At 37.7% G+C, this 121,896-nt stretch overlaps 2 protein-coding genes and 1 long non-coding RNA gene across 4 annotated transcripts; all 3 read left to right on the forward strand.

The window, feature by feature from the left end:
- Positions 1-1,006: 1,006 nt before the first annotated feature.
- Positions 1,007-11,319, forward strand: LOC309676698. Its single transcript, XR_014269617.1, has 3 exons — positions 1,007-1,056; positions 2,845-2,933; positions 11,261-11,319. It is a non-coding gene; the product is annotated as an uncharacterized lncRNA (long non-coding RNA).
- A 59-nt stretch (positions 11,320-11,378) lies between these two features.
- CHD9 (chromodomain helicase DNA binding protein 9) lies at positions 11,379-92,556 on the forward strand. 2 transcript variants are annotated; one of them, XM_082489309.1, is made up of 38 exons: positions 11,379-12,865; positions 36,253-36,590; positions 46,718-46,829; positions 50,298-50,444; positions 51,695-51,763; positions 51,852-51,907; positions 53,486-53,603; positions 54,048-54,134; positions 55,443-55,580; positions 57,812-57,933; positions 59,179-59,422; positions 60,515-60,691; positions 61,723-61,866; positions 62,335-62,590; positions 63,431-63,641; positions 65,761-65,956; positions 66,731-66,898; positions 67,482-67,661; positions 69,157-69,267; positions 69,946-70,142; positions 70,935-71,134; positions 71,616-71,775; positions 72,693-72,782; positions 73,801-73,904; positions 74,035-74,152; positions 74,830-74,887; positions 75,215-75,257; positions 75,419-75,638; positions 75,754-75,956; positions 76,219-77,127; positions 79,212-79,375; positions 81,383-81,655; positions 82,488-82,656; positions 83,713-83,852; positions 84,346-84,567; positions 85,358-85,486; positions 87,522-87,626; positions 89,086-92,556. In XM_082489309.1, the coding sequence occupies exons 1-38, from the start codon at positions 11,429-11,431 to the stop codon at positions 89,947-89,949; spliced, it is 8,679 nt and encodes a 2,892-aa protein (XP_082345435.1). In that variant the 5' UTR covers positions 11,379-11,428; the 3' UTR covers positions 89,950-92,556. The 2 variants fall into 2 exon arrangements, with proteins under 2 accessions (XP_082345435.1, XP_082345436.1); XM_082489310.1 differs by lacking the exon at positions 11,379-12,865 and adding an exon at positions 34,889-35,042.
- Positions 92,557-97,612: 5,056 nt separating this feature from the next.
- RBL2 (RB transcriptional corepressor like 2) lies at positions 97,613-121,288 on the forward strand. Its single transcript, XM_082489186.1, has 22 exons — positions 97,613-97,819; positions 99,482-99,612; positions 100,844-101,044; positions 103,333-103,397; positions 107,465-107,593; positions 108,515-108,675; positions 108,783-108,847; positions 109,584-109,770; positions 111,709-111,875; positions 112,551-112,660; positions 113,577-113,680; positions 114,021-114,158; positions 114,546-114,710; positions 115,259-115,370; positions 115,948-116,220; positions 116,722-116,996; positions 117,553-117,729; positions 117,830-117,901; positions 118,297-118,411; positions 119,513-119,715; positions 120,154-120,318; positions 121,112-121,288. Exons 1-22 carry the CDS (start codon positions 97,619-97,621, stop codon positions 121,280-121,282), a joined length of 3,387 nt encoding a protein of 1,128 aa, XP_082345312.1. The 5' UTR covers positions 97,613-97,618; the 3' UTR covers positions 121,283-121,288.
- The last annotated feature ends 608 nt before the right edge of the window (positions 121,289-121,896 follow it).

A 121,896-nucleotide genomic window follows, 5' to 3' on the forward strand; every position in this document is an offset into this window, starting at 1 on the left:
TTAAAACTAAATTGGGAGACTACACACTGAAGCAGCTGGTGCACACGTACGTGTTCTGTTCTGTAGGCTGGGCTTTGAGGGCAGTAACCTTTGGCAGAGAGGTGAAGAAGGTGGTTGAAAATAACTACTCCTTAAACTGCTGCTGTTAAATTTTTCTAAAGGGTATTTGCAAAGTCTGAAGCCGTAAAAGCACACAAGGGTTTTGTACAAAACTAAATACTTTTACTAAATTTATGTGATGTTTTAAAAAACAGAAATTGAGGGTAGAGTGGTTATTCTAAACTAATTGGAATGAGTAGTTTATTTCCTGTTACACTAATGTGTATAAAAGTCTGTGGTTTAGTGTCCCAAATGAGAAAGATTACAATTGTTCAAAAGTTTTTATTAGTGATAGTAATGCTTTAGGATTCCATCAAGAACATAAGGAAATCCGTGTATGTGTAGGGAAATGTGTATTTTTCTTTTGATGTTTTATGAAGAAACTATATTAGTTGAACTGTGGAAGATAATTTTTAAAAAACTTTGTAAGATAGCTTAATATGTATCAAGGCATGCTTATAACAAATTTAGTTCTGGTACATTATACATTAATAATGTATAGGCTTTGCACATATCGGTGAATTTTCCCAATCCAATATTTAAAAGCGAGCATTAAGACTCCCTTCCAAAGAAGGAGACTTACAGAACAGTCTTTTACCATATTTCATTTAAAAGATATATACATATATATTCTTATATGGAATTAAAATATAGCAATATAGCTTATTTGAGAATCTGCAGAAATAGATCCCACTTTACTTCTTAAGAAAGCTATAAGTTCCTTTTTTTTGTGTGTATTTCACTTTGGCACTTAGTATAATCATCAGCCATTCTTCTGCTGTCTGAAGTATTCCTTGTATTTTACATTTAGAATAATGTATCATAGGTCTGGTGAATGTATATTTAGTTATGTATGTTTTTTTCTTCTTTTCAATGCAGGATTGTTCAAACTTTTAAGTACTCCACAATTGTCTCCATATTGGAAGCTGTTCAAGCAAGTGGACACTATACTAAAGAGTAAGAAACAACTTTTTTTCTCTTTATTTTAAGGATTCAGGAAGAATCCAGTTGAGCAAGGATCCAAAACAGCAATGTTTTGGATAACCAAGAACTTAAGATAGTGTTTGTGTTATATGGTAGTAACAGGTGAATTAGATTTCTTTTTTTACTATTGAACTCTTACAGCTAGGAGAAGTTACCTGATTGTAAGTTTTCAATTTTCTTTTTTTTTTTAAAAACAAAAAATAAGTTTTTGAATGACTCTATTCAGTTAATTTATACATTGTAAAACCTTTATACTGTAACTTGTTTAATCATCAAAGAACTTTTAAATAAACAGAAGCTGAGCAAATAAAAAAATATATTGAAATACTGCATAAAACCGGACAGTTAAATAATTTCAAACTTGATTCTGCTTTCTGGGTATGAAGAGGACTTTTGCATGATGGGACCTCTATTTGCATGATGGGAGTTCCAGTATAGAAAGAAAGAACAGCTAGAGGAAGTTTCCTGGTTGTTCTGGTACAAAATTCCTATCACTTCACATAGGTAACAAACAAAGATGGAAGTATATTAGCAACCTACACCTAAGTATGTGTTTGGGCACATGCTTATTCTTTATGAATTTTAGACAAAAATATTTGCACATTATTTAAGTCTCCCTATTAATGCACAGCAGATACATTTTAGTATGGAATAGACTTGGAATAGGTCTTGAAGTTACTGAATAATAAAGGCAGGATAAATGTAATAATTTATGTACCAAATTAGTACCAAATAAATTTTTTTACTGGAACACTGCAGACTTTTGATAGCTCCTATAACTAATTTTATATCTTTGACATGTTACAACGTTGTCTCAAAGATGTGGGGAGAAGAAATAATCTTTGTGTTAAAATCTGCTTCATAATGCAGTGATATATGCTATCTTATCTTTTAATAAAGATTAAAGGTTGAACTGTATTAATATTCTTGGAAAGGTGTTTAAGAGTTTGTCACCAAGAAACTATATTTAGGGAGAGGGAAGTATATTTATTGGAATTGGAGGTTGCTCTGTGCCTGGGAGAGAATGACCATATTTTTAAAAGGGCAACATTGTTTATGGAAAAACACACTGGTATAGAATGTAAGTTGATACACTAATTGTTTTGCCTGTCTTTTAATGTTAGAGTGTGTTTTTGTTTGCTTTGAAGCTTTTACACACAGGCCCTAGAAGTCTTCACTTTCACCCCTCTCGCATTTTCCCATAAACTGTGTAATTTTCAAGCCGCTTTCAGATTAAGAGAACCTAAGTCAAGCTCCCCTGCCTACTGTCAAGGCAAAGAGTAGGATAAAACTCTCATGCAAGTATGCTCCCCTAGAAAGGCAGTGTCGATTCCTATTGGCAAGTACTTCTGTCAGTATGTAGTAACATACTGGTGCTAAAAGATAATATGTACAGGGCTTTTTGCATTGACAGTTTTAAAACCTAACCTCAAAACGTTGTGGTGTTGGTTGGTTTGTTGGTTTTCTTTGTCCTTATATTGTGTCTTACGTTACCTAAAACTTCTAGTATTTTGGCACAGACTGCCCTTCAACCTTAGAGGCTTTTAGGGTTGGAGTTTTTTTGGTGGTCCTACAAAACGGGCACTTTAATTGCCTATTTATCAGACACTTACGAAGTCATGGCTATTCGTGATTGTGCATTAATTTTGGTGTTCCCGATTTTATGGTGTCTATTAATTTGTTGAGTTTAAAGTATTGCATTTGAATATGTACTCCTGAAGTTGGTGATTGTGTGATTTGTTTACCACGTTTCATTTTCAGGTCTGTGATGATGAGGTATACATCTGGATTTAAAGCATGTCTCTGAGCTTCTTAATTCTTCATTGAAGAGATGTGTTCTATATTCACGGGTAAGGATATTTTTTATCTTGACTTGGGCCCTTTTCTTAAATATCTTGTGATACGCTTTTTAATTTAGAAGATTTCAACAACTTATTTTTGTGTCTTTTAGGTGAATCAGATACTTATTACAGTATAGGGTTCTTTAGGTGCCTGTGCTAGCTCTTAATTTTCACACAAGCTAATTATTAAACTTTGGAATCTGTGTATCTAAGTATCAGTGCTCTAACTAAATCACTCTAACTCTTAGCATGGTGGTATATAGGTAAATAATTTAAAAACTGGTCTGTGATTTGAGATTCCTTTTCCTATATATACAACAGTTCTACAGGCTGTAGTTGGGCATCTCACCATACATTTTTTGAATTTGGAGTTTTGGGAAGAAAGAATCCCTGTCCTGGGAAGCAACAAAAGAAAGGATGTTAATTTTGTGCAATTAAAAAAACAACACCTTTTTGCCAATAATATAAACCATATTTCATCTGAAGAAACTCTGTGGTATTACACACCCCCCACTCAAAACAGTAGAAACAAAACAACGACAAAAATCTCACTAGAAAGTATGAATTTTTCTAAATGCTGCTAGTATTTTTATTTTTTGTGGGTCTCTAAAACAACTGAGATCACTTCATACATTACTTCATACATTACAGAATTTGTCATAATGTGTTCTCTCCATATATTAAGCACTGCTTGCTGAAACATCATTTTGAGACTTGTTTGCCTTGAGTTAAAAGTTAATTTTAAAATGGATCTCTTAGAGAAGCCTAGTAAGTGGTCCAAACATGCTGTGGGACTTTCTGGTATGCTGTTTTATACGGAGAGTTCGGTGATACGCTTTCTCTTTGGTAGGGTTTGGCTCTGTTCATCTTAAGCAAAGCTGCTCTCAATAAAGAAGCTGTCCCAGTGAAGCAAAACATCTTTGAGAATGGTAGAAATTTGTCTTTAGTTGCATTGAAAGATGGGTTTTCTTTCCAAGTGAAATGTCATTTGTTATGTTGGTTGACTTTAACTTTTATGAATTACCATAACAATTGACAGTTACTGAATATATTTTTTCTATAAATCTTTAATATTTATTTCCCAGACGCTACCTGCTTCAGCAGAAAGGAGGAGAGGTGGTAGGAGGGAGTTTGTGCATGTCTGGGGTGTAGAGGGGGAAACAGTTACATGAGGTGCTTGATGCAAACAAAGCAGGCGTAGGTATGAGAACAGACTACTCTGAATTACTGTGACAAGCACACAAAAGCCAGTTTGCTCCCCTCTTATGGTGTTACTCAGAGCTGGAACTGTAGCCATTAGCCATGGACTGGAACCTGGTCCTCAGAACTTAATTTAGGACCATCAGTTTCAAATCTTTCTCTTCCTAATCTTCAAAGCAAAATACAAGGTACTTGAGTTATCTTTTGAGTATTTAGGGTGATGTCTGTGAACTCTAGCAGAATAGAATTCTAAACAAAACCAATATGTTGAGGGTATGATTTTACTAAAGGGATGGCTCGTTACTCAAAAATAATTATAACTGCATATCAATTAAAAGCAATTTTAAAATAAAATAATGCATATTTATCTGTATAACTGGATATGTGGGGGTTTATGTAATGAAACAGGCTACCCAGACAAGTTTTCTCCTAATTTTAGTGATAGCAATAAGAGAAAATCCATCATTTCACTCCTTATTTATCTACTGATGCCATGGCACTCTTGTACAGAGACTGACTTACTCCTTTCTGTTAGGGAATAAGAGTTCATCTCTACTAAATGTCTAAGCATTCTTTTTTTTAATCTTCTATATTTCTGGGATTTGGGGGAAATTGTGCTGTCGCTTTGTGCATTTTAAATTTAACATGTACATTGATCTTTAAATCTGTAATAGAATATAATTTATATTGGCGCATCAGTGGGAAGTAGCTTCTGTATTATTTAATTTACTGCAGCTTTTTTAACTTAGCCGAAGCTTTAGTTGTAATTAAATCTGACAAATAATGATAGGGTAATTGTCTTTTATTTTTAATATTGGGGAGAGAATGTCTCTATTATTTCCAAATATTATGCAGAAGTGGTCAGTTTTGAGTGGTTTTTAACATGCTCTGTCTACCTCTTTTGACACAGTGTTCCATCTGCTAATAGATAGGCAAATCATACAAAGCCACAAATCTGTCATGCTGTCGCATGCTGCATAAAACTTAGCAAATATAATGATTTTTTTCAGTCTGTCTGGCAGATCTCTTGTTTGGAAGCAAGTCTGTTATGCCTGGCTGCATTGCTTTCCCTCTCCCCCCCAAAAAAAAACCCCACCACTTTGCATGTGTATAATGTAAAACTCTTCCCTAGTTATGACTATCTGTGTTTATCCCTTCTGTGTCCTTTACCTGTAGTCTGGATTTCTGTTATGCCATGCTTTTATGACTTCACTTTTAATGCCTTCCATCTACTAGCTTGTCCCTGGCTTCTTTCTGAGATCGCTTCTGTTACTTGTCTGGATAGCCATTGTTTCAACTTCTTTTGTGAAAAATGGCCATCAAAGTCACTGACTTCCTCTTATCTGTGGTACTGTCCCACATCAGTCATGTGAAGCAGTAATACTTAGTCTATCAAAGTATAAGTGTGGATTTCATGGTAATGTGCTGAATCTTTACCTGATTTACTTGCTTATAATTACAGTAGCTTGTTTTCTGTTGTCACTTCATCAAAAGTAATCAACAATGCAATTAATGACATAAAACACACGAGTAGTTTTTATTATCTTGTATTTTACTGCTACTCCCACTTCAGTTTTTTGAAAGCAAAATTTGATATCTTTGTTCCATTCTGTTTTCTTACGTGTTCATTCTTTTTTGATGTATTCTGTAAAATGAAGCTTTATTTCGTTTCTTCTGGTCTTTAAATCTTGTACCTTTCCCTTCATTTCTGCTCTTAGTTGTGTCTGTAACTACAGCTTGTCATTTTACAATTCAGATCTACCGCACGCTAATATAGTATAAAATGTCTTCTTTTCTTTCTGATGAGAATAAAGGGGGGTTATTAAACTTTGATGAGCAACCAAAATGGAGAAGGTTTCTTCCCCCCCTCTCGCCACACACACGCTTTACAAGGAGTTGCATTAACCAAGTTAACTTGAAACCTCAGTTTCCTAACCTAGGTCTGGTATTGATTCATTCTTCTTGCATACACACTTAAGGAAAGGAAACAAACTGGGCTGAGTGCAGCCAGTTTCATTTCTAAGTGGCTTTGAATATAATAAGTGAAATTTGGAAAAGATCTTTAAGTTCAAAAAATTTAGAGTTACAGTAGTAGTACAGGAGAGCTGCTTTTGCAGATTGAGGAACAGTAATGCATTGATTTATATTCTGTAATTGAAAAGATAGTTTTAGACTGCACAGAATATAACATTGTTTTTTAAATGAAAAACATGGGTTATACAGAAATCAGTATTTTTTCATTCACTTGGACTCGTAACATCTACTTTAATACCATTTCTCCTGTTATAATACTTTGGTTTAAATCGTTAGTTTAAAATAGATCTCTTAACGTTAAGAATTAGTAGATTCAAGAAAGTATAGGTGTTCAGTTTAATGAATGGTGACCAGAGGAAAAAAACCAAGAGCTGGGAGATGTTTCTGGTCTGATTCAAGTATGTTTGCAGAATGCCTTAATACTAATTGGAGAAGATGCTGTGTTTTTGAGTGAGACATCAAATGATACAGCTGGCAAACTAAAAAAAATGTACTGTTTAAATTCTAGATGCTTTAGCATATCTGAAGATAGCAAATCTTGAAATGTGTTTCACCTTAGCCTGGGGGATACTGTTGATTGTTCCTGGTAATTTCTCTTAGAAAACTTCATGTTATTTAAAAAAAACAACAAACTAACAAACAAACAAAAATAACACAACACACACCCCTTATTTTTGTTTTTAATAGTGAGTCTAATGTATGATTTTGTTGCATAGATAATAGATAGTAGTTACCCTGTAGTCGTTGTAGTAGTTCCTGTTGATTCATTTGCTACATAACATCAACTTGATTGGTTCAAAGTTGAGAGTTTAAAATACAAAGGGAGAAACTAAGTCCTAGTAAGAAATACTGCTGAATGCCTCTGGGTTCCATTTAAAAAACCAAAACCCACTGCAGAAAATTCTAAATTTAACAAATGTCCTATAGTTGGTAAATATTGTTGAAGCAATTCTAGCTGATAGGGGGCAGTAACTTCTTCAATTCCAATGCAGCAACCATAGTCTTCCAATTGCTTTGTCAGGTTGTACGTCTATTGTGGTGCTCATTTTATTTATTTATTGTCTCATTTTATTTATTTATTGTCTCAAATTGGTCCAAGCAGTTCTTAAAGATTGTTGTTGTAGAAGGATCTTGCTAACTTTAAGCCTGGTAAAGATTACTATTAAATCAGTATACAATAATGGTGGAGAATTTAGACATACAAGGTATTAGAATTAATTAGGTTTTACAGGAAGTGTAACTTCATCAGAAATTCTCAATGTAAGATGGCACAGAGATACCAAATTACATTTACTAAGAGAAATCAAACTTTAGGTTGCTGTAAAATAGAATTACTTATCATAACAGTGATTTCTTGCAGTGAAATACTGAGTTTTTACAAAGCAAAGATTTGCCTCTTTAAGAAAGACGGAAGAGTTCTTTTTCCTCTCCTTTTGTTAACACATTCTGCTGCTTTTACTGTAGTTTGCTTTCTTGAGTAGAGATTCAAAACTAGTTATGATTAAAATACAGCTCCAATAGAAGCTTATCTTCCATGAGCAGTATTTTGGAACTGGTACTATAAAACACTGGCTGCCATTGCATTGTTAAACTTTTAGTTGTCAAGTCCAGTAGATGAAAGTCTTCAGAATGTTTATTTCCTCTAATGCTTTTCTGCCAGTTGAAGGTAAAAACATGTCCAAAGTTTGAATTGGTACTACAGATCTGTTTGGGGAAGGAGAAGGCTGGATAAAAGTGTGTTAAAACATAATTGTAGCTGCCATAATTTTCTATATAAGAGGGACTAAGAACATGGAGAAGAGCATGTGAAAAGTTTTCACGTCAGAACTTTTTTGTTTCGGTAAGTTAGATGTGAGGAGGTAGGGTTTTTTTAAGGAAAGGACAGAAAAATACTACTTGTGTGCCAATTAAGTTCAGAAATGCATCAGAATTTGCCTTGATGCGCCATCACAATTTGCCTTGATACGCCATCACAATTTGCAAGCTGAGCATCTAATGTTTTCATATTCAAGTACAGCAGAGAGAAACAAAAACGACTGTCGCTCAATAAATTTGGAAGATGACTTTGTGTGAAAGGCTAGTTTCTCCAAATCAATATCCTTGAATTTCCAAGTTATGCGTTTCTTTGGGCTAAAAAAACAGGATGGATTTTGTAGACACTGAAGAAAAAGCCTAGGGGTAAAATTACTTGTCTGGTCAAAAACCGAGGTGTCTTTGCTTGAGTTGTGTTCAGGCTATCTACAGTGGTATCCTTTCCAAAAGAGGCTTGGGTTGTTTCTTTTTCTTCCCCCCTCTTCATGATCTCTTCTTTACAGAGAAGCTTTCTTCATAATAAAATTACATTGGTCTAATTAGGCTGGAGAGGTTTCTTGTGTATCTTCCGATGTCTCAGTTTGGAGGTTCATCTGTGGTGTTCATCTTGCTTGCATCCTTGAAGTGAAACTGACATCTTTGGGGTACGTTTCCTTTTTATACTTACTAAGATTTATTTGTTTTGTAAAGCCTTTGCATTTTAAAAAGAGAGTTTTTATTAGTTGTCTTTTATTTCATCCCTTTCTTTCCTTATGCTGAAAGAAAGTAGGAAAAACTAAGATGAAAAGTGTTTCTTGGATTTTGAGCAAAGAAAAAAATTTCTGAGGGAAGCTCTGAGTTACAGTGTGGCAACTGCAGTGATGCATGCTGTTACGCATGCTTTTTCCCATTTTTTACTATAAAGGTACACAGTAGTCAGTAAAACATGAATAGATTGTCTGGTACATATGTTTTCAATACAGGGTTGTTTTAGTCCTGTTTGATAGTTCTAGGCTACTGTGTAGTTAAACTCAAGAACATGTATAATAGTTAATTACAACAGAATAGCTGGCCCATATGTCACTTGCCCTATGTAAAAAAATAAATACATAAAAATTTTAAAAAATTGTACATCCTATTGTCTCTATATTGCTAAAGATGGAAGAAATCTCATTCTGTTTTTTCAATTTTGCACAAATTGAATAGCCTTCCTATCATAGTGAAATATAGTTTATCTCTGGGCATAACCAAGGAGCTGTATGCAGTCTGCCGAGCTATTTATAGACAGTCTCAATATACAAACTTTTATTGATGCAGGCTTCAAATTTGAGGTTTTTTACAGTAGAGTACTTGATAGCCTGGAACGTGACATTTTACACATGGCTACCATAATTTCCATCTATCTTTCTCCAGATGGGGGTTTCTTTAATTAGATCATTTATTCTGTACTTATGATATTCTTTCTTTGTACTTAATCTGGCTTTGTTGTCTTCTCTTAGCTAAAATAGCTCTCCCCTGACTTATCTTTTGAGTTGAAATACCTTAAGATGAGAGGTGATTGTATTAGAAATGCTACAGAAACCTAAAACCATGCCACATCATCTATCTGGATCCTGATGCTGGTTTATCATTTGTTGGAAGGTGCTTGATACTGGGAAAGTCATTCTGTTGCTTTTAATCATAAGTAGACAGCTTAGTGTGAGAAGATAATGGGGTCTAATTTATGTTAGTGCTTCCTTTAACTTGGGACTTCAGGAGGTCCTAACTTTAAGCAGAGAGTTGTGTATGTATCATCTGGAATCCACAGGTACTTTGCTATGCAAAGCTGTCGCCTTCCTAAGCTTCTGTGCCTTTTTTACAGCATGCTTGTTCCCTATACTCATAGCAATTAACAATTCATACTTGATAGATGTTACCAACTGGTGTCTTTCAGTGTGAATCAGGATCCAGCTGTCCTTTTTCTGTGTAAACCAGAAGTTTTATAAACGCAAATCCTCAACAAGTTTTATTAATTTAGGTTAGGCTTTATTCTGACTATGGTCACAACACTTCTAGTAGACTAGGAGTATAAGCAGAACAAGTTTTCATCAGCTTGTCAAAGACGACTTTGTACTTAGTTGGTTCAATATGAACCTTGTCTACAAGAGAATATTACAGATTTCCAGGGTGTCCATTTCTGGAAAGATCCTATTCTTATTTTATTTTTAGGAGAATTCATTAATGAAGAATTGGAATTGAAGTGGAGGAGGAGAGCATGAAGGTGAGCTTTAGTAGTAGGGTCAGGCATTAAAAGCTGTGGCTGTTTCCTTTCCTTTTTTCTTTATAGTAAGTAGATATGTGTATTGACAGGGTAAAGGAATGATTATTTCATTAAGATACTCGTTTAAAGTGATTGCACCTCTATTCTAGGGGTTTACTAGTTATCTGGGGAGGTAAATTATCACAGCGACACATTTTCATTCATTTCCCATTCTGTTTGATTACACTACGAATATGCAAGCTTTTAGGCTAAAGTTAAACTAACCTTGCGTCTCAGCTCTCCTTGCCTGAAATCCCTGATTGAAAACTGTTTCATTGGTGATCACTCAGTGACACCGTGAATAAAACAACTTTTGTTTCAATACTAGGTAAGTGTGTAAACTCTGTTGTTGAACCAAAGGTGGTTCTTTTCCTGTGTTTATCTTTGACTGAATCACCATATTCATCCTCTTGTGTTTCCTTTAAGTAAGAGTTCTAGTATGTCTTTGAGATAAAACACAGTTTTTCAGAATCTTACTTAGTATAACTTAAATAGAAGAAATGGAGTATCTCAGCTTTTCTTACTCAAGTCAAGGTAGCTTTGTTTTTAAATGTAGTCTATAACATCTCAAGTTTCTTGCTTAAACATACAGAATTACTGTGTACATTTTATGTATTACATGATTTCTTTCTACAAACAAATTTTAATTAATTCTGGACTACTGAAAAACACAATTCTGTTACAATTTGATAGTTTTAATGAAAACGGCAAAGGAAAATCTAAAATTGTGCGTTGGTAATAGAGCAAACAATGAAAAAATTGAAACCATTACATTTAAAGCATCAAATATTACTTTCATTACATAAGGCACAAAACCAATAAACACTGTACAGGGCATCAAGTGTAAGGAAAAATAATTAATGTGTGGTTTAACTAAACTGTAAAGTTATGAACAAAATACTGAAAATCCATAGAAGTGTTGGGAAGGGGAAGGAGTGATGAGGAGAGTCATGAAAGTAATTTTTCTCCTTTTTTTTCTCTTTTTTTTTTTTTTTTTTTTTTTCTTTCCCAGAGGATGATTTAACACTTTAAGACGAATGTTCCATCAGAAGCACTAATGGATGTTGGCATGCCTTGGATAAGGTGGTGACCGCTGGATGTCATTTGTTTCTGTTCACTGCAGAGCGCCAAAACTGACTCCATTTGGAGTTGAGAGAAAAAGCAGTACAGACCTATCAAGATGACTGATCCTATGATGGATTTTTTTGATGATGCCAATCTTTTTAGTGAGACCTTAGAAGGTTTGTCAGATGATGCCTTTGTTCAACCTGGACCTGTTTCACTTGTTGATGAATTGAATTTGGGTGCAGAATTTGAACCTTTGCACATAGACTCATTGAACCATGTGCAAGATGCTCAAAATCCACAAAAGATGAGTGAGTTTGATCAGCTGAATCAGTATGATTCACTGAAACTTCACTCAGTAAATCAGTCTTTTAATAGCTCAGCTGACAATGTCTTATCACCACACTCTCAGTTCAATTGTTCACCAATTCATCCGCAAAACCAGTCTAATGGGATGTTTCCAGATGTGGCTGATGGTAGTCCTATGTGGGGTCATCAAACTACCACAACTGTTTCAAATCAAAATGGGTCCCCCTTTCACCAAGGACATTCTCAGTCTATGCAGCAAAACAAAAGCTTTGTAGCACACCATGACTTTGCCTTATTTCAGGCTAACGAACCGCAGCATCAGTGTGCCTCTCTACGGTCGCAACAAAGCAGAAACAACACGGGGCAAGATGCTCTGAGTCAGCCAAAAGACTTCATGGAAGTTAATGTATCTACTTCTCACAGAGTCGGTGTTAACCACCCACCTCCGGTTTCTAATCCATCAACTTCACAGCAGCCTCTGTCTGTTCAACAGTTTTCTCAAACTGCAAGTGCTTCAATCCATTTTTGTGGGAATCAGGAAGGAAATTTTGATGGACAGTCCCCAACTATTACTCCATGTTCTGTCAATAATAGCCAACAATTTTCATCTCCTTATTCTTACTCAAATAACCACATTTCTCCAACCAGCCTTCTTCAGTCTACAACAGCTCTTTCTACCAGCCAGCAGACACACTCTCTCTCTGACTTCACTGGAAGCGATGCCTTTACATCTCAAACAGGGACCAAGCAAGAAACAACTGAGCACATGTTGAATCCTAATACACCTTTGAATTCAAATAGTTTTCAAATGTTGCACTCTGCACATCCTCAGGGCAACTTTAGTAGTTCAAAACTCTCTCCTGTGAATATTAATTTTCCAGCTTCCGCTGGTTCTGCTTCTCAGATAAGCCATTTCACTGACCCTATTGAAAGCAACGGGTTTACATCTTTGGACGAGAACTTACTTCATCAAGTTGAGAGTCATAATGAACCATTTACAGGACTTGACCCGGATGACCTCCTTCAGGAAGACCTTCTGCCGCAGTTTGATGATTCTGCATTTGTTCAGGATAGCACAAGCCATGTTTTAGAGCATGATCTGGAACACCATATAACGCCACAGCAAGTAACACAGTCATCTGATCTTGTTCGGGCACAGTCTCAAAGTCAGGTCCATCCTTGGCATTCTTCCGTTTCTAATCAGCATCTGCAAGACAGGAGTCGTGTAACCTTGCAAGGACAGGTACGGAGGGATTTGGGGCGTGAGGGTTTAAGCTGTTTGATTTGGTTGATCTGGTGAAACGCTTAATAGGGCTTGTGCCAAAGCATGGTAACTGAAGTCTCTGAGCTGTTGTTACTTGACCCTGAAGAAGTGGAAGTAACTGCTAGTTTAGGAAAAAAACCCACCCTGTTGATGCAGACCTTGCTTTCTCCTGTTGTTTTCTTACCATTGTAGAAAACAAGGTTTATATGACCTGAAATATTTAGTCAGAGAAAATGTTGCTGGTCCTTCTACTGTTTATATTTCCCAAGTACAGCAGAGAAAAATGGTTGGTTTATGATTTTGGGGCAAATATTACTGTCTCTTAAAGTACTTATAGCAATATATTTTTTAAGAGCTTTCGTACTGCTCGTGTACCTGACTTCCTGCAAGAATTGCACTGGTTTAGTTGTTAGTCATTCCTTTGCTTCGTGTTTTTGTGGTCATGCTCATTGGCTAAAAATACAAACTTTTTTGTTTTGTTTTTGATAAGATTAATAATAATAGAAAACATAGAAAAGGCTATGCCTGTGTTTGATTTTGTTACTTTCAGCTAAACCAAACAAACTCTGCAGTTGTTTTAGTGTAACATGCACACCTACTGGAAGTATTAGAGCCCTCCGCGTGGAAGACAAGATACAATAAAAATTATATTGAACTTTTTTAATGGTATACAAGAGTGCTTTTCAGATTATCTGAGAGAAATTGAAATTGTGTGAGCATTGAAGGGTTCAGAAAGACAATCTTTCAGGTTGTTTCTTAGGAGTGTTTTCTTGTATGTAATGTAGTGAATTTTCAAATAGTTTTAATTGAGATACTGAGTCCATTTTTTTTGTTTTTAATGCCAGCCTTTATCTGTATCATCATCACCTTTTTTATAGGAAATGTGTAAGTGTCAATATATTGAAATGTAGATTGGTGCTTCTGGATTGCTTTGGTCTCTTAGGAGAGTAGCTAAGCTTTTCAAAAACAAAATAAGGCAAGTAAAGTTGTGTTTTTCACAACACTGTAATCAGCAAAATCATGTTTTTATTATAGCTACTAGAAACCTCAGCATATGTGAGATTCTTGCAGCTTTTTCAGCTCAAAAAATTCCTAAATGAAAAGAAAATACATCTCAAATATAGGAGAGATGTAATAACCAAAGGCACAAATAATTATTCTTTCTGCTTTTAAAATTTATCAATCTTTGAGTTCCTGCTATGGTTTTGGAGACTGGTTTAGTGGCTTTCCTTATGAGTACTTGAAAAGTGGTATCAGTGACTGCATTATCTCTAAGTTAATACCTTAAAATGATCACAGTTTGGCACTGCTTGGTAGCTTCCAGCCCAAATTTGATGTGACAGGAATGACTGAAACTTCTTCAATTAGATGGCTTGGCTGAAGGAGCTGTAGCTTCTATATGATAAATGCACATATTCAGCTGCCATCGCTGGCTATCTAGGGTTTCCAAACTCGTGAGGCTGTCTGAAATCCATGTACATGTGAACAGTGGAAGTAGAAATTTTTATTTTAAACTCCTGTTTTAAAGTCTAGGAGGAATTTAGCTTGTATTTAGGAAAGGAGAGGGTATATAAAGGCCTTCTAATTTTCAGTCTCTGTATTTCAAGATAGAGGCAACTCTAACATCAAATATATACATGCAGACACCTTTAAATAGGGTGTACTACTTCTATATTCTTGCTACTCATATTCTCTCTACCTTAGAATATAGAATGGTGCCTTACTGAGGGGAAAAAAATATTGGGAAGGAAAGTAATGTAATTACTGACTTTTACTTCTACTTAGTTTGCAGGACACAGGCCAGTGAAGGAGGCAATTTAACACTTCTCCCCCCCCCCCCCCCCCCCCCCCCTTTAATTTTATGTCATCAGTGTAGAGATAAGGATTTAACACATTTAATCTTTGGTCTTGGTTCAGTAGATTTCTTCTCCATTACAACTTCTGCTTATGCTTATGGAGCGTGTGATTTTCAATTCCTACTAGTGAAACTTCTTTAAAATTGTGGTGTGATGTTAATAGAACGCGTACGGCTGTGTATTTGAGATTAGCTTGATTAACTGAGTGATGCACTAGATGCATTCTGTTGGTTTCAGTAAACATTTCTTACTTTTTAGGTTGGGGAGGGGGAAGAAGAGGGCATAACCCAAGTAGCTACTTTTGTCATTTATCCCGGTACGCTAAAGGGACGTGCTATAGTAGCTACTGGGGAAACGTGATCCTGTTTATTACTGTGTGTACAGTACTGCAGAGGGAGCAGCACTGGGTTCCCTGCCAGGGAACAGAGTGGTATAACCCAGGGTTGGGAAGAGCAGTGTGGAGGCTGGTGGTCTCCCATGAGCAGCTGTGGGTGAAGGGTGAAGAGGAAGTGGATTCCAGGAAAAGTGGGGGTGGCAAGAAATCCAGGGGTTAGCATCGTGTTTAAGGAGCATGCGGGATACAAGCCAGCTGGTGAGAATTAACTCTAATAAAACTTTCTGGTGCTGTGACTTTTCTGTTGTATACATCAGAACCTTTCAAGATTTGTTTCGATCTCGCTGACATCAGTTTTAGGGCTTTGTTTTGTAACTAGGAATAGAGGGAAAGCTCTAAGGCCTGTAGAGTTAAGTTTTGGGGGTTTGGTTATGTTTTTTATGCTGGTGTGAAAACAAAGCAAATTTACAATATTTAAACTTTTTTTGTGTTTTCCCTTTGAAATGAAATGGACAGAAAACAGAGTTATAAAACTGCTTGGTTTGGTTTTTATGTTTTTGGGCTATGCAATAAATTGTATAAATTGGATTCTTACCTTAAGTTTATATAATTGGACAGGTGTTTAATGTTTCCTTCAGAAACTGGTTCTGAAGTGGTAGCTGTCAAACTACAGTGAGGAATGCATTGATGGGGGAGTGACAGAAGCAAACAATGCAGAAGTCTTTAAATCAGCAGTGTATGTAATATGACTACTAACAGAAAAGTATGGCAATTACTCAAGTTAAGTGTTTCAGATCTGTCTTTTATCTGATTACAATTCTAAGAGGGGGTTTTAGTTCTAATTCTCACTTTTATTCTTCGGTCACTTCGTAGAATTTAAAGTTCAAGATGAGTTTGTTCTGATTGAGCCTTTTACAACTGTGTGTAGTTTAACCAGAGAGGAAGAAGGTGGGGTAGAGGACAGGGAGGGAATATTGGTCTTACTGAAACTGGTTGGTTGTAGGCTAGGAGTTAGATGGGAAGGGGTTTTGATAACTTCCATATGTTAAGGTGAAATGTCTATTGTTTAACAAGGCAATGTCTCATACTGGATATTGTACATGTGGAGGAAACAATTACCAGTGGATTTAATTATTTCTATCAGTTTTACTTTGATAATGATTGAGGTTTTTTCAGAAAGGAAAACTTTATTTTATGAAATAGTTAATGAACTATTGGAGCTATTGGAATGCACCCAACACTAGACAACCAAAGATCTTTAACTACAGTAATGCTGAGGTTATTTAAAACTAAGAAAGAACATTAAATACTTCTTGTTTCATTATTTGAAAGCAAGCATGCTCATCACATTTTTACTTGTACCGCTATTCATTTGATAGAAATTAATTTAAAAATTAATAGAATGTATTCAATGTAGTAATACTGCAGAATTAAAAACAATCTAGCATGTCTTATGCTGCTATTATACTTTCTATGCCTGCTGTAATTAGATTATAATTTTAAATAAATTGTACCTCTTAATTTTACATCATACATTTTTCATCAGTTTAAGAACAGAAAGTGGAGAAAAGCACTGACGATTCATGTAGCCTCAGCTTTGACTAATATAACACTTCTGATCTTTTTAACTCCACCTAAAACTGTTTTGAGTTTGCTATAGCTAAATAATCTATTTGCTTTTCATAAAGTTGAAAAAAGATGAACATTCAGTTCTGCATCTTTAGAAGAAAAAGGAAGTTGGAAAGATAATCTGAAGTATAAACTGCCCTAAGAGAAGTTTACTACCGTCTCACTGTGTATATTATTTTGTAATAAGCATTTTAATGTATTCTGGCTACATACGTGGAAGCAGAATAACTGAGATTAAACTGGAAAATAATATTCTGTTAATAATCTTAAGTGCTATAGGACAAGGTGCTAGTCTTGGTTCTTAAATCAGGTGTATCTTTTTTTGCCTTTTGTGACTAAAAGTTTGGGCACCTACCTTGATAATTCAGTATATTCATGAATTCCAGTATCTTGCATCTGACTTTTTTTTTATAAGCTGACTTGAAACATGTGAGGGTTTTTATGCTTGCAAGCATGAGCTTTCCTACCACTTGTTTTATAGCAACAGAGGACACTTAGTTTTGGAGAGGATTTGTCTTGCCCTTGTTGAAAGTTTAGCAAAGAGAGCCTGGTCATTGTAGGTGATTGCTCGGTTGGTGTCATGCCCTGGGACATCTGTATATATCAGAATGGCATAACCTCATATATGAGCATATCCCCAGAGATGGAACTAAGTTTCACCTGATCAAAGTGCAGGCTTATGTGCTGCTGCGATGCGTGTCACAAGGCCTTTCACCTCTGACTCTGTTAGCAGATGCCTCCCTTTTGTATTGACTCTAAATTGATTGTAGACAAGTATCGTTTGGATTATTCCACTTGTAAACCTCTTACTCTGCCGTTGCTTGCTGTTCTACTTGAAATCTTGCACTGTGAAGTTTTATGGCAGAAATACAGCGATGTGTTTTCTTGGTTAGTTATGGTAGGTTCAAGAAGCCAATTACTTGATAGATGCAGTTATGGAAAATGTGTAAAAGTCAAGCATACAGTATTTGTCAGAGTGTATTTCTTATATTCCGTATAGTTTAATTTTAAGTGAGCCTGCAATGAGAAATATTTTAAGTAACGAACTGATCACACTATCTATAAATACTTTGTAGAAAAGTTTGGCTATTTTGCATAGTAAGTTTATAGGTTGTGGCTCCTAAGTGTTGTTACAGTACAAGATTGTAAAATTATGATAATACATATACTGCTTGGGAAGCAGCGGATGACAGTTTTCAGTGGGTCTGAGCATAATAAAATACATATCTCCAAATTTGCCCTACTTTGCATCGTCTGAAAACTGAAATCTAGACATCTGTTCCATTAAGTATTTGTGTTGGGGGGGGGGGGCATTAAAAAATCATATCTTGTAATCTTGAAATATGAAAAACCACACCCTCCAAAAAACCAGCCTCCAAACCAAAAGAGCCCTAAAACTTTGTTCTTTTACCTAAAATGCATAATAGTGCTGGTATAGCTCCCATTAAGCATTTATATTTATTTACTGCAACATTTCTAGGAGTTGTATGCTCTGGATTTAATTCTCTGCTTAAGGAACAATTTTCACCTTCCTTGTAGGGCCTTAGTAAATTCTTTACCACAGTGAGGCAGCAGATTTCAGTTGTCATTTCCCAGCACCTAATAGGTTTATCATGTACGTACAAGTAATGAAAGTAATCCCTCCTCTGACCTTCTTTGTACTGTATTTTCTGGCTTTTTTGCTTTCTATTTTTTACAGAAAGGCCTGCACAAATAGGGGGGAGGAAAAGTGGCAAGGCTGTGTCAAATGCACAGAGTTAATGAGAGGAGTAGGGCAACATCTCTGAGCTCCGGCAGTGCGGTTCCTGGAATGAACTAAGTCTTTTAAACTACAGCTGTATATAATATGTTTTGATTACTAATCTATGGCTTTTTGCCAATGATGTATCAATCATTGAAGACAGCAATATTTTGATAGCTTTATTTATAGTCGAATGTGTATGAAGCATTTCCTTTTGTATGTATTTTATCTGTTTTACATAAGCTTTTTATATATTTTATTTCTTTTAAAAATGACAAATTGCATAGTTTGGGGAAAGGAAGTACATGTTTGAGATCAGTTTGTAACACACTGATGAATATTTATTACAATTTTTATTTTCTCCATTTTTCATTTGCCTTGTTTTTCCTTTCAAAATACAGCTTTTTTTTTTTTCCTTTCAAAATACAGGGAAAGACAAAAATTGCTGAACTTTTAAGAACAGGGAAAATGTGCCGGAGTGTATGCTTTATTGTTTTAAAGGTTTTATGAGTTTGTTAGTAATTACTGTCTCTGTTGGGTAGAGTTAAATTATTTCATCAGTGGTCTTTTGAATCTTTTTTGCCATCACTAATGCTTTTCTTAAGTTTCCCTCAACCTTTGTCACTTGTCAAATTATTAGGCTGTCCAATTCTTTGTGTGTGTTTCCTCTTCAAAATGAAGTACTTGCTGTTGTGATGATTGTTATAATTTGAGAATATAATTTTTCCTAAGATAATTGCACACTCATTAAATGACTGCAATAATTGTCTTTAAAATGTGCCAAAAGAGAAGCATTTTTGTAAAAAGTAGTTAACAGATGGCAAGCATAGGAAGGAAGCTTCTGACTAGGTCAATTTACAGGAGTAATCCTACAGATAGCAAGGCGAGATAGTTGACAAAAATAAGTAAAATAGATCTTATTTTTTTAATGATATTGCAGAATAAGTGTGATGGAATAATCTAAATAATTATTTGCAAGCAGATATCTTGTTGACACTGAAGAACTATAAAGCAATTCAGTAATCTGAGAGTACTGATATAACTGTGCAAGCTTAGAGTCTGGAAGTAGTGGTTCCTAATTACAGAGAAAACAGAAAACAAAACCCATCATGAGTTGTCTTCTAAAGACAGCAACTCATACTATAGACTGGTAAAGCTGTAGTTCAGTATATGCCTAAGGTATAATTAGCTTAAGGGAAAAAAAGTTTATGGAAAAAAGCTCCTATGCTTCCACTCTGTGTTAATGCAACTATTTGTGCTATGAACTCACCTGGGAAACTCATTCAGATGCAGAGAAACTTTACTTTTTTTTGTCAGGGGTGTTTTTTCAGGAATACAAGTTCCTGATTCAGTTCTCCTCTTAGTTGTACAGAATTGTGTACTGAAGAGTGATGGGGAGAAAGGAAGGAGTGGGAAGCATCATTTTCTGCAGTAGAGGCAAAATAATTGTACGTGGAACCGTGGTGTCAAATGCAAAGAGAGTGCAAGTGGGCTCGGTGTGGGACTATCCACTGGCACATGTAACCACTAACCTGCTTTATCTAATGCTGTTACCTGAAGTCTGAACTTTTGAGTGGCTTCAAACATACCATTGCCTCTAAAACTTCCAGAACAATGCTTCATCTTGAGACGTTTGGTAGAAAAATCAATGCTTTATAAAGTGTTAGTGAAGTGTTATTACTGAGAGAGAAGCAAAAATTGTAAAGATGTTAACCAGTAGTATGGTTTTGAAGGCAAAGAATCTGAAGTACATTTGGAATTCCTGTGGCTTTTGTCCAGCTGTCTGTGTGCTTTGTCCACTCAGGTTTTCCAATTTCTTGTAGCTGTTATGTTAATTCTAAATATATAGAGGAATCAAAGTGATTCCTAGCACTTTGTCCACCTAACAGCATCTTGCATCTGGAGAGTCACTGTTTTCTTTGTTCGTTGTCAGGTTAAAAAATTTGCACAAGTTCCTGGTTAGGTGGATTTCCAAGACAGTGTCTATCTTCAGGTGTTGAGTGGATGGAATGTGGGAACTCTTAAGGCTAATAAATACAAGTGAGTGGATTTCTAGGATGATGCGACTGAGGATTCTTATGTTGATTTGAGTAGTGTGATAAATTAATCTAGGAATGTAGCTTTAGGCTAGAAGCAGTTGACAAGTCTTATACGGCTGTGTAATTTGTAGTAGAGATTGATTTTTCTTTTATAAATGTGGCAGGTTTTCTTTTGTGGGGGTTATTTGGCTTGTGTTTGCATTTACTTGGGGTTTTTGCTTCTGTGATGCTTTACTGTAAAAGCTAGCATTTTAATTTATATCTTAGGAAAATGTTCCTATCTTTTACATACTGCCTTTTCAGGAGTTTGTCTGTATTTGAATGTAATTTCAATGTTAGTAGCATATCGTCTATGTGCACATAATGTGTATTGAATTGCAAACAAGAATCAGTTTTCATAGATTGATAATAAGGCCTCTTTTAAGAGATATTCATGATTTCACAATTTAGTTTTAGTTTATATGTTGGAAAGAAAAGAGAAGTTGGTCTTAGTACTAAAGAAGACATCACACGTATTTTGGGGATTTTGTTTCTTATAGTTTGAAACATTGTTTCAGAAAGAGAGTTCTGACTGATAGGTTTTGAAAATAACCTTAAGAGGAATCTTAAAAACAATTGTTTCACTGTACCATCTTTTTAACTGAGTACCATGGATATAGAAGGAGAGTTCTTTAATACTATTTTAAGCAAACTTACTAGAAAAACCTAGCTATTGTGCTTTGTGTGACTTGCAACATGCTAAGGCTTACAGTACCTGCTTTTATGCTTCAGAAGGGTAAGAAACAGTGCTAGAAGATGCAGTACCTTTGGATTGCTTTTCTTCTTTGCTCTATGTTTGTAGCGGCTGCTCATGAGGCCCAGGTATGGCTCAGCTTGATGTGTCAATTTTGTTGTAGCAGGAACTTTGGTTCTTGCAAGTCTTAAGCTGCAACCAGCTATTACAGAGCACAAGTTGTCACAGGGAAGGCAGGTAAACTAATTTAAGCAACGTCTGAGTGACAAAACAAGATATGAGTTTTACTGTCTTAGAATTTAGTAAGAACAATTTTCTTTTAGAAAGAATAGGTGCGTTTATTTTGCTGTGTCTGTGTTGTAGCTCCTATTTATATCATCCTATGGGAGGATTCTTTGACCTGCAGTCATGCGGTGTTATGAAATCTGATCAACTCCAGATACTCCACAAGAGGCATGTTTTACGGTGCCAGCCCAGTGTGCTTTTTGGCTTAATATAGTTAATTGCAAATATATACAGGCTTTGACTGATTTCAGGAGACTCTCAGAAACGGTGACCCAACCTTGCTTGCTGGGGACAGAGGTTCAGAGCTGCTGACGCTCCTGGCTGTGCTTGAGGATGTCCTCAGCAGCACACTGCCGGCTCTAACCAGGCTGTCATTCTGCTGTATGTCGATAGCAGTTTCTGTTGACTTTATGTATTAAAATTGATAAGAATTTTTCTTGTCTTGAACTTTACACTGGGTTTAGTCCTGCCTCTTCTGCTAATAGCCAGACTTGGTTAAAATAAAAATTATTGCTATGCTTATGTTTCTAGAAACCTGTCTTGTAACTGTTTCTGTTTGATCCCTACCAAAAGCTCATGCTCCCTGCTGTCCCTGTTTTGTCTTTTTAATGGTTACCCCTGTGAAATTCTTGGATGCTATGTTCTTTCCCTAGAATTTTTTTAGGAGACTTCTGGGGAAAAACAGTTTGGGTTTTACTTATGTTTTTTTTTTCCTTTACTTGAAATTGAATCCTGCTGGTCCCCAGTAGTATCCTCTGACTTGTGACTTCTATTATCAATCCATTGCCTGTTTTTGATAAATTCCTTTTCTGTAGGCATCCAGTTTTCCTCCTCAATTTGGGGGGGTGAGGATTTTTTTCAGGAATATTTAATTAAGAAAACTAGATTGAACAGGAGTGGTTTCATTAGGCTTGCATATATGCTAAAGTACTCTTTTTATATTGGAGATTCTGGCACAGAAAGCTGTGTCACTGAAGCTCACGCAAAAATATTTAAGTTGGCTTGAATTGAAGTGGAAGAAGTATGCCCCCCTTTAATTTAAATGGAAATATGCTGTGCAGTCAGTACCAGTTTTAATGATATTAGTAACTCCCTGGCTGTTAATGTGAAAAAATAAATCACTTTTTCCAATTTCTGTTAGTAAACTTAAAGGTATGTTAAGAGCTGATTATTATTTTTTTTGTCTTGCTGAAATTGCAAACATTTCGGTTACTCTGTTAGGTATCAAGGAAAACTACAAAAAAGCCACGTTCAGATATTGAGTAAACTTAAACTTAACTGCTTCTAGTGAATAAAATTACTGTACATAGAGATCTTACATGCTAGCCTTTCTGAATATGAAATGTTTTGATTTAAAGATAGCTTATGATCAGTATTTCCCTATTAATACAGAATCAAATTGCATCTTTTTTTCCCCATCAGTCGTCTTTCACAATACTTCATGAATAAGCAGTGAAAATGCAGAGGTTTTTTAAAAACTGAAAAAAAAAATAAAAAGGAGGTTGCCGATATTGTCATAGAATCATTTCCTGCTACTGACCAATAGAATGATCAGTTGCAGCACGTTGTTCCGGGAGCCTTCATACTCTGAATAAGCTGCTTCATTTAGCTTCTAAGTTAATTTCATTTACCATCACATGCAACGTACTACAAAATTTGAGTAAAATTTAGCAAATTCTGCTGCTAAAAAATGTTGTGGAAGAGAATCTGTCTCTATGCTTTGTTTCATCTGTGGTTTCTCTTAGCTAGCCCAGCTTTGCTTTCTGTAGGTAATTGCAGAAGTGAGGCGTTGAGACAAAAGTTGGGCAGGTTCGTGCTAGTTCTGCATAGTTCTTGCCTACTTGCCCTTGGCTTTCATCGCTTCAGTGGGTTAAGTGACTCCTTTAAGTAGCAGAAGAGTACAAAAAATAGGCGGTGGACGTTTGTGCAGTTTAAAACCCGTCACAGCTGTAATGACTTCTGACTCTGCAACAAAAAACAAATGGAGGGGTTTCAGGGGGCAGAGTGTAAGGAAAGAGCGGCAGCAGTAGACTTCATGAGGATGAAAGGGGGTTTGTTTTCAATGATAAAAATGTTTTCTTACAAGGCCACTCCCATGAGAGGTGTAGAAGGAATACTTTAGCTACACTTCTAAGTTTTTATAAGAACCAGCTACCAGTAAGGTCCCGTTGCTTTTTCTTGCCAAGTAAGAGATGTATGCTGTGCTGCTTTCTTAGTGTGCTTGGGATAGGCGTGCCGAAGCTGATCTTGGGTGTTTGGATTAAAGTGAATGAAAAGCTCCTTGTGTTTTGTTCTTTTTCGGGATAGTTCAGGTGGGGTTTTTGTCTACTGGTCTTCCTCTCTGGTTGGTAATGAAAAACATGAGAAGATTACTCTCTTGATGGCACACAAAAGCGGTTGCCATTTAGACAGTGAGTGGGTTGGTAGCAACGTGGCAAAATGGAAAGAGGAAAGCTCTTTTTTCAGTTTAATTTGGAGGTTGTTTAATTTTGTTTTCTGTTCTGCACGCTTTTGCAGCCAGTTCTCTATTGTTTTACGTTAAAATCAGCATTGTTAAGTATTTTGTTGTCTTGTATAAATCATAATTTCTGTCTAAAGGTAAACGAAATTACTTGATTTAAGACTACTTGAAAAGAAAACTATCTAAAACCCAAATACTTTTAAAGTAATATGGAAATTCACTGAAGACTAAATCTGAATAATGCTAATGTTACTGAAATTGTTGGGTGTGTAGTGAAGAGGTTGGATAAAAGCTCTCTTAACACACTCCACTTCATGCCCTCTAGTCTGTATAGCATGTATAGGTTACTCAAATGTTCTTTCTTTTTTCCTTAAAAATAAAGTAAAAAATTCAGCTGCAATTTACGATTTAAAGCTTTATGCAGCTTCTAAAATAAAACCTTTACTTAGAATCTTCTGTCTGTATCTACCGTGTTGAAAAGGTGGTTCCATATTTCCCAGTGAGCTCAAACATGCATTTACAGTGGTAGGTGAAGAAGCTGCACACTCGCTTCCACCAGTTTTTAGGTTTTCCTCAGCATGAAAAACTTTCTAGTAATGTAGAAAAAAAAAAAAGGCACTTTTAAAATGTTAGTTGGTTTCGATTGAGTTTGCGCACCTCTTTCTTCCCACTTTCCAATTTTTAATGTGAAGTAATTTTATACATGCAAATGATAGATATGGTGTGTTTTCACCTGTATATCACTGTAATGGTTGGATGCAATTGTCTTTAGTCTTCACAGTGCGCATTGCAGTTTGTATTTATTTTGGTATCAGGCCATTGACATAGGTATAATTACTTTGCTATCTGGATGACTTGGACACTATGGGTCAGTCCTGGCATTCTGTGGTATATAAAGGTTGGGTACGTTGCTTTCAAAGTTAGATTATTGAACTGCGAGTCTGCATCTGCTTGATAGTTTCACTTGATAATATTTGTCTGGTAAGCTGAAGTTAGCAACAGAGTTCTAATGGATTAGTGTGAGTTTATTGGAGCTGTTATAAAAAAATATATATTTTAAGAAAACAACAGTAAGAGTTTGCCTTAATTTGTGGATGGAGTATATTTCATTTCAGGTATTTTTTCACCTTTTTTGGTACAGATATGAATTTATTAATCTTAGCACTCTGAAATACAGAATTCTGATATTCTGTATTTCTAAGCAAATATAAGCTTGCGTTTTATTTGGCCCCTTGTTTTGCTTTTTGATCACGCTTGCAATTTTGGAAAAGTGCTAATGCTTAACTTCCTTTTGTGACTCATAAGGCCTTAAAGTGAGCTGCTGTATTATTATAGATCTTGTTCCTTTCCAGACAGGCAGTTTCTGAAAGAATCTTTCCCAGCAGAGACTAATTTCCCTGTGTCAGTAAAAAAGATTACATTACAGAAGGTTTACTTCAACCACCATATTGCAAGACTTGTTTCTGCATTTAAACCTGAGCATGTGAATTGTCTTAGTGACTTCAGGCAACCAAATTTGTGAGTTTGTCTTTCAGGACAGGAGCTTTAGAATATCTAAAGAAAAAGAGTGCAGAAAGTAAGCAGTAGTTTCTTACATTGATGGTAAGAAATGCAAACTATTACAGCTGTCTTCTGTTTTTCTGTTTTGTTTTTATTATATAGAAAGAATTGAAACAGGCTTGAGTAATCAGAATGGAAATAGACTAAGTGGAATCTTTTCAGGATACACTGTCCTAATTTTTAAATTTCCTTTATTAAACTGTTTGGAAGAGTGATAAACCCTGACTTTCTGGGAACACACAATTTTCTCAAAACTTCAAAATGAATACATTTTAATTTATACATTGAAAAGTTCCTTTTCAGTCATAATTTAACACTAGAGAATGATATGCATAGGCAAATTAATACTTCAATAGAGGAACAACAGTTTAAATATTGTCATAAATGGACAAGTACACTCCACAGCATTTGCCTTTTTTGAAGTATTTACTCAGCCATTTCTTAATCTGTATAATGTAGTAATTTGCCATGGGAGTCCTCTCAGTAGGTGCGCATTTAGTGTATAGGTAGTTGCCTCAGGTGCATAGGTAGGAAGGAAAAAAATAGAAGTGAGAAGGCAATACTACTGAGCATTAATTTAAAACAAGAATAACAAAACAGGAGGTGTATAAGACTGATGTTTTGGCCACTTAGTGAAAATACCTTCTGAAGAAATACGAGTCCCTGTAGCATTTCCACAGTTCTCTGGTTTTGATGCGTTTGAATGCCTTCAGGGAACGGGGAGGAGGAGATCGGGAACAGGAAGGCCCGTCTAGCATGGCTTCAGCAGAACTTTTGTACAGGTTTTCTTTTTATCAGATGAGAATCTATATGGAAGTAGGGAGAAAAGAAAGAACGAGTAGATTAGGCGGTGTCAAAGGGTTGGATTTTGCAGCTTGTGGTTACTATAATTGTAGTGTCTTATGTAGATTCTCAGAGGTCCAAGAGGCATTGAGCTCACGTTTCATTTCACTCAAGAAGATATCTCTTCTCTACCTGTCTGTCTGCTCTGTCTAAGTGGTAGGGACATCTCTGAGATTTCTGTTCTTCTAATTTGACTAAATTTGATCAATGGGTTAGAAATTACTATGAGCTTGGAAGCATAAATGCACAAACTTGTCTGGCATGGCTGTATAGCCTTTTTTTTTAAAAGCAAGCTGCATAAAAATTGACCAGCTGTCACTTGTAGTTTAATGTGCATGTGTAACTGTAACCTGGGAGCTGCAAAACAACCTAGCTGAATATTTTAAAGCTAAATCTTTCTTGTGAGTCTTTAGTTGAAGAATGTGTGATTGTCAAGGACTGGCTTCGTAATGAGGAACAGAAGTGTTCCTTGCTCTGAGGGACAACTGTTCTGTCACGTTGGAGGGGCATTTAGTGTATCCTAGCTATTCTGTTTTAGATCAGGCAGCTTGGGAAAGAGGCCAGTCAGGTGAAGGTACTCATAACGTGTTTCCTTCGGACAGCCAGTAAGGTGTGATGAAGTTGTAGTAAACAAATTTAGCTCCATGGGCTGTTATCCTTAGGTAAGTTAACGCTGACTATAACTGCGTGAAGATGCCTTGTGTGTCCAGTGATGAAGCATCCAGTTGAGAGGGGAAAATGGGCTACTACTTGGCACTGCTATTTTGAATTTCGAAATGTGTGGCATTTGCTAGACTGGCATCAGTTTTAGTTGGTGTGGGGATGGTTTAGATTGAGGAGCAATAGGAAGAGGTCCGCTGGTGTCTGCAGAACTCTTTTTGCTACTTTACCATTCAAAGCTCTGTAGACAGCTGAAGAGCAGCGACGGGGGTCACAATACTGATATTGGCATTTGCCTCCCCTCTTTATTCATATTGCTGCCACATCTGCTTTTTAAAAATTCAGCAGATAATAGCAGGAGGAATAGAAGATCGTGCCCCACGGTAAGCTTATACTTGGTGCATTTTATTGCTATATGTTATATTTTCAAGATGCCTGATGTTTGCAAACTGGAAAGATGGAATACTGAATCATTTAGTTGTAGAATAATGAACTTTTTCTGTGTGTATGAATTTTTTTGGTGGCGCGTCTTCTTGCAGTTTTATTATAAATATTTGTCTAGTGTTTCTCTTCTTTCCAAAGCCTCAAAAAATAACTCCAGGAAAATGTCTGAAATGAGGATTTACCTTGGGGAGAGGGAGAACAAAACCCAAACTTTCTCCACCCAAAAGCTATTCAGGGATTTCCTGTTATTTGCTTCCATTTTGTGAGGTGGTTTTGTTTTCCCTTTATCAATCTTAAAGTTAGGAAATAAAGTATCTTCTTGTAATGTTTTTTGAAGGGAGAACATGGGTTTAATAAAAGTTTTCTTCCTTTTTGAAATCAGAGAGACATTCAAAAAAAAGACATGTTTCGGTAGTTTGGGTAAGGAAATGCTTGGATCTTGAATTAAAGTAAAAATTATTTTTAGCACCCCTCACTGCACTTTGTATTTATATTTAATATCTGTTCAGGGAGTCACCTTACTTTGGATTTAAAATATAATGCAAAAATAAATTTAATTTAATCTTGTGAGGGAATGCAAGGTTTCCTACAGAAAAGAACAAAGTTAACAGCTTACGCTGATTTTTCTCCCAGTATTGTTACTCAGCAGGTTGTTGAAGCACCACTTACTGGTGTGAGAGATTACTTTAACCGACATTTATTCAGTGATGAAAGGCTAGAAATTAGTGCAGTTCCAGTTAATGTTATATTTTTCTGGAGTGTAAAAGGTCATTAAAAAAACCATCAGGGTGAGCAGTTCTCTTTTGCTGCTTTGCAGCATTCCAATCCCCATGTTACAGAATCTATCTGGCTTTACCTGTGAAATAAAAATTTTCCTATTGTAAAAAGAGGGGTGTGTTCCAGAAGAAGCCGACTCTTACCTGTACTGTCTAAGAATGTCTTTGATGTGAGATTTCCATGGATCAATGTATTTGTAGGGCTTTATCTAGGAGTTTTGAGCTCTAATGACTAGTCTTTTTAAATCAGAAAGATCTTGCCCATAAGTGTTTGGTGAAATATCTTACAGATTTACTTCCAGATGCTTGCACAGGACTTGTTTCAAACGGGGAACTGAAATCTGACTTTCCTTTTATAGACTATTGAGTTAAGTCAGCTCTTTTTTTGAGGAGTCAAATAATTGTGAAAATTGTCAGGTAAGATTGGTCAAGAGTGCAAGAAAGAAACAGTAGCATAGCTGTTTTGCTAAAACATTTTGACCCTGAGAATAGGTATTAAAAGGCTTTAGAAATACTGTAGAGGTACAGGTATGGCATGACCCTGAAGTTGGTCTGAGCCTAGTAATTCAAATCGATTGTGCATCCACAATGCCAGTTGACTGAATGGGATTATTACATTTTTTTCATATATTGGAGCCTACAGTTTTCTCATGTTAAGTGTAGTGGTACTTGTAGCGGGAACCCCACCCCATGGGTGGAACAGAAGATATGCACTGCGTCAGGCTTAGATCAATACGAGTACTCAGTGTTACTGGTCCTGCATGTGAAAAACGGCACCTGAGAAATTTTGCGGTGGCGGTAGGTTTTATTGGTATTGCACGCCATTCGCTGTGTTCACCGTTACAGACTAGAACCAAAGAGGAGCGGGTACACAATGGGCACAGAACACCACGCCACTGAAAACCAACACGCATCCCATGCTGTAGCTTGGCAGAGCAAGCAGGGTGAAGTTCTCAATTTCTTTCATTTCCTGGCAATTTAATATGCTCCATTACATAGAACCTCCTTTAAGAGTTACAGTGAAAGTTGCCCGTGGTTTTTGTACCACTACTAAATATTCAGGAAAAACAGTCCAACTATATTTGGCAGTGAGCTCCAAAAGACTATTTCAAACAAAATCTTCCAAATGGAAGGTTGTGTGTGTGTGGACTCATTCTCTGCTGTCCACTGCTGCCTTCGCAGCATGCCCAGGTTAGCAGCATCTGGTTACATTGGACAGCAGCTTCATTTTCTCCCAATTAATGATACGGTAAATCAGAGGCTTACTAGTTAAGAAGCTGCTACTAATCACAACTATGATTTCTTAGCTATAGAAGTGGTGTAACATGATTAGCGATATGTAATTACTGGGTTCTGTAGCATTTAGGTGAGAAACACCCTACATAGAGAATGTGTGACATGCAAAGCAGGTGCTTGTTTTGTCTTGGAAACATGACTAGTTTAAGGTTGCTGACCTTCACATCAATGTTTTCATTTCAATGTAAATGTGAAATTTGCTTATTTGTCATAAGCTGGCTGCTAAATGCATTGTGAGGTACAAATCACAGTAACCAAATTTACATTCCGAAGTGACCATTACACAGGTAAAAACTATTGCCCAGCCACATTGCTGTAGTTGTTAGTGATTTATTTATCAACATTACAGATAACAAATATGGAATAAGGAAAAGGTACTGTTCCCCCCCCCATCTTTTTCCTTTTTTTAATCTTACCTGTAACGTGTCTCTTAATTTGGGTTAGGTTTCACGTGTGTGTCTTGAGATACTGTATCCCTTAAACACTAGGACATTCTTTACTGGTGATAACAAGCAAGAAAAAGAGGGAAGAGTATTATCAGCATATTGAAAGAACCACAATTTGGAATGCTTCATTGGTTCTCTTAATAGTTCCATATATGCACCAAAGAGAATGGAAAAATGATAGAACCCCATGGATCTTCATTTGCCAGTGCTCTTGGCTTTGTAGAGCAATCCCAATAGATGGGGTGGGGCAACTGTTGAACAACAAAACAAAAAGGAATTCAGAAGGAGCTCTGAAGGGGGGGGGGGGGAAGCACTTTTCTGGAGGAAAAAGCCCTGTTGAACGTTTAGGCGATCTTCCCATCAGTTGTGCAGAAGTAGCTCGATTAAGCACAGAAATCTTATTTCAGTATATCATTTAAAGAAAACCACTTCTTTTGCTGGGATTGCCATTCAGCAAAGGAGAGTCTTTTCTGCATGCATGTGGGATGACACATTCACGTTGTAAGGAATCTTCTACCGATTGATTCTGTCAAGGCTGGGAACTTGCTTTTTTTTTTTTTTTTTTTTTAATAGATACACTTTTTGATTATAAAACCACCATTACAAAAAATCACTGGAAGAGTTATTTATCCAAGCTATTCTAGAGGAAAAAAGTTCAGAGTACTAGAATGGAATTCAGAAGTCACTGAGTTCATGTGGGTTGTTTTTTTTTTCCAAAGTTGCATTGCTAACTACAATTTTCTAATTCAAATAGTGAATGGATATTCGTTTAAGATTTTTCACTGTAGCAGCTTAAAAGCAACTGCAGTTTTCAAATTTTGATGTGATTACAATGTGAAAAAGTGAGAAGCTAATTTGGACAAAAAAAGCCACCAAACTATTGATTATCGTTAGTTATGCAATTCATTTATTTGTGTTACGGTTGTGATACTGTTTTGGTGACTTGACATGCACAAAGGGATTCCTTGTTTAGTAATAAACATGGACAATGATGATGTGGTAATGCATGAAGATCAGGTTTCCAGGTGGCTAATTTTAGCTGCCTTCAGTGCAGTGATGTCAAGGTCATCTTGATTTTTCCTAAGGACCTGGTAGACTAGCAAGAACCTGTTATGCTCTTGAGGTGTACGGCACTTAGTGTGTGCATCTGCCTGCAGGAGCGTACTGCTACCAGGAGACTTAAAAGAATCGTTCAAGGCATTGCAAATGTAAACCTTAGCTTTCTATTGTTAAACTACTTAGGGTCATAATTTAGTTCTTAGAGGTAGCTAGTGTTTGGGTGAGTAGATCCACAAGTGGAAAATCATTATTTAAAGAAAGTGCTTCATATAATTAAATCAGGAATGCGTGACTCATTAAAATTCCAGTGAAAGGCATTACCAGTCCGTAGAGTATATCAATAATGGATGCAACTCAGAAGACATATTCAGTCTTAAAAATTCCACGCGCGCACGGAATTGAAAGTAATATTCCTCTACCATGAATGACCATACCTACTGTAAGAAAGCTGTTCTTACAGTAGAAGTAGTGTTTTACTTATGGAACACTGAAGGCAGGATTTAGGAGGATTTTCTAGGAGATAAGACCTTTTTTCTATGTTAAACTTACTTGCTTCTTGAGAATTCCTTTGTAGTGTTATGCAGAGAATGTGAAGAAACTACCAGTTGTTGTGGAACAAATTAAAAAGGGTTTAGGCCGTCAAGGAGAAAAACCCGATGTCAGTAAGCGTTGAGGATAGCGGTTTGTCCTTGCTGTGGGAAGTACTGTTATGCCAGGGACAGTGTTCAAATGCATGTCCTACGCAACCCACAACAAAATGTTGGAGAAATGCCTTCCTGTGAAAAGCCTACTCAGCAGAGCACTGCTAGCTGTCGGGAAGACTGCTGTCACGATTCTGTCCCTTGGTATTGTCTGGTAACTTGATTGCTTTTACATTAGTTTAATTAAGATACCATTCAGACGTGTGTAGTGTACTTTCTACTCCTGCAAGACAGGATGCCAAATCCTTTTGAATACTGCTGAGAAGATGCTCCCCTGGCTGCTGTGAATCGCGGCTTATGTGGGGACGTCTGCAGCTGTTGTCTTACCTGTTCTACCCTTAGCGTTTTAGGGCTAGCTCTTCCACCTGAACAGCAGTATGGCCCGTACCTGCTGCTGTTAACGGCTCTTGCAGGCAGCAGCAGTAGCATGGGATTGACGTGATTGCTGCCAGTTTCCCCAATACCCACGGGATTGCGGGGAGCTGACGGGAGGCTTGGGCATTGCCCTCGGCTGCTGCTTGGCAAAGCTGTTAGCGGCAGCAGCGGATACCCTGGCTGGTTTACGTTCAGTTATGTTTGGGTGATTGTCTTTGCAACCATGAAAAGTAAAACCAGGTTTTTCCGAATAAAATCTTCAGTTTTTAAGTATGTGGCTGCCTCGGGGGTCTTCTTTCCACCTTCTCCTGTACGTTTGTCATTTAAGAATTTCTTTATTAATGCTGATCGATGGAACAGGTTTGTAAGCTGTTGGTGAAAGGATATGCTCCTTTAGGATGTTTGATCTGTGTCCCCTCTCAGTAAGGGGGAGGGGTGGTTTTGGCTTGGCAAAACGCTTTGTCCTTTTTGTTGTAGGTGCTGCGTAGCTTTCGAAATGGTTTTCAGTGTACGTGATGATTTGTAACTGTTTAGCTATTTATAGCCACACCTTGTTTGGAAGCAGGAAATGATTATCAGAATAAAAGACCTTGGCTGAATTAGATGATTTTTGTTGCGTTAGTTGCGAAGTACGTGTAGATATTTTCGTCTGTAGTGCACGTGTGTTTCTGGTTCTTCTAATCTCAAGATGCTTGTGTTGCTTTCCAGTTCTGTTTTTTGTGACAATGGCGACTTCCTTGATGAAGGTTTCATTACAGCTTTATTTAGGTTGGAATGGCTGGCTGGTGCCTTCCTGCATCTTCATGAACGTCATTTCCATATGGTTAGAAATGTCATAGCAAAATTAAAAAAAATATGGTCTCGGTTTTCGAACTTACTGTTTGTGCAGTGCAGGAGACGTAAAGAGAGGCAACAGTATAGAGCAAGAAGCAGAGGGTCAGCCCGAGGAGTTAAAGCATACCGTAGCCTCATCCAGCTTATTCACAATTCTCCAGTAAGAAAGTCATAAAAGTTGTTGAGGAGTAACTCGGGAAGCAGGTTGAGCTCTGAGGAAATGTAGTGGAAGAAACTTTGTTTTAAAAGTAATACAATATCTAGGAAGATTACTGCAAAAGAATTACGAAAAAGCCATCACTTCTATATTGCCCACTTAATTATTAGGCTTTTGTTTGTTTGTTTCTGGTCCAGGAGTGTTCAAGAACATGCCAATTTCTTTTAAAAAAATCTTCTAACCATACTGGCTTTAGCAGCATTTGGCTTAGAGCTGAAATTATACCAAGAGCACATTAGGAATATTTTTTTTGTTTAGCTCATCTCAGAATGCAAAATAGTACAGTATTTAGCATTTTTACTAAGCTATGAAATAATAACCCTAGAAGATGAATCACTGCAATTTGTTATAGATACTGTAGCTACAATGTAGAAGCATCTTGGCTAGAGTTCTCAAAAGTAAAATTAAAATTTAATATTTGTCCTTGTGATTAAGCTGCATATTTACAGAAATATTTTTGAATTTAAGTGGTATTGTTAAGAAAAGAATCCATTTAACATATCGGTACTGCTAGGATTTTCAGTGGACAGTGAACTACATCTTGAAGTAAATCTCGTATAGAAACAAAATTCTGGTCTTAACAATCTCAAAATCCTTGCAATATTTTAAATTTTCTATGGAGAAAACCGTATGTATCACAAAAGTGTATATTAAGCAAAACAAATCAAATGCTGATCTTTCTTCATTCTTCTGTAATGGGCTTCTGAGAATTACAGGTAGTGGTAGACCTAAGCTGTCAAAGCGTCGTTTTTTTAATGACCTTTCGAAACACCTGATCATATCTTTTTTGTTTCATTTGGCATATTGACAATACGTATTTTAAAACTTGTCTGATCTTTTGAAATAGCACTTTAAACCAACCTTGGAAGGAAGAGGAGTTTACCATGTAGCCGTGCCCTGTGTATCCCAGGAGATGGTCACTGCAGAGCGTCCCGTATGTTGGGGCAGGGAGCGGGAGTAAAATTGAGTTCAGGAGTTCTTCCATTTTCTGTAGGAAGCAGGGAAGTCTAAGCAAATCATAGAGGCGCCTAGGTTGGAAGGGACCTTTAAGGTCATTGAGTCCAACCATCAACCTAACCCTGCCAAAGCCACCACTAAACCATGTCCCTCAGCACCACGTCTGCCCCTCTTTGGAACACCTCCACTGTTGCTAGTGCGTAGTAATGAATTAAATGTAAAAATAATAATAAAAATACCCAGTATATTGGAGAGCAAAATATGTGTGAGGCCACAGATTTTAGTTTCTGTCCCCCGGCCCCGTGTCAGGAGACCTGGTGCTGCGGGGTTGCTGTCAGTGGCCGTCCAGGTCAGAAACCCTCTCCTTGCCCGGGTGGGACCGGCCGGGGCAGCACTGCGGGGGGAGGGGGAGGATGAGGATGAGGATGAGTTAGTGCCCGCGCCCCATGCCGGGCCGAGCGGCCCGTTGGGGGTTAAACTGCAGCGCCTAATGGAATAATAACGGGCAGCACCATCTGCTGGCCTACTTCCGCGGAGGGAGTCCGTGTTTTTAACGACATCTCTAATATTCATGCTGATGCATTTTGATGCTTTGTGCGCTCCTCGCTGCCCGTGCGTTGTGGGAAGCCGGCGGCCCGCTCCCGCTCCGGGCCCCGGCCCCGGCGGGCGGCCCGGGGGGCGGCGGGGCGGCGCAGGCGGGTTCGCCGCGGGGGGAAGATGGTGATGGATCGCTATGTGCGTTCGCGGAGGGTCGCGCACGCCGCGGCCGCGGCTCGCTAAATAGGCCATTTAGCGCTCTGCTCGCAATGCTCCGCTGCTGAGCGCTGCCTGCGGAGCGGAGCGGGGAGCGCGGCGGGCGAGCCTTTGTCTGACGCCAGACATGTCTTCGGCGAAGAGGCCGAGAGGAAGGGTAAGCGGGCGCCGGAGTGAGTGGGAGGAGGAGGGGTTCTTTGGGCTAAAAGGCTAATGGGATTGAATAACCTTCCTTATTACTGGCTGCTGCGGCGGGAGCCGCGCCGCATCGCCATCTTGAGCTCGTCGCCGTCGCCTCGGGTGCGGGGGAGCCGTGCCGGCCCCGCGGCCTTCGGGTGGCATTCCGGAGCCGTCCCCGGGCCGGGCCGCCCGGCAGCGCTCGCCGAGGCGCGGAGGGAGGATGCGGCGGCCGCGGCGCGCCGGGTCCGGCCGGGGGATGTGGCGGGCGGTCGGCGGCCGCTTCGGGCCGCGCTGCGGGCGGCGGCGCGGGCGGAGGCACGGGCGCGGGTGAGAACGCCGCTCGGCTGCTGTCCGCCGGGTTTTTGTCTGTTTGCGTAGGGAATTCTTGCCATTCCTCACGGGGGGAGGGGGAGGGGGAGGCAGCGGAGCACAAACATGTCTCCCGGGCTGTTCGCGGGGAGGCCGATGATCGGGATGTGGCGTTCCTGCGCCCCTCCAACGGCCGCGGAAAGCCGGAAAATAAAACCGGGTTACGCTTCCGAACGAAGGCGCAGACCTCACGTCGGTCCAAATAAAAGACGTACCGCTTTCTGACCTTACTGTGAACGTAGAGCTCTGTGACTTTCGTTTTGGCTTTACCTTTTGTCTGCTTTTTAATCTGCATTTTGGTCGAGCGGCAGTTCTCGTTAGCGCTGAGTTGGTCTTGTAGGTCTTCCGTCCGCTCTAAGGTCTCTGCGGTCCCGGTAGCTTACCCCAGGCGAAACGCTGATGCTGTTACCTTCGGGAGTTCATTGGTCTTTTGGATTTTATGAGAAGAGCATTTATTGGAGATGGTGGAGACGGGTGTCAAATGTATGGGAATGCTGGAAAGGTTAAGGATCGGTGGCTCTAGCTACAGAGCTGGAAATGAGGCTGAGCATTTCAGAAAGATTTTCATTTTTTACTGATCCTCGGTACGTGGCTTGGTTGTTTAAAACCCCCAATTGATGTAGTTATTCTGAAACCCACGCCATTCTGTGGTATAAACAGAATTCCTTCTTTTCTGTGTATGCCTGAGTTCCTGCCAGTTCAATTTTTTAAAATGCATATCCAGATCAAAAACACTGGCACTTTTTCTTCAAGAAGTGTTTATATTCTTATAATAAGGTGAATTTTTTTTTTTTTTTTTACTTTGTCTCGTGCTACAGCCTCCTTCCTCCAAGAAGACTGATGGTTCAGGATCATATACTAAGTTGCAGAATACCCAGGTGAGGGCAATGTCTGAAAAGAAGCAGAAGAAAAAAGCAGACTCGGAAAGTAAACAAGAGAAGGCAAATCGCATAATATCTGAAGCGATTGCAAAAGCAAAAGAGAGAGGAGAGAGAAACATTCCACGAGTAATGAGTCCTGAAAACTTCCCCAGTGTTTCAACTGAAGGAAAAGAAGAAAAGAAGGGTAGAAAAGTAAAATCCAAACCAAAGGACAAGGAGAGCAAAAAACCGAAAACTGGTTCTTCATCCAAAATTAAAGAGAAAACAAAAATTGGGTAAGTAGATTAAAAAGTCCTCTTGCTTCTCTTCAGACTGTAAATCCCTGATTAAAATGAAAACTGCTTACTGATAATAAAACGTTCTCCACTGCCTACAGAAAATTCTTCCTGATTAAGTCCATGTGTGGACTCTCACATTCAGGAACAAGAGTGCTCTGTTTCCTCTTTAGATAAAATCATTGTAAAATCATTGCCCTTTTGAAAGGAATTATTTTAAATTCATATCCTAAACTATTCTATACTTACTCTGAAGCATAGACAAGACCAAAGGATCTTTCTTCTAGTGTCATAATCAGTTCTGACTCCAAATTAAGTTTATCTGATACTATTAATGCTGTCTTTATCAATTTTGGCATGTATCTTCAACACAGTGTGCATGATAAGCTGCATAGGAAGAAACTGGAAGCTTAATGAACTTGTTAGCAAGTGAACATTCTCGTAGATACTGCGTGTATCGAAAGTAAAGCACATATTGGAAAACTTGTATTCTAAGCACTTTGTAGTCTTCGGTCAGATCAATTTAATTTGCCCTCCTGAAAATGGTGCAGACTCAGCTGGGTGGATACCTTGGGGCAAGGAGCTTTCAAAAGGCGTTACGTATTAGAACCCTCCAAGATTCAGTAGGTAGCACGTCTTTGGACACCAGAGCAAACCTAGTTGTCCTGTATGCTTTTGAAAGGAAGTGTGTGATTTCCAATGTTAAGTACATCAGTCTGGAGTTGAAATGGAAACCTTAGTTACAGTCTGATATTTACTATTTATATCTGTGCTCTTTTTGCGGTAAGAGAAATATTAACTGGCATATTTCTCCAAATTGAAATGTCTCATATACATATGTATATTCTCATGTATATGGAACAGAAATGAATGTTCTTTTAATCAGCCCATTGCTCTGCATTTTCATTTTTTTGTCTAGAGATCAGTGCTTTTCTTGCATGTTCAAAGTAAACGGCTTCCTTGAGAAGTTGCCCTGTAGTATAAAGGTTGCTGCTCTAAATTCAACCTGATTCTTAACCTGGACTTCCATGGTCTTAAGTTCTTTCTCTTCTGGTTATGGGTTGGCGTATGAATGCTGCTCATAATGCTCCTTAGCGCACTGTATAGTGCTTCTTTTTCTTTTTTTCTCCATCTTGTTTAAAGTGGGATTTTGGATGTGTATTTCCAAAGTTGATTTCACTTCCATGTTTCTGAATCTACTTCTGCCTCTGTCTCATCAGCAAACTTGCACAGTGTTGTTTAGCCAGTGTCAGTTTCCTGAAGCTTTATGTGAATTGCCCGTAGTGTGCTTTTTATTCATTCTTGTGGATAGTTAACAAAACCTGCCAAAATATCATTTTTATGATACACTGCATAGTTACCGTATTTTTACTTTTTCTTTTTAATCAGAGAAATGAAATAAACTGTTACCTTTGATTTACACTTGCGCATTCAGTTTTCTGTCTTCGTGAAATGCTGTTGGACACATCAGTTACAATCAGTTTTCAAGATTTCAAGAGACAGCGTCAATTGCGAAATAGATGCTTGTCAAACTGTATTTTAATTTGGGCTTGATCCAGAGTACTCTGAAGCTGGTAGAGAGACTCCCATTTAAGTATGGTCATTTTGCATAGAGGCGTGAACGTGTGCCTCCCCATTATTTACCACTCTAATCAGCTAATGCCCCAGGAGCACTCTGTTAACTTAATCATGCTGCTAGGTATTGCTTTAACGATGTGGGGCACATACCTAAGGATCTAGCAGTCAGATCCCGTTACAGAGCAGTGAAGAGAGTCTCCTAGGGCCGTGTATTACAGATTTTGCAGAATTTCTATGTATTTTGATGGAGAGCAGTAAATCAAATGCTTTGAGGCATCCACGTATTTCTGGTTTTGTTTTTTTTTTTTATCCGGACAGCTTCATGTGTTCTGTTGTGTTAGCACTATTTTACATTATTTATATAAATACATGAAATATTATCTGTTTATCAAAGAACATAGTACAGTGGTTTTGAAGAGCAGTAATTGCAAGGCCTTGTGTTGTTTTTTTTTAAGAATAATCTTACCAGACTTTGTTTTCCATGCAAATGTTGCTGTTGATCTTATATTAGAACAATATTTACTATAGAATGGCTATACTTGTGTTTTCTAAGGTGGTTAAAAAAATTGTGTGATTAATAAAATTTGTTTTATTTAGAGAAGAACAAAATTAAATCCAATAACTAATGAGGGTTTTAGAAGGCTAAACAACTCTTCTAAAGATTTCTTCCTATCTTATGTTCTTAGGAAAATATTTCTTAATGAATCTAAGCACATCTTGGAAATAATTGTTATGTCAAAATAGCATTGGAAATTTAAATGTGTGCGATGTGACACTGATTTTCTCATTTATCTTAAAACAAACTGACTGAATCTTGGGAGAAAATGCTACCATGTTAAAGTAATACCTTTAAAAGCGGTTTAGTGGGCAAGAAGGGGAAGGCAGGCCCTCAATTCTATGAAAACTTTTGGGATTTTTGTGGAAATAAAGATTTTTGACATCTGTTTAAAATGGTAAAAGAAAAATTACTATTTTTTCTTTTTTACTCAATAAGGAGAAAAACTATTTAAAAAACCTCAAGTTGTATATATGGCATTGCTTGCCATTTAAGCAGGAAAGAAAACCTCAAGCCAGTAAAAGTCCCCGCATCATTAAAAAGATAAATAATTTCCAACTGTTATAAACTTACCAACTCTAGTTCTTCTGCAAGCAATAAAATCATGAGTGAAACCTTACAACCAGTAAAGGTCTACAGTAGAAAAGCAGTAAGCTAGGTATACATTTTTAGCAGTAATGGAGAATGGCGCTCATGTTCCCCTCCCTGCAATTTGCCAGTCTTCAACTTCTCACCTCCTGGTTGCACAAGTCAAAACCAGGATTTTATCTGAAAAAAATGTAATTTAGTAAAAAGTATTTTTATAAAAGCAATTTGATCCCCGAGACAGGGGAGAAAACATTACAGCTGCAGTATTTAATATAATTATTGTGCACCTGGCTTTCCTTTTTAGAAGGAGTTCCACTATGATATGTCCATCCCAGATGAATATCTATCTTTTCGTTGAGCGTTTCCTATAGCAAACCTAAGTAACTCGCAGTAACTGTTAAATATGCTGATTCAGTTTGGATTCTGAGAGCCAGACCAGAGCGGGAGGTGGTGTGGAGTTATGCGTGTTCAAGAACTGAAGTCAGACTCATGTTTCAGGCGATTCCAGTTTGATTTGCAGGCTAGTATAGACCTGAAAGAGCAGAAACTGCTAACGAATATGTTGATTTTTTCTTTTTTTTTTTTTTTTTGAGAAGTGTTTGGAGAATGGTTTTAATCTGATTTTCACATCTTTGCTAGCATCAAACATCGCCTATCCGATATGAGCACAACTGTACCTTCTCTAGTCCAGCACTCAAACAACAAACTCTGACTTAGATTGTGATCATAAACTTTGCTGGGATCTTACAAGGGTCCTGTCTGCATAGCATGTCCTGTGTATTGTGTCCCGTATTGCTCTTGACACAGATTCACGGACGTACACGGTTCTCCAGCTGTGAAAATGAGATACTCTGCCTCGCTGAGCTGGAACACTAGTTGCTGAACAGACCTTGATAAATTGCCTGGTAGCCATTAGTGTTTAAAAAAAAAAAAGTGTGCTTTTGAATGCGATACAATACAGCTTTTACTGAAATTGAGTAGCCCTCATCTAGGATCAAGTTTTAACTAGTGTGTCTTAGTTTAGGGAATTTAGGGGCCAGCATAATTTTTAAACAGTCTGGGTTTTTTCCTTGCTAATTAACGTAATCAGTATGTCTTTGGGGGCTTCATGTTAACTGTTTACATTTTCCTTAGTGATTCCTATGAGATTTACATGTACTGAAAAAATTTATAGCATGATTCTTTACAATTTATTATTTCTAGTTATAAGTGAGTAGCATTTACTTTCTAGACAGGCTGTGGTTTCTTTCTCTAGGTGGGGATTAAAGTTTTTAATCCTCTGACCTGTTGAAGTCATAGAAGTAATGCCTGTTAATTTCAGTCAAATGGTTTAGAACTGGATTCAGTAATTGGTAAAGTTTCTGTGCCATAAGCATTGATGAAGGTAAATGACTAAATTCTTTTATGACCACGAATATTTTAAGTGTATGACAGAAATTATTAGAAGAATGCATGTGTAATGTATTTCATGTTACCAAATTAAGTAACCAGTTTGCTTTATGCATTGATTACTGATAAATTTAATTCTTTAAAATTACCTTTACAATTTTTCTGAGGACTGCAGAACCACTTTTCATACCCTGGCTATTTACCAAGGTGTGTTAAACCCTTAATATTTTTGCATAGAACTAATTTCTATTTATAAGCTTTTTCTAACTGATTATAATTCTAGTTCTTCCATTTAAGGGGATGCATAGTTAAACTAAAAAGTCTACTTATTACCACTTGATATGAAGGATAGAAGAATTATGAATTTGTGAACATTCTGTTGTTCAAAAAAGTAGATTGGCATTTAGGTTTTATAGCTCTCGATGTATTCCCACCTACTCAAACATAAAATTAAATATCATGGCCCTGATGAAAAGCAGCAGCTCTGCATTGGTGATGTAAAGGACAATATCAGTAGGCTACATCTAGGATTTTTTTTTTTTTATCACTGCGTAGTTCAAATAAATAAATAAATTCCCCAAATCTTAAGAATTTTATTTACAGAAGTTCGATTGAGGATGGTAGTTCTGAAGTTCAGAACTGTTTCTTGTTATCAGAAATGGCTGAATTCTTTCAAGTGCTGAAGGAACAATGGTGGATTTTTTTTTTTTTTTATTAACCTTTAAATTATGTAGTAGTGAATCCAGCAAGTCCTACCTGATCCTGTTCACTGCTCAAATGAGTAAATGTCCTTCTTGCCTTGAAGTAGGTCTCACATGTCCTCTTGACAAGACAGAGCGTTCTTAAGACCCAAGACCCTGACAGGAAATTTTGATATGATCACTTGTTGATATGATACTGTTAAGATGATTTGAAACCTTTATAAATTCAATTAACAATGGGAGACGTGGGGAGGGGAGTGAAAAGGAAGTGATTCGCCCGTCATGCTGGTCCTGCATCATTTCAGTTTAAATGCCTAGAATTGAAATGAATTTCCTAGAAGGCAGCCATTGGGAGTTCTCTTTTGTGTTTTGTGTAGGTCTGGCAAACGTTGGTTAATAGATCTGTGCTCAAAGGGAAGAGATCTCACTGAATCTTTATGTTCTGTTAGATCTCTTAGATCATAAACTCCTTCTGTCGTGATTAGCAATGGTGCACAGATTCCAAATTCAATCATCCTTCTGGGATGTCTTCACATGTGCTGAGCTGTCACTCCTTGGTGAAGTTTTTCGTGCTCCCAGATTCTAGTTTTGATGCATAAGTTGGGTCCAAGTGCCATAACTTTCTACTGCAAAATGTGTGAATGTAAAACGGCATGGTCTTATGGAATATGTAAGTAACGCTTGTTTGTTCTCTTGAGTTACTATTCCAGTGTTGTATGAGCTCAAAATGGCTGTTGGTTCCAGTAAGACTATAGGAGTGTTAAAAAAAAAAAATATCTGTGCACAATCCAGAAGTTATAAATTTCAAATGTAACCAGAGAAAGACACAGTGGCTAATATTAGTGTGTTAATACTATTTATTAAACATATGTTGAAAGGATAAGAGCAACTGTTTTTATACCACCAATTTAACTCATTCCAAGAGGATATGCTATCTTGTCAAGGAAATATCTGCTTTGTATTTTGCTAATAGATAAGATTTTTAGCTATGTTTTTAGTGATAAAGAAATACTAATACTGTTGATAACACAGAGGAATTTCATTGCTAGTAATATGCCAAAGTGCTTTGACTACAAGTTAAAATACTTGGAAGGTGGCTTTGGACATTAATAATGAGTTACTTGGTGTTTCTCTGTTTTGGGAAAATGGAAGTAAAATGATGTATTGAAGGCATGCATCAAAGGCCAGCAATACTTACTATTTCTTACATGCCTAATGCATGTTTGCTGTTTTTCTTTTCTTCCCTCTTTAATACTTCCTCATGTTCACTGTTTGGAAGGCTTTGAAAACTGTTCTTCATCGTTTTAAAGCTGTTCAAAGTGCTGACAACTCTTCCGTCACCTTCTCTGCTATCAAACAGAAGGGGAACGGAGTAGATTCTTACTGGTTCTTAATTTATGGGAAATAAGTTGCAGTGCTCCTCAAATGGTTGTTCCTGGTGGTCTTGCTGATACTTTTAGTTTTGTGGCTTCAAACCACGTTGGAGTCTCGTGAGAAGGATCAGAAGTAGTAATGGCTCATGAGATGGCTTCTTTTAAAATTTCCATTGGTATGGGTTTCTCAGCATCCTTGGTTTGTAGTTACAGAAGAAGGAAATATATGTTGAAGAAATCTACACTGTCTAGTTGTTAAAGTATTTCTAGTTGTTATGTAATAAGATACATTTTAAATTTAAAAAGGCGAGAGGAAGCTAAATTAGACTGGAGTCTCATGATATTTATTCTGTGTCTACAGTGTGCTGTTTCATTTTCATAGAAACAGAATAGATAGTTTCTGTTCAGAACAGTTTGTTTTGGGGTGGAAAAAAGGATTTTAGCCAAAGGTCTTTATGTTTTCATGCAGAAATTTATAAACTGGCAAGAGAACTTGCTCTCTCAATGAAAAATTTACACAGAATTGATCCAGTTTACAAGCTTCTGAAAATCATTGTTTTTACATAGCAGATTTTTTTAGAAGTTTTTGGCCAAAATATGAGCAGATTGCATTTTTACTAATAGAAATGCGTGACTTTAGCACCATACTGTCATTCAGCAACTTTTGATAGCGCGGAGCATTGTGGTGCTGGGCACAGGATCAGAAAGAAGCAAACCCGTGCATTTATTCCTCTCTTTGGCACCGTATCTGTGTAGAGGAGGAAACGTTCTGATCTGCAACATGTAGAGAAGATGTTAAGAAAATTTCAGGGAGATGCTTGTGAAGAGAAGTGCTGGGGGTAGGGAATACAAGATCAAGATAAGACACAAAAGCTGACAAAAGGAATATTATGTGTAAGACTGCAGGGGCAGAGCAAGAGGTGAACACAAGAGGGAGACTACAGCTGCAGAGGAGGAGGGGAAAAATGTGCAAGGAAATATGTAGCTAGAGCAGTCTCATCACAAAATAAGCCCATGTTCTAAACCAGGAGGTCCTTAAAATCCTCTGCTATTCAGTGGATACGGCTATAACCCATAGTAAAATAGTCGTGGCCTTTCTTAATACTGTGCTTCTTGAATCCAAAAGGAACCTGAGCCTAAAATACTAGACAGTAGTGCATGAAGTACGGGTGAGCTATAGTTACATGGATACTAATGCTTAACATAGCGACATGCATTGTGGAGCATTTTAATCTACCGTTTTATAAAAGAGAATCAAAATTTGGAATAGGTTGCCCAAGGACGTGTCAGCCTTGAGGATAAGCAGAACTTGACTGGACTGAGTAACATAAAAGAACTCTGAAGTTGGCTTTGAGGAGGGACCAGGTGTTCTCCAGAGACCCCTTCCAGCTTGACTTAGATCTCAATGCTTGTTTGATAAAAGAACATTTAGTTATCTGTTTTCATCGTTGTTAGTAGTCTTGTTGTTCGTTTAAAAATCAAAATGTGTATCACATTCGCAATCATCTTTACATGCCGTACTTGCATCAGGCCTTTAACGCCTTTGCTCCAAATCAAAGAGAAGACTTGATCTTATTTATTGGTCAAAAAATAATAATTTATAAGTTGTATCAACTTGCTGTAGGTGACCCTGCTCTGGCTGGGGTTTGGACTTAGATGATCTCCAGAGGTCCCTTCCAACCCTGACCATTCTGTGATTCTGAGAGTTCACTAGATTGAATATGCTCTATGCCCAGTTGTTTGATGAAATGATCAATAAGGGACAGGTACAGATCAGCACAGCTTGTTGCGCTTAATAACATAAGGGTAAAGTTTAGAAGAGTGTGTAGTCAGTAGCCTCTCTCCAGCAATGGCCAGAAGCAGATGCAATGGGAAGAATTTAAGAGGAGGGAAAATGTACATGATACTTATTAATGTTTTCCCAAACTCCAAAGATGCAAGCCAGGAACTTTGTGGGATGGGTACCATTTCATGAATTTACTGGTCTTCCAAGAAATTCTCGCTCATAAGTTCACTAGGTTTCCCTTTAAATCCACATTAAATTTTAGCATCCACAATTCCATGTAATAATAAGCTCAGAAGTTCAATCACAGTGTGCCTTCCCTGCATCACTTTGAAATGTATTAGCTAATTTGATGTATTAGCTGGCCAGTGCTAATGTAACAAATTGTTTCTTTGAAACAAAGTGAGATAAAAATGGAAAAAGTGGTTTATCCAAGTCCATCACCAGAAAGAGTCATATTGGACAAATACCTGAGAATCCAACAGTCTTAAAAAAACAAACAAACAAACAAACAAAAAAAAAAAACAAAAAAAAACCCCAAAGAATACTAATCAGAGATTGAAAAGTGAGGCCAGTGTTTTCATTATTGAAATTATTTCCTGCAATTATGAAACATGTTTTATAAGTAACAATTAAACTGAGAACACCTAATGAAAAGCAGGGATGTGAGGACCAGAATTTACTTTTGAACAAGCGGCTCTGTGAACAAGCAGTTCTGTAGCTCTGTGATTATGCTTACTGCAGCTTCATTTCAACATGCATTCGCCAGTGCCATTCGCTTCATACTAGTAGTATGTGGGAGTGGAAAATGCTTGCTTTAACCTTTCCACTGAACATACTTAGTGGTTAAATATTGAAAGCCAAGGAAAATGTTTATTGCTTCTTAAAATCTATGCCTATAAACTTTTGTAAGCCATGTTGCTTAAACTATCTGTAGTGTTTTGGTAATTTAAGATTTCATTTTCTGTGTGGACTGTTAGTTTGGATGTAGTAAATATGTGGTAGTTCTCTTATTTGGACGCTTGCAAAGAGCAGCAAACGAGATAGATACAAGTGCTTCACCCACTACCTTCTCATCAGTGGCTTTTCAGGTGTCCAACATATTTGATGCTATTCGGTGTGAAAACTTGTATTGTCTGTATGAAGACTGAAGTCTTGTGTTTCATGTGTTCCATCAAATGGCAGAAGAGGCTTGTATGCTGGAACAGTTACCTTATTTTCTGTTACACAGATCTGATGATTAGATACTATATAAAATATATTTTAGGACAGCTCCTTGTCTGTGATTTTATTGGATAGTTTGTCATCATTCTGCAGTTATTCCACTGAAAACATATTTAAAGAGGAGTATTTGGCACATTTCAAATATGAAAAAATAAATATTTTGACGCCCTTTAGTTAAAAACAAATCAAATGAATTGGTATCGTGATTTACAGCATAACCTTTAAATCTGAACAAAGAAATAATTGGTGCTTTTTCATTAGAATTTAACTAATTTATTCAGCACAATGTTGTTTCTTAACATATTCTGAGAGGTTCTAAGATTTCTTACAGGTAAAGCTACTGGGTTTTGAATACAGCTTCTCTTTTTTATTTTTTTTTAAAGGGCAAAAAGAATTCATGCAATTCTGTTATTTTTACCATTGAATGACTTATTTAAATATACAGGTTTTGCATGTCAGACAGCTTTGAATGATTTTTAGGTTGTTGTCCATAGCTGTTTTTTTTTGAGTAAAAGTAAGAGAAGGTGTATTTTGCAATGATAAATTGTTTATGATAAATCATTTGCTGTCGTCATCTGCTGATGGTATTTATGCTAACTTTGTACAGTTTACCATTTTCCATTAGTTTAAATGTTGGATTTTGTCTCACTTATTTATAGATTTAAAATATGTATGATACAGAGGAATTAGTAATAATAAGGTAACTGCTTGCTTGTAGAGAAACTCAGTAACAGTAGTAGAAAATACTGTCTACTGTGAAGTTGTAGCTTTTTGTTTTGAGACATATTTTTCATTTTTCAGACAGGGGTGCTTCCTGAGTTTTATATGAAGAACAATACAGGAATTGCTGGTGCATGCGGTGTTATTTTTAATCTTAAATTAAGTAGACTAGTAGTATATGGCATTCACTTAGATGTTGGGGTTTTTCCTAACAGAAAGCTAATCATCACACTGGGTAAGAAGCAGAAAAGAAAAAATGAATCTTCAGATGAATTGTCTGATGCTAAGCAGACTCCACAGCGGCCACTGAAAGATGAAGACTCACAAGTAAGTAGTCAGATTTTTTTCCCTTTTAAATTTGTGCGTGTTGTTACTTCTAAAGGTCTTTTTTTTCCCCCTCTGTCCCAAAAGTTATATTCCTTTTGATGCAGTGACAGTTACTGCCTCACAGCTGTCTGTCTCTCATAGGTGGAACCTTACATTATCAGCTACTTTTCCCAGTTGAAAATCAGAAAATCCTACAGGTTAGAGTCCCCTTTCTGTAATGGGACATCAGTACCCTGCTTGTATCATTTCAGTACGGAGGTCCGTAGATTTGAGACTGTAAATACTTGTCTGTTGAGCTGGCAGTTAGACCTGATCCTGACTTTGCCTGACTTTGTGGGGAAAAGGCAGAGGTTGCCTAACAGAAGGGACGTTTACCAGGGAAACAGGCTCTTTGAGGACATTTAAACGGCTTGTTACAAACTGTACTGTTTCTTTCTGAGGTCTGCTTCTGTAGAAACTGGAAGACTTGGTTTTTTGCAGTGTTGGATCTGAAGGGAGCAGTGATCGATATGCTGATAGGCTCTCCTTGCTTGTGGAATACTTCTGAGGGAAGTGCCAGATAAGAATTAAAGTGGTGGAGTCATTCCCTTGAGGAGTATCTCCCTTGTAACTCTCTCTGCATTTTTTTCATGAATTGCCCTTTTGCACAATGAACTATGAACTGTTTGTATGTTAGTAACAGAATTATAACTTTCTTGCTTCGGGGCAAACTGTTAAAAGTAAGGTTATATGCCGGAAATGCACAGGTTTTTGTCCTGTGGTGATTTCATCCACAGAGACGAAACGAATATTCAAAATAAGGTGGTGTTGAGTGAAAATTAATTGCATTATTTGATTACAGTGTCAGAAACCAATGATGGGATACTGAGTTGACTTTTAGTATTTCATAATAATAATAATGCTGTGGGGGCAGGGAGGATCAGAAGCCGTTTCACAGAATGACTTTTTATTAACTTCAGTGAAAGCTTGTCTTAGGTAAAGGTTACCTGGAAGGGACTACTAAATTATTTATCTCTCGGGGAATTTGTCTTGGTATAGGAAGTCCTTTTAGTACACTCTAGGAGGTGAAAGCAGGTTTGGTGGTTCTGAAGTACTGTAACTTATCGATAGTGTTCTGTACTCAGATAGGTATAAATTTGTAGGCCAACAAATACAATACAAAAGACTGAAGATAATTTCTTTTTTCTCATTGCTTTTGGGTTTTTGGATATTTGATTTTTAGCGCAACAAGGGTCATCTTCAATTCTAGTGTGAATAGAGAGGGAGTATCATCAAATCACATGATCATGGCGTGAAGGGAACAGAGGGTAGAGATAATAAGGGGTGTCCTGGGATAGAAAAAAAAAATGATACTGTAGAATGTCACAGCACTGCCCCATCCATTCGAAAGAGTTTGGGAGAAGCATAACAGGAAAGACACTAGTTGCTTTATTTCACTAATTTGTTCCCTCTTCAGTTTTAGAACACTTTTATGGCTTTCTTTTCCTGTTGCAATTAGCTGTGTAGCTGTGTATTTCTAAGCTCTGGGGGGAAATTTTAGGTGTTGGTTTTTTTTTTTTTTTTTTTTTTTTTTTCCCCTAATTCATTTTGTATGCTTAGTTTCACAGTAAGTGTCTTCCTTAAATACATTGATTTATTTCTTGGAAAAATGTGTGGCACTACTTTATTTTGTGCCTTAGAGCATTTGTTTATGACCATGCTTTTCAGCTCAGGGAAATGCAAAAGTTGTGGGGTTTGTTTTTTGGGTTTTTTTGTTGTTTTTTTTTTTTCCTCCAAACAACTGAGGTTATATATTAGTATGTTGGAGAATGTACGTCGATGTTTCGTTAATCACTTCGTACTTTAAGAAAAGACATAGTGAGAAGGATTGAAAATGCCAGTTAATGCCTCATTAGGTTTTGAAAAATTCAGCAAGTACTTAATGAGTAAAACTTGAACCTGGTTCTTAATCCTTCTTTTCCTAATTCATACATGATTTTGCGTTGCTCCCGTTAGCTGGCATTTTTTTAAAAAAATGCTACTTCTGCCAGAGAACTATTGTTGATTTAACTATAATGTCACATTAATATGTCTATTTAAATCTGAAGTTTCTTTTTGCCCTAACACCCCACCCCACACGTACACACTTTTTACTGAAGAATAGCTAATCTGGCTACATTATTGTGGAAAGCTGGTGAAGTAGTTTCATATATGCGCTGTCCCAACTTCTCCAGAAGAGTGGTGATGCCCATTCTTTGATTTTTACTGTATATGTAGTGTTACTGCTCTACCTTACTAATACTTCTGGCGTAGTTGTTAAAGTATAGGTAGGACTTTTACCCGATGCCAGCCAGACCAAGGACTGAATTTAGCAGTCGGGAGGAAAGTTCGTGTGCTGCAATCTTACTGTTACTTCACATCTGCTCTGCTGAAGCCAGCATGACCACAGGCTTTTGGGTTTTGTTCTATTAGCAACTTGTTCTTCTCCCAGCTGAATACTAGAGTGTATTGCAACCAGCAATGGCTTTTCCTAAACAAAAATACGCTTTGCTGTGTAGCTCAGTATAATTTATTTTCTAGAGACTGGTTTACTTTGCTGATTTTATTTTTGTGATGATCGGTTCTCTAAAGGAGACTGCTGTGTTTTCAAATGTTAGCTGACTAGTTTGATTCTGCTATCATTATTTATCCAATGGATATACAAATTAATCTTATGGTTAAATATGAAGTGTCTCATATATTGGTACTGAGGTGTGGAAAGGATATGTAATACCCTAATAATCTAATTTGAAACTTAAACAGTGAGTGAGAAAGAGTTGTTTTCTTAGACTGAATGTTATTTCTCCAACTGGAACTTGTTGTCCTCAGGTTCTTGCAGAAACACGAGTGGAAGATTAGAGAGGTAAACCGCAAAGTAAGCGAAATGCTGCTGTTAAACAAGTTTGATTTAAAGTTGAGGAGAAAACAAATATATTAACAAAGCAACAGACTTTTATTAGCCATCAAATCAGACTTCATCAGCAATCTGACCAATATGATCTAATGAAAATCTTCATAATTTTTTGTATAGCAGTATTATTTTGTAGCCACACTTCAGCATATTTTGTATGATTCACTCAGATTCTTGAATTGGACAGTAACACACTGCTGTTATGCCGCATTATGAAATTGCTGTTGAAATACTGATGCTTATGGGAGATCTGTTATATATCAGCTTTGTTCCCATACCCTGAAAATACTGGTAGATGTTTGCTTTTAAACTTTAAAAATAAAAGGATCAAATGTTTATATGAAACAGAAAAAAAAATGATTAAAAATAGTATATGGCTACTTCTGTCCCTCTGTGATTCATGTGCTTCATGTTTTCTATCAAATGTTGGCCTTTGGTTTTAGATACAGCTAAAGTATTGCTTAGTGTGTCCCAAAACTTGCAATTTGTGTTAATGTAAGTTTTTGATAAAACCTCTGTTTTTATTCTCCTGCATGCAGAAGAGAAGATCAAATCGTCAAGTTAAAAGGAAAAAATATGCTGAAGAAGGAGAAGGAAAGCAATCAGAAGAAGAAGCTAAAGTCTCTGTGAAAATCAAAAAGAATTCTGCCCCTTTACCTGCTGAACAACCTTTACAGTTATTTGTGGTAAGTCAAAACTGGCTTGGTCTGTAGTGGGAACTTTCCGTTTGTCTGAAGTAGTTCAGTGAGTAAAGCTCATAACTTGGAAGGAATACATTATTATTACTAAGCCATAGTTTATTTAATATGACCTCTTGCTAAGATCTTGAAAACGGGAAGAAATGGCTTATTACTATTTTTTTTCTTTTCTGTTATAAACATTCATTGACTTAACTGAAGTTAAGGCTAAGACTAAGGATAGGTGTATCTCAATGTGCCGTGCTGCATAGGCATATGAAAAAGCTGTATGCTAATGTTATCATGACTTTCAGAAGTATAAAATTAATTGAGCCTATCGGGGATCTCTGCCTACCGAGATTTTTAAAAAGGATACTCCTCCCCTGTTCCCCCCTTCAGGTTTACACTTCACTGTTTAACTTGTGCCACCTCCGGTACTCAAACTTACTCTTGAGCCATTATAGGTAAATAAAGTAGCAGGAAGGAGACAGGGAAGAAAGTGTTTCTGAGATGTTTGAAGGAGTGCCGAAGTTGTGAGGGAGGGAGAAAGATAGTATGATTGGGAACAAATCGGACAAGAGGGAAGGTGACTTTAAAAATTGGCTCTACCTCTGAAACCACAGCGTCAGTCTTGGAAGAGCTAAGTAATCCCGTATCTGTGTCACACCTAAGCCCTGCTGGAATTCCCAGGCACAACCTTGTCTGCCTGATTCCACAGCATGTTTGTTATCTATGTTCAGAGTAAATCTATTAAATTGAGTTTGACACATGCTGGTTTTGTTTTATTAATTTTTTTTTAACATGTCTGCCAGAGTTCTTATTTCTCTGTATCTGTATAATGAAATTCTGGGTATGTCCACTGCATCAGATCAACTCAGCAGGGCATTCGCAGTGAGTCTGTGTCTGGAAAGCATCAGAATCACCAACGCTTGCACTATAAGTGTTTTTGGCAGGTGAGCGTTGTGTCTGATGCTCATTGGAAGTGCCAGATTTACTGTACTTTTGTGTGTATTTCTCTCTGGATATAGATGTAGGTTTTTAAATGTGGCTCCCAGACTGTTAAAGGGAATACTACCGGTAGAGATCAAATCTGCCTTTATCGTTGATCTTTTAACAAGCCACGTGTGTTTGACTGTTTTAAGCCTGATCAGTTTGAAGAGGGGGCATTTACTGCAATTTGTAATGTCATTGTTTTCCTGTATCAGTTTGAAGTGAGGGCATTTACTGCAATTTATGTCATTGTTTTCCTGCATTTATAGGAAAATCCAAGTGAAGAAGATGCAGCAATTGTAGACAAAATCTTATCCTCCAGGGTAATAAAGAAAGAAGTAAGTAATTGTCATGGGATAAAGTTGCTTACTTGAAAAAGGGTTGTTTATCTGTCATTTTACTTTTCCCCTGAATTTCTTTTCCTAGATATCTGCTGGGATGACAGTAGAAACAGAAGAGTTTTTTGTAAAATACAAGAACTAGTAAGTATTAAAAAGCTTTTTCACTGGAGATGTTGACTGAAATGACAAGTACCGTATTCATGTACTTAAGTTTTGTATTGTTTGAAGAGGACTTATAACCAGATTTTGTCGTCTTTTGAGATTTTTTCTTTACAAATTTAATCTTAAAAACGTTAAGAATCCACGTTATACAGTTAGTAAGAATCCACGTTATACAGTTAGTAAGAATCCACGTTATACAGTTAGTAAGAATCCACGTTATACAGTTAGTAAGAATCCACGTTATACAGTTAGTAAGAATCCACGTTATACAGTTAGTAAGAATCCACGTTATACAGTTAGTAAGAATCCACGTTATACAGTTAGTAAGAATTTAAAAAGTATCAGTATTGTGAAACCAGCAGTGACCAATACGCTGACAGCCTTTATCACCAAAAGAACAGAATTTTTACAGAAGATATATTTATTAAATTCAGCAGGGGCTACATGCCTGAGGCTAATTTTAATTTCATGAATTTAAATCAGAGCTATTCTGTAAACCTAGATTAGATTTACAGTGTCATACATTTAGGAGAGGTTGTTGTAGGAGTCGGTCTTACCGTTTTAAAAAGAAAAAAAACTTCTAGCGATAGAGATGATTTTACATCAGAAGCGGGAAATAAAGAGTGAAGAAGAAAAAGAACTTTTTCCATATTTTCCTTTTTCTGTCACTACTCAGTTCTTGATGTTGAAAATGCAAGCACATTTTTAATTTTACATATGTGAGTAATTTCATTAGATTCTTGCTAATAAATGTAATTTTTTTTTGAGACTCTGGATTCATGTGTTTGTGGAGACCATTTAGCTCTAGTTTTCTGAAAGAGTAAAGTCTGTCTTTTCATCCAAGACTGAGTAATATCCAGCAATAGCTCTTCTTCCTTCATATCTTTAGAAAGGTTAAAAAAGGATGAAAACATATTAAAAAGGGGGTGTGAGGAAGAAATATATGTACTTCTGTCAAACCAGCCTAACTTCAGAAAGGCTCATTTGGGATGCAGTTAGATGGTGTAGGCACTGTGGTGCTTATGCTTTCCCTTTCTTTGACTCTATTACTTGGTGCTTCTCTCCCAGCCCAATCTGATGGCATGTTGCTTTTTGCTATGGGCTCCGATGCTCCTCGCCGATCTTTTAATGGGCTCAGCAGTACCTGTGAAGAGATGTTCAGAAGAAGTGCATGAAACAGTTAGATCCACTGTATTAAGTACTTTATATCTCTGGGTACTTTCTGATCGAGGTGTCAGATTTTAAACTTGATTTATTTAAGCTTACTTTAAATACACTTGTTTCTCTTCTTAGGATGCTTGAAAGAAATTTGTGAATCCATAGAAGTCTATGGATCCTAGCCCAAAAACCCTGCCTTACCTGGATGCTGCAAGATGATTGTTTGGAGGAATAAATCTTTGATCTTTATAGTGAATTCTGTCTTAAACGATGAAATGTTCTTTTTTGAGTGAAATTCTGGTTTATGAAATACAATATGTTAACTGTATATTGAAAATAGATAGTAAGCTTTTGCTTTCACTAATATGTTAAGGTTAATGTTAATCTCTGCATTTTTAGCTCTTATCTCCACTGTGAGTGGGCCACAGAACAACAGCTTTTAAAGGATAAAAGAATCCAGCAGAAAATAAAACGATTCAAACTAAGGCAAGCACAAAGAGCTCACTTTTTTGCAGATGTGAGTATGAAATATACAATTAAATAAGCTTTTTTTTTCCTTGTAAAGTTGTGTTTAATAGTTTGCTTTTAAATAGAACAGCTGAATGTTGTGAAGTAAACATGAGCCAGCAGGGTTGGGTTTTTGGTTGCAGCAGGGGGCAGTTTGTTTAATATAACTTCAAGAGCAAGTCTTCTGGAGTCACTGAACTAATGTGACTTGCACAGTTTAAAATGGGGATTGTTTGGATAACTACTTAAAAGTGGTAAGGAGGGAAAGCTCATGTCAGTATGGGTAGTTTCTCTGCTATATGACTTTCCCAAGACAGCACTTCATCCCTAAATGTGTGCAAAAGCCTCAGTAGTTTACAACTGCCAGATTCATTTTGTGTATGATGAGACCAAGTCTTAGCATATAGCAGCTTTTTTTGCCTCTCTGCTGATTTTTATGAATCTTGCATTGCAGATGGAAGAAGAACCTTTTAATCCTGACTATGTTGAAGTAGACCGGGTATTAGAAGTATCTCTTTGTGAAGATAAGGACACTGGTGAGGTAAATATATCTTAAAGCAAGTCAAGAGGATACACCTCCATGTATGTTTGATAATTGTAATTTTAGCAGATTGCGGAATAACACCTCGGTGATTTTAAGCTTCAATAGCATTTTTTGTGAGACGGGACAATCTTTTCATTTCCTATGGTAGCCATGTATTTTGAAGGAGAAATCAGAGTGCAATGGCTTATATTTTTATTACTATTAACAGGTCATAGTAGACAAAGCGTAGGTAGTTACTGACATAAATTTGAAGTGCGATAATTGTCTTGTGAATTCCAACAGAAGGCAGATCCTGTGTGCTGTCCTGTCTCTTTGATAGTGCCAAGGGGTCACTGCTGAAAAAAGCACAAGAAGATAGGACAGTGATGGTTCCCTCTTTCTCTCTAACTCCCTCCCTAGTCTTTAGGCAACCAGTGGTTGAGAGGTGTTTTGATAGCCACCAGTGGACCTTTCCCTCTATATTTGTATTTGTCAAAACTTTTTTAACTTAAAGTGCCTCTTCTGGAAAGCTATTACAGAACAAAAACATGAGATGAGAACAAAGACTGGCAAAGTTGTTGATTAAGGCTGTTGGAATAGCTATGATACTTATTCTGTTCTTCTAGATGGCAAAATGAGCAGACTCTTACCCAGTGATTTCTGCATTAATCTTTCTAAGGCAGGGTTAAGGGTTAATATTACTTTCCATTGTAAGCAGCAGAGTTATCATTATTACGCTTTTAGAAAAAATGTATTGTTGTCATAAGCATTTCCCCCAACTTCTTGAAAGATTACTTTTTGTCTAAATAGATCTAAATTAAATAATCGGCTTTGCTTCCATCTTTTGAGACTTTTCCTATATTTTCATGTCTGTCGCCCAGCAGAGCTGTAAAGCTTTCTATTCTGTTGAGAAAACCTGTGTTTTAGGAACTTTCTCAAGCTCTTTGTTTTAGGGTTAGGTAGCCTGATTCGGAGAGTGGGGGAAATGTTCTGGATAGCACCTCTGTAGTTAACATCTGTAGTTAGCTGGTGGCAGTGTCCCACCCTGTTTCCACAAACATCATGAATGTAGTTTCTGTTTGCTAAGTCTTACTTGGGGGTCAGTGGGATTAAAAGGTACTCCAGGGGTCTGCAAGTGGCAGAGTCTGAGAAGCCAAGGATCACATGGTAGATAACAAGAACCTAAACAGGTCATCTTGAAAAAAATATCAGAAATGTGCTTTTTGTTTCCAGCTCTCATGTAAGCTGGCTACTCAAATAATAAGGCATATTAACAGTCTGTATGCTAAATTAAAAGCTGATAACATTCAGAATTTTCTTCTGCAGCCTGTTATTTACTATTTAGTAAAATGGTGTTCGCTGCCATATGAAGACAGTACGTGGGAGCTGAAAGAAGATGTAGATCAAGCAAAAATAGAAGAATTTGAACAATTGCAAGCTTCCAGGCCTGACTCAAGGAGATTGGTAAAATTATACCTAATTTACTTGTCTGTCTTGGCAAATTGGATTTGATTTTTCCAACTTTCAACTTTTGTGTTAAAACATAAAGCTTAGTGACATTCTGTGTAAAGGATCTGTGAGCCTTGTTACCTAATAATAATAATATGTTCAGGTAGACATAGATAAATATTCTCTGCTGATTTTTCACTTGGTTAAAAAAAAAAATTAAAAAAACAGTCTTTATTTAGGAAAAAATATGCAGTGCTATAGTTTTCTGAGCTTTTAATTGAGTGATGAGCAACACATTTGAACTGGCTATCACAGCATCTAAACACCATTAAGATGAGGAGAACACAGAATAAAGTATAAACATCCTTTTATAGAGAACAGAGTTAGTCTTGTGCTTCAACGCTGAAGGAAATTGGCAAACAGAATCTGTCAGACAGATTCCGTAATTACTTCCTGCTTTTATTTTTCTTCTGCCATAAAGGGCTAGCGGAAAGGAAGAAAAATATGTGTAGTAAGGAAATGTGATTTATCTTAAAATTATCAATCTTATGTCTCATAGAGCAGGAGAAAACAAAATACTTCTGTTTAAAGTCCTGTATGTCATTGTCAGAGTGAGACGTGTCCCACGTGGTGTAGCACAACACTTGTTTTAACTTGTTTATTTTGCATAACTGAATATGCACAGAGTTCTAATTTGTAGGCTTTCAATTTTATTTTAATGGTTTTTCCATGTACAGATAATGGCAGTAGTCACGATTAATGTCTTCATATTAAATTTAGTTCATTTTTCTAGTATTTATTTAAAATCCTGGCATTTTGGCGTGTGGGAAGAAGGGCTTTTATACCTCTCCGTTACCATATTTGGCTTTGAGAGAAAAAGATGATTAAGGCGCAACCGTACAGCTGACAGTCACCGTAGCATCAGCAACAAGTATTTTTTTGTTCCAGGCTTAGGCACTGGCAGCGTGCAGCCCCGCGAGCAGGAGCACGGCTGCTCCCGGGCTGGGGGCGCGGGCAGATGGCTGCTGGTGGGCGAGGGGAGGGAGGGACAGCTACTGCTGCGCTCGGACCTGGTGTTGGCTGGTGCTCACGGGGGCAATAAAGAGAGAGAAAAGGCGAATCTAGAATTCAGAGCTACCTGATAAGGCAACATGAGTCTTAGAGTGAATGCAAGCTTTTATAACGACTGAGAAATGTAGCGGGGGGGGATGGGGGTGTACAGCTGGTCAGAAAAGCTCTTACTAAAAACATTTTGCTTGAAAGTGTGAGTTTTTTCACACTGGGACGCAGATGCTGTCCGAAGAGAGTGTTTTCTGCTGAAATCCTATCTAGTATCAGTCAGAAGCTTCGTGATTACGAAATTGCCTGCTAAGCTAATAGCCAGCCTGTTGAGTCTCCAGGCTTGCGAATTTGTGTGTGTGTCTATGTATATATATAATGTAATACATATATTATTTTTATATATATATATATATATATACGTAGCCTCTCAGCTTTCCTTTAGCTTGCTAGGGATGTTAAGATGATATACCTTGGTACTGTTACAGTCTGTTTTGTCACGTCCTTTGTACCGTGATCCTGCGTGTGCTGATATGCACTTCATCTGATCCCGTGGTGAAATCGATTCAGGGAACTAAAGCACTCGCAAGTCTACTGTTTTGTATTCCTGGTGTTGGCTTCCTGAATTGGGTAACTGTGAGATGGGGTGATGAGCAGTGACCAGGGCAAATGCGGAAAGGAAAGGGCAAGATGCCATAACTCAGTGTAGATTGCCCAAACCACTTGAGGAGGATCGCTTCAGAATCCAGAGTTACTCGGGCTTCAGGGATTTTGGTAGTCCCAAAGACTCGGTCGGTGGTGGCTTTAGGACAGCTGTTCTTATGGCTTCCAAAGTGAAACTTCATGGAGTCTTGAAGTTTCTTGTATAAACTAATTAGTGTGACAAATTACCAGTGCCAAGCTATTTGTATGCTTAGTTTTAGAAATCAGTTGCTAGTTATTATTGTAATATAATCTTAAATTAATTTTTAAAGTATTAATTTGTATAGACAAATAAAGACAAATTTCAGGTTTCTGCAGACTAGTCGCACTAATAAGTAATGTTAACGATGATACCTTCTCAGTTTTAAGATTAAGTAATTATATTCTAAATCTAAAGTTTTTATACTCAGGAAATAGTGGGTTGAAATGTTCTGGAAAAATAAAGCTTGTACCAACTTGCACATGTATTAATCTTTCCCTTAAAGGACCGACCACCTCCAAACTCCTGGAAGAAGATAGAACAGTCCAGGGAATATAAAAATGGCAATCAGCTCAGGGAATATCAACTGGAAGGACTTAACTGGCTCCTATTCAACTGGTACAATAGGTATATGCATGGAATGTTTTTTAATGTAAATTTTAAACCATATGGAGTGGATCACTTACTGGGGATGAATACGGTTTTAACTAAAGTTACCTTAACTTCTCTGCTTATAGCTAGAAGGGTGTAACTGGGAAAAAGAGAGTTCTGTTTCTTTTGGTGTACAAGTATGTTTTTACTAACAAGAGTAACTATAAACAAATCTTAATAAAACTAATGTAACTGAAAATAAATTTTCAGTCGCTATGAGGAAATGAAAACAAAAAGTAACTTCTACCAAAGTACAAGCTTCCAGAATTTTTGGAATAACTGGAAAACACTTGCATCTTTCAAAATTATTTCTAGAGTTAGTATGTATTTCAAATAAAGTTACCTCTTCAGAAATAAGGCTAGTAAATAATTGTTTTTTCTGTATTGTAAGCTAAAGTGAACTTTTGTTCATTAATGCGATGATGTTATTAGTGGGAGTAACTTTCAAGATTTTTTTTTCCGGAATGATGTATTTTCTTTGCATTTAAGTTTGATTTCTATTCCTGCTTGCTTTATTTCCAAAATATTCATTGCCTATTCTTTATAGAAATTATGTCAGCGAGCACACCATTTTATCATAGTTTCAAGATCTGCCAAAAAAACCCCCCACATTGTTTTAATTCTCAGTCAAACACAACATAGCTGTGTGAGGGTCTGTGCAAACAGAGCGAAGGGCTGGAATTATGGCTGAGAGTGAGCACATCGTGGCGCTTCATGTAGTAATTTGGTTATATGCGTCTGAGTTTTGGAAACAAGAGGGGAAATTTGTACGCAACGCTATAAGGCGCTCCTTTTATGCGAGTGTAGCTGGGATACTTCCCATCTGTGACTTTTATGGAATCTTCGTTAATGTCTAGCAGTTTTGTCAAGGTGAGTGTACATGTAAGAAATCTGATTCATTTTAATCCCTTTAATTAGAGCAGACGTAGTCCCAAAAGAAAACTTTTGAAATCTTTTTCTAGGAGAACCTCATGGAACATTCCATCCTCAAGTTTGGCCAGTGCTAAACAGGATTGAAGGCTTGTGGGTTTTTGTACCAAATTTGTTCTTTCACCATAACCAGGGAAGATTTGCGAGTGTCTTTTACAGTGCCTCAATTTTGGCTGTTGTTTTAAATTGGTATATTTGAGCTTTGTTGTTATGAATTGTCTGTTTGAGTAACAGCTTTAGTGTCTGTGCTTTCTTTGACGCTAATAACAAATACGTATATTTTACTTTCAGGCGGAATTGCATTTTAGCGGATGAAATGGGTCTCGGCAAAACCATTCAGTCAATTACATTCCTCTATGAAATCCTCCTGGCTGGTATAAGGGGGCCTTTTCTGATCATAGCTCCGCTTTCCACGATAACGAACTGGGAAAGAGAATTTCGCACATGGACTGACCTTAATGTTGTAGTGTATCACGGCAGTATGATCAGCAGGCAGATGATTCAGCAGTATGAAATGTACTTCAGGGACTCCCAGGTACTGTAACATCACTTAGATGCAATAACTTGCCCAAAATCTGTTTCAGGTAGTGGTAATGAAATGTATACTTCACATTATCTGTACATGTGTAGTAAAAGTCATTTTACATGCTGTGATGTGTTTTCTAACCTTTTTACGTGTCAGAATCTTTAACATATGTTTGCTGAGTGAATTCAGTGGAAGGGGTTGCAGGAAGATGTATGTTGTTTCAGTCTGCTGAGGAATTTGCAATTGAATAGCGGTGACGCTGATACTCATGTGGAGATTAAAATGTACACAGATGGTTGCAGCTGGGTCCTGAATTTGAAGAGCAGCAAGAACAAAAATGCAACCGATTAAGCTCTGTGTTACCTTTCCGTAGCTGTTGATTTCCTTTGCTTTTCTGTCTGAAATACTTCACATTAAATGACATGAAAAGACCTTGAAATCTGACTATTTCAAAAAAGAGTTTTTTGCCTTTTCTGTATATTCTGCATAAATAATTTTTTTAACTATCAGGGTATTCCTAGAAAATTGATAAGGCTGAACTTTTTTTATGTAGTGCTAAATAATAAAATGACATCTTGTTTCTCTAGTGACTTATTGTATACTGCCTTATTGAAGGCCTTACATATTCTCTTTGTCAGACCAGTGGAGTAGAGTAAGCTGGATAAAAAGCGTTCATGTAGTTTCTCAGGTGATTTTTTTTTTTTAATTTACTGTATTAGTGCTAAATGTATTACACTCACGTATTTTGGTTGACTGTATGGTTTTTCCTGTCAGTTAGTCTTTCAGATTTTCCCAGGGTTAAAAATGTGATACTATCTACATGCACCTTTTGAAACAGTTTTATTAGGTGGTTATAGCTGTAATTTAAAAGTGGTTAAAATCTTACAATTGGTTAGACAATATTGGATTTGTGGCTATGGATTATTACTCATCAGTATTAATTGCAGAGTTATAGAGATGTCATAAATGTGTATGGGATGACAAAAGAATTTATAATGTAAAATCTGATGTCTGGCTCTTGATAAAATTTCAGCAACAAAATCTTTAAATTGAGTAGATTCAAGGTAACATAACAAATTCTGTGTGTTGATGAATCTCTAGGGACGTATCGTTCGAGGTACGTACAGATTCCAAGCCATTATCACAACTTTCGAAATGATTCTTGGTGGGTGTCCAGAGTTAAATGCAATTGAATGGCGGTGCGTTATTATTGATGAAGCTCACAGACTGAAGAACAAAAATTGCAAACTCTTGGAAGGACTAAAATTAATGAATCTTGTGAGTAACTATATTTCACTTTGGGGGGTTGATTCTAGTTAAGTATAGTACGATAATAAATCACAAATTTGTTTTAGCTGCCAAAAAAGACCTTTCAAGCAGTCTTTCTCAGGACATACCTATTCCCGATACTTTCTTCAAATGTATGTATCGATAGCTGATGCTGGTATGTTTTGATTAAATAAAATGTGGCAAGTTCTAACTGTAAGCAGAATCTATTTCTTAAGATAGTATTCTGTAGTTTCATTATGATGATGATTTCATTTAAAATTCGCTAATATAATAATACTATATATTATAATATATATAATATAATAATATATAATAAAAATATATAATATAATTATATATAATAATAAAATAGTTTGTGTGCAAGTTTTGTGCAGTAATTAACATTTAAAAACTTAGGAAGTATTTTAAACAAGTTATTTATTATATATTTATTTAAACAAGTTATTTATTTTTATATATATAAATAAATATATATATATTTATTATATAAAAGCAAGCAAGTAGTAGAATTTAAATGGAATTATTGTGTAGTCCCCATAGTTAAGGTTTTATTTGATATAGGGCAAGGTTTTAAAAAGCGGATACTACCATGAGTCATGAGGCTTTTGATGCATTACTAAAAGATGCACAATGACTACTTTTGCGTAGGTTTTTTTGACTTCATTATTACTTTGATACACTTGTTGCTCCATGTTCTCAGAGGTTGTCTTATTTGCTTTCTGATACATGCTTAGTGTATATTTTCTGCACTAGAGAGGAGGGGATCATACATGTGTGAACATTACAGGCAAAAGTTGAAGTGTTCAGTCATTTCTTCATTACAGACGTAGGAAGACAGAATTTAAAGAAAAGCGAGTAGAAAATACTTATTCTTCTTCAATAACTCCGTTTAGCTGTATTACCTGTGAACCTAGTGTCATGCAAAACTGGTATTTTCAGGTTATGATGCTCAGACTTAACACAAAAATTTTGGCAAATGTGTGTTCATAAGGTCACGTGAGTTTTGTTTCCTTCTGCAGGAACATAAAGTGCTGTTAACGGGTACCCCCCTGCAGAACACAGTAGAAGAATTATTTAGCCTCCTTCATTTTCTTGAACCATTGCGTTTTCCTGCTGAATCTACATTCATGCAAGAATTTGGAGACCTTAAAACAGAGGAACAGGTATTGCACGTTGAATAAGTTCATTTTGAGCTTCAGTGTGTTAAGAGTGACCATGAGCCCCTTCACTCCCCACATAGCCCCTCTGAGTTCTGTTGTCGTTCCATTTCTCTAAACCCGGCAGGCAGCAGAAATCAGTTAAGTGTGATATTTTATCTTAAAGAGTTATTTTTACTTTTTTGGGTCAGTTTTGTAAATTTGGTAAGTAAATAGTGAGAAAAACAAAAATGGAAGTTTTCTGGCTTTGTAGGCAGAGGCTTTGCAGACGAGTAAAAAGATATTCTTTCTTCGGTTTTGGAGTACATAGGAAAATTCTTTAGTAATTTGGGATTAAAACTAAGGCTATATCCCATCTAGAAATTATTTTATATAAGAGTAGGAAAACATATTAGAGAAACGGAGTACAAAAAATTTTAATTCAACTATACTTTTACTTTTTGATGTTCCAACAACCTGTTGTGTTTCATTTAGGTTCAGAAACTACAGGCTATCCTGAAACCCATGATGCTCAGACGATTAAAGGAAGATGTAGAAAAAAAGCTGGCTCCTAAGGAGGAAACTATAATTGAAGTAGAACTAACTAATATTCAGAAGAAATATTATCGGGCTATTTTGGAGAAAAATTTTGCATTCTTATCCAAAGGAGCAGGGCAAGCAAATGTACCCAATCTGGTTAACACTATGATGGAACTCAGAAAGTGTTGTAATCACCCTTATCTCATCAAAGGTAAATACAAGATAAAGACTGAGTCTTGTCTTTTTTTTAACTGCTTTTTGTACTTTTATTTAAAATATGTAAGAACTTTTATTATAATTCTTTGACGTTTTCATCAGACTTTCAAAGGATTGGATTAGGTGGGAGCATTTTTTGATAGAAGTAAAGTTGTGAGGCAGTTGCGTATTTGAGGCCTGAAACGTGAACTTGTTGTTTTGTAGGATTTCACAGAACATTAAGAAGCAATTATCTTACGGAAATATTAAATCTTTTTAAAAGCACTATGAAGAACTTCTAGAGCTAACTTTTTGAAGTTAATACTTCTTGCAAGTCATATTGTCTGTGTCAGTCTTCATTGCTTTTCTCACTTAGTTATAACTAACTTGGAGGTTTTTCCTGCGTGCAGGAAAATACACTTAAGTTCCTAACGTTTTTGCTATAATTTCGATTGTAGTGGGACTTCAGAAAAGGTCTTCAAAATACTGTTTTTAAGGCACGTCCCATTTGAAATACCACACAGACAAAAGGACTTGTGTTTTTTTAGTTGTTTTTTTACACAACTCTTGAGAACAAGTTGTATTTTCATTTTTACAACTGGGGGGGAGGTCACCTCATTCTAGGTGTTTTTTCTGTGCTATTTTGCTTAAAAAATTAAGACTTGTTTTCAAAGAGCATAGAAATAGGTGTTCTTGGTAGACTTCAGATCCATCCGGAACTTTGTTCTGTCTCTAGCAGTGGCTGACGGGGGTTATTTAGAGTACAAGCACTGATTTTTTGCTAACATAGTCTTGTGTCTATATGGAGATATTTGTGTAGATACACCTGTAGATACAGAAATATATTTTTTGATAGGTGCTGAAGAGAAAATCCTTGGAGAGTTTAAAGAAACATATAGCCCAAGTGCTCCTGACTTCCATCTGCAAGCAATGATCCAGTCTGCTGGTAAATTGGTTCTTATTGATAAACTTCTTCCAAAAATGAAAGCAGGAGGCCACAAGGTCCTTATCTTCTCTCAAATGGTGCGCTGCCTTGATATTTTGGAGGATTACCTTATACATAAAAGGTAAGAGACTGCATATTTTGCCTCCTGTAGTATACTGTTCTCAGTGGGTATATCTTTGAATGTTAGTGCAGCATCAACGATTGCAGCATACCGAGGATAGGAATATTATTTTTTTTGCTAATCACTGTGTAACTTGCTGTGTTCTGTGGTGGCTTATCACTTATTCACCAGCAAGTGAAAACCAAAAAACTTCAGAGAACAACAAAAGAGAGGCTGTTGAGTAAACCACGTGCCTGCAGTTTGTTTCTTTTTCTGTTCAACATTCTTGTATGTATGTACTGTTTATACATTGCCTGTCAGAAACCAAGTAAGTTCAAGCTCAGCGGTGCTCATCCAAACCTCAGAAGCATAGAATGTGGCCCTTAATTACATTGTGTTGAACTTGGACCAGACAGGGGGGGTGCAGCTCCTTACTCCCGACAGACTATAAGTACAAAATGGTAAACAACTGGAGGTTTGCCTTTTGCTAATGTAAAAATAAAAATGCGCTTCCTGTCTTTCCTAAATTATTACTGCTCTGAATTCTGCAGCAGACCTAACTGCCAGCGATAAAGCAGCTCCTTACGTCAGCTTTTGCTGTCACATATAATAGCAGACTTTGATTGTACTGTTGACTCCACAGAAACTACAAGCTTATTTAAGCACGTGACTACATACTATGCATAAAGCCTTAGCACATAAAATCTAACCTTATACTTGGTTACGATCAGTAGTTGCTATATCAACCTGAAAAAACTATAAAAAGGCATAGTTCTGGTTGGTTTAATAGTCCATTTGCCAGAATATACTGCTGCTTCAAAGTGTATATTTGTCAGTGAACTACATAGTATTATAGAGTTAACATGTAAGAAAAATAAAAATTAGTAAAACTGTCAAGCCTTTCTGCAGTGGATACTGGAATGTATATTGAAAGTCATTAGTAGGTTACATTAATACCTCTTTTTGTGATAATTTTATGTAACTTCTACATGTTTTGTTTCATAAAGCTATCTGTTTGAAGTGAGAGCTCAACAGTTTGTATGTTTCATTTTAATAGACTAATTTTAACTTCATAGTGGTACTTGTAATTCAGTATGGAAAATACTCCTTTTTCTGTAATGATGTAGCATCTGGACTAGTGCATCGTATCTACAGGTAGAATCTTCTGAAATCCGTAGAAGCTGAGACTTGCTCTATGCTACCGTTTGATTAAAAATGTTAGAGTGTACACATGATTAGACTTAATACCTAACAGAATTCATGACTGTAGGAGATGGCTGTCTGCCAAAACGCCTGTGGTCCTGTGGATTATCTGCTGTGCCATTTTACAGCTGATTAGAAGAAAAATGGTTGTGAAGTTTTTTGACTAGCAGATACACATTCAGCGTCTTACTCAATTTACAACGTACAGAAGTCTTTGCTCCCTTTTTAAGCATTTCGCTTGATTTCAGAAGTTTCATAGGAGTCTTTGTAATTATCAAACATAACAGAAATGACGGTTTTACTTCAGGCTTTTAAATTTGCTGGTTTCAGTTTCGGAAGCCCTGGATTAATTGATGCCTTGATAAAGACTGTTAGAGGTGCTGTCATGTCATTTTTGTTCCATTTCTCTTAATCTTGGCAGAATCAATGTGCAGTTTGTCCAATTACAGCTCACCAAGAACTGCTTTCTGCTGATTAGTTGGTTGCCCCTAACGTGCTCAGACAATTTGGTATGTAATACAAAAGCGCACTGTCCTGCTTCTGTGACTCTAGGCAGGGATCCAAGAATAACAGCACGTGAAAAACTTGTAAGTGTCCACATGGGACTTCAGGTTATGGTGTGCTTTAATGCAACTAAGTGCCATGGTAATACATGTTTCCTGGTGTGTGTAATTGCGTACTTGCTTTAGCGGACAAAGTTCAGAAGTACTTGTCTTAAAATGCTCCATGTTTGGACTTGCTGATGTGCATTAGTACTACAGATACGGGAGTTCTGTTGTCATTCCTGGTTCTGATACCCGCTGATAAGCAAAGTTAGTTTATAGCACTTTTATTCACTGTAAAGAATAAATATGCAAGCAGGAGATCTGTTCCAATCTCCCTTTAAATTATGAAAAATGTTTTAATGATCTGTGTGTGTACCTGTGGTGATTTCCAGATACTTATATGAACGAATTGATGGGCGCGTACGAGGGAATCTCAGACAAGCTGCAATTGACCGGTTCAGCAAACCAGATTCCGATCGCTTTGTCTTCCTTCTGTGCACCAGAGCTGGTGGCTTGGGCATTAATTTAACTGCAGCAGATACGTGTATAATTTTTGATTCTGACTGGAATCCTCAAAATGACCTGCAGGTAATTTCCTTTTAGCCTAATACTGAGGCCTAAGAAGTCAAACTTGTTTGATATAAATTTGGTCACTTTAAATATTGTCTCTGTTTTGAACGTGTATAATTTTAAAATGTTCAGGTTTTTTTTAAGGCATGTGTTACATGTTTTTTGATAAATACTTGGATAGAAGAGGTCATCTGGGTTTGGCTGGATTCTAACTTTTTTTTCAGATTGATTACTCTTTAAATGCACCACACGGGTAAATGAAGTCAGTGACTTTATAAAACTTAAGATTTTGATGACGAGAAACAGGGGTTAGATTTTGCGTATGCTGACTAACACAGTTTATGGAAATAGAGCTGTTCAGCTAAAACAGAATATATAGAAAAGGATTAATATGTAGTAAGAAACAGTGAATTAATCAAATCTAGGAATTGGATGCTGAAATTGAATTCATTCTCAAGTCGCAACTCCTTTACCATTTGTCTCTGGAGATCAGACAACTTACGAGCTGGCATGCCTTTATCTACTATCACTGCAGGAGGAATACCATTCAGTAGCATTCAGCACAGACCATTCATTTTATTTACTGCACCGCTTTTAGAAAACATACACATTGTGAACACAGTGTGGAAAATGTCTGATAGCTTCCATTTAAGTAAATGTGAATTGACTTCCTTTTGAGTTCATACTATTGGTTTTCAGATTGTCCTACAGCAGAAACAATTTCTTAAAAGAATCATGTTTTATTCCTAGATAAGTCTAAATTCTTATTGCCGTTGTCCCTTCCTTCAAAAGGCTCAAGCCCGTTGTCACAGGATTGGTCAGAACAAAGCAGTGAAGGTCTACAGACTGATAACGCGTAACTCCTATGAGAGAGAGATGTTTGACAGAGCAAGTCTGAAACTGGGACTGGATAAGGCTGTTTTACAGAGTATGAGTGGAAGAGAAAACAGTGTCGGTGGCGTATGTAGACTTATTTATTGAAATAACTTTTCCTTTTGCTTTTGTAATCATGTGGGAACTATTGTAAATGACAGATGCTACCGTTTTTCTGTCCTTTGCGTCTGTTATGTTTTCTGATTGGACTAGCAATATAGTTGACAAAATTTTAAGTGTAGTCAGTTATTCTGATAAATCTTTCACTATTTCTTGCCTGTTAAGGTCCAAGGTAGATAATGTCAAAGTTAAAACAAGAAAGAAAAGTTTCCCTTTGTTTCCTTGCATCTTCTCATATTAATATCATGTGTTACTTCGATATAAGATGAGTTTCACATCTAGTATTAACAGATAATTTTTTAAAAAACTCATTATGTTCATCATGGTGTTGAAAATAGCCAAAACAAATCGATGCATAATTAGAAAAATGTGTATTGTAACCACAAAACAAATTTTAACTGCTGACTACACTTTTTGGCTTTAATAATCTGGATTTTAAGTTTATAAATTATAAGGCACAGTTAGGTTGGAGAAAATTTGGAAAGGGGAAGAGAAATAGAAAAGACTTTGGGGGATTTTTTCTAGACTAACAACTTTTTTAATTGCTCAGATCCAACAACTCTCCAAAAAAGAAATAGAAGACTTGCTTCGAAGAGGTGCATATGGTGCCATTATGGATGAAGAAGATGAAGGCTCTAAATTCTGTGAGGAAGACATTGACCAAATTTTGCAGCGTCGTACTAAAACTATCACAATTGAATCAGAAGGAAGGGGCTCCACATTTGCCAAGGTGCAGAACCAGAAAGTCGTTGTTTGCCAATATAGAGCTGTAAATATAATTGAATGTTGTAAAGCTTATGCTTTTTTTTCTAAAAAAGTTCTGTTTACTTTTACCTAACGTGTGTGTACATTAGGTGCGTTTTTTGGGTTTTTACACGTGCATGTAACAAAATTTGAGTTGCACATACAGATTGAGTAAATGCAAAGAGTGTACTTGAGCGAAAATGAGTAATAGCTGTGTGCTACTTTTGAAAAGGCTAGGACTTGTATGAGATATAATGGACTGCGGTAACCAAGAATATTAAAACAGTTTTGTTTATAGATCCATTTGTGTTCAGATATATTAAGAGCAGGGGAAAATGTATATAAGAGAGTAATTAATCAGTTTAAAAATTGTCAGGTTTATCCTAAAGATGCCTACACATAGGATATAGTTTGAACGCTTTTTTGGTAAGCGATTCAAAAGCAAAATAAGAAAGCTCTTTAAATAGCAGGGGGTGGAGAGTGTATATATATGTACATGGGGCGGCTGAGAATGTAAGGTCTTAGGAGAATAAAATTGGACCAGCACTTCCTAATTTTTGGTGGGTGAAAGAAAAACAGTAATATCATAGCATCCAAACGCCTGTGCTGGAAAATAGGATGAACAGAATGGAAAGTAAATCTAGGCTCCTTAATTTCCCAAGCGTGTGCAAATATGAATCTGAACAAATACAAATTCAGGTAAATTAAAGAATACATAAACAAATAATTTTAAAAAAATGTTTGGAATGTAGGTACTTCACGAATGCAGTTGGTGACAATTAAAAAAAAAGTGCAAAGCAAAAGGAAAACCTTTTAGAATAAAAATGTATATTTATTATTTATAAATATAGATTTATTTAGGCTGTCTTATATCTTGCTGATTGTGGCTTAAATAAGAAATAGACTTCTAAAGAAGTGATAGGAAACCAATTAGGAAACATCATCATCACTGTCTTTTTATCAGAAGAGTTAGAAATTTTTATATGTATTTACTCTTTTCCCAAAAGCAGTGTACCGGGGTTTTTTAAATGCCTTCTGAAATTAAGCTTATTCCATGCTCTCAAGCTTTGATTGTTGGTAGTTTAAATGCTCCTTTGAAATTTCCCTCAAGCGAGTACTTTTGCATGAGATGAAATCCCCAAATGCTGATAAGCCTCTTCAAAAGATTCTATTTTCTTCCATTCAAGTAATTTAGATTCAGACTTAGAAGCAGAAGAATCTTGCTGCTTAATGTTCTTCTCTCCTGATGGTGTATAAAAGTTCATTAGATTTTTCTGATATATTATGGATCTGATTTTAAAAAATTAAGGGGGAGGAGAGCTTTTGAGTTGCTTTGCGCTGTAAGTAACTTCTAAAGTCTTAACAGCTGCTTGGGAGATTTTGATAAAATGAAGTTATGTCGTCTTCACAGCACTGAGGCATTCACAATCTACAAACTTTTGATGTATGATGTTGGTAAGATTTGGTTTTGTTTATTACAGGCTAGTTTTGTTGCATCTGGAAACAGGACTGATATTTCATTAGATGATCCCAACTTCTGGCAGAAATGGGCCAAAAAAGCAGAAATAGATATAGATGCTATCAGTGGTAGAGTAAGTACTTCTCTTTTTTTAATGCACATTTTTTTCAAGTATGTTCTTGCTGTTGAATTCTGCAATAGGAGGTGTAGGATTTCTGGTGCTTTTTTGGTAAATATTTCAACAAATCAGACTTTTTGTGCTGGGTAAGCAGCCTGCTGTTAGCTTTAGTATTTCCTAGCTCCCTGCTGTCCCAAAAGAGTTTGGGCGTCTTTGGTTTTTGTAGAAGACCTGGAACGGTTGAAAGTGTGTAATTGTTCTGATTGCCCTGTTTCTCCGTCTGCAAATCCTGGGCTGGAATCTGCAAAGTAACTGACTTAAAATTACATCAATTTTATAGTACTGGAAGTTGTGTCCTGTACTTGAAGACATTCCATGCAGTCAGTTCTAAAAACGTTTCAGTGCCCACTTTTACTCACGCAGACCCCAGTGTAGTCTGTGTAAGTATTCAGCTCAGATAAGGTATTCAGTATTGTTTATAACTACTGTACTGGCATCATAGTATGAGACCTGGTTTTTGTCACCGTAAATACCATAAAATGTTTCACTTGCTTTATGGATGTTTACTGTGATGTCTTTACAAAATGCGTATTAATGACATTAGCTAGAAACTGTTGTTTCTGAACTGAAGCCGTCTACTTAAGAAAAACTTATCAACTGTTTCTCTGATACGGTTTGTTTGAAACTTTGCAGAACAGCCTGGTTATTGATACCCCAAGAATTAGGAAACAAACCCGGCCCTTTAGCGCTACGAAAGATGAGCTGGCCGAGCTGTCGGAAGTGGAGAGCGAGGGTGATGATAAACCAAAACTCCGCAGGCCTTGTGACCGTTCCAATGGATATGGAAGAACAGAGTGCTTTCGGGTGGAAAAAAACTTGCTGGTCTACGGGTAGTGTATACATCCTGCTTCATTCTAGGAAGTTTTAAAAAAATAGTATTTTCCCATCTACTAAATTGTATTTGTGGAGTAACTTTTAGCTATATTGGCAATAACCTGGTGTGTATATATAGAATTTATTTAGAATATTAATTGAGGTGAATTTATCATGCACCCTGTATAAATCTTTCTGACGATTTGCAGTTGAAGAAGTGTTAGAGGGGTGAAAATCTCTCTTCAAAGGAGATTATGACATTTAACATGGGCACTGCAGTAGCGTCTCTAAAAATCATTACAGTAGGTGCAGGCAGGCTGAAAACTGTAAATAAATAAATATCTGAAAAAAAGCTTGGTAGGTGACTTGATGTTCATAATTGCAGAACATCTTGCGCTTCCATGAGGTGCAAATAGAAACTGAAAAATCTAACCAGTTATTTTAAGCACACTTAAATCAGATATGGTGATTTGGAAGTAAAAAAACTAAAAAGGTCTTCTCACACCCACTTTATAAGATAAATGGCTCTCTGTGCTTATCAGTATGAGTTCCCGTCAATTTTGCGTCTTAAAAGTGTAAAACAATCATCCATACGTTTCTGTAAACAGGCAAGTTTTGTTTAAGACTTTTTTAAACAGATGTAGTTTTGTTGCAAATGTTACTTTCATATTTCCGCTCAGTAACTTAACCTAAAGGGAAAAAGTGGAAAGCTAAATATTTTACAGAGAAATTCCCTTTTGTAACAGAAATCTACAGGCTACCCAAGTGTTTTACTTTGAAGTGCTGATTTGTGTTTCGCTTTGGACTAGGTGGGGTCGATGGAGAGAAATTTTGTCACATGGTCGCTTCAAGAGACAGCTGAATGAACAGGATGTGGAGATAATTTGCCGAGCTCTGTTAGCCTATTGTCTTGTTCACTACAGAGGGGATGAGAAAATAAAAAGTTTTATATGGGATCTCATTACCCCAACAGAGGATGGGCAAACACGAGAGTTACAGAATCACCTTGGTAAGGATTTAAGTGTTTCTGCTGTTAAATAGTTTCATGTACTTAAGCCTGCGGTACTGGGATAAAAACAGCTAAAAAAATATCTCTGAATGAGTCTACTTGAAATAAATGGAATTTATTCCAGATACGCAATTCAATTGATGGGAAAAGTAGTGTCATTTCTGCTGTGCTTTGTGTTTGGCAAATGGATTGGTATACTCTGTGTAAACTGTCATTTTGGTTTGTAGGAACCCATTCTGTTTCATAGTAGGCGACAACACACTGTCCTTTCTTTCCCCTCTCGTGCTTTGTCCTTAGCTGGTGCAGTGTACTCCAGAGATGCTCTGAGAGACAGCAGAAAATACTCGTGCTAGAGGCTGAGTTGCTAGTATTTTTTCTGCACTGTGGCTCACAATACTGTTATACGATATAGGAACTATAAGTATCACGGGGATCTATACCTACCTGTTGCTCTTACTGTACTGTATTTTAAATTATACAGGCTTATCAGCCCCTGTGCCTAGAGGAAGAAAAGGAAAAAAAGTGAAGACCCAGGCGAGCACTTTTGATATACACAAAGCAGAATGGCTTCGAAAATACAATCCAGAACATCTGTTGCAAGATGAAGGATACAAAAAGCACATAAAACACCATTGCAACAAGTAAGCAGTGGCTGAAGTGTGAAAGTCTGTCAGCGTTTATGTAAAGATTCTTTTTTCCTCCGATTCCCCATTGTCTTAGAAGACTTGAAAATACTCGTGGCGCCATGAAGAAACAAGTTTTAATGTTAGCTTGACTAGAATAAATAAGTTGCAGTGTATTAGGAGGTGAACCAAGCGTTTAATATTTAAAATAATCGTGGTGTTGTTTTTAAAGAAACTGTATGTTTGTGTCTGTACAGAGAAAGAGAGAGAGAGATCTTGATAGCATGTTTGGGGAGCCTTGTCGCAGCCAGAGGACCAGGAGTGGTTAGCAAGGAAACTGAAAGCACTAAAGTCATTGCCGCTCAATCTTCTGTGCTGTTTACCTGCCATGTTTTCTAGGCATCTGAGCTACTAGCTTGTTGACAGCTCATTCATAGCCATGAATAAGCTTGGTTTAGATAAATCATTTTTCTGTAGCAAAACTTGTCATACTCGTGCTTGAAAACTTTATACAGCTGTAGCCAAGAACTGCGCTAAAGCATTAGAGAAGCCATCGAGGGGGTCATGCACTAAATTCTAAGTGAGAAGGAATGAAAAGGTGATGTGAAAGATGTTCATTGTCCGCCCTAAGGGAATCTCCTAAGTAGGAAAAGGGAAATAGCAGTTTGTTCTCAGCGGTGTTTTATGAAGCAAGTGAGAAGTATTCTGCTGGCCCTGGTCTGTGTCTAGAATTTGGAAGACTTTTTGCAATGAAATGATCTGGAAAAGCATTAGGTGACCTGAATTGGAGGTTATCTCCTTTTTACTAAAGGAAGTGTGTTTTAGGAAAATTACTTGAAAGCTTTGTGATATTACAAAAGACAAAACAAAGCCACCCATGACTATTGAAAGCTTTGGGAGTGCTAATATTTGTGTTTCTGTTTTTCTTTGTGTAGGGTCTTGCTTCGAGTAAGAATGCTGTATTACTTAAAACAAGAAGTCATTGGTAATGAATTCCAGAAGGTGTTTGATGGAATTGATTCCAGGTAAAGTATAGAGGTTTTTTGCTTGTTTATTTTAAATGTAAAGTATCAAATGAAAATTCAGAAATCTTCCTAGACCTAAATTAGAAATGTTAAAACCAAATATTTGTATCCTTAGGCTGTGAGAAAACTGGTTTTGTTTACTAAGCACTTTGTATCCATTTGACATGAGGAAGTCCTGATTCCTAATTATGAGTCTAACTATACGAAGTAAAATTATTTAAGTCAAATAGACTGAGAAAGCGAGCGAAAGATAGAGTTCTATACATTCTAACTGGTGGGGGTTTCCTGCCTCTTTGTGCACACTTTTGATTATGTGCTGCATGTTCCGTTAATACTTTATTTAATGGAAGTATTGCCATTTGGAAATTCTTGAACTCACTGCTACAGGAGCTTGTGGTGGATAGAAAGTTTTAATTTGATTCAGAAAGCTGTTGTAAACATTTGTGGAAGAACAGTCCATCTCAGGCTGTTAACTACAAAAGCAGATAATCCTCTGTTTGCTGAGTTTTGCAAGCACAAACTGCTATGAAATGACAGAGTTTACTGAGAGAGGAATAATATTGTATGCTGGTTCTGCTTTTCATATTCTTTTGCTGTTATTGGTTTCTGTCAAATACAAAACAAGTTATCTGGGTGTTTTGAATTGCTGGTTTTAGGGTCTTACTGAATGCAGAGGTGAAAACCTGGATGCCTCAGTTTCTTTAGGTTATTGAAATTATTCTTAATGATAAATTAATATTGTATTGTGTGGCTTAGTAGTGTAATGATCCCCTTTTTAACTGTTACTTGCTGTTAAATAACAAAGTGCATAAAAAAATTGAACATTTCAATCCTAGGACTCTCTAAAACCTTCAAAGTAATCTTTGAATTAGTTTGCTGGACATGGAATGTTGGATATGTGTGCTTGAAGAGAGTTTAAAAATCCCACATAAAGTACAAATGTGCAAAGAGAAAATAAAAATCTATTTCTTCCTCTGAGTATTATTGATGTTGGTGTGCTGTTGGTGATTCTCCTTAGTGAAATTGATGTTTGGGTCCCTGAGCCAGATCACTCTGAAGTCCCTGCCGAGTGGTGGGATGCAGATGCAGATAAATCCCTTCTAATTGGAGTTTTTAAACATGGTGAGTAATATGAATGACAACATATGTACTTCCCCGCCCCTCAATATGAACACCCTACACTCAATTTTTTGATAGCTTACTCTGAAAGTTGAATTTGTGCTACTTTTCTATTTTTTTTTTTCCTTTGTAGGTTATGAAAAATACAACACTATCAGAGCAGACCCAGCTCTGTGCTTCTTGGAAAGGGTTGGCAAGCCGGATGAAAAAGCAGTTGCTGCCGAACAGAGAGCAAATGATTATATTGATGGGTATGGGCTCTTAAGGGCATTAATGTTTCGGGGCCTTAAAGTAAATGTGGCTGAACTTAAAATGTTGTACTTTATTCTCTTCTTAACTGGTTTTATGCTAGTTTGATGTCGTCGTTGTGAAGAATACTACTTTGATTTTATTCCCACAGAGTGGAAAAGAGTTAGGAACAGTGTAAGAGAACCACTGAAGTTGGGGACTTCACAGTTAAGGGAAAAATGCAGCAACTTGTTAACAGGGGCTCTACCTTGTGTTGCTGTATCAGAAATATTATTTAGACACTGAAGTGCAAAAGCCTTCAGAGGCGGAGTACTACAGACCCATTTAACTTGATTTCACATCAGTCAGCTTGGTGTGTTAGTCTTGTGTAGCTAACCAGTGACCCCAGTAGGTCAAGCGGAGTATCACTGGTAACTGCTGAAAGGGAGAACTGCTTTTATTCATTGCTTCCTCAGTGAGGTTAGCAGCTGTGCTCGTAAAGAATATCTTTGAATGAGATAGTGAATTGAGGGGGGCAGGATTCAAGCCACAGCTGCTATGAAATATTTGCCTCGTTTCAAATAGAAAATTAAATACGATATATCTACCTAAACTTCAGTGAGTTTTGCTTTATTGAAAAAAGTGTAAAGACTTCTGAAATATTACTGAGATGGGTTCTTTTGTGTTGAAATTTTAACAGGGATGTAGAAGATCCAGAATATAAACCAGCACCAGCAATGTTTAAAGATGACATAGAGGTATAGTAGGCACCTATTAATAGCTCCTTTTAACACACTTAGAATGTAATACTTCCACCTTTTTGTTGAGCAAACTATTGCAATTTTTTCTGTATTTCTCTAAATTGATAGAACTTACTCTGTGTGTTTCTGCAGTTATGTGGGCGGCGGGGAATGGGAGGGAATTGTTGTATTAATTCTGTTATATGCCTTGGTAGCCATTTGTCCAAAATATACGTTACTCTTCTTCTTTGTCATATTCATAAATTGTCTGCAAGATGTAAGTTTAACCTAAATCTCTGGAGAGGGCTACGTTTTTAATTTTGCTTCGCTTTTGTTTTTCTACAGGATGATGTTTCATCCCCGGGTGATCTTGTAATAGCAGATGGAGGTAAATACTTAAAACTTCAAGTCTGAGCCAATTCAATCTATTTTGAACTGTTTCCATTCTCCTGGCTCTTCGCTAAAACGTATTTAGATTGCCTAGTGTAGAACCATAAGCACCAGCAACAATTAACTCCTTTGTTTACCTCTGACTTTGTTTTCATGTAGATGGACAAATGATGGAAGGAGACAAAATCTATTGGCCCACTCAGTCTGCCTTAACAACACGTCTTCGACGCCTAATAACAGCTTATCAACGAACAAGTAAAAATAGGCAGGCCCAGCAGATCCCGCCAGCGTTCACGATACAAACTAGTATGATGCAGCCTCCATATGAAGAAGCGGCTCTAAATCCAAAGATGGCTGCGAAGATTGAAAGACAGCAAAGGTATGTGCAGCACGCAAATACTCATTTATAGTACATTCTTAGAACTTATAATTGCTAGCTGTGTGAAATAGTGAAGACAATGACAGAATTTCCAATTTTCTTCTTGTTGATCAAGATGGACGAGAAGGGAAGAAGCTGACTTTTACAGAGTTGTGTCCACATTTGGAGTGGTGTTTGATCCTGAAAGGGGCCGGTTTGATTGGACCAAATTTAGAGCGATGGCTAGGCTACATAAGAAAACTGATGAGAGCTTAGAGAAGTACTTGTATGCGTTTATGTCAATGTGCCGGAGAGTCTGTCGTCTCCCCTCAAAAGAAGGTGGGTGTATGTGTGTTTGCTTTTAGTTTTATCTTTAGTTTCTGTTGCCAGTGCTCATCTTAACAAGGTTTTCTTTCACATGTTCCAAAATAAAAATGGGGGAGAAGGAGATAAGGAAACACGTTAAGATAAAATTGAGAGCTTATAATGGGGAGATACATATTAACTGATTAAAGCCATCTACTTCTAGTATTGATTTGCAGTGGTTTGGTTGTTTGGGTTTTTTTTGCCAGATTCTCATCTTTGTTTTGTTTCGATACAGAACTCGTAGACCCAAACATTTTTATCCAACCGATTACAGAGGAGCGTGCTTCGCGGACGTTGTATCGCATTGAACTCCTAAGGAAAGTGCGAGAACAGGCTCTTAGACACCCGCAGTTGTTTGAACGACTAAAACTATGCCAGCCAAACCCAGACTTGCCTGTCTGGTGGGAGTGTGGGACTCATGACAGGGATTTACTTATTGGAGCTGCTAAACATGGAGTTAGCAGGACAGATTATCATATTCTTCGTGATCCTGAACTCTCATTTATGTCTGCCCAGAGGAACTATAATCAAAATAAAGTGGCACTCTCAAGGACTTCTACTCCACTGTTGCATCAGTACCAGATGGCATTAGCTGCTTCTCCTCTTACGCCTCAGTCAAGATTGTCAGATGCTAAAGTGAATGCTTTTGAGGACACAAAAGCTAAAAATGAAAATCTGAAAGAGGACCCTCAGTCTTCTGAAGAGGAATCTATGTCTACAGAGGAGACACAGACACTAATGAAATCTGAACCTCTGAGTCCGAAAAATGGCACCCCAATACAAAATACAGACCACAAACCTAGCGTGAAGACTGAAACGGACAGGCGCATGGTGGCAGCCAGGACAGAGCCTCTAACCCCAAACCCAGCTTCCAAAAAACAGAGAGTCAGCAAAAGGGGGTCTGACTCTAGCTCTGACTCAGATTCTGACTCAGATAGATCATCCTGTTCTTCCAGGTCATCTTCTTCATCCTCTTCATCTTCCTCATCTTGTTCACACTCTCGGTCAGGCTCTAGCTCTTCGTCATCTTCATCTTGTTCTTCAGCATCTTCATCCTCTTCATCATCATCCTCATCCTCATCATCGTCATCATCATCGTCGTCTGAAGAGAGTGATAGTGATGAAGAGGAGGCACAAAAACGTGGTAAGCGTGGAGTCTTATTTCTGCAGTATAACTCTTAAACTGAACAAGTTTATTCTTAATGGAAAAATGTCTTAAAAAGGATATTAAATCCCACAAACGTAAAGTTAAATATTTTTGCTTGGTTCTTCAAGTGAGTTGGATGGATTTCAGAGATACAGCATTTTTTTTTTTGCTTCATATCAGTGCCTTGGATGAGGTAGTTAGGATTTCTTGACTGATGCCCTAAGCAAGTGTACTGTGCCTCTGGCTCACCTGTGGGAGGAGACTTGAGCTTGAGTGGCTAATGGTTTCTGGAAATTCATTGTGTGTGTCTATTTCCTACTACTGTTTCTTTTTCTTCCTGAATATATTTGTTTGGTTTCCCTGTTTGTTTTTTCTACCCTTGCTCACCTGTCTTTGTAGCTTCCTCCTGCGTTTATGCAGGCTTCCTTCTGTCCAAGCTATAGAGTACTGTAAGCTGCTGCTTCTTGTAAATTGGAGGTGGCCACGCAGTGTACTTGCACTGAAAATTTTCAAACGCTTAAAAGTACGTTGCTATTTAGAAAAGACTGAGGTGATTACACAGCGTGGGACCAAATAACAGAGACACTTCTGAAAGTTTCAGAAACCTATGATCAGGAAGTGATTTAATATTATTAATAAACCAACCAATCATTATCCAATACATTTCTTAGTTTGGTACTATGAAGTGTCCTCTAGTCCTGCCCTGTTGAAATTCAGCATGTGAAAAGGTTTCTCCACTGTATGGTAACAAATGGTAATGGAAAAAGGAAAAGGCTGAAGTTAGGTGGTAGGATTACAGCATCAGTAAATAAGCTAGTTTTTTTCCCAGTACCTCTGGGGAAAAAGGCATTATGTTAATCAGGTGAATCCTCTTGTCTGTGGAAATGACAAATGGAAACCATAGGGTTAATTTACTGGGAAAATTATTACTGGGCAAGTAAAATGCCACTTAAACAGGTGATTAAGTTGCTACTGCCTGTAGCAGTGGAAGAAAAATTTTCAGAGGAAACATTTGCATGCAAACATTAAAACAGCGAGAGAAAAGAAGTGCTTCTATAACATAAATATTTAGATCTAGATGGTGGATACTACAACATGTGGTACAAGTCCAAATATTAGGCTTGCTTTCTGCCAGCTCAGTCTGTTTAGGCGAGTGATTGTGCCACCCTCAGACTGCAAAATCTTGTAAATCAGTCAACCTTTCTTTTGGTGGCTATTTTGCTGTAACTTGGTGTTGAAGAGATTGGTAAATGCTGGAAAATTCTGTTAACTTTATCTGCATCTTAATTTTAAGCCCAGCTTTTATTTCATGTGTTGTGCAATGATCATGGACCTTTGGCATACTTTTCATATTTGAAACAACTTTTAAGGGAGACCTAAATTGTGTCAGATGACTCGATATATAGCTATTATTAAGGACAAATCTGAATTCTGTAGAATTTTCCCTCCGTACTTTTACTGGTTGTGCTGATGTAGTATTTACCTTTTCAGGTAACACTTTTTTTAGTTTTGGACTGTTTCCCCATGACAGTGAAACTTGCATTGTTGTATGGATGGAGGCAAAAATGAAAGAATAATGAGGAGGGAAGTGTAAGAAAGTCAGAGAAAATCCTGTGTGATTAAAATTAAATGATGCAGACACACGTGTTCAAGGTGTGGAACATCCAGCATGCCATCCAGTAAATGAAATGGGGTGGTTTTTAAAAGTAGTACCCCAGTAGATATGCCACATTCTGGTGATAGACACCTTTCATTTCAGTTTAATTCTATATTTTAGTGCATGTTGGCTTACAAAGGAAATATGTTAAAATAAGTAAGGACTGTCTGTCAGACTACTCTAATTTCTAATAGCTAAAGATTTGACATGTTAAGGTGTTGAAATATTAACAGGAATATGTGTGGCACTTACGTACCAAGAAAAGAGTTAACAGTCATCCTGAAAACCCAAAAGTTTAATTCTTCAGTTCAACTTTGTGTTTGGACTTTCTCTGAGCATTGTTCTGTGTGTTTTGTTCACCTGGACCTCTTAAAATGAGTGTTTAACTTCTTTACGACATCAAATGATTAGTGGTTTTATTTAGCAGAAGGAACCCCGCATATAAAAGCATATGATGAAGAGAGTGTTGCCTCTCTGAGTACCACACAAGATGAGACGCAAGACAGTTTCCAGATGAACAATGGAACACCAAATTCCAGTTATCTCCTGCAAGGTGGATACCTGTTGGCTGCATCCTACTGGCCAAAGGCAAGTTTATAATACTCCTTTGAAGACCAAAGTTTAGGGGAAGGTGGACTGTGACATTAGTATTCAATGAAATGTGTTAAAACCATACCACTGAGTTGTGGCAAGATCTTGGAGAAAAAAAAAAGAGGGAAAAAAAAAAAAAAAAACAGAATTATGACAAATCATTTTATACGTCAGTTATATAGCTATAGCTGTAAAAGAGAGAATGTTCACATAGGAACCGGAACTCTAAAGAAAGCATATTTGAGATGAAGATGAGGTAATTTATCAGGTATTTGGATGTTCTTAAGTCCGCGAGAGGAAATGTTTAGAGTAGTACAAAAGAACATAAAAAATGAAACAGAGCAAGGAATCAGTTTAGCCAAATATTAGAAAAGATTTCTTAATAGTAGTAGGACAACTCCTGCTACATTGCAAAATTCTAAGCCATGTTAAAGTATAGGCGGGTTGAAGCACAGGTGTAATGCAACTTTTATGTTAAAATTTATATGATTCATATGTGAGTTAGTGGCATTATAAAGTATACTTTGAAAAGATAACAACACTAAGTGACTGGAAATTCACCTCGTTTGAAATAAATACTGAATATTTTTACGCTTTTGGAAGACCACAGTGCAGTTTCTTACCCTCTCAATTACTAGTTTAACTAAGAAGATGAAGCAAAAATTACGCATTGTTGGAATGCCTCTTCAGTACATAAACTTTAACTGTGATATATTTTTGGATAGGTTTCTCTCCTGACGTATAAGGAAAATGATACTGACTTGGATGTTTTCTGGGTCTGAAAAATATACTTGCTTTTATAGTTAGTATTACAGTTACAGGTTTTAGTGTGCAACTTTTTTTTTTTTTTAAAGTGTAGGAAAGCCCATGGGATGTTAACTTCTGTCACAGATTTTTGATGCTTATGTTTTTCAATAGTTCTAAAGAAATTGTAGCATGTTTTAGCATGTTTAGTGTGTTGCTGGGCATATGCTATATTAAAAAACACATTAAAGGTATTTCAATTAAAAAAACATAATTTCAAAATCTCCTTCTGTGGAACAGGCATAAGTTGCAAGTCAGCTTGAAATTGAGCCAGATCACAAGCTCGTAATGAAGGAAATGTTTCAAGGTCAACCAGTTGAGAAAAGTTTAAAAAGGAAGGCAACGCAGGAGACGAAGGGTGACGAAACGGGGAAAATAGATGTAGGATCTGAACTTCGGGAGCTTTTAGTTGTTGTTACCTTTGCTCCTGGAAGATGCATTTAAATCTAGAGAATACTTTTCATAGTTTTTGAATGTTCATTTTGAGAAGGGGAGCATAATCTTCATGTCACAGATGCTTGGCAGATTGTGGAAAATGGCATTCAGAGTGTATCAAACCAGGCTTTTTTGGCAACAAAAATGTTTGCTTACAGAACAGGTAACTTTAGTGTTCACACGTTTTCTTTGTCAAATAACTGCACTCTGAAATGAGGGGAAAACATGGTAGTTTCTGGAGCCTGCATACTTAGCTGAGGTTACTGGGACTCGAGATCCGTGTATTATGCAGGTGTGTGAAGTCAAATCTGTGTTTGGTGTCTGAAGACTGTCAGTGAGGAACAATATGGTTTCAAAAGCTAAAATGAGACGTGAATAAAAGCCTGTAGATGTAGTCGCATAAATACTGTTTGCCAGCTGCCAATGTAGCAAAGCCAGACCTACAAATCCTGCTTCGATCGTTACTCTATCTTTCCTTAAAACATCAGTGGGATAATGTGTTGCAAGCATTCGCAAGCCGCAGACCCTGTATAGGTGAGAGAGACTGTGTATTTGTTTACAGCTGGTGAAAATAAGCACAGAGGTGGCCTTCACAAACTGTTACAGGAAATCAGTACAAATCCAGGAACTTAGAAATCTTTTAAGTCCAGTGCTTAAAAATGTTGTCTTTTCTCTTCTTTTTAGAGTTAGAAGATAATACATCAATCTAATGTGTACGGTGTTGGTAAGCATTACTCTTACAAAAATATTTTCTCTGTTTTTTAGGATCGAGTTATGATTAATCGACTTGACAGTATTTGTCAAACAGTGTTGAAAGGCAAATGGCCTTTGGCGAGAAGGAGCTATGACAGCAGTACGGTGGCATCTTTCTACACAACCAAACTTCTGGATAGCCCAGGTGCAGCTGCAGATTACAGTGAGCCCAGCGCACCAACACCCCCTCTTGCAGGTGTTAAAGAAGAATATGATCAATCACCACAGATGTCAAAGGTGAAGAAGCATGTACGAGAAAAGGAGTTTACAGTGAAAATCAATGACGTATGTTTATTTTTATTGCCCTAGGACCTGATTGCGATTGCGGTGTGCGGCATGCTTTACCTGCAAGTGGCTGCCTGCTCTCACTCTCACTTCCTTCACACACTTGTTTGTGGGTATTTGGGTCTGCTGCTTCTGGGCATTGAGTGTTTGGTTTTGGGGTTTGGTTTGGGTTTTTTTTTGTTGTTGTTGTTGTTCTTTTTAATTTGCATAAGCCACTGGAAGGAATCATTGTTATTTCCCTCTCTCTGAATTGAAATTTTGCCATTCTGGTGCTTCCTAAGACAGTCCAGTTTATGCCATTTTTAAGAAACAGCAGTAAGCAGTAGTAAAATAAGGTATTTCTGTTGTTTCGCTTTTTATAAATATTTCGGTGTGTCCTATCCAGCAAGCGCTTAATTATTTCATGGCCTTTTGGAGGGTTATAGGTAAATTTCCCAGTTTAAATGCAGGCTAGAAGCTTCAACCGTTTTTCTTATCTGTAGTTTGTGACCTGTTTGTAGCCCATAAAAATGTATGAAAATTTCCTCTTGTAATTGGGTTTGGCGTTTCTTTAGGACTGGATTAGGGAGGTAGACAGCTGTTCAGTGTCTGGATTTTTCAGTTGAGGTAGTAGATAATTTAAAATTTGTATTCATAGAAGCAATTCCATGAAATCTCTGTTCAATTTTGTTTTTACGTGGAGGAGAAGCAAGACTTATTTTAAGGTATAATACAATGTTTTCATTCTTCCTCAACTCTTATGGAGTAACTGTTTGTATGTGAGAACCCTGATTATGAAGTAGTCATTTCTGCTTCAGAAGAGACTCTTCTAACCCTGGCATTTATTTAACAGGAAGGTGGTTTGAAATTGACTTTTCAGAAGCAGGGACTGTCTCAGAAAAGGCCATTTGAAAGCGATGAAGGTGCATTGGGACAGCAGCAATACCTGGCTCGGCTACGTGAACTCCAGAGTGCTTCAGAAACCAGCCTTGTCAACTTCCCAAAATCGCTTCCTGAATCAGGTATGTAAAATATCAGAGGGATAAGGGTTAGTGTTAAATCTTATCTTCTAGGTTCTTCTCTTGATCTCCATGTATAAGCAGTGGAGAGAGATGTTTGCAGTGTTGTTTGTTCTAAACTGCAGTCTGGAGGAATTCTCCCAGTGTGTTAGGGAAACTGGGCACCTAAGTTGAGGCTTGAGGTTGGACCACATGAATACTCTCTCGTAGTATCACTGTAACATTCATTTATTAGAAGAATGCCATTATACATTATAAACACCCCCAGAAGATTTTAATAATTATGAAGTGCATCACTCTACACTGCCAGTTTAAATGAGAACTTACTGTGGCTAGTTTGTAAGTAAAGATGAAGAGTCCCAGATTTATGCCCATGTCAGTTTGCTCCCTTCCTGTTCTTTCCTGTGCCTCATGTAAAGAAACATTGGTGGACAATAGCTCAGAACCAATTTTTGGCTTAGACCAAAAAAAAAATAGCTTATTTTCATAAAAAATAACAGTAGGTGTACACTGAAAAATAAAAATAAGCCTGAAGTAAGCAGTTAAAATTTGGATTAAAACATTTGAAATTATCAGAATTGGGTGCTTGATTTACACCAGCTTGTGATTAAATGACTGCAATTTATCAAGATTGCATACATACACAGACGAGGACATTTCCTTTAACAAAATACTGCCCTTCACTTGCATTTTGTACTTTCTTGTTCTTTTGTGACATACCATTAAGGTCTTGTTATAAACATTTGTTTAGGGATGTCTGCCTCTGAGTGTGTGCGATGTCAGCAGTTTTTAACAGCCTTCCTCCCTGTACAGATTTATTTGGAAGGGGTAGGGGACAGTAAAAGGAAACTTTCATAGTAGAGTGGCTTTTCAGAGCCTGATATTAATAGTGTTTTAAGCAGTCATAAAACAAAAGACAATTTCTGTTAGATATTACATGTAGAAATTATATGCACTTGCACTGTTAAAAGTAATTTTATTTCCTTTTTTTATTCAGACACGTTTCTTGTTAAAAACAGCTCAAGCATCTGACACTAATTTTATTGTGTCGTTAATTAGGTACTTCCAGTCACTTAACAGCCAGTGCCAATGGAGTCATAGTTGACAGTCAGCCTGTAGTCAAAAAGAGAAGAGGAAGGAGGAGGAATGTGGAAGGAGTTGATGTCCTGTTTATAAATAGAAATAAACAGCCTAATCATGTAAGTAAACTTGATTTTACATCCAAAAATAAGGTCCAGATTACTGTTAATCCCTTAACTGAGCATAACCAGCTGTCAGCATACAATAAAACTTTATTACTCAACTGTTGGGTTGAGGTTTTTTGTGAAATTGTTCACTGACCATTTTATGACTACACAAATGGGAACTGGTAGAGTTTTACTAAATATTAGATATATTCAATATTGATAACTATTTTAAAAAAGTAAGTTTAATTCTAGTTTTGATGAACTGTAAATAACAAAAACTTGTTATTTACCTAGCAACACTCATCTTTTCCTGTAACATCTGTTACAGGACCTGGTTGTATAGTAGCTTAAAAGGGGGCTGTATTTATGGCACGTGTAACCTCACTGACTCCTTGAGTGTGTGCATAATGGTCTGCAGGACTGTGGCCTTCATTGTATCGTATGGAGTAATTGTGATAGTTTGTTTTTTATGGAGAATTTAGTCAAATGTTTTTAATTTCTCCAGGTTAATCCAGGTATTAACTCCTGTCAAGCTGCTGCAGGAATAAACCCAGCACTCCCTTACACGCAGCCCCAAGGCATGCTCGATGCGGAGAGTCCGGTTCCAGTTATTAACCTAAAAGATGGAACAAGGCTTGCAGGTGATGATGCCCCCAAAAGAAAAGATTTAGAAAGGTGGCTTAAAGAACATCCTGGATATGTTGAAGATTCAGGTGCTTGTATTCCTGTAAGTATTTTTCAGCTCTGTTTTAGCTAGACAGTAAAATACTTCTCACAAAATGTATTTGAATTTGTATTCGATGTTACAGGGAATTATTCTTTCTGTCTTCTGTTTTGTTTAGGGAAAGGAACATATCTGTTTCTTTCTAGGTAATTTGAGCTCCACAAGCCTTGCTTTTCCCTCAAAAACGTAGTTGCTGAGAAAAGCAATATTAAAAGACATTTGATCTTTGTCTAATTTTACCTAGGATGAGAAAAACTATCTGAGATAAGAAGACTCATATTACCATGATACTGATGATGGGAGCTGAAAATGTGTGACAGCATGTTTAGTGATGTGCAGGAGGATTAAAAACTTTACTGTGGGGTGTATCTCGTACCTCCGTTACAGTCATATGGTAGTGGTGTTTGTGTGGTATGACATTCTCATTTTAGCTCTGAATTTGAGATTTGTTTATGTTGAACAGAATGTAAGAAAATTATATTTATGACATCTGGAATAACAACCTTACTTCTCCCTAAAGCTGTTATAATACAAAATAGTAACAACAGTCCTCACAGTTAAAGCACTGTTGAAAAATGAGGAATTATTAAAACAAGCAATGGTGGGGGCATCAGAGAGAGGATTTAGTGCTGTCTGCTGGGCTGCTTATTATATGATTGTGATTAGTAAGCTAGTATTGCTACTAAAATACTTCTGAAATCAAAGATGGCTTCAATTGAACGCACAGATATATTACCATTTTTAAAACAGTTACGTCAGGAAGATAATTGGCTTTTAAATTCCTTTATAACAGAGGATGCAGCTGCACGATGGGAGGCCCAAACAAAAAAGACACCGTTGTCGAAACCCTAATAAACTGGATGTTAATAGTTTGACTGGTGAAGAACGTGTTCAGCTCATAAATAGAAGAAACGCAAGAAAGGTACTCAGATTTCTGTTCCCATTCCGATATTCCCCAAATGTTACCTGAAATGAAGAACCCTAATATTACACTTGTTACAATACTGTGTGCAAATGAAAGGTTTCTGTTTTAAGGTTTTTGGCACAGAGTCAGGAAGTCAATGACAATGGTTTAGTAAACGTTTTGCAACTATGAAAATATGTAAGATATGGACAGAAACTTAACCCCATGGTTTATGTTCAGATAGAATTGAAGCCTCTATATTGCCATATTTGTGCCATTGACTAACACGGAGGCGTGGCCACTGAAATATATGTTGTTCTGATCAAAGTAGCAACTTTCTCATAAGTTTGAAATTTTGTGTGTGTCTTCTCGTTACGACTTTTGACATGATTAAAATTATATTGGTAGTGCATCCTGCATAGAAACTTGTCCGTTACAATTGCTTAAATCCTGTGTACTGGATTATTTTGCTCTTGGTTTTTTTCAGTTATTGCTGGCATTTGATGTTTATGGTTCACCATTGCAAATCATATTGGTGGGTTAAACAGTAGTGCAACAGGGGAACAAAAGTAGAAGGGGCATTCTTGTGTACAATCCCAACAGTGGAAGATGGGAGACCAGGTACTGAATTCAAGTTTTTGGACAGGTGATCAAAGTTTGGGAAGGGCATAATGCATTTGAATAGGCTTTGGGGAAGGCTAAAAGGCAATATTTGAGAAAAGCATGCAGAACGCTGCTGTGGTTTATTGGATGAATTTGGACAGATGTGTGGGATGGTGTCTTTGAATGTCAATGTAGCAGCAGAGCAGCATTCCAGTGGGAGTCTTTGAGTCTTTGCATCAATGTATGGAGCATTTTCTCTTGTGATACTGCTAGCTTTTCTTTTTGTTACAGAGCAGTTGCAAGGAAAGCAGGAAGGTTGTTTTTTATGCTGCTGTATTAAGGTCAGAAGCTTTTTGCATCTGTAGAGGAGAGCGAGGCAGAATTTGAGAGTCTTTAATCTCTTCAGTGCATCGGGGCAGCAGCTCTAAAGAGGAACTTGTATTGTTGCTAGTCTCTCGAAAAACAGACCTTTGGCTGCTCTACAGTAAGCTGTGCCCTGAGGAATCTTTTTCAAAGTCAATGATCAAGGAGTGAGAGATTTGATCTGTGCTTGCTGTAAAAGCCTGTATTTTCACGATTGATTTTTTTCACTATTAAATTTCCACACCGTCGTTGACTGTTCTGTTACTTTGTTAACCTCAGTTTTCCCATTTATAACCTGTCCTCAACTTCTCTGCATCACCAAACTCATTTTGTCTCATTTTCTTTTTTTAGTTCAATTACACATTTAGTAGCAGGGAGTGAGGGGACCAAAAGTAGCCTAGAAAAATGTGAGTTTAAGTTGCAGTTTATAGGGAAAGTTGATCAGAAACTGGAATTCCTTTCCTTTCTTCTTTCTACTGTTTCTTCTTTCTTTCTGGATCTGAATAATATTTCTGGTTAATTTGAAAGCTTATTTTCCTGCTTATATAATTTTATTAGGACGCGCTGTCTAGCAATCTTAACTTGGCCTTTTTCGCATGAAAAAAATACAAGAAATAATTTCACAAGAGAAGCAGAGGCTCTTAATGGAAGTAATTTTAGAAGTTGACTGAAATGATAAAATAGGACCGATTTATTGGATAAAGGGAAAGTTTAACAAGACTGTAATTACAACCTTCTTGTTAATACTTGGACCGCTGTTTTCTGTTCATGTAGTTGCTCTTTCATTCATTGCATGTCTAAATAAACTCTGATACTAAAGGTCAGTAGGAATGTCAAATATTTAAGTTGCAAAGGATGAGTTTAATAGATGAGTTTGAGTTTAGTAAATTTAGAGCAAATCAAGAGTATCTCGCATACACCACCAGGTACCAATCAAAAGCTGTGTAATACTCATTGATAATTTAAAGTGAAGCTTTATTTGCATTGTGCTATATAAAAGGCAAAAATGAAACAGTGTCAGGTATAAATGTTGCATTTCTCTTACCGAATGAGAAGCATTTCCTGACTTGTATCTTCTGTTTCTCAGGTAGGGGGTGCGTTTGCTCCCCCTCTGAAGGATTTATGCAGGTTCTTGAAAGAAAATCCAGAGTATGGAGTGGCTCCTGAATGGGGAGAAGTTGTAAAACAGTCTGTGAGTATTTGCAGAATAAGATAACTGTGACGTGAAATGTGTCTTAAAAACAAACAGGGCAAACGGGGGGGTGGGGGGAAGCACGCCAAAAGGCATGCTTTTCGTTTCTGGTATTACATTAAATGCGGAATGTGAGTCAATGTTAGCTTTTTTTCTGCCAGCTCAGTTCCCTAAACTGGTTTGGCACAGCTGTGAGTAGGAAGAAGAGAGGGACAGCAGCTGGCAAACCGAAATTAGAGATTTGGTTGAAAGTGCTACAATACTGTGACTTTTTCTTCTCATAAATGCAGCCTTGAAGGTTTTTAGGAAAGGTATTAGCTCACAGAATACTTTCTTAATCTTAAAGTTACAGTTAGGAAGATAAATATAATTTTAAATACTTACTTTATTTTTGAAATTAATTTACTTACAGTATGCGCCTTTAAGAAATTACTATCTTCAATCAAAATGTAAATCAAGTATTAATATAGCTATTTTCTGCTACTTAGAATTTCTGTTCTCTATTTCTTAGAGGTTTTGGTTTTAGCTAAAAAGTAGTGGTGAGATTCCAGTGGAGGGAACAAGGTTAATATGTTAACATATTTTTGGGAGTACGTCTGGCCTACAACTTCAGTGTTGCCCACGTATTCCTTCTCTATGGATTACCAACAAAGTTAGTGATAAAAGTACTACATTTCCTAGTAATCCTGAGCCAGCTTCTTACTAGTAGCAAGATGCATTCAGTGAATTTGAGGTTTGTACTTGGTTAAATTTAAAAGAAGAAAGTGTTTTGATAAACTTTGTCCACGGTTCCAACAAACCAGTAGGTACACATTTGCATTATGGGAACTATTACAGAGCTGGTCTTTCTTTCCTTTTAAGCGTCATTGGTGTATGATTCCAAGTTCATTCTCTGTTTGCCTTGAAAATAATGACATATTTTGAACTTTAATTGAATTTTAATTGAACTTGAGTCTTTACTGTTTATTCTTAAGTTTATGGATGAGGTGAAATATGAGGACGTTAGACAATAATAAAAAGGGCTTGGAGATTGTTGGTCTGTGTGCAATCGCGCATTTGTATTTAACTTTAAATTGAGTAATTTTTTTAATTAAACCATCAAACGATTGGAGTATGGTGATACTGCAAAGCAGTGCTGTTTCAGTTCTTAAATTGAGATTGCTCCTATAATGAGCTATGTTTGGCTTGAGCTGCGAACAAACCTCTAAGGATGAGTTAGCAGAGGGTCTGAGAAGATAATCCGTGTAGACCCCACTGTGGAAATGGGCCTTTAGCTGTTTGAGATGTGATAGCGCAGCGTCACCACAGATCCCAGTGAGCAGTCTGGAGATGAAGACCGCTTCTGGTATGCTGTGCTAGCATACCAGAATAATCTTTGACACCGCTACTGTACACACGGGCCTTTTGCTTGCTTTTACTTTTCTCAAAATACTAAAAATACCCAATGTGTTTCTTGCAGGGATTTCTTCCAGAAGGTATGTTTGACCGTATTCTCACTGGACCTGTTGTGCGGGAAGAAGTAAGCCGGAGAGGAAGGCGCCCCAAAAGTGAGACTGCCAAGGCAACAGCAGCTGCAGCTGCTGCCACCACTGCAAGCGTATCAGTGAACCCTCTGCTAGCTAACGGATTGCTTCCAGGAGTGGATCTGCCTAGTCTTCAGGCCTTACAACAAAACCTGCAAAACCTGCAGTCGCTGCAAGTCACAGCGGGATTGATGGGAATGCCAGCTGGCTTAACTACTGGAGGAGAAGCGAAGAACATGGCTGCCATGTTCCCCATGCTGCTGTCGGGGATGGCTGGATTACCAAACCTGCTGGGCATGGGAGGACTTCTGACAAAGTCCGCGGAATCTGTTTCAGAGGAAAAAAAGGGAAGCGATTCAAAGGAGGCAGATATAAAGAAAGAAAGGACAGAAGACCAAAATACGGATACTGGTGGTGAAAACTCTGTTTCAAGTTCTCCCTCGACATCCTCTGCTGCTGCAGCTGCCAATCCTCTCTCTCTTAACCCATTACTTTTGTCCAACATACTTTACCCAGGGATGCTTCTCACTCCAGGCCTTAATCTTCATATCCCAGCTTTGTCTCAGTCTAATATTTTTGATGTACAGAACAGTGAAAGCAATGACACGGGCTCAGCCAAGCCCACAGAAGAAAAGGAGGAAAATTCTAGGGTTAGAGATCAGGAAGACAAAGGGGGAACAGAGCCAAGCTCTCACAACGAAAACAGCACAGATGAGGGTTCAGAGAAAGCAGATGCTTCATCTGGATCTGATAGTACATCGTCTTCATCTGAGGATTCAGATTCTAGCGATGAAGACTGACCCCAGACTCTGCACTTAAATTATAAACTGATTTTGAATTTATTCTTTAATTATTTCATTGTAAATAACCCAGTGTTGAGTGCATCAATGATTTACTGACCGAACATTTCAGTATTTGTTTAGAAGTGCAAACTGCTTTCAGAGACGTTTTGCATGTAATATTTCTTGAAGTTCATAAGTTTCTGAACTTGTATGTACTATCAAATACACAATGGTGTAAAATTACAACAAAAGGCATTATAATTTTGTTGGGGGGTTAATTTTATGAAAATAATGCTCAAGTAAGAGCTGTATATTTAATATATTTGCAGTGAACACAGAATACTTTATGCATATTATTGATTTAATTTGAATATAGTTTTACAGCCTCCTTGACACTTATAATTTACAGATCAAAACTCAGCAATAATTTGGGCAGCTAATGAATGTCATGAAAGCTGTAGAATCTACATCACCATCCATTGCTTTAATTACATGAAAATGCTCTAGTGTTGTGATGCACTGCTGTTTCCAATTCAGGTACAAGTGTGTTTAAAAGAAGATAAATTTTTCCCAATCAGCCAATTAAACTGGCTACCTGTTACCTCAGCTGAGTTAGTTTAGGAAGTTTACATTGGTTTCTATTACTTGTTTTCAGGTTTTGTTTTGTTTTCTAAAGACATCCTGTATATCATGTTAAAATCTGAGTTATTTGAGATAAGACTTTTGGCGTTTTTTTCCCCCTTACTACAACTGTTCTCTTTGACAGCAGTAAGGGGAAATTAAAGCTAAAACTGTCTTATCTCATGCTACCTGGCACCATGTAGATCTATTTAGTTTACACCTTGCAAAGTTTTGGGCTCCCTCGGCAGAATTATAAGTCCCAAAATGAGGAGCAGTTTCCCCAAGACTCAGAAGAGGCAAACTGTCATAAAGTGCCACTGAAAAGACCTTTCAACACTGCATACTTCATGTAAAAATTGTTTGTTTGCTTTGTTTGTGTAAATTTCTATTTGTGTTTTATGTCATAAAACCTCCTGGAGTTACCAGTTAATAATGGTAAATAAAGTATAGATAGTTTTGAACTCCTTTTGAGTTTAAACTTCTCTGCAGATTTAAATCTGACTAAATATTAAATATTATCCAAAATCATTATTGGGATATCACTTCATATATTATGCTGAGTTACCCACTAAAGAAAAAGCACTTTGAATAGTAAGGAAGACAAATTATTCCTAGAGACCACAATAACAGGGCATAAGACATCTGTTTAAGTCCAAATCCTTAGAACCCTTTACTGTATAAAATCTGCCTAATATTTGATCTGTGATGATTCCTCCTTCTTCTTAAGCTGCTATTACTCTGACACAGTTGAGGCCCAGATTCACATTTACGGAAGTTCTGAACTGAGTGAGACTTCAGTTGACCTTGGTTACATCGTTTGCGGTCCAAGAATAGGCAAGTGTTAAGAGAAAATAGATACAGGTACTAGTAGAAGTCATTGAAAAAGCTTTACAAAGGGATAAATTTAAAAATAAAATAAAATAAAAAAAAAAAAAACAAAAACAAAAACTGTATATTTTGATATAGTTCTGTTGCTTGCTTGTACAGTAAAACAACTGTGTTGTTTTTTATCAAGAACTTTACCAATGAAATATAAGTTTCTATGTGCAAAATAACTAGCCCCATGATTAGAAGCAGTATTACATGTAATTAAACAATTATACAAGTACCATTTGGATTGTGCTGGTTACGTATTTTCCCAAATAGTATTCTGATTTTTGGCCCTTCATGCAGTGTCTTAGCAATAGTGAAAATTAAAAACTGCCAAGAGAAGGGGGTAGCAATTCTTCATGATGAAAAAGTATTTCATATTTAATATTTTGCCCTTTGTAATATAGCACTTTTATTTAACTAGGATGCATCTATGAAATAGCCAAAGTTTTACAAACAGTTATTAACTTAGTTTGCTGATGGAGTATGTCAACAATACCATCACTTCCCACCCTTACCCCACAAAACAAATCCTAAATCTTGTGGCTAAAACCTAATTTATATCAGATTTATGAAATAAAGTATTTTCCTAATTATGGTCAAGTGAGTTTGGTTACCATTCTAGTGATTCTTTCTATGTAATAAGGCAATTACAGTTTCAAGTAATGAAGGCTGGTGTAGACTTGAACATAAAATATTGGGTTTATTTCTAATCACTTTGAACCAGAAGGGGAAAAAAATGTCCCACTATCAGCTAAACTATATGCAAATACGGTTGTATAAAGTTAAGGGTTATAAGGAAACCTCAGTAGAATTACACTAATACTGAAGTTAAAATTAAAAGGATATCCAAGGTGATGATAAAGTGTGTGTTGGTAGTTACTAAAAGAACCTTAGCTGTTATTGCCTTGTATTTCTATCCCTTGTTTCAGGCTTCATGATCCAAGTCTTAGTCCAGGTTTTTTTTGGACATTTGCAATATTTGCCAGTTGTGTTCTGTGTAGTCTGAATTTGCTTTCTGTAGTTGAACAAGCGTCTTAAAAAGTCATTTGTAATTTATTGAATTACTTTCTATGATGTTCTATAGAGCAAATGGAAGTTTAATTATTTTTTATTAAACATATTCTTTGACTACCCATGATGTCGGCCTCAATATGTGAAAATAATGCTGTCTGTGTGAGGATTAAACATGTGTCTTTCAGCAGCAAAAGTTAAGTTTCAGTGTTAAGCTCTAAAACTGGAGTTATTCTTAAGACCTTAAAAAAAAAAAAAAAAATATATATAAGCCAAGGATGTAGCGCATATACACCACACACCACCCCCCCCAAAGACCATGCTTTACTGTTGTATAATTTTTCTGGGAATCCATTTCCTGTAATTCTGTTGTCTTACAAACAAAATAAGCTGTTGTTGCAGCCTTTCAGTAGTTACAGTTAGAAAGGAGTGTACAGTCTAGGGTCTGGTCCAAAAGTTGACTTAATTTGAAATAATAATTCATCTAATGTTCTGGGGTAAGCATGTTGACAGCAGAGTACCTTTTGAATCTTTCTTCTTAAAACCCTGCATTACTTTCTACTTGTTTACTAAATCTTTTAATTATGTACACAGAACTCACTATTGCTATTTTTCGTATATTTCATACAGGGCATGGACATTCCTGAACGCAAGTTGTCTCCTGGTTGTTGGGTGCCGCCTTGTTTTAACCTGTCATTGCCCTTGAATGATTCAGTGGTATCCTTCTTATTTATTCCAGTCTGAATTTTGTCTTTAGATCATGATCATGCTTTCTCAAATCTGTACACAGGCGATAAAAATGCATATACTCATACGAGCTCTGTTCTTGTGTTCTCCTGTTTCTTTTTTCCTTCAAAGTCCTGCAGAATCCCTAATAGTATCTTTTAAAATTTATTTTTAGCAGGTCTATTAGAAAACTGTCAAAGATATAAAAAAAAAGGGGGAGGAAGGGGAAATCCAATCCTCTCAGCCTGTAAATTAAAATATGACTAGACTTATTTTTTAATGACATTATTTCCAAGGAACAGATGATTTGGGCACAGAATTGGCGTTAAATTTCTTGCACTCCTTTAAACTTTTCTGAAACAGCATCTGGATAAGGTGACCAGATGGTATTATTAACAAGGTGTCCCAGGCAAATTCCTGTCCTATTTGGTATATCTTGTTTCTGAGAAAATTGTTTCTGCGTTGTTATTTAGTAATCCGGTTTTGATTTATTGCTCTGTACAATAGTACTGATACACCGTCAAAATGAATGGTTACTTCTTAATGCCCGCGTTTAAGGCGTAGTGAGATAAAGCATGCCTGGTGTACGTGGTTAATATAAAGGGGTCTGCTGTGCAGCATTATATGGAATTATTTCTGATGTGAAAGTTACTAACATTTAGTTGTATAAACAGTTTCTGATCTAGTTCTATTACACCTATAATTATCTTCATCATAAGCAAGCTGTAGCAGTGTAACGTGGGACTTAACACTGCTGTTGTTGAGCAACACTTCAGATTTTATATCTGTATGTTGTTGGGCCATCAGAGTTATGCTGGTGTCCGCAGAGGAGACTACACTAGTGTAGCTGAGGGAGTTTACAAAATAACTCTCCTGGCTTATCTAAATGGCCCTAATATTGTACAGACAGGCGATACCATTTCTTTGTCACATTTAGAGGAAAAGGAAATAAAGATAATACCTTTCCATAACAGCAAGAAAATACTCATCACTTTGTAACTAATGATTTCTAAAATGAAACTTTTCTGTTAAGAGATACAGCAGGGACTTCTGATGGTTAAGTGTCTCTGATGACAAAGGTAAGTTTCAGTTAACATTTCCCTGAGGAAAGCTATTCTTGAACCTTTTCTGGCTTTTAGTAATTTAGTACGTGTGAGATAGGTCTTTGAAAATACTGCCAGTATACCCAGAGGAAGGATGTTGAAATGCATTATAACTGTAGTGGTGTCAGTAAATTAACATCATTCATTATTGCCAAAAGTTCCAGGCTGCCAGAAATCATAAACAATATTTTGATTGTTATATTTCAATTTTTAGCCCTGCATTTTAGGAACACTGTTCACTGAGAAATAAATACAAAGAATTAAGGAAAATTGTCCACAAAATAGGGTGGGCTGAAGTCTTGAAATGGAGAAGTACATACAGGTAAGTGTCTCCGTTCAGAATAGTTATGACCCCAAAACACTTGGACTTACATAATTTAAATTTTAGCATCAATTTATAGTATTTTATACTCTAGCTAGCTAACATTCAGATTTCTTTTTAAAAAATCCAAACTGCTTGGCATTAATCAAACTCTAGCATTTCTCTACTTAAAAGGAGACATTTTCAAATTAGCCAAATCAAGGCTATGATTTTTTTTTTCCTTAACACTGCTTTCTTTCAAGCCCTCTCACACAAGGAGGGAAGGAAGGAAAAGTGCCATTCACAACATCCTGCTGTAAACTTACTCTGCAAAATGAGGACTTTTTTTTCCCTGCCTCTTGTCTGCTTCAACTGTGAACAACTTAGGAGTGTAAAATTCTCATTAGGTAAGGTCTCTTGTGCATAATCCTTTTATGGTTTGTTCTGCATATAAGGGAGACTGGTTTGGGAAATTTTTGGGATCCTAATGTCAGATATGCTATCGTCTGTCTTTTTCACCAATGCTCACCCAAACTGATAGCATGTCCTCAAGCTGTTTTCTCTTCTTGGAAGAGAACAGCTTTTGATTTGGGAACTACTGTGTCAGCTCCTCTCCTTTGCACTGTTTGATCTCTGTTCAGCTTCTCAAAGCAGGTGGTAGGAACTCGGCTTTGTGCTCCTGTAAAGGCAAAGTTTCTAACTCCTAGTCCCTAAATGAGATAAGTGCCCGCTGCTTAATTTTTTTAATGCAGCAGCAATTTTAACCTAAATAAACTTGATTTTTTTTTTTTTTTTGCTTTTCAGTGTTATGAATGTTTCTCAGAGTCATGAGATGAAGAAACATTCTCCGTTCCACAAGACAGCCTAAATCTTCATGTAATTATTGATCTTCATCAACCGAGGCTTAAGGTGAAATAGCAAGTGTTGGAAGATTCCTGATAAAGTCGTGCAAATTGGCAGAATAGCATTGTAAGTATCAGGAGACTGGCTGTGTTGGGAAGGTTGCAGGGAGGACACTGGAAGAAAGGTTTCTGTGGTGTGTTTTCCTCCTTACACAAATTCTAAGGGCTGGTCATCTTGGACTTGCCTTATTAGATCAGACTTTGCCTGGTATGTATCTAGCCTTATCTGGGAGACCACTGTATTTCCCTGCGGGTAGACAGCATTAACCACCATTTCAGAAACGTTGCAGTGGGTCTTCACTACCTGGGCCAGGAAAGTCGGGGCCTGTGCTATGACTGCAGTGTTTGGCCTCAAGATTTGCTACCTGTTCTTGTATTTTGCAAGGAAAGTACAGTTTATTATCAAAGTCACTAAGATAGAAAGAATTTAAGGTTGTTTGCCTTATTTTTGTGCAACCCTGTTCTGTGGGCTGCAAACAGGACCTGTGTCTGTGGAGTGCCACCTGCCAGCTCAGCTTGCCAGGGCTGCGTTCCCCAGGGTGACACTGGGGGACAGCGTGGGGCCCAAACCAAACACATGCGTGTGCCTGAAGCCCTTTGATGCTCTGAGTACCGCTTGTAGTTTATACAGAAGTCTGTTTCATAGCATGTTCATAAGATAAGTTTCTGAAACTTGAAAACAGTAAAAAAAATGTATTTTATTACATATTTTGCCGGCAGTTGTCAGGGACCCAGACTGAGAGGATGTGTGGGGTATCCCCATTAGAGTTTTGCACTGGTGGTAACACCAGTGGCTGTAACTTATTCTTACAATATTGGTAGATGTAATATGGAATCCAGTAGTGGAAATGATTCAAGTAATGGGCATGAGATACAGCCTAACCATTAGTTTTTAACGTTGCAGCGAAATGGGCAAGACACCCAAGTTGTCCTGGCAGGCCAGGGGCTTCAGGCGTGGGAGGACCCTGCTGCCATCGCCATCGCCATCTTCCAGTGCCAACTCAGGCTTTCTGCTGCCATCTGGTGCTCTCGCCGCTGGGTAAAAAAATGCATACTCACGTCCTGGAAAACATCTCAGGTTAGCCAAATCATCTTTTCCTGACGTTTCTTTCCCCCCCCCAAAGCTTTCATTGTTGTTAGCTTTGAAAGGTTAGTCTTATGAAAGCAAATAGGCATAGTCAATAAATTTCTCTTTATTAAAGGACAGTCTGTATACTCATCTCTTAATTAACATGTACCTGTGCTAGGCCTGACCTCTCCCCAGGGCTTATTGCTGGGAGTCTCCTCTCTGCTCGGTGGGGCTTTGCAGCCGCAGCCCCCGCTGTAGCTTTCTCTATGTTGCTGTTTATGCTTTAAAACTCGAGATCGCCTCATTCACTTCCAGTTCTTGGGACAGACACTTAAAGTTTTGACTCCAACAAAAGTGAGTCAAACCAAATGTGAATCTTCGTTATTTTGTGGCTTTGTTTTGAAATTGGTTTTCTTTCTTTTGTAATGGTCTAAAACTCGTGGAACGTATTTGAAGAGCTGAATGGTGCTATTTCTGCGTGGTTGTGTGAACACTCTGCACAGCTGCCTTTAATAGTGCTTAAACTCATTGTCTTCCGGGTTTATTTAATGGTCTCGTACGGCCATGGTTTTGTTTTGCTCAGAAGAGCTCCAGCCCTTACCGAGTGTAAGCGACAATTTGTGTGGCAATGCTGCAGTAACGTCCGTTGCCAGAGCGGCCCCGGGGGGAGCCCAGGCAGGCGGCAGAGATAGCGAACGAGGGCCCGACCGCCACCGGGCCCAGCCGCCACCCTGCCCGGCCGCCGCTGCTCCGGGAGAGCGCTCTTCTGCGGTCCTTCCTGCTGCGTAGCTGTACGTATGCGCTATGACGTCGCTGCTCCCGCCCGCGGCATTCTGGGAGCAGGGCAGGGCGCGCTGCATGCTGGGAGAGGGGGGAAGTGTATGGCGGTGCGCCTGCGCGGGGGCGGGCGGCGGGCGGGTGGGCCGTTGGCCCGCCGCCCAATGAAAGGCCGCGGCGCGGGGCGGGGGCGGGGCTCGGCGGCAGGGTGTTTGGATTCGAACGCGCGTCGGCAGCCCGAGGGGCGGCGGCGCAGGCGCAGTGCGGGGCGGGGCGGCGCTGCCCCCTAGCGCCGGGGCGCGGGATGCCGGGCGGCGAGGAGGACGAGGCCGAGTCGGGGGCCGGGGGGGGCCCCGCTGCCGCCCCCTCGCCCTCCCCGCCGGCGGAGGAGGGGGACACCCGGCAGCGCTACGAGGAGCTCTGCAGCAGCCTCAACATGGACGAGCGCGCTCGCTCCGAGGCCTGGCTCAGCTACCAGAGCATGAAGCGCAACTACACGCTGGAGGTGAGGGGCGGCGGGGCTGGGGGGCCGCGCTGAGGCGGCGCGGGGGGGGCGTGGAGCAGCGGCCGCCGTGAGGTGACCGGCCGCGCTGAGGCGACCGGCCCCGGGCGGACAGCCCGGCGGGAGGGAGAGGGTTAAGCGGGGGGGAGGGAAGGGGACGGCCCTTGAGGCGCGACGGCCTCTCCCTCTCACCGCCCGGTGCTGAGGCGCCGCCCGAGCCTCAGCTCGCAGCCCGGCGGGGCCTCGGCCCGTCCCCTCAGCCCGCTCGGGGCCGCGCCTCAGCCGCGAGAAGCGCCGCTGAGGGACGTTTCCCGGTTCCCCCCTCTCAGCCCTCCCCGGGCCGTGATCGCCGCCCTCCCGCCCGCCGGGGGAGCGGGGCTGCCGCGGCCCGGCCCGCCGTCGCGCTCGGTGCTCTCCGGCTCTGAAAGCGGGGGAAAAAATATAATCTTAATCCCGAGCTATAGCGGTGAAAAGGCGATAAAAATAAGAGTGATCGCGTCGCTGTAGTCTTTCTACTTCCAGCTGTCGAAATGACAAACGTAATACAGTTATCTCGGTGAACGCTTGTCAGTAGGTGTTCAGTTGCCCATGTAGATGCTTTCGGCGCAAATTGAGAAATAAATTGAGTTTTGCGTGAACGTGGCACAAAACTTCGTGGATAGTTAATGGCGTGCGGGTTTTGTAACATCATCCTTTAAAGCGATAACGTAAAGTGACGCACCCGCTTTGTTTGGGAGAAGCCTTTTACCGGGTGGCTTTTTAAAAATAAAGGCGGCGCTTATGAAAAAAGCCTGTCCGTCTAGAGTTATTCGCGTTGTTTGGGGCTTCCTCTTCCACCATCGGGCAGCTCTCGACGCGGAGCTAAGGGCGGCTTCGCCCCCGCGGAGGGTGCTTGGTCCTGCGGTGGCTGCAGCTGTGTCTGACGGAGGAAGGACGTGTCCTGCTCTGGAAGCACCTCTGTCACACACACCGCTCCCCACCGCCAGAAACGGGCTGGGAAGCTCCGAAAGAAAACTCGCCTTTCCCCCGACGGTGTGTGCTCGTCTGCCACCGCGATACCGCGTAGCCCAAGAAACCCACAGCATCGAATTCCTTGTTCTGTCCCCTCTTTTCTTACCGTCGTTTTCCCATCAAAACGTTGGGGTGTTTTTTTAATGGAAGAGGCAGAACATGATTTGAAAGGTTTTTGTTGGTACCAGCTTGAGTAATTGTTCTGTTGTGTAGTACAGAGAAAAATGGAAACTATTTTTCTGTTCCCACTGTCTGGTCTGGACAGAAGCGTGTTCTGATAGCAAGGAACTGTGGCTTTTGTATTTCTTTTGTAATGAAGACAGCACAGTATGTTATTATAGGAGAAGAGCAACACTAAAGATATATTGTTAAACTTTGGGTCGAGTGTGAACTTCATAAAGTTAACTAGTAACTATGTAATTTTGGTTTGACACAGTGCTATGTTAAGTATCTATTTAGCACCTGTTTTTCTCGTAGTTAAAAACACAAAGTAGCTCATCAGAACTTCAAAACAACGAATCAACTTTGTCGGTGATTAGACTTCCTTGGTTTAGGGCACAGTTCTGTCCTTTTTCCTGACTTTGGGTGCGTAGCTGAAAAGTATGGTTTTCTTTTCAATGAAGTCTTTTAGACGCCTGATGCTTTAATTCACAGGGAAATGATCTGCATTGGCTAGCGTGTGCCTTGTATGTGGCTTGCAGAAAAGCAATTCCAACCGTGAGCAGAGGGACAGCTGAGGGAAACTATGTATCTTTAACCAGAATTTTGCGCTGTTCAGAACAAAGGTAACTTTTCTTTTTGCTAATTTTTAAACACTTACAAAATCTCAAAGACTGTTTATTGGCTTGTGAAATTTAGAAATTGACAAATGGAGAAAAAAGGCTAAATGTCTTTCTTGTTTCCTGCTTTTAAAGATAGAATTTATATCACTGGAATCTTTGTGTAATAGCTCATTGCCACAGAAGTAGGACAGTTCCATTTGGTCATTAATATTTTGTAAAAACACTGGTTTTCAAAGTCAGAGATTGCCTTTTTTCTCTCAAAGGAGAAAGAAACTAGTCCCTTAAGAACAGTCTGTCTTTGAAGAGTGTGCAAAGTGTGAACTTCTCACAGGAGAAACCATTTTTAATTGGCTGTGAAAATAGTCACACAATTTTTTTTTTTTGAAAGAAGACGTCACTTTTCACATGTTGTTACTTTATGAAGCTAAAGTGATGTCAGAATCTTGATAAAAAAACTTGTATCAAATGTTTATGTCCACAAAGCAATGAAGAAAAACTTTCTGAAACAATTTATTTATTAACAATCTGATTGTTTTGTAACAATTTAGTAGATTTGGGGAAAAAAAAAAGGGGGAGAATGTTCTAATGCTCTTTTTCTCCCCATCGCCTTTACTGTTGGAGCATTACTATTGGTTTAAACAATACAAATGTGTTCCTTCAAAAAAATTCTTTTTTCCTCAAATCAGAAATTCAGGGAATTGAATGTGTATAAATATTTTCTGTGATCTGGGCTATCAAAGACTAATAACATTGAAAATATAGGTGTAGATAAAGGCGTGAAAAATGAATGAAAGCCAAATTTATGAAGTCAAATTTACCGAAACTTAGTATTCCTTTCATGCTTTGTAGAATCTTCTTAGCATTGTAAAATTCAGTTTGTTTAATTTAAGATAATAAATGATTCGGAAAAATGAGGGAAATCTGATTTTGGAGTAATCTGTTGGAACTGATTGTGTCTTTGTGCGGAAAAGCCAAGAACTGTGAATATATAGTTAACATGGTCATCAACCGAGGATATAAAAATATTTTGCATGCTGTCTGTGCTCATCCTTGTTAGTGGGTGAAGGACTGGCTCTGAGTACATTGTCATGTTTGCAGTACCGCCATTTTATCAATGCTTTGGGAGGTAAAAATTACACTTTTGTTGTAAATAAATAAAACGTACAGTGTATTTCTGAAAAAATAAACCCAACAAAAACCAAACTGTCATATCTAACCTGTTCGATATTTTCAGCTTGATCGAGTTTTTTAACAAGATGAAAAAATGGGAAGACATGGCAAATCTACCCTCCCAATTCAGAGAAAGAACCGAGAGATTAGAGAGAAACTTCACGGTTTCTGCGGTAATTTTTAAGAAATATGAGCCCATTTTTCAGGACATTTTCAGATATCCACAAGAAGATCAACCTCGTCAACAGAGAGGAAGAAAACAGAGGTGTGTTTCAGTTATGCCCAGACTGATTTATAGTATTGCTGTTACAAAAATATAATGAAGTTGCTCACTTGTTTCAGTTGTATTTTTTACTGTATTTTCACAGTAGTTCTTTATAATATCAGAATTGGTCTGTCTGTCTTTGCTCGCAGTAACCTTTGAACATTTTTTTTTTTTGAGTTTGTCAGCTCTGACAGGATGCAGGAAATCCCAAAGCTGTTCAGTTTCTGTGATTTTAGGGGCGGGGAAAGGGAAGAGATTAAAATCGGCCTGTAGACAAGAGAAATATTAGTAGTTCTAAGATGGAAAAGGCTGGAAGATTTAATCATTGTATGATCAGTATCACCTCAGTAGCTCATAAAACAACTCAGCCTGTTTTGCTGCCCAGTAATTCCCACAGTTTTCTTCATAGACACAGATCTTCTGGATATTTTACTTTGTAGTAGAAGCTTTGTTTCTTTATTACTGTTTGTATTAGGAGTGCTGTGAAAATTATGTGCTGGTCGTCTTTTCTAGTTATTCTGATCTCAACAAGATTTCATCTGTTTGTGCCAGCGCTTAACGTGGCTTGTGATTTCTCATGATAGTTGGTAGCGATTGATTTATTCCCATTCATTATTTCTTTCATCTTCATTACTGTGAAGTGCCATTGTTTGGTTGCTTTTGTGGTTTGTTTGGGTTTTTTAAGAATTATTTTGTTTTACTTTTTCTAATATTTACAGGCTATTTCTTAGTTGGGGTTTTTTGTTTGTTTGTTTTGTTTTGTTTTGTTTTGTTTGTTTTTTTCCCCCCCTTGATGTGCTTGTGACCATAACTTAGTGACATTTGTAACCAAATGTATTTGAATCTATAATAAAAGACAAGGTTGGAGAATGCAAAAGGTGAGTAAATTTGAATTGGACTATAGATGGAATAGAATTATGTATATTTGCGTATAATGTTGAAATCAAAATATACTGCCTATATTATTCTGTGATTATAAGAGTAAACCCTGCTAGTTGGTTAGCTTGGATGGTAAGGTGTGAAGTAATTTTGAAGATTAAGCTGGAAGATGATGATACTTACTAATTTTTTTGTGAAATATATGTTAGTTTTGACTTTTAAAACCATTCCTTACATAACCTGATGCATGATGAGCTGCAATGTATGAAATAGTTCTTCCAGTGATACATAGTATGAAAACAAGGAATGATGTTGTGGAGTTATAAAAATTGATGCTAGGGGAGTTTGGGTTTTGTTGTTGGTTTTGGTTTTTTTTTTTGTTGTTTTTTTTTTTTTTTGATTGGTTTGGTGGTTTTAAATACATGCAGTAAATATTTGAGCATTGTTTCTGATTATTTTTTTTATTAGTGTTTTAAAAATTTGGATAGGTTGATTTACTCTGTCAAGATTTTTCCATTACCAAGAACACAAACCGAAGGTACTAGCCAGAAATGTGAAAGTAGGAAGGAGATTTAGGACAACTGTCCAGTATGTGTGTATTAAGAAATAACAAATCCTTAATAGCTGCAAAACTTTTGATTTAAAACAGGGCTTCATGGATGAGTTATATTTAATTTGGAAGCATTTTAAACAAAGACCAGCAGAGGAACTTGGTTCTAATAAACATAAAATATAGTTCAAAGTTCTATATACTATATAGAATCCTATACAAAATGCTTTACATTAGTACATAGATGATACTCTTGTGGGAACACAGTTCTAAAAATTTTGCCTGTACTGAATATATAAATATCAACACGCTGCGTAATGCGTTCCACCAAGAACACACATAAATGCTTATGTTACTCAGAATGCTTATGAAGAAGGTATTTTCAGCACTGGCTCTCAAACTGTTTTGATTGACTACATGTACCATTTGTTGCACAAAGAAGCAGAAACATTTTCTGTAGATTATAAATTCAGGTATTTTCCTGTTCTTTGGAACTAATTTCACAACTTTGCCTTAAAAGAAATCATTTAAGCCAATTGTGTTTAATATTAAACTTACAGTAATTTTCTGCTCAAATCTTGGCCTGTTTCTAGTGGAATCTGCTGTGTTGGTCTGCTGTAGTGACATCTGAATCAGCACATGCAAACTGAGACTGGGGTTCCAGTTGTGTCTGCACTAAACCAGTGTGAGGCTCTCTTTATTACCTTTAGCCAGGTTTTTGTGGGAAGGGTTTACGATTTTGGCCACGCTAGAGTAAAGCTTCATTTTCTTTTAGAATGATTGAATGTTGTACGATGTTCTACCAGTCTTTATTGATTGAGCTTATTGGGTGTCTTCTTGCTGTATTTTTCCCCAAAAGACGACAACCTTGCACTGTGACTGAAGTTTTCCAGTTTTGTTGGGTGCTGTTTGTTCATGCTAAAGGTAAGAGATTTCAAAGGGATTAAATACTGCAAACCTGCTTTTGTTAGTCATTATGTTATATCAGTCCTTAAACACTGAATAGGTGTTTCAGAAGCCTGAAGGAATGTATTCTGTTCAATTTCCCCAGCTGTGTGTTTTACCACACTTCTAAGGTAAGCTATATGTCCAATCAGTTTGGTAGCTTTTACATGGAATATTTTTACAAAGTTTCCAGTATTGTGGAAATTTATGATGTAATTCCAAGGGAAACAGTAGCTTAGAATGTCAGTGAACTGAAAATAGTCACTGAAAATAGTCAATAATTTTTTTCTTACAACCTAGTAAAAATTTATCATAAAACTCCAGGTGCGAATACTTTCACGCTAGTATCACAGATATTATTCTGATTATTGATAGCCTTTTTGCCCCCCTGCCTTTTTTAAAAATGAGCACACAGCAAGTGTATCAAATAACCATAGGCATTACTAAATAGGTCTGCGTATGCCTGTCTTGCAAGGGTGATTTTTCTCTTGCGTTTTGGGCATAGTGGTATCTGTATAAACAGCTGACTGTCTTGAAGTCTCAGATTCCTTTGGAACACGTAAGGAGATCCTCTGTTAATACACGTCTGCAGAAATAATGCAATGAACAGACAATATACTGCAAGGCATATATAACCTTTATCATAAAAGCAGCCTTAAAGCTAGTAAGAATAGTAGAGGATTTCTCCCAATTGATGGGAGAAAAAGCCACAGGAGGGACCAGGATTAAATCCTTATTTTAAGCTTAAGTTTGTTCAGTCATATCACGTATGGTCTAAAGTCTTTCTTCATCAAAACCTGGGTTTTAAAGAGCTTCTGCATACCTAGGGCTTTAGTCGGGTACTGCTTGGATGAGCACTCACTGGGTATTCTATGTTAATGGGACAGTGTTTTGAGGAAAATAAAGACAAGGTTTCTATTCTTCACTGAGGAAACATATTTGTAGATTCAGGTCCATTAATAATTTCCAGAGACCTTTTATGTCTTTTCATAAGAGAACTAGTAGAAGGAAACTAACAGTTTAATTTCTACAAGGAAAGGAATAAAAGGAATTTTGTTTTGATTTTGGGGTGTGTGGTGGGTGTTTTGGTTTGGTTTTAATTTAAAAGCAAAGCAGTGTTAGGATTCTTGCAGTCTACTGTGAATTCCTTAATTGCCTGCTTTTAAGGATAGGATGGAGTAGTCTGTCACAATTTTGAATTATCTGGCACTAATTTTGTTCAGTACAGATTAGTCTGTCTTTCTACACTGTACCACATTGCAGAGGGTTGCCAGCGGCTCCCTTTTGGAAAAGTTACTGGCAATGTTACTGGACCATTACATTTTTGTATGAAGAAGAAGGGTATGGTGTTGGATGAGTGCTGTACGGAACACTGTATCATATGTAGAAGATGCCTTTTTCCAATAGGTTGTGAATTCCACTTTATTGGGGAAGACAAATCTTTCCTAAACAAGTAAGCTGTTTGCAATCCTGAAACACAGTATGATTTTCTTTTTCTTTCTTTTTTTTTTTTTTTTTTTGGCCCAGAATAGCACTCTCAAGTAAGATGAAGTATCTATTCACATGCCAGTGAGTCGAGAGGAGAGTTAGTACTGTACTTTATTTCCAGTCAGTCAGGACTTTACTTCTTTAGCACAGTTAGGCAGCTGAGAGAGTAAGTAGGTCAGTCTGAAAAATCACAGATTTTTCTTTTTCCTGCTGTAAAATCATCGCTTCTGTGAGTAGATTAGACAGTTGACAAGGTGCAAAGGGACTTTATGAGTATTCCTATTGCTAAACTATAGGTTAATAGGTTGAGTAACTATGTAATCAATTAACTGCATGTTAGTTGGCGAGCAGTTTCAGACATACAAATTAACTTTGTAGAGAATACCATACTAACACAGCCAATTCAGTTTTACAGGAAAAAGAAAAATTTACAGTAATTGTAAACTGTAAAATTAGTAAGTGACTAGTCGTAGATTTATTAAAGTGTGGCAGCACAAAAAATGTAAAATAAATGTTGACCATTTAAGGCATTAAATATTCATGTTCAGTTTTGTTCACTGTGTTTTGAGAGTTGGCAGTAATCCTTATCATGGCAACCGCACATCAGTGGCAAGTTCAGGCTTGTCTCTGTGATATTTCTGCAAGCCTGAAGATCTCTGTGTTCGGTTTCACAAATGCCGAAAGTACAGATCTTGTTCGTACCTTTGGTATACACTGCAAAGTAAGGTAGCGACTTTATTTAGCGATACTGCTGTTCTTGCATGCTATTTGTAAGAATTTATCTTTACACTCTCTATCTTGACTTTTTTTTCTTTCTTTAAAATGGAAATGAAAAAAAAATATCTCTGCTGCGCTGAGATAACAATTTTTCATTATTTGTGAAAGGGAGTAGTAAGCTGTTGTTTGAAATGTCATTGACAAATAATTTGTATGAAGCTACTGGTACTGTAAAATTAGATTTATTTTCGACTGTGCTGACAGTAATGATTTCCATGCTAGACTTCATGGTTATGAGAGTGAACTCATGTTATGAGAGTTGCTACTGTAAGATTTTTATTGATTAACATTTTGCTATTGTATTTAGGACTTTTATTGCTTTGCTGTGAACCTTTAATGATTTGGCATTAACTGATGAATGTGTACAGTTAATACAAACTTCATGTAGGCTTCATTATTTTAAATAGTTCCGATTATCTGCATTGAAATGATTTTTCTTTTAACAAACATGGAATCAGAAAATTGAGTATAAATTTTAACAAAATGGTATGTTACTGGTAGAAAACTAGAAACATAATTCAAAAAAATTCTTTAATCACATGTATGTTTTGATATCTTAAGTGAGTTTATTACTATGTGATAATTTTCTTCAAGGAGTCAAACTTGTTCTTCATAGTGGGCTCAGATAAGTGGTTTGGAGCTTACCTAAAATTAAAAAAAAAAAAAAGTAGAAGCGTTATTACTCTTTAAATACTAGGGTGATAGAAAATCATGCTGTGCATATAAATTCATGGAATTGTGATTTATGGTATTAATGGTATAGGTTGTTCTACAAGACTGTTTTTAGCTATGGCCATTCCTCTAAAAGATTATCATAAACCTCAGTAAGTTCAATAAACAGCAATGAATCTGAATATAATCTTTGTGAAAGGTGATAAAAGAGTGAAGAGGTTGCAAGCATTCTTTTCTATAGGAAGATGATAAATAAAAATACATTAAAGGTATAAAGCTACTTTGTAAACCCAATCAGAGATACGCATTTTAACTCTTTGGTAAAGCACAGGAGAAATAAAGTTAAATTTGTTACTGTTTGTAATGAGCACACCCCAACAGAATTTTTGTAAAGAAAACAGATTGGTAAAAAAAAAAATCACTTCCTGACTTTAAGTTGCATATAGATTCATTCTGGAGAATGGGAGGGAGTTGTAGGAGGGGGAGTGTTCACTTTTTCTAGGACACTTGGTTTTATCCTAGCAAAACGTACAGTTCCTTGCAACGCTTTATGGCAATGCGAAACTGAGGAAAAGGAATGTCTCAGTCAGAACCCATTCTTCCCCCTTATGCACCTTTAGAACAAGATCTGCTTCAGGCAGATGGAGTAGGAGTCTGTCGAAGGGCGTAACACTGCCAGACAGTGGGGCTCGTGCTGTCAGAGTTATGGTAGCGAATTTTTCTTCCTTGAGGCAGTTTGCATTACACAGTTCATGCTGCTGCAAGTTTTTTATGCGCTGATTAATCCAATTACTGTGAATAAGGGCATCTGCAATATCATGTCTATCAACATTTTGATAAGGTTTGTTTTCGAAACAGCACGATACATTTGAGTTTCTGTACAACTGCTGCTGTTCCTGTAAACGTATCTTACTATTATATTTGCTATATTTTATTAAGTGTGTGTCTGATTTACTACCTGCGTTTCTATCCAGGTATTTGTAGTCTCCAAAGTCTATGTTTCCAAGACTCCATTATTGATTGTAATACAAATCTCAACATTTTTTTGGTTAAGAATTTTAAATTTATGCTGATTTTAATTAATCTCTTATGTATTTCTAATATCATAGGTAATTTTCCTATGATCAGTGATGACTTGGTCAATTCCTACCATCTGTTGTTATGTGCTTTGGATTTAGTGTATGGAAATGCTCTCCAGTGTCCTAACCGTAAGGAACTTCTGAATCCTAATTTTAAAGGTAAGTTAAAAAAACAAACCAAAACAAAACAACTATCTATCCAAAGCTGGTAAGAACTTCTAAGGCTACTGAAATTAGTATGAATCTGTGTGGCAGAGAATAAATTGAATAATATTGATTTGAATGAATCTTTTCTATATCTGGCTACACAGATTTCTATTAGAGTAGTGTGTAATAACAGACTACTGAATTTTGACAAGAATATAGTAAGTCAAGAATTTAATTTATTATGGAAATACCATTGAAGGAAGTTCCAAAGACAAAATGTCAGTTAAAAGCATTTTAATGTCAGTGAAAGATGCAGTAAATGACACAGCCATTCCTGGACACAGTCAGACTGGAGAGGTCCTGTGAGGCAGCAGTTTGGAACAATCCAGTGCTCAAATATGAGAGTGGCCACTTGATTGTTTCTCTCATTTCTGGATTGTTGCTGTTCTCTCTCTGAAGAGAATGGAAGTGTAGGTTGACTCAATAACCACAAATGCAGATGAATGGTGAGAAGTCTCCATCGATGTAATCTCCATCTGATGTAATTCTTACCAGACTTATACTTCATTTCTAGTGCTGTACAGTATTCACATTTACTTTGTAGTGGTTCAGGTGTGAATTGGGACCATTATCTCAAATTTATTTGAATGAATTTTGTAGTTCAAAAGTGTTTGATTTGTTGTCTCTTAGACTCATAGTTCAAGTTTGTATCACTAGATATATATTTCTTTAAAAATCTCTGACTCAAAATTGAGTTTTGATAACATTATCAAGTTGAATGGGCATTGTATAATTAATAATTCTTTCAAGAGAACTAATCAGGTTACCATTTTAATTTCACACTACCTAGACTATACAGCATAGAATTTAAGTTTAATAAGAAGATAGGATACAAATTTGCAAAATTAAATAATATAGTATTCTTAACTCTAGGTCTACCTGAAGACTTTCATAGTAAGGATTATAAAGTATCATCTGATCCTCCCTGCATCATTGAAAAACTGTGTTCATTACATTATGGATTAGTTTTGGAAGCGAAAGGCATAAAGGAACATTTTTGGAAGCCATATATTCGGAAACTTTTTGACAAAAAGGTTGGTCAATGTATTTGTAATGTAGAGAAATTTCTCCTTACTGATTATATTCAAAACCTTTTTTTAAGAATTGAAATGTCCATCCTTTATTCTTAACTGTCTTACAGCTTTTAAAAGGAAAAGATGAAAATCTGACTGGATTTCTAGATCCTGGGAACTTTGGAGACAGCTTGTGAGTTGCTGTATACGTGGTTTGGTTTTTGTTGGTACCCCTCTAAATTGTAGTACAATTGCACTTGCATTATCACCTGGGTGTTAACAGTAATACTCGCTAGTTGACTTGCATGTTTATTAATGTTTATACGCTACCTTGTGTTTCAGTTCCTTTTCTTTGAGGTGGTATTGTCTCAGACATATTTGAAAGAGGAATGATTCTTCAGGATGGTGTTACTTGATGTCTGCTTTAATTCTTACGTTTCTATGTTTCCTCATTTTTTGTTGTATGTAACTCGAAGCGTTAGTATGAAAAAGATGTGGAATGAGTGGGAATTGGGAGGGGAAAATTGGGGTTTTGTGGTGTTTCTTTCTTTATAAACCTAGAGATGCTCACAAGTAGGACTTATGTTCTTTTAAATGGTATGAAAATGGTAAGTGTAGTTTATGATGATGTAATGCTGCATAAGTTTTGAGGCATTTCCAGCCAAATATAAGTTCTCAGTATTTTATGTTCCTCCTGTAGCTATGCTAAATGGCAAACCTTCAGATATAATGGGCAAATTATGTCCTTGTCACTCTCATGTTTTAAGATACTGTAGATTTTAAAGGAGCTCCAATGCTTAAGTCAAAGTTAAAAGAAGTTCTGAAGTAGACCTCCAGCAAGCCAGAACTGTGTTCATTCAGCAAGCAGGGGAACAAAGCCCTGTCTAAATACAGGGGGGTCTGTATCTGTCTCTTCCTTTCTGTTGTAGCAAAGCCATCAACAAGGCCTACGAGGAGTATGTTTTGTCAGTAGGAAATCTGGATGAGCGAATATTTCTTGGGGAGGACGCAGATGAAGAAATTGGAACTCTCACACGGTGCTTAAATACAGCTTCAGGAATGGAAACAGCTGAAAGAGTCCAAGTGAAGCATAACTTGCAGCAGCATTTTGACAGGGTGAGTATGACATGGTCTACGTTGCTGTTTTAATATGTGGAATGATTTGAGTTAGTCTGTGTCTGATGAAGAGAAGCAGCCACTAAAAATTACCATCTTTATTGTTTAAGGTGATCTGGGAGTGTACACAATATAGCTAAGTTAGATTTTGTAATTGATTCGATGTATTGTTTACCTTTGGGGTTTTTGGACACAATTTCTCCACGCGTTTGGGTTTTCTTTGATTAAATCCAGTATAGACAATATTTAGGTAATTTACCTAAAGAGGTCTCTTTAGGTAAATCTTTAGCTGAAGATTTTCAAGCACAACAGAACAGGCAATTCTCCGTGGTTGTTGGGCAGGTGCTGAACAGTCCTACAACTGTCAGGGCCCTCTGGACCTGCCGGTCCAACTTCCCCTTCCCTCACATCTCTGTCCCATATGCAGAGTTTTTTGTTTAACACAGGCAAAGCTGCTCAGCGCTTTGCTCTATGCAATTTTTTTTTCTTCCCTTTTAATAGATATGCTTCGGGTATTAATATTACGTCTGTTTACAGTTTCAGTTAAATCACTAGGGAATGGTTTTCACCTTGCTTGCCTAAAAGTACGATACATAGATCTGTCTTTATGTATGACTATAAAAAAGCATAGAATATGGTCTTTGAGAGGATAAAAACCACTATGTATTTCAGAACAATAAAGTGAAGACCTATAAAATGATCAGGGCTTTCATGTGACTAGAGTAGCTTTTGAAACACAGGCACTGGCTTTGAATGCAGACATACCTACCCGTGATTACAGGACATCAAAATGTTCCTGAAGGTGGAAAAGATATCTTAAAAGGGGAAGGATACGAGACAGGCAGATAGAGAAGGATATAAGCTGCCTTAGCACACTTCGATTACAGAGAGCAAAAGGACAAAACACTTCAGAAGTAGACCTCCAGCAAGCTAGTTATGTAATCTTTTTTCCGAGTGAGAGTTGGTTAATGGCTTTCAACGTTCGTGAGGGAAAAGATCAAAATAACCTTATCTGCAAAATCTGTGCAAGTAGTTAATTTTTCACTGCTGATCTAGTTAAAGAAATAATCAACTAAATCACTAAGTTTTGCTGGTATAGTTCTGGGTGTGTAACTCTTGTAGGTTTCTGTGGCAATGGACCAATGTGGCCTGTAGGAGAGCAGCTTGCAGCTGCGGGGCTTGTGCTGCTGCCTGCGCCGAGGAGCCCAAGGCAGGGCTGGGGGGACCGTCAGTCCTGGCAGCGTGTGGGGACACAAACACAGCTCGCTCAGGAGCGTGTGGGGAAAATGGGAGGTCTACTGGGGGCTGGACTTCATGGTGAAAAGACTGAGAAACGTAATCTATTCATTAAAATAAGGAAAACGTTACTTGGTTAAGTAATTGTGTGGTTAGGTAATTAGAAAACGCATCAGTTCTGCTGTACACTAATTGAAGGAACATCCTTGATGTTAACTTATTTTGTTGTGATGACTTGATCTGATGCAAGTGAATTAAAATGCTAATTGTTAGATTCAGGAAGACTTTTTGTGTACGAGTTAAACTTGCTGCAAGGAAACCCCGGCTCACTACACACTTCCTATGAGCTACAGCTGCTGTCAGCACTCAAGGGACAGGGGGGGGACTGCTGTTTTTTTTTTTTTTAGATTGGCCTCGTTTCACACTTCACTCCCACTATCTGCGTTTCAGTGTGAGGTCACATCCTCTCTGTTTATACGTTTATACAGCACTATTTGATACAAACATCCAGGTGACACAGCTCAGTCTTTCATCGTTGACTGTTATCTGAGATATGAAGTAGTTTGAGCTGTTTGATCCCCAGCCATTTTTTCCAGGCATATGTCATAACACAGGGTAAGAATTCTACAGGTTAACGCTTCTGGGTTATAACCTGTGTCTAAGTTTTATAATAATCATCTGCTTTATTTTTTGTCTTTTTAGTCCAAGTCACTTAGGATTACAACCCCACTTACCGGCCGCAAGTATATTAAAGACAGCAACCCATATGTGACACCTGTTTCCACAGCAACATACAGTTTGAGCCGCCTTCATACGATGCTGGCAGGACTGAAAAATGCCCCCAGTGAAAATCTGGAGCAAATACTCAGGTAAGTTCAATGTTTAGCTAACCAAATAATTCAAATTTGTAAATAGTTTTAAAAACAAATGTTAATGCTAAACAGTGTAATTTAAAATGTGAGTCTTGAAAGGTTCTGGAGTAAAATAGGACCCACAGACACACTGGAATTTCAAAAGACATTGTTCTCTTCATTTAGACACCTTTGTCCTTAAGAGGTTAGTGGCTTTAAGAACATACAACATTTAAACCCAACGGTTCTGTGCTTCTCTAACAGAAAATTGCTCATACAAAATTTTCAAGACTTTTCTTCTTTCTACTTAACAAATCTCACTACATAGCAAATCGCTACATACTGTAGGAGATTCAAAATAAAATTTATTCTCCATGTCGATAAACAGTTGCTTCAGGTAGAATATATTTTTAAAACTATGTTTATGTCATGTGCAAAATGCTGTTTAAACATTTATCCCTGACCATGAAAAGATGTGCATATTCACTACAATATATACACAATAATAATAATATGCTGTGGACGTTTTACAGTACATATACTTTTAGGCACATATGAGTGTGTGTGTATTTATAGGTATAGTTCTATTTATAGATTCATGCTTTAATCATATTATAAAAATAGTTGTAGATTTTTTTATTTTTTTGTCTTGGTAGGAATAGTATGTTGAAAATACTTGGTTTTTATTTTCAGGGCATGTTCCAGAGATCCTTCTCAATCTATTGCAAACAGAGTAAAAGAAATGTATGAAGTATACTGCCAGAGCGCACAGTCTGAAGGAGACTTCAGTAATTTTTCCAAAGGTGGGAAACATTTTGCTTACACAAATAAGATTTAAACTGCCTGTAAACACGTTTATCTCTTGTAAATAACTGAGAATTTTACTTTCAGGTTATGCTTTAGCAGAAGAGTCTTTCCTATTACTTTTGTCTTTTCCTGGTATCCTTAAGACGGGGCAAATTTCAGCCCTGCACACAACTTTATAATCAGCCTTAGCTTACATCACTGGAATTTGATGATACTTCCAGTTCAAAGAAATGAAACAAAAAGCACTCTTAAGGGTACCACTTTTTCTCTCAAGTACAAGAATAGTGATGGTGTGGATTTCTGAGACAGTAATGAAAAATCTGCCTAACTGTAGTCTTTAAAAGTCCTACAACAATTTTGCCTTACATACAATGATGGGTTAGTGCAGATGATATTAAAATCCTACCAGTACAAACACAAAGTCTTATTGGCAAAGTGGTCAAGAATTGTGAAGTGCATGAAGACGGATTAAAAATGAGGAAGATGCTCTTGACCTTCTCGTTTCTTAATAAGGTCTTGATTTTTGTTGCATTTGTTCTTGTCAACATAATTGCTTCAGTGGTTCCTGTTGCAGAGTGCAAGTTGGATCCATATAGCTATACTTTTCAAACAATGTATTTTCTGAACTTGAAATATGTATATCATATTATTGCAACTTAGACTGTTGTTATATATTGTGTTTCCATCGAAGTCTGGGTTCAGTAAGAAGTTATTTTGCTCTGCATTCACAAGTCAGTGCAGCATAGGAGAGGATAAGTTTAAATTAACTGATTTAGTCCTGAAAGTATTGTAGCCACAGCAGCACAGAAATCCACACAAGCTACTAAACTGTTTTATCTCTCTAGCCTAAGATAAAGAATATCATTCTTTTATCATATTTGACAATATTGTTTCTATTTAAAATTCCTGCAGATGTTGCTAGTAAGCATTTCCGTTGTGCTGAGGTGCTATACTACAAGGTCTTGGAGGCAGTCATTGAGCAAGAGAGGAGGAGACTGGGAGACGCTGACTTATCTGTAAGGACAACTACCCAAATTGTACTTCATTTTTAAAGTTGGATGTACAAAAAGGAAACCAGTTGTAGAGCTATTTAAAATTAGGGTAAATCTCTGCAAAGTAGCCTGTAACTACACCTGAATGGAAGGAAAAGCATGCAAGAAATCATTTGTGTTTGCAAACACAAAGATATATGAAATTTTAAAAGAGTAAAGGTATCTCATTTTGGATTCTGTTCTGCCTCATAAAATCTCTTTTTATAAGCTTGATAATTGTGCTGTAGAGGCAGCATAAAAAGCATTTTATGCTTCTATAGTTACAGTGTTTAATTAAGCATTAAAATTTGCAACTCTCTTGCAGGCAATACTGGAGCAAGATGTGTTTCACAGATCTCTGCTGGCATGTTGCCTTGAGATAATTACCTTTACCTATAAACCACCTGGAAACTTCCCATTCATCACTGAAATATTTGACATTCCAGTTTATCATTTTTATAAGGTAAAGTGTTTAACAGCTAGAAATGCTTATCAAGTCAGGAGGAGTACTCCACTGACATTTGTTAAGTGGTAATCTGCTTACCTAGATGTTAACTTGCACATTAACCCTTCGTTCCCAGCTTTGCCCCCTTCTGTGTCGGAAAAATACTACCCAAGTGTCTGCGTCATTCTGGGGTGTGTCTTGGGCATTTAAAAATGACAACGCTGCTAGCAGCTTAACCCAGGAGCAGTACCCAAGCCTTCATCGAGTAACTAACGGGTTATCATTTTATCATGAGCTACTGCTGCAGTATTCTGCAACACTGCTTGCAATTAGAATTACATTTTTCTGCAAGAAAAAATATATGAAACAAGTACATTATGTTGATCATAATTATCCACCTTACAGGTAATTGAAGTTTTTATTAGAGCAGAGGATGGCCTTTGTCGGGAAGTAGTGAAACACCTGAATCATATTGAGGAGCAGATCTTGGAAAGTATGGCTTGGAAACAGGAATCCATATTGTGGGACAGAATCAGAGACAACGAAAACAAAGTTCCTAGTTGTGAAGAGGTGAGCACTTCTTTATATGTTTTATATAGTTTTCCTAATCAGACAGCATTGTAGAGGAGTGGACATTATACTCTGGAGAGGCTTTACATGTCCAAATTTCAGTTTCATCCCACAGCCTCATCAATATAGGGAAAACACTAAATGTAGCGTGCTCTGCTCTGTTCATGGACATCGCTGTAGAGGCACCCAAAACGGAGAAGGGCAGCTGAGATGATTCTCACCCAGTATTTGCACAGCAGGACACCGAACAAAACGGACAGGCAGGGAAGGTTTGGACCAGTCACTTACACTTTAAAAGATTACTAGACAAGAAGAAATGTGGTAAAAAGTACAGCCTTTTAATTGTAGTCACAAAAATTATTACAGTACTGTGTCTTCTAGAGTAGTACAATCACTACAAACTTTTAGTTAGGCTTAGGGTAAGGTTTTCTGTGTTACTTTTTCCATACAGTTTTGCCATTCAAAATTTGTAGCGCAGAAGCTTTTAAAAAGTCATTATGTAGTCAATTTAAGATACAAACACTCTAATAAAAGTATTAACATTTTAGGTAATGCCACCTCACTATTTTGAGAGATCTGCTGGGAGCAGTGTTGTAGGTTCACCGTTGACACCAAGACGAATAAACGAGGTTCGTGCTGAAACTGGAGGACTAGGAAAAGGTGAGATGCTTCTTAGATTTCAAAATGAAAGCTCAGGTCTAAGTGGTGTACAGCAAGGAAGGTGCTTTAGTGTCAATGTACAGTTAATTGCAAACACATCTGTAACCGGTATTTCTATTGCAACTCACATAGTTAAGGCAGATTCATTATTTCAGTGCAAACAAAATACTGTTGTGACAGGGTATTTTCAGGAGATTATGTACATGAACAGCATTTATACACACACACATGCTACTTACGTGCTCATCAGTAGTACTTGAACAGTTTGCTTCGTTGTTATACCAGAACAGAAGCTCCACTAAATATTTAGTTATGTGAAGTCTCAAAGTTTTTTCTCTAGAAAAATATAATACATAAGCTTAGAAAAATACTAAACACAACATTGAGATTGTCATCTCAAAAAGCCATCTGTAAGCCACAAATGTAGACATAAGAAATTTTTTAAAACGGTTCCTGAAGAGCTTTGCATGACATACTTGGGTTCTCATTAGATTTGTCATGTTTTTGTATAATAAGGGATTATACAACAAAAGTTAAATATTTATGTGTGTGTGTGTGTGGTTTTTTTAATCCACAGGCCTTTCATCCTCTCCAACTACCCTGTATGACAGATACAGCTCTCCTACAGCCAATCCTACAAGGAGAAGACTGTTTGTTGATAACGATAATACCTCTGACAGTGGAACTCCCGTAAGAGTGTCCCAACAGCCCGTGGTCAATACAGTGCCTGTGCAGAACATCAATCCCGAAGCCATGTCAGTAACTCCAGTGCCCGGCCAGACCCTGGTTACAGTGGCAACTGCCACCGTAACAGCCAATAACGGGCAGACTGTGACAATACCAGTGCAAGGTGAGAGAAGAGCTATCGTAGAATTATTCGGGCTTGTTCCTGTCAGAGTATTAACACACAGTAAGGGGGACAGAGGGCAACAGCATACCAGGGGAGAAAAAATATGTTTAAGGATTCATAATTGGCAAAAAATTGTTATGAATAGATGAGCAGAATTTAGAGACGGAACATGTACAGCACAAGGATGTTCTGACTGCCAACATCTAGTTTATTAAACTTAGTTATTTCGGTAAGCCTGCCTTCCTGAACTGGCACAGGATGCAAGTTGCAGTAGCACGAAAAACTTAGTTCAGTTTCATTACCTTCTTTGTCTCCTTATGATGAAAAGTCCAAAGTATTTTGATGAAACGATTCCATATATAATATAGTAAACATATAGTTATAAGCAACTAATAAAAGAATTACTGAATTCTTTAAAAACAAACAAATAAACTAAGAAAAACCCCACAGCTGCCCACCCCGCAATTTGCTCTTATTTCAGACTCTTTTTTTTAATTACAGGCATTGCCAATGAAAATGGAGGAATCACTTTCTTCCCGGTGCAAGTGAATGTGGGCACCCAGCCTCAAGCTGTCTCTGCTCCCATTCAGCCTCTCAGTGCCCAGGCTCTTGCCGGCACCCTGAACACTCAGATGAGCGGGGCAACGCTGCAGTTACCGGGCCAGTTAACCGTTCAGCAGATCTCTCCTGGAGAGCAAAGACAAACCCAGCAATTTACCACTGCCACAGCCGTCAGGCCTCGGAAGATGGGCTCACTTTCACTCTTCTTTAGAAAGGTACTTCTCAGTCTAATTTGGGCTTTGCTTAGTTTGTATTTTGGTACGGCTTCAGGGATTTTTAAAATATGTAGTTATTATTAGTAATAATAAAAGAATATTCAATTTCAAAGTTAATCTGTGCCCTTTGTCTGTTCATTCGCATACCTGTGGAGTAGTTTTCTTATGCAGGCAACTTCTCACTAGCGAAGGAGCAGACTCTCACCACAGCTACCACGCATTGGGAAGTAGATTATGTACTTGGCCAGCAGGTACTTAACAGTGTCCATTTTCTTTAAGGCTCTTTAAAAGAAAGAAATTCACTTTTGAGACATCCCGGTTTATTCAACAGAGTCGTTTCTGCAGGCTATGCAGTACCCCTCCTGAGCTCAGGACAACTCAGAATTGAAGCTTCAAACAAGTGTTGTGTTAGCATCAATACCAGTTAAATTCAGTTATTCTTCTCTTGGCTTATCATTTGCACAAGTCCTACAGGGTGCGCAGGTCTGATGTACTCTTTTGCTGGGTAAGAAAAGCGGTGTTGCTGTGGCCCTAAGCACAGTCTTCATTTCAACAGGTGTATCATTTAGCCAGTGTTCGTCTGCGAGACCTCTGTGTCAAACTCGATATATCTGATGAGCTGCGGAAAAAGATCTGGACGTGTTTTGAGTATTCCTTGCTGCACTGCCCTGAAATCATGATGGATAGACATTTGGATCAGCTGCTGATGTGTGCCATCTACGTAATGGCTAAGGTAAGGTGAACAAATTAAAAACAAACTAACAAAAAAAACCCCAACCCAAACAAAAAACCCACAGGAAAACTATTAACCTTTTCTGTTCATCTCCTCTTAGGTTACTAAGGAAGATAGATCATTTCAGAACATTATGCGCTGCTATCGGACACAACCACAAGCCAAGAGTCAGGTAAGTACAGTTAGTATTCAACGGGGCAGTATCCAGTTTATTCTGGATTATTATTAGTTCTATTTCAGGAATGGATCACTTTTTAAAGTAACGTTTACTGTTAAATGAATGCAGTCTGTGAGTCATTCTCCCCAGAAGACAGCAGTCATGTCCAAAATCCTGCACTACTGAAAGCTTTTTATGCTAAATTATACCTACAATAGAAAATATCTTTATTTAAAACCCAAGGAGGAGGTCCCTGTTGCATAATACTCCTCTCAGGAGGCTGAATTTTCCCCTGTAAGAAGCAATTTGATACCACAATGAAGTTTCTAAAAAGCAGGTTTATCTCACAGACCATTGTTTCCTGTGTGTGTGACTGCACTTCTAATCATCCTTCCTCTGTTTCCCTGCAGGTATATCGGAGCGTCCTCATAAAAGGCAGGAGACGCCGCCGCTCTGGCAGCAGTGATAGCAGCAGCCAGCAGAACTCACCTACAGACAGAAGTAAAGAGAGGAACAAAGAAAGAAGTGAGTGTTTCCAGATGTTTCCTTTTAATTCCACTTCCAAAACAGTGTGCATAAAGTAGGAGTTGGATTTTGTGTCCCCCCACCTCAAACTGTTCCTTCTTCGGTAAACTTGGATGCAATTAAGACCACATTGATAACACGTAAGAGCTGCTATAACTCGAGCTTAACATTACACCCACTTTGACAGTCTTGCGCCTATCGCCACATGCGCTTACCTCAAAGTTCACCGTGATGGTTGAACGCGACAATTTGAGTTCACTTTGCACACCAAAGAACACATCTTTGTGGAATGACAGGAAAGCAGTGTTAGCCCGTGCTCTAGTCACAGCTACGCTTTCCCCTCTAACAATGGTGGTGCTGCAGCGGTGGGAAAGGACCAGCCTCCCACAGCGTCTGTTTTGGCGTATCTGACATCTCTGAAGCTCCTTTCCTTGATATTTGAACTGACACGTTTTCCTTGAATTAACTTTTATAAAGGAAAGCAAATAAGTGATGCTGTACATTCCTACTACCAGTTTTCAAGATATTTAATAGATAACGGTATAAAGCGTAGGTATTAATGTTTTCTGTCAGAGAGGTGGCAGGGAGGGGAGGAAAAAATTATATATATTTTGCAACTTCCCACATTAAACCAGCAGGAAGTATTACCAAGCCAAATATTTCTACTACTAGCTGAAAGAGAGTGCTGTTCCTTATTTGAAATTGTGCCAGCTGGCAACAAGAAAGAGCTACTGTTAAAAGTACAGCACAAATGCCTGAAAAATGGAGGTTTTAGCTCTGCTTATATTGTGATGAAACTCATCTTATGCAGAAAAGCCACTTGCAGTTTATCCAGTAAGAAGTTGTTAGAAATCAAATGTGTTTCTGTACGCACACTCAGCTGTTTGTTGGTCTTTAACAACATGCTGCTTTTGTTGTAAGGAAAGATGCTCAGGGAACAAAATTAGCATTGTTAATAGTGACACTGGATTCACAGTCACTGTACTGCAATGTAAACCTCTGGCGGGCAGTTTCTGTACGCCGCTGGAGGCCTGGGACTAAAGTGACCAAAGGGCAGTAAGTGCTGAGGCCAACTGAAGGTGACTGCTCTCCCCTTTGCAGCCAGCAGAGACTCCAGCCCTGTCATGCGCTCCAGCAGCACCCTGCCCGTACCGCACCCCAACAGCGCTCCCCCCACACCCACACGACTGACAGGTGCCAACAGCGATACCGAGGAGGAAGAGCGAGGGGACCTCATACAATTCTATAACAACATCTACATCGAGCAGATTAAAGAATTTGCCCTGAAGTATACTTCAAATGCAGTAAGTTACATTCTGTGCTTTTCACTAGCAAATAGATATCTTTTCTTATTGTACGAGCAGTAAAGTACTCTTAGCTAATCTCAGTGTAAGCAAATTCAGGGGATTATATTTTATGACAATAATTTCACCTCAAGGACCTACTCTGCTCAAATCCGAAGTACTTCCTAAGCTTATTTGCTGTCTCCTCCTGTACGAAATACACAGCACTAAGCAACGTCATCTGCCAGCCTCAGACAGAGTTAGAAAAGTAAATTTTAAAAAAATGCTGATCTGGCCTCATAACATGACAAAACTTGCATCCTTTCTAAATATGTATGGTATGATATTAGTGGAAGAAAACTAAACTCTGTTAAAAGTGACCAACCCACAAAAGCCTTACTGTAGGAACCCCAAGATCAGAGAGCAACTACTGAGCCATTGTCATTTTCTGTTGGGCAGATCGATTCTCCTCCGCTCTCGCCCTACCCGTTCGTAAGGATTGGCTCTCCTCGCAGAATACAGCTGTCCCAGAATCACCCAGTGTACATCTCGCCACACAAAAATGAGTCTACTCTCACTCCTCGAGAGAAGATATTCTATTATTTCAGCAGCAGCCCATCTAAGGTGAGACTGATGGGGTTTAGTTTGCTTTTATAGATCCTTTATTCAACCTTTTCTTTTTGGTAGTGACATTAGAGAAGACTGTGCAACACACCTTTCCTTAACACCATTGTTTCACATGTACTTTATTACCTAATGCTCTCCAAACTGCCAGTTCAGGTATCTCAGAAGTCATAAAGCAATTAGGTGTCCAAGCTACTTGTGTACTTTTAAAAGTTACTCTCTGTACTGATACACACGAAAGATGCGGGTGGTGCGGCAATGGCACCCTTTGCTTTCAGGTGACAGATGGGTTACTTGGTATGGGAACTGATGAAGGAGCAGAACCCTAAGTATAATTGCCTGCTCGTATCTACCTAGTGGGGAAAACCCCCAAATGGATCGTAACAGGAAAGGACTTACCAGGTGAGCATGTGAGAGGCTGAACCCTGTCATCTCTGGCCACCAAAAATGAAGTAGAAATCTTCCCTCAGCAGCATCTTCATTCTGGATAGGAATTGTTGCATCTGTGGTGTAAGGCAGCGGTTGTTCCTGTGGATGGGAGGCCTTCCAGCTTTGTGCACTGAAACAAGCTTACCTGAGTTTGAGTAGGATTCTGGCATATGCTAGTAATAGAAAGACCAGTACAGTGATTAAAAAGGTTAGTCTGTAACAGGAAGCACTTTGTACTGTACACATCTCCAGAAATAAAGCATATGTAATCCCACAGTAATACAATTAACAAAAGTCCACTTTATATTTTAGTATTCACAATAATGAGAGATAATTCTACTTTTTCTCCCCCTCCTGTCTGCAGAGGCTAAAGGAAATTAACAGCATGGTTAGAACTGGAGAAACTCCAACAAAGAAGAGAGGCATTCTCTTAGAAGATGGTACTGAAGCACCAGCAAAGCGCATCTGTCAGGAGAATCACACCGCTCTGTTAAGACGACTACAAGATGTAGCAAATGACAGAGGGTCTCATTGAGTCCGGTTTTTCAGCACAGGTATTCCCTCGCTGCTGCTCCGCTGGGCCGGGCCACTGTGCCTGTCACCTGGAGTCACCAGGCCTTTGCCAGCGTTCCCTGCCAGGCTCTCCCCTTCCCACCTCACTGCTGTCCCTGGCCCGTCTTCTGCCAGACTGCACTGAGCCTTTGTACGCATCAGAAGGGGCAGGAGGAGAGGCTCCCGCAGCGCCCAGGACAGCGAGGATATGCTTCGCACCCTGTTGCCTAAGCTCCCCCTGTGGTTCAGCTAGTCATAAGGCAAGCCCTGCCTCTCCCGGCTTTGGCGTCGGAAAGCAGCTGAAGAGCTTTTTGGTGCTTGGAGAACACACGCCTAATACAGCTTTCTACCGTGCAACAGGAATTCACAGCCCTTTGCTCTAACCACTCTGCTCACACCATTTCTGTCAGTGCTTTTCCCGTTCCATCTTTGGACTAGACATTTATACACAGGAGTGCTGCACCAAGACAACCATATTCAACAGTGTCCTGTTTTGGTTTGGTTTTTTTGCAATAACAACCACCATAAAAATAATGACTTACAAGTACTATTCCAGCAACGTCCAGTTGGAAAGGGAAGATGGGAATAATCTTTTTA

This window comes from Vanellus vanellus (genome assembly GCF_965231255.1).
Source record: "Vanellus vanellus genome assembly, chromosome: 12".
NCBI lineage: Eukaryota > Metazoa > Chordata > Aves > Charadriiformes > Charadriidae > Vanellus > Vanellus vanellus.

Coding starts and splice junctions, on each gene's coding strand:
- CHD9 (XM_082489309.1), top strand. CDS start 11,429: ATGACTGATCCTATGATGGATTTTTTTGATGATGCCAATCTTTTTAGT. Junction 36,591..46,717: donor AAAGAGAAAACAAAAATTGG/GTAAGTAGATTA, acceptor TTTTCCTAACAG/AAAGCTAATCATCACACTGG. Junction 75,957..76,218: donor TCGTCTCCCCTCAAAAGAAG/GTGGGTGTATGT, acceptor GTTTCGATACAG/AACTCGTAGACCCAAACATT.
- RBL2 (XM_082489186.1), top strand. CDS start 97,619: ATGCCGGGCGGCGAGGAGGACGAGGCCGAGTCGGGGGCCGGGGGGGGC. Junction 103,398..107,464: donor GCTGTTTGTTCATGCTAAAG/GTAAGAGATTTC, acceptor CTAATATCATAG/GTAATTTTCCTATGATCAGT. Junction 116,997..117,552: donor TTTCACTCTTCTTTAGAAAG/GTACTTCTCAGT, acceptor TCATTTCAACAG/GTGTATCATTTAGCCAGTGT.